This window comes from Rhipicephalus sanguineus, chromosome 3 (genome assembly GCF_013339695.2).
Source record: "Rhipicephalus sanguineus isolate Rsan-2018 chromosome 3, BIME_Rsan_1.4, whole genome shotgun sequence".
NCBI lineage: Eukaryota > Metazoa > Arthropoda > Arachnida > Ixodida > Ixodidae > Rhipicephalus > Rhipicephalus sanguineus.
In genome coordinates, this window is record NC_051178.1 from 158576519 (window position 1) to 158720697 (window position 144179).

At 46.6% G+C, this 144179-nt stretch overlaps 4 protein-coding genes, 1 long non-coding RNA gene and 1 pseudogene across 5 annotated transcripts; all 6 read right to left on the reverse strand.

Annotated features, from left to right (window-relative positions):
* Window positions 1-28987: 28987 nt before the first annotated feature.
* Window positions 28988-41036, reverse strand: LOC119387587 (uncharacterized). Its single transcript, XM_037655022.2, has 6 exons — window positions 40964-41036; window positions 39334-39396; window positions 36099-36152; window positions 31600-31727; window positions 30497-30679; window positions 28988-29634 (listed from the first exon to the last, which is right to left on the reverse strand). Exons 2-6 carry the CDS (start codon window positions 39374-39376, stop codon window positions 29323-29325), a joined length of 720 nt encoding a protein of 239 aa, XP_037510950.1. The 5' UTR covers window positions 39377-39396; window positions 40964-41036; the 3' UTR covers window positions 28988-29322.
* A 5076-nt stretch (window positions 41037-46112) lies between these two features.
* On the reverse strand, window positions 46113-51032 carry LOC125756099 (uncharacterized; annotated as a pseudogene).
* A 9289-nt stretch (window positions 51033-60321) lies between these two features.
* On the reverse strand, window positions 60322-67851 carry LOC119387591 (uncharacterized). Its single transcript, XM_049413573.1, has 5 exons — window positions 67776-67851; window positions 66327-66393; window positions 64833-64960; window positions 61844-62026; window positions 60322-61019 (listed from the first exon to the last, which is right to left on the reverse strand). The coding sequence occupies exons 2-5, from the start codon at window positions 66370-66372 to the stop codon at window positions 60702-60704; spliced, it is 675 nt and encodes a 224-aa protein (XP_049269530.1). The 5' UTR covers window positions 66373-66393; window positions 67776-67851; the 3' UTR covers window positions 60322-60701.
* An 8935-nt stretch (window positions 67852-76786) lies between these two features.
* Window positions 76787-82213, reverse strand: LOC125757687 (uncharacterized). Its single transcript, XR_007415436.1, has 3 exons — window positions 82094-82213; window positions 81419-81600; window positions 76787-77131 (listed from the first exon to the last, which is right to left on the reverse strand). It is a non-coding gene; the product is annotated as an uncharacterized LOC125757687 (long non-coding RNA).
* A 10935-nt stretch (window positions 82214-93148) lies between these two features.
* On the reverse strand, window positions 93149-94891 carry LOC119386020 (solute carrier family 22 member 7). The gene has a single exon (XM_037653373.1). It carries the CDS (start codon window positions 94889-94891, stop codon window positions 93149-93151), a length of 1743 nt encoding a protein of 580 aa, XP_037509301.1.
* Window positions 94892-114771: 19880 nt separating this feature from the next.
* On the reverse strand, window positions 114772-116514 carry LOC119386021 (solute carrier family 22 member 7). The gene has a single exon (XM_037653374.1). The coding sequence runs from the start codon at window positions 116512-116514 to the stop codon at window positions 114772-114774; it is 1743 nt and encodes a 580-aa protein (XP_037509302.1).
* Window positions 116515-144179: the final 27665 nt, after the last annotated feature.

Below are 144179 nucleotides of genomic sequence, written 5' to 3' on the forward strand. Positions count from 1 at the left end.
AATCGCTACATAATAAAATGTCCATAAGGTCGGCAAAGAGGCAATGAAAAGAAAGAGCTTTAACGCACCTGACCACCACTCGTAGCGAGAGGTTTCACTCAACTGAAGCAGCACCCACGGAGTTCCAATACGCATGCTGATGTGTCGTTCTGAGACTTTTACCCTTCCCTGACAACTTTCCCATCTTCACGGTCAGCCGTAGTGATAGCGGCATGGACAAAGTTTCGCGATGTCAGCTTGCTCACAAAAAAAAGGGGGGGGGGGGGGGGGCACGCCTAAAACGCTCTAAAAGAGCCGCTTGGTATTGCATTGGAGGAAACGTGCGTTTCTGCTAAATTGAACTTAATTTTAGTGCGTGTCGTTCAGTGTCCTGTCAGGTTACTGTGTTTGTGCTCTGAACGGTCATCGGTCGTACCTCGTGCCGCATGTGTTTATTTTATTGTTTTTTTTTTGTTTTTTCGCGAGATACGAACGCTTCCATGGCCGAGTTTTGCATCCCCCTCGAAACGCGCCCCTCGCAACGGACATCGCCGCTCAGCTAGCGAGTCAACCGTGTCCATGGTGCCCTTCGAATCTGTGAAACCTTCCATGCAAACGATGTCACTATCCTAAACTTTTCGTTTACGTAGCGCACAGCCTCCACAGCAGTAACGGTCGGGCACGTGGCCGCTGCCGGTGATGCCGTGCCGCCGGACCCATCTGCGAGCGCCGCGGCAACGTCGTCAGCACCTCGGCACGAGGCGACTTGGCTCGTGTCATCGCCCGCACCGCCGATAAACCCTTTTGACCACAGGGTCCCGGAAGCACATCCGCTATAATTAGAGCTGTAGTTTGGGGGGCTCAAAGGGCTAGGGGCCCCAAGCTCTTTGCTACATTTTGTGCTTTTGCTCCGTTCTGCTGTTCGCCAACCACCCGCAAGGAATGTACATAAGAAAACATGAGCTTGGGTACACCAGACTCTTGGGTACCCGGTACTACAGGGAGATTCTGAGAGAGCTTCAGAGCTGGGGCCCCAAAGCGGCTTGAGTACGTTAGGCCTCGTGTTGCTTTGTGTTCTCTATGGTTGCGGCTGGGAGCACAAATGAACGAAAGAGCGTCCGTACCAAAGCGGCTTGGGGTCCTCAGCACTAGCACTCTCCATTACAGACACTTTTAGTTGGGCGTCTGCAGCCGCTCCGCGTACGCAGATGCCGACTGGAGCGACTACAACGCTACACGCAAGCTTGCGCAGGTTGAAACGTCTTTAGGCGCCAAAAGCATGCACACACCGCAAGAGAAGACGACAAGACTTGTCATGTGTGTGGTGTTTTCCTCTCAAAGTGATTTTAACATAAAGAGATACCGACTCGACCAACACGAAGTTCTCTCAAGCTTCTGTCAGCAGCGCTGAGCTCCCTTCTACCGGAGGATTGCAGTGATCCTGGGCAATTTTTGGCAGCTAGTGATGGGATACCTAGCCCAGCACGACTTCTACGATGCCACAACTGCCGCAACACCCACACTATCACACACCATGAAAGTCTCAACGTATGTTTTTCTTTATTTTTGGAACTTCCAAACGCAGCACCTTTTTTTCACTTTTGCTAGCACGTACACCAAGGTGGGCTTGCAATTCCACCGTTCCAGGACGTTTTCGCACAGAAGCCCTCAACTAGCTTTGATTTCATTTCATAAACATAGAGAGCGGTACAGATTATAGTAAATGCGCTCGCGCGAAGAAATCTGAGCACTTCGCATAGGAGACCAAAACAGCATGTCTGCATACACACAAAAAACAGACGGCTTGCTACATGTAATCACTGAATCGAGGTCACATTGGTCATTTTAATGACGAGTATCGTAGCGATTTGTGCGAGTTCGTGAACATTCATCTTGTAATGCTGTGGTAACACACAAAAAATGAGCAAAAAGCGGCCCTCGTGTGTCGCCGTGTGTCCACTATTCAGTCTGGCCTTGTTTCTTCGCGCTGTGTTACAAGACGAATCACCTTAGCGATGTCACTCTTTGCTATGATTGTTAGGTTATTTCCTTAGACGCGTGAACATCGGTCACGGCACGGTGGACAAGTGACATGTATTCGGAGAAAATCGGTCGCAGCCCTTCCTTGACTTTAGTTGAAATTTCCTCCTTGAACTTCTCGCGGCTGTCCTTGTTGAGGCTCAGGTCACTGTCGTACGTGGCGTCAAGATGCATGTCCTTGATGACGAACGCGCGCAGAGCTCCGTAGCCATGACCAACAGGAACTTTGGCTACGGGCTGAATAATGCTGTCCGTCACGTCTACGTTCGCCCGGATGGGCTTCCAACTGGCCAACCTCGAGTCTCTGCTTGCCTGCGTTTCATGTTAAGCAAGATTATTAGTTTGTCGAATCTGTAGCGTCCGAGCAGGTTGGGATATATTCTATAAGAGTAAACAAAGTTAGATGCTGGATGTGTTTAACACCACTGTTTCAGTTATTTCGGAGTTTGTTCATTCATGTGCATCGATTAATGGCTGCTGAGGGGACCAGAGGTAATTCCCTTTCCCGTGCGGCCTTCATTCAGTTTGCCTACCTGTCATGCCATTCGCCAGAAGTAGGCTGTTGTTCGACGACGACAGCTTACTTTTGGGCACAATCAAACGTGAGCCGTAATGAAACGTTCCAGTAACCGAACCAAATCCAAGCTTGTGTAGTTTGTGCACCTGAATACATGAATACTATAGTGTGAAGTGAATTTCTTGCTTAAAATGTATTCATTCGCCGGACACGTCCTCCTGGCAACTGCTGCTTGACTGTATGCATCGGATAACTCATGTAGCCGGTTCTATGAGTGTCGCAGTGAGGCTGGTTGATTAAAATAATACTGTTTGTTTCAATTCATATTGATTCGTTGACTGAAATAGAAAAAATTGGGTCACCGTAGCGTCCGCTAGAATTGAAGGAATTTTGATGAGACAAAGTTCGAGCCCGTAACTCAAGGACATACGCCTCGGTGTGTGTGTGTGTACGTTTCTTTCTTATGTTCCATCATTTGTTGCACAATGCACCATCCATTCGAGTAGAGCCTCTCGTGAATGTGTCACAGCACGGCGAGAGACCCAAACAACGTACCAGCGAAGTGAAGGTAATATTGAGTCCCTGTATGGTAAGGTTGCAAACGACGATGAACCTCCGCAGCTTCGCCCACTCATCATCATTCACTCCGTGGATATGCTGTGATTTTTTTATTTCGAATATTGATAATCTATTTATGTTCATAATGCATGTAACATAATAATAATAATAATATCCGGGGTTTAACGTCCCAAAACCACGATACGATTATGAAGACGCCGTAGTGGAGGGCTCCGGAAATTTCGACCACCTGGTGTTCTTTAACGTGCACGTAAATCTAAGTACACGGGCCTCAAACATTTCCGCCTCCATTGGAAATGCAGCCGCCGCGCCGGGATTCGATCCCGCGACCTTCGGGTCAACAGTCGAGTGTCATAACCGCTAGACCACCGTGGCGGGGCTGCACGTAACACAAAGGAGCACCATTAAGTAAAGCGGCCGAAGAAAAGCAATCAACGTTCCGCTCTTTATCATAAGCTCACTAGTAATCTCGATCCAAGCTCCGCTAACAGGGCTTCAATTTAATATTATTGATTGCGGTTAACTACATCAGTAACAGGAAAGCTTTCCAGTAAAGATTCAAGAGAATAAAAGAAGCCCCGGTGGTTGCACATTTACGTCCTTTTGTGTAAAAGTTCTTTCTGCGGAAACGAGAACATCAGAACGTCGTAATGTCAACAGTAAAGATAAAAGGAAAGGTTTTCTCACTTACATGGAACCGTATAACGTTGAAGACATTAATTTCTGAGAAGTTAGTTCTACGATAGCAAGGAACATACGAGCACGTCACTTATTTATTTGCAGTTCTGTTGCATCGCCTTTTACAAATCTTTCTCAGTATCGTCGTGATTGTTAATGTGGCAAACTGGCCGTATCAAATGGCGTGAATACTTTATAGCAGCACTCCGTACGCCTCGCTCGTCCGCGGCTATGGTGTTCGCAGCTGGCTTACACTAAACGTGCAGTCTCTTTTCTGAATAAGGGGTAGAACCTTGTACACGTTGGGCATTTGTTTGTTTTTGGCTCACGCAATTCTCTTTAGACCTCTTGAGAGGGAAGAAAAAACGCCTCCTTTCTAGACAGTGGGACGGGAGTTCAAAGGTTGACGTCACTGCCTCGTCAGTTCATTTTTGTTGGGTCACGCCTATTTACCATAGCGGTGGGTCACGCCTATTTACCATAGCGCATAGGTGATTGTGGCGGCGCCCAGGGAGCCTACTGTGAAAAGGTGTATAAGAGCTAGCTGTAAGACGATGAAAAGCTGGCTCCTGACCACTTCCGTGAGCTGAAACCGAACGTTCAAAAACGGAACAAATACCAAATGGGTACAATGTGCAGAACATATCGGTAACGCGTATACTGCAGTGTCAGAAAGAAGTGTACCAGGCCGGGCACGGAATTACCAAATAATAGCGCGGGGGAAAATAATGAACAAGTCAACAAGTACATTAGACGGAACGGCCACTTGTCTTCCTTTGTTCATCACGCGTGTAAGTTTACTATAATTTGTTTCATGGTCGATTATGGGACACCATTGAATAGCTGCAGTACTTTCAGTGACTATACCTTGAAGCTGAAGTCTCCGATGGTCGCGTAGGGGTAAAGCCGCGGTGATTCCCTTACGACCCTTACGAGTAGCGGCACATGCTCTTTGAAGATGGTGTCGACCAAAGCATTCGCATCACTGACGCGCGACGACGAGACTGTTTGGGGAAGCACAACAAATGAAATTATTGTCAGCACATATCTTTCGCGAACGCTTTTAAAGTGAGAGGTTCCGACTTCGACGAAAATTCAGCCTGATGCTGTACGCTGAAATTTATGTTGTAAATTGTCGCATATTGCACTTCTGGTATACCTAAAGCTCTGGAGAGCATAATATGGACATGAATAAAGTGCAGTGGGCTTGCACTGACATCAGCTTTAGCGAACTCTGTTATTTTGGGATGTGTTCATAGACTCTTCTTCCAATTGATTTTTGATTGATGACATGGTAGCCAAGAGGTGATATCTTCTGGTTAACTTCCCTGGCTTTCCTTTACCGTTTTCGCCATCGCTCAACGGGCGCTTCGCTATGCGTTATTATTGTTAAATATAAGCAGTTATTCAGTACTACGCGGGTGATATGGCGGCTTACAGGTTTCTACGCGATTACATTGTCACGGCGCGGCAAGCACTGTGAGAAAGGCAAGTTTAGTGATCTTAAGGAAGTCCGTCACTGGCTTTGGCGACAGGTTGCTCGCCATCTAGACTCTATAGCTGGGCTGCGTCAATAGTTTTGTAATGTCCCTTACAAAAATAGATTTAAACAGTCTATAGACTTTCTAAAGAAAAGTTTAGATACTGAACTAAGGGCTCCACCCGAGGATAATCCTTGAGGCCTTCACAAATAAAAGTTTTCTCTCTCTCTCTCTCTCTCTATCGACTGTCTATATCCATTTTTCTGAGGGATGTCTTCATCTACATCTCTACACGTAGCAACATATATACAAAGAGGATGAGTATTTAATAATGCGTCGTGCTTAGTCGTATGGAGACACATGTAAACAGTTATAGTAGTGACAGAAGAGCAGTGAACGGAAAGGTCATGTACTCGGAACAATGCATGTGAAAGTGTCTTGGTATGCGTTTGTGACTACGTGTAACGCGCAATGTTTTCTAAAACCTAACATTCCCACAGCCTGTTAAACCACTTAAAGCAAGCGACAAATAACCCTTCTTCCTCTCTCTTGTGTGTAGAGCTTGTTTACTGAAGGTAAATCGCCAAAGATTGACCTATGTTCTCGTCACGGCAAAGCTATTGTGAAGTAAAAGAAACCGTGCTGATATACGCCAGAAACTCACCGTAACTGGCAGTTCCCAGCACCAGGATGCCGAACTTCAGCATTGTGACTGTAAATATATTCCTCCAAGAGAAATGTCAAAAGAATCATCCCTTGAAGTGGGCCTCAAAGTCTCTTCTACGCTACACGCAACCCCCCCCCCTACTCCATTATTTTCCGGCTTTTCTGTGAGAAAGCTGGAAACAGTGGAATCGCCGTGGATTTTCAAGGCGTGTCGTTGCGCTTAAAATAAGTTACCCCTTTACAACAAGTTTTTGTAAACGACAACAAAAAGGACTGTTAAATTGGCATCAGTGAGAATGCTATTCTTATCATAAACAATATCATTCTCTTTCCTGTAATACAGGTTTTATGCTATTTTTTGTCTACGATCTTCCGTTTGGCATCTTGTACACCAGAACTGACAGTTCAAAAGCACGGAACTCATCTCATGGCCGTATTTAAATCTTTTAGCAGTTTCTTTCACTATGTATGAAGAGTGGGCTCCTTTACAGTAAACTTGCTTTACAAGTATCAGCCTTGAGGTAGGATTTCATGCTTTCTCAAGAGGTAGGATCTCATGCACTCTGCTTTGTTACCAAAGTAGCAGGTGCGTATCATTCCATATGAAATTTCCACCTGTCTCTAGATGCCCAAAGTCAATTTTTTTAACTTCTATCGGCCGAATTATCCAAAGGCACACTCGTTCACTCATATGCTGAAGAACTCGTTTGGTATGCAACGCAATATCTATATAAGGTAGCAAAAGGTACAGCCACCGCACATCAAAGACCCGTAGCTGACCAGATTATCACGCGGAGCAAGAATGGTCGCTCAACTGAATCCGACAGCCACGACGTTCCAACACTTTTCAAGGTTTTTGTCTCTCCCTGGTAACTTTTATCCTCTCCACTGTAGTGGTGATAGCTGCGAGAAGCCGACGCAATTTCAAAATGTCAGCTTGCAGACGAAAGAAAAGGAAAACACGCCCACGTCTACAATGGTCTATTACAGCACCTCCATATCGCATCGGACCAAATGTGTGAGAGATCGGATTCGTTAACGCAACACTACTGGCAGCTTTGACCTCACGCAAATTAACATCACAACTTCTTTCTTTCTTTCTTTCTTTCTTAGGTTAAATTGCGTCACGTTGTTTCGCTTCGTTTCTTCCTCAGTATCGATATCCGATCGGTCACACATGCTCTATTGAAGTTATTCCTTGCAGCTCTGAAAAGCTGCAGGACTTTTTAAATAATTACGAATTGTTAAAGCCTCCACATCATGCGTTCATACGTGCGACGTCGTCTGGCCAGCCTCACCTCGCTCTCCTATCTGTCAATACACACTCCCATAGCTGCGCAATACATGCAAACGTGCCACCGTTCATTCAGTGTCGAATATTTGGGCCGAACCCGAAGTCCTTATACAAGCGGCATCGCGAACCACACGAAAGACCGCAGGGGTAAAAGAGGCACTGTCTTTCAGCGCCGTATTTTGGGGCCGTACGAATATGCATTTCAGTCAACTAGTCTACACAACTTATGCGCATCTTTCGTACATCTTGTGTACTTTTTTTCCATTCTATAGTGAGGTCTACTGTTTCGAAAATCTAAGTCCTGTCTGTGTGAAATTTCTTCTTTTCTGTCTATTTTATCGACACATCCCTACTGTGATGGTTAGCATGAAGGCATTCAGAAATAACGAAACGTAATCGCAATCTTTTGCCACGTGATCTGGAGCCTTTCTTTTTCAAGAGCCGTTCGGCCACCACAGATATCAGCTCTGCTATAGCAGCTATGCTGAGTCCGTGACCTTTATTAAGAAGGAAAGGCTTGGGCATAGCTTCCTACGAAAACACGATCCGTTCATCTACACGCTCATTACATGGTACCTGTTAGTAAGAAATATAGATGTCGCAAAAGAGTGCGTTCAGTGTGGCTGTATTACTGCTCACCGCAGCGACCCTGCCGAAGTTGGAGTGCCTTGAAGACATCTGCGTCTTCTGATAGGCGGCCGCCATTCTCACTCTCACTGCATGCCGGTTATGCTCTGACGGGAAGGGGCCCACTCACTGAAGGACGCAACATTCAGGCATACCACGTCGAAGAAAGCCGTACGAACGCCCCAGCACTTCGCGCACGTGAACACAACAGCTTGGCGGGGACTATAGTGAACTAAAACAGTTGGTTCTAGTTCACTATAGCGAGGACGACGTAGGCACTACAATGGCGGAACTGGTACAACAGGTGGCAGCACACTAAGCGGGGGCACGCGCCTCCAGACACCCTAGCCGTAGTTATAAGAGCTTATGCTTGCTACTTGCTTACTTACTGCTTGCCGAGAAGGGCGCGAGTGCACGCTCGTGTCTACATTTGTGTGTACCGCTGTCGCGAACGCAACGGCAGGGTCGCAGCAACAACACGGTGCGTGCCTTTCCAGTCCGTCCGTGGTGTAGGTTACCCAATTACTGGAGAACGCACACCTTGCCATTTCTCTCCTCAAATGACGACGCTTTTCATAGCGCATAGCGAGTATCAGTGTATATTATGAGCTGCTTAACACCATCTTTGCGCGGAACTCGCCCTACGCGGTGTACACGCGTATGTTAACTACTTCAGGTACCACATAGGTTTAATCGTAATCATTCACGTTAGTCGTCGCGCTGGAGATGTGCGACCAGGCGTCAACGTAGGTGCACCTCATCAAGCGGTGCTATAGCCACCAAATACCAACAGACATCGTGCAAGCTCTCATATGTCAATCTACAATAAGCATTCAATTATTTCCATGCAGACACGTTTCACTTTTGTCTTATATACCAATTCCTAGGATGGAGGGAGCAACTTTTTAAATGCGAAGCATTTCATAGCGAACTTCTGCGACTTTGAGAGTATCTATCTATCTATCTATCTATCTATCTATCTATCTATCTATCTATCTATCTATCTATCTATCTATCTATCTATCTATCTATCTATCTATCTATCTATCTATCTATCTATCTATCTATCTATCTATCTATCTATCTATCTATCTATCTATCTATCTATCTATCTATCTATCTATCTATCTATCTATCTATCTATCTATCTATCTATCTATCTATCTATCTATCTATCTATCTATCTATCTATCTATCTAGCCGCCTACGACTTCGTGCTCTCCTGGCCTTTTCGTTAATCGGATGTATACCAAAATTGGTGTGGCATAACATGGCCTTATTACGAACATAAATGACAGGTCATATCATGAAACTCATGACATGCATGCCATTAACGGCATGATTTACATTCCATGGCCTTTGGGCTCTTGCGGCCGTTCCGTTAATTTCATATATACAAAAATTGGTACGGCGAGACAATACTTCATGGCGAACATAATGACAGGTCCTAACATGCAAATCATGACGCGCATATCATGTGCAGCATGATTTACATGACATGGTCTCGGGGCGCTCGCGGCCGTTTCAATGAAAGGATATATACTAAAACTGGTATGACGTGACACTTCTGCATGACGAACATAACTGACACGTGGTAACACGAAAATCATGATAATGTTACGGGTAGCTTAGTAACTATTTATTAAATCGTTAAAACAGCGCAGGGTGGACAAGATGGCGTCAGTTCAGCAACAACCAGAGAAGCGACGTCGTCTTCCTCGTCTTTCATGCAGCCACGCTGCTGCGACTGTATGGTATCAATATGCATGTCATGTACGACATGATTTACATACCACGCTCATGGGGCACTCGCGGTCGTTTCGCTAGACTGATATACACCAAAATTGGTATTGTGCGATGTGACTGTATGAAGAACATGAATAACAGGTGGTAGCATGAAAACCATGGCATCCATGTCATGTACGTCATCATTTAAATGCCACGCTCATGGTGCATTCGCGGCCGTTTCGCTTTCATGATGTACATCGAAATTGGTATTGCGCGAAGCGACTGTATGGCAAATGTAAATGAGACGTGTAACATGAAAATCATGACATGCATGACATGCACGACATGATTTACATGCCATGCTCATGACGCACTCGTGGCCGTTTCGCTTGTTTGATATACTCCGAAATTGGTATTGCGTGACGCTACTGCATGACGAACGTAAATGAGAGGTTGAATCATAAAATTCATGACATGCAGGTCATGTACGGCATGATTTACAAGCTACACTCATGATGCATTCGCGGCAGTTTTCCTAGCTTGATATATACCGAAATTGGTATTGCGTGACGTGACTGTATGACGAACATGAATAAGAGGTGGTAACATGAAAACCGTGACATGATGTCATGTATGTCATGATTTACATGCCGCGCTTATGGTGCATTCGTGGCCTTTTCGCTAGCTTGATATACACTGAAATTGGTATTACGCGACGCGACTGTATGACGAACGTAAATGAAAGCTGGCAACATGACAATCATGACATGCAGGTCATGTACGACATGATTTACATGCCATTCTCATGGCGCACTCGTGGCCGTTTCGCTAGACTGATATGCACCAAAATTGGTATTGCGCGATGTGACTGTATGAAGAACATGAACAACAGGTGGTAACATGAAAACCATGACGTGCATGCCATGTATGTCATGATTTACATACCACGCTCATGGTGCATTCGCGGCCGTTTCGTTAGCTTGGTATACACCAAAACTGGTATTGCGCGATGTGACTGTATGATGAACATTAGTGACAGGTGGTAACATGAAAAACCATGATATGCATGTCATGTATGGCATGATTTACATGCTATACTCATGGTGCACTCGCGGCCATTTTGCTCGATCGATATACACCAAAATTGGTATTGCGCGATGTGACTTTATGACGAACATAAATGAGAGGGTCTTAATATGCGAATCATGTTACGCATGTCATGTATATGATTCACGTACCACTGTCATGGTGCGCTTCCGGCCGTTTTGGTAACTGGATATATACAAAAATTGGTATGGCATGACACGAGTGCGTGATGAACAAACGACAGGTCATGCATTTTATATACCAGAAGAAACGTTTCATTGGCATGGTGTATACTAGATTGTGCATGCATACGTGCATGGCAAATATGCGATATATGGTGGACTAGGTGCCATGGCATCAATGATTTCATTTGGTTCAAAGACAAACGAGGCGATGTATGCAGCTCTTTGCTGGCTGCTTCGCATTACATCGATTCCCACAGTGTGTGGGATCTGCCGGATTTTTTTTTCATCATCAATTTCTATCATATTGCAGCGTGTGCAAGGGGCTTCGGACACTGTTCGCCCCATGGTGTTGGGATGCCTTAACCCAACGAGCAAGAAAGTGAAGACAGATAAAGGATTCAAGTCGTAAACGCCGAAGAGAGCCATGAAAAATCGTGGGAGACAATGCTCGCAGGACCAACGGCAGCTGGCGAAACAAGCCAAGGAAGCAGCGATTGCCGTTGGCGTGTTATCTGGGCTTTAACAAAGCGTAACCATCTTGGGTGACGAAAAGAAAAAACGCTTTTTCTCGCTGATTCGTCGCATTAAACATACATCCAGTAGGAAAACAATGGCCATGGTTAGTTAGCAGGCTGTGTTTCGTGAAGCTTCCTTTGGCTCAGCACATGCTGTGATATGAGGCGTGTATGATTTACCGTCATGTTGCTACTACTTCTTCCATTATGCATAGAATGGTAGTAAGGGTGACTTCAGCAGTGTGGTTTGTCACTACATTCCTTGAGTGTTGATCGCTTTAACATCGATGGTTATCAATGGGCATTGCTTCTGCCACAAACTTTACTTTTCTTGTCTATCTTGTATATTTGTTGCCGTTCTTTAGTAGCCTCTCCTGTTTCGAAACACTATTCCTGTGGTGTGGGCTTCTTTTCTTTTTTATCTTTCTACCGCCCACTCCACATTATCTTGCTTAGCTTGAGGGCGTTCAGAAGTAAACAAGTCATCATCTCCTGCTACATGTTGTGTCGCGTTTTGATGTGTTAAGAGCAGTTAAGCCTTTGGGGACATCAGCTCATACCGTAAAACCAGTCATGAGCTCGAAAAATTTATTAGGAAGAGAAGGGTTTTGCATCCCCTCAGCGGCCAACGTCCCACAAGTCCACGCAGACAAGCTTCTTTTTTTGCTCCTGTTCTTTGCTACTTCGCGCACCTCTGTACACAAGACTACAGCAACCATAATGACGTTGCCGTTGCCTCTTCTGTTTGCAAAGACGTATAATTTTCAAAGAATAGCAAACGTTAAGGCTCAGTACTTGTAGATGCTGGCACCCTAATCAAAGAGCCCGAAATGCCTACGCCACACAGATCGTCACCTCAGGCACGCGGTATACCGCGCTGCTTAAGACAAGGACACATGAAAATTAGAGGTGAATCTAATATTTACCTTAGGTGTCTGGTACTGGCATTCGCACCTCGGCCTTCGTGGTCCCCGTTGTATTCATTGGGTTAACCTTGTGTTTCGTCGCACTACCGCAGCGGATCTCAGAGGCCACGTAGAAAGAAGCGCGCGGTTGAGATCTGTTCTGCCAGGTGCCGCAACACTCCCAGCTGCTCGCAATAAAACTGTCTGCTCTTTCAATGAACTCCTTCAATTAATTTTCATTAATTACCCTGTCACTTAAGCGCCCCTTATCGTAAGTAAACTTATGCTCCGATATCGTATCCAATATAGCCCTTAACTTGAAACAGAACCATCGATTTCGTACCAATGACCACAGACAATGAACACTTCGATGAATAGATTCTTTATTTCAGGACCACAAAAACGCGGCGTATTTATTGCTTTTTCTAGGACATACACCACCTTAGGGTTTCAATTCCTTCGCTACAGGCATTTTTTTCACGTAAGCCATAGTTTGACCATGATTTTCTTGAACAATCTGTACCGGGGTACAGACGATAATCGAAAGGTTCAGGCAAGGAAAACTGTGCGTTTCGCATAGGATACCGAAACAGAATGCTGACGCCTGAATATGCTTTGTGGCACTTCTGAGTGAAGGTTATTGGTCACTTCAAAAGGTTCTCACTCACTAGACTTAGGATGATTCGCTAGCCTGTACATCTCTACAGCACGGGGGAGAAGCGTCATGTATTCGAAGAAAATGGGTCGTAGCTCTCTCTTGACATTAGCCGAGATTGCTTTCTTGAACTTCTCGCGGCGGCCCTTGTTGAGGCTGAGGTTGCTGCCGTACGTGACGTCGAGCGTAATGTTGTTGATGTGTAACCCACGATAAGTCCAGATGTCCGGACCGTTGGGAGGAACGGCTTCGAACTGAGTAACGCTGTCCGTCACAGCTACGTTCACCCAGATGGTCTTCCAACTTTCGAACAGGGAGTCTCCTTTTACCTGCATTGAGCATAAACCAATGCAGGTAGCTTTGCTCAATCCGCAGTCTTCCCGTAGGGTTGTGATGCATGACGCAAGCGTATATATTATTAAACACTACATGTATTTGACATCACTATGTCACTTACTTCCAACTGTGTTCATTCAAGAATAGTGATGTATGACGGCGGAGATGATCTGAGGTGATTCTCTTAGACGTTCGGTCCTCGTTTGTTGTGCTTACCGCTCATGCCATTGACCAGAGGTAGGCCGTTCGACGACGACAGCTGGCTTCCAAGCAAAATCTAACATGAGCCGAAATAAAACGTTATAGAACCCAAAAAGAGGGATGGATGGATGATGGAACTTTATTAAATATAGTCCTGAGAGACGCGAGTAGCGCGCAGTGGGAGCTTGTTCAAGATTCTGTGTCTGACTAAATAAATGACAAAGGGTGGTAGCGAACTTCTTGCTTTAACGGCGCTCGGGAATCAAGCTGAACCTGCGGGGAACTGATACATCGCTCTATTCATCGTGTACCACATTTGTAGTCGGTTCCATGAGTGTCTCAGGGAAGTTGGTGGATTAAAATAGCTCACTAAGAATCGTTCATTACGCATCTGCAATGATTTACTGACTGAAACATCCTAAACACGTCACCCCAGCATGTTCTCTAATGTATTAAGCTCCCAACCCAACGCCTCCTTTTTTCCAGGAATCGGCAAGGAGGACCAGCAATGTCCAAGGATGGCTCAGTTCCAGTGAAGGTGCCATCCAGAATTTGGCGTAGTGGAGAAAATGTGCCTCGGTGCATGCGTGTGTGTATGTGTTTCATCTCTTGTGCTCCGTCAATGTAGCACCATGTACCATCACTTTACGCGGGACGCTGTCGTAAATGCGATTCTCAAGGTTAAAGTGATCGAATAAGGCTGTTCAGACACGCAGTCACTGCACGAAATGATAACGAATCAGTTTACCAGAGCAATGTAGGTAATGTTGAGTCCATTTATCTCAAGGTTGCAAGAGACGATGGTCTGTCCGTCACGGAAGAAGGGTGCCTGACAGTCTCCCTTCCGCCGCAGGGCAGTGTCCAGGCCTCGGACCTCGCCATGTGTCATGTGCACCGTCAAGTGACGGTTAGTGAACCGGTTCTTGAGCACCTGCCGGATATAAGTTACACAAGGAACACGCACATTTCAGAGACGTTGTAAAGGATGTCATTTCTTTGCCCGCAATTCAAGTATAATAGCGAGGTGGCGCAACGAACGTTGCTGATTCTAATATTTGATAATTCATTGGTGATGCACAGACGTGCAAGATGAAGTCCTGCAATTAAGTAAACCGGTCGCAGAGAAGCAGCTACCATTTCGTACTTTCTCCTAAGTCGCCGGTAATTCCGGTCGAAGCCCTTCTAAGTGAGCTTATGTCTAATATTAGTCACGGACATGGGAAAGTGGGAAGCATTCAAGCAAATATTCAAGAGATGGAAAGGAGCACCCGCTGCTTCACATTTGCGTTCTCATGTGCTAGTGTTCTCTCTATGAAAACAGGGGAGGAAGTTTTTGCGTTGCGGTACAATTGTGACCTATTTCGTCAACACTCGGTATTGCAAAGTAACTGAAAAATAATTACGCGGATAAGAAAATTTTTGACTGAAAAAACAGTTACTGATTCCCCGAGCTAAAAATTATGCACAGGTTGCACTGAGTCGCATAAGGGCAGAGCTGGTCGGCACAGGGCGGGTCCTGGCTTGACTAGGCACACGTACACGTGCATTCACACGCCGATGCATAAAGTTGTCGCGTGATCACGTTGTAAATCACGAGTATTTGCTAGGTATTGATCGTGCTTGATTTTGTATCGCTTGGCAATCACAGCACCAAGCAGCTTAATTAAGCTAATTAGCCTAACTGGCCTAATTTGCATATTCGAGGCGTACTCCTAATTAGTCTACATACCAAGTCAACCTAGCCTAGTTGGCTAAATAGCCTATTTAGCACTAATGAGACTCAGTCTTGATTAGTACTAAGTAGGTTTTGCTCGGCACGTCTTACCAGAGTCTCAACTCTGCCTAATCAGGAATAAATAGGGTTCGACTTAATTAGCGTAATTACGCCTACATAGATAAGTTTCACAATGCTCAACTAGGCCTAATTAGGCTCGGCTATGATTAACTAGAAGACCTATGCTCAACTTGGCTTTGACGTGGCAAAGGCAAGCTGGACTGAGCTTTTCTTGTCTACATCGCGAGTCGGACAAGCGGTGGGCGTAACAGCTCTGCTGTAGAAGTGTGCTCTCGGGAGCTGCCCCAAAGTTCTTCCCTGATGTGACGAGCAGTCATCGCTTGCTATCACCAGCCTGTTGCAAAAGGGCAACCTTTATCATATTTGTTGGCAACCTTTATCATAGCCGTTGTAAGCTTGAACGACGCACGCAACTGCCGAAGCACATCGGGGAGGAGCTTTGTGCCGGTGCTCAATGTCTTGCATGCGTAATCATGCAAAGCGCACTTGAACTTTGCAGCGGGATATCTTGGAGCAGCCATGCTAGAATTCTTCCAAGTCAAACTGTGTAAAAATGCAACTGCCTCCAACTTTTCAATACAACCATGTCCGCTGGCTGCAGTGACTAAAAAGTCTCTATTCAATATTGGTTCATTCGGTGGCGGACAGCGATAATTATTCTCGCTTTTTGTCCCCCTGGATACATAAATTATCTGCAAAGGTGGTTTTCTCTTACCTCCCGGGGCGGAATTTAAGAAAACCATAAAGCTTAATTTTGAACGCACTCAAATTTTAAGGTAGATTTTCGCATATGTGTGCCCGAGTGCTCTATTTTCCATGAACTGCCTTGTATGTTTTACTTTAAGATATGTGTTCAAGATTCACTCAAGGGCTAAGGAGTAGCCGGCGCCATAATTGTGCGCCAGCATCTCCTTATATATCATATCAATAAAAAAAAAGGTAGATTTTGCAATACCGTTGAACTCTAACCGAGAAAAAAAAAGAGATAATTTATTAGAAGGTGGACAGGTCCGCCTTAGCTAGAACGGCCTGGCCTGCTACTCAACACCGGGGATAAACGAAAGGGGAAAGAAATAGTGATGAAGTATGATGACGGGGACCGGAATAAGTGGTGAATATATAGAATAACCACGTGACACAGTGGTTTGGCTACATTTACACTCACTATACCGTGAAGCTGAAGTCTCCGATGGTTGCGTAGGGGAAAAGCCGGGGCGATTCCCTGATGACCAGTGGCACATTTTCGTTTAATATGGTGTCCACGAAAGAGTTCGCATCACTGATGCCCGCCGGCGATGCTGTTAGGGGATGCAGAACAGATTAGGTTTTTTTATTGTCACTTTCAACGTATTATAGAAAAACTTAGAAAAAACATTCTTTGTCCCATAGCCTCGCTGGCTACACCTTTTAAAAAGAAAGGGCGGCACATTCACTAACTATAAATACTAACCGCGTACTTCTCACAAAAAGCACTAACTCTTTAGTAAGTGAAGGTAGTAAAATTGCAGGCTAGTGAGTTCGCTACCTGGTTAGTAGGTGAATGCACCGACTCAAATGGTTAGTCTCTTACTAGATTTTTAGTAACCACACTAGCAACTTAGTAACCGTACTAACACTAGTGGATTATAATTAGCCAACCGGAGCTTTACGCCTATTTTGTTTATGTGTGTGTGCATTGCCATATCAAGCTGATTCTATTACAAGAGCATATATAAGGTGAAAAAAAGCAAAGTCGCATTGTCGTCATACACTAGTCAATGAGCACTAATTACTTCAACTAATGAATATGGTAAGTGCGCATCACAACAACGCACAAAGAGACATGAACGGACCATAAAGACGCACACAGAATATGAAGACTTCTATATACCCGATGTCTGCTCTAACAGCAGCTTGAAGGCTATTTATGACACGTTGTAACAGCACACCGTGTACCGGTTAGCATCTAAAGAACTGAGAAAAATAACTCTTGTTTTCTACCCATTATCGTGTACCCTTCTATTTTCATATACTATGTGTGTCATCACGTAGCACGAGATTGTTATTCCAACGTAATAAAGAAACTTCCAAGTTTGTCCAAATTTTGCATGAGACTGTCAATTACGGCATCAAATACTGCGGCATCTACGAATCATCTGGCAACATAGGTGAGTTAGTACTTACCTAGTTAAAAACACTCAGAAAGTCTCCCTGATTAGTCACGGCAAAATTTGCGAGCTTAAATACCTTCTAGCTAGTAGAGAGATGCCGCGAAGGTGGTAAGATACGCTGAAGACTGTAAATACATGCGTTTACTGAATGTGTACCAACATTTTAAAGAGTGTGTCGGGACCAGTGGCTAGACATACCGCATAAATCAGCAAATCACCAACAGTGACAAACGAAACAGGTATAAATAAATATACTGGATTACCAGGCCCGTAGCCAGGAATTTTTTCGAGGGAGGAGGGGGGGGGCGTTATTTTTGGTAAAACTCCCCCCTCTTTTCGTGGGTCGGGGGGGGGGGGGGTTCGCTAGGCCCCGCCCCCCTTCCTGGCTACGGGCCTGTAGGTTAGACAACGCACTTTTAGAGATAAAGAAAAAGAATATGAATTATTTATTAAATTATACCACTATCCATTAACATAAAACGCTTCATGGCCACAGAAAAGTTGTGTGCGGATTTTACATTTGCCTGTATAGCATTCCAAATAAGAGCTCCATGAATCTCTTTTAGCCGCCGACCGTAGACATTTTAGCATCCGGTTAATTAAAGCAATTGTTCGTCGCAGCTCTTGTGCTGAGCGCCAATAACTTAAAAGTGCTTAGTGGTAGAGGGTCTTCGTGCTTTACTGTTACGTGTATTATATCTGCAATGCTTGTTACGTGTACAGAGTCCAGCGGAAGTACGCGAGTGTGTTGGAACAGCGGTTTACTGGTATCTGTCCTATTTGAAAATGTAATAATTCTTATTGCCCTCTTTTGTAAGCGGCTGAGGGTTTTCAAAGATGTTTTATATGTGCTGCCCCACGATGCTATATAAAGCATCATGGCGCATCTCAGCTACTGTATACAGTAGCTGAGATGGCTACGCACAAATGCGAAATATAGGGTACGCAAGGTTGCAGCGCTGAAACACTCTCGGGCTTTTAGTAGCGTGTCACAGCCGAACGCTAACTTCGAGCATGTCTTATCTATATGAGACTTCCAGTTCATAAGTGAATGAAATATGACACCTAACTATTTAAACGTGCTCACTTGCTGCAACAGTGCAGACTCTAAATGTACATTGAAGCTACCAAAATCAGGCTGTATCTTCCGGGAGTGCAAAACCATGTATTTAGTTTGTCTGTATTAACATTTAGGTGGTTCCGTTTAAACCATAAATGAACTCTCTGTAGCTCCTAGTTGATTTCGACTTCGATTTGATTTAGGCTGTCTCCAACAAAACTTAGTGCCGTGTCTTCGGCATACGTTACAATTTCCGAGTTCAACACAGAAGGAAAGTCATTAACATAGAGTGAAAAAAAAGAATATGTCCAATAACTGAGCCTTGTAGAACTCCTGAGACCACTGACTCAGTAGAGGACACAGTACCATCCATCATGACTCGTTGCCGTTGATCGGAAACGTAGCATTTAAGAAGTTGACGAGTTCTGCCTCTGAATCCATAGTCGTGAAGCTTAGTTAACGTTATGTTATGGTTAACGGAATCAAAAGTATTCCTTATGTCTAAGAAAACTACGACGGCTTGCTTGTTGTTGTTTAGGGCTTTATTAACTTGTTGGGTTAATACCAGAACCGCGGTAGACGTGGATCTGTGCAAACGGAAACCATGCTGTTGAATGCGAAGCATTTTTGCATAGTATACAATGTTTGGAAGCGAATGATGTAATTTATGCTGAGAGCGTTTTTTCAAATATTATGTTAATCACACTTCACAACGAAATTGGTCTGTAACTCGCGGCACTTGAACGATCACCATCTTTGTATACAGGGATGACCCAGCCAAGCTTAAGCTCACTTGGGTACATGCCAAAGTCCTGACAGGGGCGGAACATATGCAACAGGTGAACTGCCAAATTCTCAATATTATCACTCTAACTTTATCAATCTAACTGTAATAGTGTCAAGCCCGGTAGCTTTAATTCCATCTAAATTTTTCACTACTGACAAGAGGTGTGTTAGTTCTATTTCAAATATGCCAAAGCTATCGGAGTCTTGCCTGGAAGGGCGCGTATGACACGAAGTGTCAGAAAACTGGGCAGCCAAAGACCACCCAACGTCTGCAAAATAGTTGTTAAAGCTATCCACCGTGTCCTGTGTTATGACATCAGGTAACACGTGTTTACTGTAATCTAAACCAACTGCAACTTTAACGATCTCCCAAACTCTTTTGGTGTTGCCTTCAGCGTCTTCGACGTGCTTCGTGAAGCGTTTTTTTTTTCGCTTTCTCATTACGGAAACTGATTGATTTCTATAAAGCTTGAGTTGTTTTGGGTGATATTCATTGTTCCGATGCTGCTTTCATTTGTGGAACCACCCGTCCTTTTGTTCCAATACCTCCAAAATAGTGGGTGTTATCCAAGGGCAGAGTGGGTTGATATATTTTTTATTTGTATTATTGGTGCCTAATGACACAGCATTTTTAAGCGAGCGTATGAAATTTCTGTACTCTGTATTAACATCTTCATCATGTAGAGCACAAAAATCGATTTGACTTATTTTCTATCGTATTAACTTGTAATCAACCTTTGTAGTGACTTTCCCCCTAAATGGTTTAGCGTTATGGCGCTCAGTTTTAATGGCAACAAAAATCGTCAGCATGTAGCTTTTACAAATTTCGTTGAAGTCAAACGTCCTGCGGGCGAAGAAAATTCGGCCTGCTGCGGCTCCCTGCACTTTACGTTGATAATTGTCAAACATGGGACTGATGGTGCCTAACAGCTCTGGAAGTCGTAGTAATATAAAGATGGGTATAGCGCCATGTGCTTGCGTTCGCATGAGTGTTTGTGAACTAAATGACATAGTGGTGTCTTCGTAGTCTTCGTAGACTCTTCCTCTCATTCACTCATTCTGTCATACCCACCCTTCTCTTTCCTAGTGCAGGGTAGCCAACTAGAGGTCTCCTCTGTTCGCCCTTATTGCGTTTCCTTCACCTTTTTCTCTCTCTCTTTCTCAATGGACGTCTTGCTATGCGTTATTAATGTTAAGCGTGAGCTAAATTTACTCCGTAATCTGCGGAAACGTCAGCCAAGGCAGGTTTAGAAGCGAACCTATAGTTTCACGGCACGGAAATATCCGGGACGAAGACAAAACGACATACTATTCACCATCTTTACTATACTGCTGTACTGTGAAAATAGTTTGCTAACACATTTTTATTTGCATCTGTACCTGTAAAGATATACGGTATATACTACAAAGATTAGCAACTGCATTTGCCTTATCTCTATGTTTAGTTGTACGGAGACACATGCGGTCAGTTACTGTAGCTATGCAAGAACAGTAAATAGAAAAAAGCTCATTCATGTGCTCACAATCGTATGTGGGAAAGATTTAAGGTATGCGCATATGACAACGCATCTCAAGAAGTTTTTTTTTTTGATAGAAACTAACTTTCACGAGGTCTCTTAAATCACTTAATATGTCGGACAACGCAACTGCCCTGTGTATATATGCAGATTGTTTACTGAAGGTAAGCACTGCTACACCCCAAGATCAGCAGCTGTTCGCCGAAGCCGTTGTGACCGATGAAGCCATGATCAAGCTACCGGACGCTGCCTTCATGGACGGATCGTCTATGTCGACGCATTGTCTTCACGGACGAATGTCTATTTTTGTTGTTCCTGGATTGTCATTAGAGTCTTTTAGCAAGTTGTGGAAATACGGTACACAAATACGGTACGGTATGACCGTACGACTCCTCCATTCTCACTTGTTGTGCTTAAAGCGACACTAAAGAGACAAACGATTTTTCTCATATTAGTAAATTACCCTTTCGCAATTCCAGATCACCACTCTTGCCGCGAGAAGACGCTTGGTAAGCGGGAAAACGTCGGAGAAGAAAATGCGGGTGGCGGACGTCATCTTGAAATTCCCGCCCCAAACACCGTGATGTCATTGATTTCGACAGCGTCTGCTTGGTCCTATGTAGTTGCTGATCAGTAAAAATGAAGTACATTGTCCTCTGCTAGGGTCATAGGCTTAGCCTACCAAGTTTCAGCAAAATTTCGTTGCGTCAATGTTGCCAGAATACGAAACATACACATTGAAATCCGTGACGTCACAGGCGGTTATTTCGACGGGACATTTATTAATGGAACTTTGACCTTGATTTTCTCTTAATAATAAACCTATGGTGGTAAAATTCACGACATTAAAGTTTTCAAAGTACAATTTATCCATAAAATCGATTTATTGCTTCACTTTAGTGTCCCTTTAAGCCGCTCCCAGTTCCAGTGACAGTGCGTCCCCCGAACGACGGGTTTCTCGTTAACAATGCACGTGCTGAGAGGCAACAATGAGGTTTGAAAACTCCATAGTAAGTTTTGGAAAAAAAAAAAAGCATTTGTGCTGTCGGGGTGCCGCCACTGGAATTAGGAGGGGCAAAAGCACAACAAGGGAGTGAAAGGGGGAGCGGTATGGCGACACCGTACCGTAATTCCGTACTGCATTTCCTTAACTTGCTAAAAGACTCTATAGATTGCCAATCACCGGTAGCGAACAGTCGTATGCCACGGCCCTTGGTAAGCGGGTATGTGCCTCACATGACTGAGAGAAAGGTCTTCATGGCTTCAGGTTGTCCAATGTCACGACCGGTGAATCGTGCTCGTCATGCTCATGCTCGTACGCCAAATTTGGCATATGCCAAGTTAAGCAAATGACCACGAGAGAGCACCTAGACGTAGACAGACAGACAGACAGACAGACAGACAGACAGACAGACAGACAGACAGACAGACAGACAGACAGACAGACAGACAGATAGATAGATAGATAGATAGATAGATAGATAGATAGATAGATAGATAGATAGATAGATAGATAGATAGATAGATAGATAGATAGATAGATAGATAGATAGATAGATAGATAGATAGATAGATAGATAGATAGATAGATAGATAGATAGATAGATAGATAGATAGATGTAAAGCTGGGTAAGCAAAGCGCTGTGCAAGAGGCACACTTTTTCATAGTTTCCATCAAAGACTACCTATGGTATCGTTCTTTTTTCCTGCTTTGTTTACGAACCCTGAGACAGCGTCTATCATGTAGGCTGCACCTTTTCTCAAGAAAATTCACCTCTTTTGTATGATGACTGTATTTGTTTACAATTGTCAGAATTCTGTGAAATCCGCTGCCTGTTACTCTCCGTATAAGCCTCCAGGTCCTATCAGGCTTCTGTGTAACAGCTTTTTGCCCGGGTGACCCGCAACTTGTGAACGAATAAAGTGGAATCCGATTCCAAATTAGCCCACAACTTACCTATTTTCTCGTCACTGTGAAACTTGAGTGAAGTACCACAGTGCATATACGCACAATGGTGTAAATATGCTAGAAACTCACCATAACTAACAGTGGCCAGCACCAAGATGCAGAACTTCAGCATTATGACTGTAAATATTGTCCCTGAAAAAAAGTGTCAAAATAGGCATGCTCTGAAAAAGAGCGTGAAATCTCATCTCTCTAATATACATCCCTTCCTCTTCCATCTAGCTAAGCACAGTGGAACCGCAGCTCATCTTCGAAGCGAGCCGCGTCAGTTATTATCGGTTATACCTCCTTAATAACTGTCAGTATGCACGAACAAGAAATAAAGCAAGTGGCTTCCTCACTTTCATATTTACGTCAATATTACGAAACTTATCATCACAATAAATAATATGCCTTCCCTTTCTTAGAATGTAGCTTTTATGTTCGATCTCGTCATTAGTGTTTCTGCTTCTTTCAGTGTCTTCAGTGCAAGTATTGGTAGTTTATTAGCACTGAGACCACATCGCTCGTCGTTTGGCAGGTACTTTTAGCTTCGTATTAATGCTGGACTTGTTTACAGCACACTTGCTTTGCAAGCGTCCGCTTCACGGAGTTATATAAGCACTCGGCACTATTAGAGCTGCGCATCATTAGATACCAGACATCAACCACTCGGTTCTATATCTCCAAGGTCAACTTCCACAAGCTCGTTCGGCCAACTCACTCATATGCCTGACAAATAGTGTGCTATACACTCAAATGTATATAATGTTGTGGAGTAAACAAAGAACGAGACGTTAGAGAGCTGCAACTCACCCGATCACCACTCGGAGCCGGAAGTTTCGCTCAGCTAAATCAGGCCACCACGACCACTGTGGTGGCCACGACCTTCCAATACGCGTGTGGTTGTCTCGGTCTGAGACTTGCCTTTCGCTGGCAACTTTCGACCTCTCCACTTTCGTGGTGATAGGTGCGAGCCTCCTACGCATTTTCGCAATATCAGCTGCAGACAAAAGAAGAGAAAAAAAAGCAACGCGCCAATGCCTACAGCGTTGTATTTCTGAACCTCGGAATTGCGCTGGACCAAACGTACGAGAAACCGGATGCATGGTATCATTGGCAGCTTCGACTTTCAGCACACAACGACCTCTGAACGCAGCGTCTTTCTTTCTTTCTTTCTTTCTTTCTTTCTTTCTTTCTTTCTTTCTTTCTTTCTTTCTTTCTTTCTTTCTTTCTTTCTTTCTTTCTTTCTTTCTTTCTTTCTTTCTTTCTTTCTTTACCTATTTATTTGTTTATTTTGGTCTCGTTTCGTTCTTTCCTACATTATTTCTTTCTTTCTTTGGTGTTTAGGTGTGTGCTCATATAAGTAATTACTTCAAGTGCGCATATTGAAATCACATTATTCTGTTTCATTTTGCCCTCCGTATCGATGTCAGATCACTCTAGTGTACTCTGTTTCAACAGTTCCTTGCAGGACTCTGCATGCTGCAAGACTCATTAGCCAATAGGAATGATGAAAACTCTGCGTAATGCTCAGGTTAAAGTAACAGCGCAAACACACAAGACGCCCCGCGAAGAAAAGTCATGCGCTGCGCAATCTTGTTCAGCACCAGAAAGCTGTCGCCACTGAGTCAGAGTAGTGGCTGACCAGCAAGTTCAGTGCAGCTAATTCTTTCTTCATTTGGGGAGTATGAGTCGTGGTAGATGGTTGTCAAGAGCAGTGAGCAATTAGAATTTGTATCACATACTGTACAATGAACAGCGAGGTTGTTTTCAAAGCAGCAATCGCCTGGATTTCAACGGCTATCTCTGTGATGGCAAGAGTTATTTGTGCAAAGCCTTTTTGTTTTATTAGATAGTGTTAAGAAGATTTTGGCACTTTTGTCTAACGGCGGCTACTCCTTTTCACATATGGTAGTATACGGTCGTTCGTCCACGAGTCATTAAGCAAGCGTAAGAGTGCGAGTCGACAATTTGGACCAATGTTTTGTAGCATACTATATGTAATTAAATCTGGGCCGGCCGCAGTCTTAGTTTTGCCAGACGCAAGTGCATCCTTCAGCTCAGTCATAGAGAAATCTCAGTGTAATTGTGCATGTTGCGAATGAAAACATGCAATAACTTTTTGTTTTGCATCTCTGCTGAGTAGTGAAATTAAGGACTAGCGACAGTAATGCTCTCTCGGGTAATTACTTTACAGAATAGATCAGCAGTGACTACTTCTGAAGTAACTTTGGCTATTTCAAGAGCACGAAATGGCTATGTTTGAACACCAGGGCAACCCAAAAGTGCGAATAGTCATCCATATTCGTGGAACTGGCGCCAGGGTGGATAGAGAGAGAGAGAAAACTTTTATTTGTGAAGGCCTCAAGGATTATCCTCGTTGGGTGGAGCCCTTAGTTCAGGGCCCCATTGGCTCGCGCCACACAACGTGCCCGCTGGATCAGCCGACGCTGCTCCTGCGGTTCTGAGCTGGTCAGCGCAGTCTCCCAAGAGGATTGTGAGGGTGAAGGAATAGGGCGGCAGCCCGGTGGTTGTGGACATTCACAGGTGCAGTGATACACCAGGGGGGATAACTTATCGCATAATTCACACCATCGCTTTTTTCCTAATTTCTGCAGCTGTCTGCGCCTCACTGAATGTATTTTCTGCGAAATGTTGTACGCTTCTATATTTCCACTTCGGCGATAGACTCTTTCTAATCTTCTTCTTAAAGTTCTCAGATAGTCATATTCCTCATCTACTGCTGCGTATTCATCAGAAACTAATACTTGATTTGTTTCCCGTCTGCCTGAGCTTTGTTTCTTTCTGTCTATTTTATCGCCTAATCCCTGCTATGAGGCTTAGCGTGATGGTGTTCAGAAAGAAATAAGTCGCAATCTCTTGCTACGCGGTGCCTTTCCTTGTTTCAAGAGCAGTTTGGCCACGACAGATATATCAGTTCATTCTATAGGAGATATCCCCAGTCCATGACCTTCATTAAGAAGGGAAAGTATTGGCATAACTCCTTACGAAAGCACAATCAGTTCATCTACACGCTCATTACATATAGTACCTGTTATTAAGAGATACAGATGTCGCAAAAGAGTGCGTTCAGTGTGGCAAGCAGTGGGAACGTGACGGATGTCATTATAGCTTGAAAGGCGTTCTTGTTTCCTGTTATTACGTTAACTCTTAGATTTTCCGTTCAACGACTAGCTTCTGTTTCCTTTAACAGCGAAGGTGTTTCTAATCGAGGTTTTCCCGGGGCTATCGGCGTAACGCGGCTCGCAGGTCCAAGCGGGTATGTGTTACAGAAATTGGGCAAGTCCTACTACTCCCCTCCGCTCCACTAAAAATGGGTAAAGTCGTGCGCTCTTCGCAAGAAGAAGCTGCCCGTCGGGACGCAACGACGCCGTCGTTCTGGTCCAGAAGCCCGCGCAAAAGATGCCGAAGCCAAGCGCAAGCGGAGGGCAGACAAGATCCAGATCTTCTAGCGAGAGAAGCTGCCTTTAGACTTGAACGGCTTGCATCGGACCCTGAGAATACAACGACACAAGACGAAGAGACGGAGAACGCCTCGCTGTTTCATCATTCTTCGCGAGAAAGAGAGAGAGAGAGAGAGAAGCAACTTTATTGAACTAAATAGAGAGAGAAATAGATGAAAAGGAAGCGCAGGGAGGTTAACCTGGCGCGAACTAAAATATTTTCACAGAGGGATGGTGGTCAGGCCGTGCCTGGCCTCCACCTCCTCGGCTCGTTTATGGCCCGGAGCTGTACTTCGAGAGTCGTACTGCGGAGTACACTTTCCCGCGCCTCTGGTAAGGGCGTGACGTTAAGTCATTGAAGCTGGGCTAATGTTTTTATGGACACTGTTTAAAGGGACACTAAAAATGAAAGAATGAATCGGTTTAGATTGATAAATTGTACTCTGAAAACACTAATGCCGATAATCTGCTCATCATATGAATATTAATAGCGGAGAAAATCAAGGTCAAAGTTTCCTTTTTAAATTTTGCGCCTAAATTGCCGCGCATGATATATCATGGATTTCAAAGTGAACTTTTTCGTATTTTGGCGACATTGCTCAATTAAATTCATTTAAACATGCTATGTTAAGTCTCTGACCCCCCTCAGAGCCCAATGCACCTAATTTTTACCGATTAGGAACTACGTAGGCCTTAGCAGACACCATAAAAATGTGCGACATTGCGGCAGTTGGTGCAGCAATTTCAAGATGGCGTCGCCACCTACATTTTGTTTTCCAGCGTTTTTTACCAACAGTCTTTTCGCGGTAAGCGTGTAACTTTTGGCATTGTGAAAGAATAATTTAACAATACGAGAAAATTTTCTCTTTAGTGTCCCTTTATTTGCAACCTTGATTTTTGGGCATAGTTGCATAGTTGTGTGTGTTTACAGTACCACTAAAGAAAAGCTGGGATTTCTTGTATATTGTATGGGGGATGAGAGCGGGGGGGCAGGTCTTGAGTATCACTCTGCTGTATGCTGACATGTGAGTGATGAAGAACGTATCTTGATTGAGTCTTCCCATGTCATTATTCGTGCAAATGCTTGCTTGAGCAAGCCTTCGATTTCTTTCCGTAAAGCAAAAAAGTCGTGCTTATTATAAACACTTATCTCAGGCGCACAGACTTTCGCTTATGCCATACTGACGCGATACTGCTGCCAGTCGTGAGCTTCCACAGGAAGTTTTGTGTCTACGTTTCTTCCGCCACAGCGCGACCTTTCAGTTGATAGCCGGCATTTTTTTTTTTGTTGTTGTCTGGTTCTTTTCTGTCGTGTCCGTATCAACACTCATTACTCCTTCCACGAGGAAACCTTACCAACTTTCTGTCGTGCTTGTCGACCAGTGTGTTTGTTGTTGGCAAGTGCTTACTGACTCTCGGCTACTGCTCGCTAATGGTTACTCACAGTTGGTGTTGGCTATAGTCTTTACTGACTGTCGGCTACTGCTCCCTAATGCTAGCCATTGGTTGCTAACAGTTAGCTGGCACTGCCAATGTTGGCTAGTGCTGAGTTGTTTTGTTTAATGTCGGCTATCCGCTTTAAAAACAGTGTAATAAATAATACACACGTAGTAAAATGTGCCTGTCACCGCCATTTTTTGTAACTTTATTATTCATAATCGGAGTTAAGCTTATGCTAATACATAAAAGTGAAATAGAGTAGCGGATGCGTGCTGTTTCCAACCTCTCAAATTAGACAACATTATTTATTCAGGTGAAAGCCTCAGGTGCCTCATCAAACGCGAAAATCGACCGGCGTCCCGATGTCGACATCCCATATCAGCGGCGTCAACACGTGCGATGAAAAAAATCATCATCGCTTGAAGACGTCACCACTGACGTCATCACGGCGTCAAAGATCGCATAAATTTGGGACGTCATCGTGACGTCACTGTGACGTCCCATAACGTGGCGTCACTTGGTGACGTTATACCATGATATCATTGCTTGGTCGAAGGTGGGCCGATCCCGGAGGCAGTGCAAAACAAGGTGACGTGCAGAAAGCTTTTGGAGGGCGGCGCGGGAGGTCCAATACATCGAATTGGAAGAAAAATAAGAAGATGGCTTCCGCCTTCAAGTCGACTGAAGCGGATGCATAAGGGACCCTGTGAGTTTTTATTTATTTATTTATTTATTTATTTATTTATTTATTTATTTATTACTTATTTATTTATTTATAACTCTTCATGGTCCTACATTTTTTTAGCGTGCATATGTAACTAAGGCTTTTAGCTTTTTGCCGAAAGAATAAACGTGGCAATGTTAATAGGCTCCTGACTTCTATAAGCGAGGTGCTCAGAGTTGCGCAAAGACATCTGGAAAAGTGTACTCCTATGTAGTATGAATAATTAAAAGTAATAACAAGTGTGTCAAGCATATTCTCTCCCAGTCCACTGGAACTGGGTCAGGATAGATATTTAGTAAGCGCTCCTCATATGTGTGAGCGTATGCGTGTTAAGAAGCGCTCTTCAACCGACGTGAAAAGCTTGTTGCCTTCAAATATTACTTTTGCGCTCTCATTCCAACGCCTCAGTAGAACCCTACAGCAACCATATATATGTAACTGCTGACTCTTCTATTTGCGAACAAGTTCAAGTATTTTTTGGAGAATGGTGTGCGTCAAAGCTTGGTGCTTTTAGACAGTGTCACACTGATCCGAGAACACGAAGTGGCTGCGCCACAAAGCACACCGACTGAGGCGCATGACTAGCGCGCTGCTTAAGACAAACACACATAATAGCCACAGACCATGAGCATTTCAATGAGTAGTTTCTTTATTTCAGGAACGTATAAACTCAGCGTCTTTTTTTTGCTTCTTCTAACACCACTGCAATGTTGCAATTCCGGTGCTACAATTCTCGCATAAGCCATTCGCTGACCTTGATTTCCTTGAATAAACTGTACAGTGGCACAGGCGATAGTAGAAGTGTTTGCGCAAGGAAAACTGAGCGTTTCGCATAGGAGAACAAAGCATGCCTATCCGCTGAAGAAAGACCTTGTTTCGCGGCATCACTTCGCGAAACAAGGTCACTTGAGATTGAGATTGTTGCAATGGTCACTTTGACCATTGCAACAATCTCAAAGATTGGACTTAGTAGGGGGTAGGGTTCCTGTACATCTCTACAGCACGGGGCAGAAGCGACTTGTATTCGAAGAAAATGCGCCGCAGCTCTTTCTTGACTTTAGCCGCAATTTCTTCCTTGAACTTCTCGCGGCGACCTTCGTTGAGGCTGAGGTTGCTGTCGTACGTGACGTCCAGCGTAATGTCATCGATGTGGAATGCCCGGAGAATCCCGATGCCCGGACCAATGGGAGTTATGGCTTCGAACTGAATATTGCTGTCCGTCACGTCTACTTTCACCCAGATGGTCTTCCAAGTGGCGACCAAGGAATCTCCTTTTACCTGCGTTGAACATTAACCAATGGGGTTAGCTTGCTCAATCTGCAGTGTCATCATAGTTTGTGATATGCGATATATGAGTATATTCATTAGACAATTGGACTATCTGACACACTCTGTCACTTATTTCGCAGTGTTCATTCACGAGTAGTGACGTTCAGTCTTCGTTTAGTTGCCTTCCGCTCAGGTCATTGGTCAGAAGGAGGCTGTACGACGACGACAGCTGGGCTGCGGCCAAAATCGGACGTGAGCCGAAGTCAAACGTTGTAAAACCGAAAAAAGACAGAGCATGTGCAAGAATCTCATGTGACTACGTTTACGCCAAGGTGTGAAGTAAATTTCTAGTGTTAAAATGTATTTAGGTGTAAAACCCATCGTACGGGGATCTGGTGCTTAGCTGTATGCATCGAATACTCATTGCAGCTCGATCCATGAGCGTCTCAGGGAAGTTGGTTGACTAAATAGCATTATAGCTCATTTTCAATCCGCAAGTATCAATCCGAAAAAATTTATTAACTGAAGTTTCCTAAACGTGTCTCCGCAGGACCCACTCGAATGCATGATACGTAGCTTCCAACCCAAGTTTACAACCAAAAAACCTGATGTCATTTCAAGATTCGACGGGGCGGACCAATAATGTTAAAAAGCCGCTTAGTTCTGCTGAAGGTTTCATTCAGCACTTGGCAATTTCGAGAAAATGTGCCCTGGTATGGATGTGTTTTTCGATTGTGCCCCGTCAACGTTGGGTAATCAAACATCCATTGAGGCGAGACTCTATCGTAAATGCGATTCTCAATGCTAAATTGATCAGAAAAAGCTTTTCAGAGACGCAGTCATTGCACTGCGCGATAGCCAATCAACGTACCATCGAAGTGAACGTAATGTTGAGTCCCTGTATGGCAATGTTGCAAGAGACGACGGTCCGTCCGTTATGGAAGAAGGGCGCCTGACAGTCTCCCTTCCGCTGCAGGGCAGTGTCCAGGCCTCGGATCTCGCCACTTGTCACGTTCACCGTCAAGTCACGGTTGGTGATCCGGTTCTTGGGCACCTGTCGTGGAACAAGCTTACTTCAGAGACATCATAAATGATGTGATTTCTTTGCCCTCAAGCGAAACACAGTATAAAGCTGAATTTCAAATGTAGGTGATTCTAATACTTCATAATTAATTCATGTCGCGAAGGCGCGAAATATGAAGCAACCCTCCCCTCCTTCGCCTTTCCTTGCTTCTCTGTCACCATGAAAAGAAAAATTTTCTCACTTGCATAAGAGACCTAAAAAATTGAAAATGCATAAGAGACCTAAAAAATTGAAAATATCGATTTGTGAATGGCTCAGAGTTCATCGACATGAAGGAACATTCGAAGGTGTTCCTTTCTCTTATTTGACATTTTTGTTCCTTTTGCCTTTTCATGAATATTTGTCAGCATCGTCATCAATGCTAACGTGGCAGGTGAGCCATATCAAATAGACCAAATAGCGCAAATACTTCCATTATATTCCGTACATAGTCCTCAGTCATGATCTTCGCCGCTGGTTTACATCAAACGCGTGATGTGTTTCCTGTGTCAAGGGCGGAATTTCGTACACGTTGGGCATTTGTTCGGTTTCAGATCCCACGCTAGCCTTGAAGCCGACTATTCAACGATAAACAATTGGCTTCTGATCAATTACTTCAGCAAAAACGGAGCGTTAAAATGAAGCTCAAATACCGAATGTGCACAACATACCACTCCACAATATACCCTTAACACGTATATACTGTTTGTATAAGAGAAATTCACAGGCCAATTCGGAGAATTAGAAAAGAATAACAAGGAGGAAGCGATCAACTATTCAACAACGACACTTTTAGGAACGACCTCATGTCTTCTTTCTTCGTAAGACTTGCAAGTTTAGTACATATTAATTTGAATGTCGATAATGCAACACCATTTAATAGTAAGAATAGGAACTTGCAGTGACTATACCGTGAAGATGAAGTCTCCGATGGTCGCGTAGGGGAAAAGCCGCGGCGACCCCCTCACGAGTGGTGGCAGATTATCCTTGAAGACGTTGTCCACGAAAGTGTTCGCATCACTGATGCCAGCCGGCGACACTGTTAGGGGTTACACAACAGATAAGAATATCGTCAGCACATAGACCTCAAAAGCATTACTGTATTGCAAGGTGCCGACTACAGAGAACGTTCTGCCTGGTGCTATTCATTGCAGTTTTTGTTGAAGATTGTCATACATTGGACTTATGGAACCCAGGAGCTCTGGAAGGCGTAATATAGACATAGGAGTGCAATTAAATTGCAAGAGGAGAAGAAGATGCTTAATGACAAGAAGGAGGAGAGGTCGGCCTGGAAAGCGGGTTTCTAGCCTGCTACTTCTCACGGGGGTAAGGGGAAAATGGAAACAGAGGGAGGTATGATGATAGGTGACTATGGTATGACACAATGAGTCACTGTTCACTCTCTCCTGCGCGGGGACAGGACACGCGCGAAAATCTTTGTACCGCACATGCTCTAAAGAAGGAGCATCTCAGCCTGTCAGAAAAAAACTCCATTGGACGTGGTCTGGCTGTTACTAACCCCCGTATTCAGAAACGCTCCTTCACTTGAACTTGACTTGCCACCGCCTTCAACTCGTTTCGAACGCGCTGCCTTTAGGCTGTGCCAAGGCAGCACAAACGCGTTTCGAACGCGCTGCCCAAGGCAGTTGCAAGTCAAGTGCAAGTCGAGGAGCGTTTCTGAATACGGGGGTAAGAACTCAAAAGCTTCTCCTCCAAAAAGGGTAGGGAGTCCAGACAATCTATCACGCACTTAAGTGACTGTCTTTCGGTTTCAAGATTGCGATAGAAGGAGCACGTGGTGTACCCCAAGAAACTTCCGGTCACCTCATTTATTATTCTGCAACACCGAAGCGTAAAGCGTTTTTTAAAGAGTTGTCAGAGTAAGGGAATACTATTTTTCCAGTTTCACATAAAAGAAACGCGCTTATAGTTAAATACTAACTCTTTTAGTGTTGTGTGTAGCTTAGAAGAATATTTAATTCAAATATTTTGCTAGACACAAGGGAGAAAAGTGTTGAAACTCTACGGGCTACTCGCCAAGGCTTTTGTTCCCCGCCAATGCTGCTAGCCTACGCCAGCGCAGGAAACTGGAAGCGGTCCAGGGCCTGTGTTAGTAAACAGCGGGCACACGCACAGGATGTGGTGACTATACTCGGGGACAACTTTCTGTGGCAATGAAGGGAAAGCTACGGGGGCGGAGCGTCTGCACATGTACTGCTACGCGAAGTAGTCCGGTTTGGCTCGCGTCTCGTAACGCCGTGGCAAGTGATGGCTAGCGTTGCATTTCGACGCAAACGCTGCTTAGCGTCTAAGGTACGGGTAAAAGGTGCGACTTTTTCAAGCACGCAGAAACGCAAAGTGGCAGCGTATAAAGTAAAAGAAGTACAAATATCTCGCTTGTGTGTGCGGCGTTCAGTCTCAAAAAGCTGCATGTAGTAAATGAAGGAGTATTTTATATCTTTCACGCAGAAAATACGAACGCAATTGTGGGACTACATTCATTAGCAGTAGGATACCTGAATTGTGCCGCTGTAGCTTTCCCTTCATTGCCACAGAAAGTTGTCCCCGAGTATAGTCTCTGACGTGTGACACACACTGCAGTTAGGGTTTTGCTCCTGCCCAATCTTACAAAGGTGTCTTCGCGTATATGCAACACCCAGCCGCAATCTATGTAGTAGTGTTTCCTGTTCCCTTCTTAACCGGAATAGAAGCCGGAAAGTATGACCAGAGTCACGTCTGTAAGGGCGCTCTTGGCGATAATCGGGGTCATCCCACAATCGTCTCATTGATGTTTTGCGTTCACATCAGCTTTAATGTGCCCTATGACTTTGGTGTATGTTCATAGAGTCTCCTTCTGTAGAGAGGTAGAAAGAGAGAAAAGGAAAATATACAGGACAAAAAAAAAGAAAAAGAACCCACACAGGAAGGGCTTCCTCTGCTACCCCACCCCATTGCAGGTTAGCAAACCGTATGCTAATGTCTGATTAACCTCCTGCTCTTCCTCTTCATCTATTTCTTTTTCCTTCTCTTTCATTCCTGCGTATCTCTTTTCCATTCCCTAGCCAACTGCCAACTGGACACATCCTCTGCCTAACTTCCCTGTCTTTCCTTTACCTTTATCTCTCTCTCTCTGAACAGATGCTTCGCAATGCGTTATCCTTGTTAAATACCTTCTGTTACTCCGTAATCTCTGGATTATACGTCCGCTGAGACAGTTTCCTACGTCAACATATTGTCATGCACTGGAGGCACTGCGACAAAGCTTATAAAAAATAGTAAATGCGAAGATCATTCATGTGCTCGGAAGAGTGTATGTGATTCTTGGCATGCGTTTGTGACAACATATTTTCGACCCCTCCCCTTTCCTACCGCTGAGTAGCAGGTCAGAAAATTGATTCAGGCCGACCTCTCAGCTTTTCTGTCATAATAAACCTCTCTCTACAACTAGCAATTTTTTCATAGAACCTCACTTATAGAACCTGACTGATCTTTTTTATAGACCTGACTATAGAACCTGATTGTACAGATGAGATTCGTTATTACCTGTTCAACTCCTATTATTACCGCGCCACGCAATGTGTCAGACGGGAGTGCCCGTAGATAATTTTTCATGGCAATCGGGAGGGATCTGGGTAAAAAATTCGAGGATTTCAAACGCGAAACGCGGGCTGAACTTCGCTGTTTGAAGAGAAGAGTTGGGTATCGCAGGGAAACCTATAGCAATGTCTATGTGCTCTGATAAATAATGAAATCACTATACCTGGCGACAACTTTCTGTGGCAGCACAGCTAAAGCTACGTGGGCGGAGCTTCTGCACATGTGTTACTACGCCAAGTAGTCCGTTCGCGGGCGATTTCGGTTTTGGTTTCGCGAGCGCATAAAACATGTGCGTTTCCACACGAGTATTCATGGCTCATGATGTTATTTGGGAATTTATGCAGATAGTTTAGTCACAGATGTAGTCGAAATCTACCACATGACTTGATATACTTAAGCATGAAGCACAATTACCTGGAATCGTTGCTGAGCTGTTCTGCAAATCAAATTATATAACGCTAATGTGCTAGCGGTTTAAGTCCACGTGCAAAGCGAGCACCATTTAGTATTGTTTACCTTTCTTTTTTGGGAAAGCGAAAAAATATTTTGCATTGCGAAGGAACGCAGGAATCAGCTTTATTAAAGCGGCCGGTTTTACTTTTCAAAGAAAAAAGAAAGCCACGGCCCAGCAGTAACTGCGCCATCGGAAATCTTAGGCAAAGGTAACAAGCTATTTTCTGAATTTCGGTGCACACAGGGTCGACATCGTCGTTTTCCTACATTTGGAGACGCTGTAACTTTCTGGAGACGCTCACGTCATTTTGTCAGGGGACGCGAAGGCATCGAAAGGCAGCAGATATCTTGGCCACGACCGGTCAGGAGCGGGCGTCTCACGTGTGTGATTATACAAACGGGTGAAACGCGTTCCTTACTCCCGTGGTCAAGAATGCTTTTTTTGCAAATTGAAAATCACGCTGTCAGCCGCATAATAGACACGAACGCGTCTGTTGCCGAGGCAAAGCTGTGCACGGGTGATTTTGTCACCGTAAATCGCTCTCATTCAAAACGCCAAAACACCTCCCGCCGTAGACGCCGACGGACACGGTGTTAGACGCAATCTTCGGCGCGACTGTATCAGTAATAGTAGGCAACCGAAATACCGACCGTGTATGCAACGCATTTTATGAAATGGGCCACTTATTTTACGTACTGTTTCCAATCGCAGTTTTGCTTTGAAACGGCTCTTCTTGCTGAAGACTTGAAGGTCACCGTCGTCACTGTCAAGGAAGCTATCGCGGTGAGAGACCCACTTGCGATGGTGGTATCACTTGCACACTTCTTTCTCGTTGATAGTATGGGCAAATCAGCAAAATAATTCACAACGCACCGCTGTCTTCGTTTCATTCTGGTCGATGAACACAGATCACCTAACGAACACGCGCTTATGCTCACTTGCAAGCTTCGATGTGCACCTGTTGCAGCCGAGCGACGCCATCGTTGTTGAGTGGGGACGGAAAACGTGAAACGGACACCAGAAAACCTGAAAACTCGAAAGAGCGAAAATCGCTAATCCTTTACGGGAATATCATACTTACTTTCAACGCAACCAATCTTGAACGTAATACCTATTTCTTTTCTTTTTATGTTTTCTTTTATGCTACGTATTCTACAAAAGCTAGCGTTTGCGGACTACATACAGAAGCGGAGTAAAAAAGTGCGTGATTCGGTTGCGTAGCCTTCGCTGTGCTGCCACAGAAAGTTGTCGCCAGTTATACATGAATAGGTAGTCGCGACGCGAAAGAGGAACGGAAATCTCGCTGCTGGAAATGAGCAACTGAACAGGCGAAAGGTGAAAAACTGGAGCAGTACTCACGGTCAAACAACCTGCTAATTGGAGGCGTTCCCGATGAAGGAGAGCCTTTTGAAACTGTCAGGAAGATATGAGAGGAAGATATTCTTGAAAACGTATGTCTAGCAAGCAAATGTTATGTTGAATTGTTATTGATATTAACCGTCTGTGATACAATAGTGTTTTATAAACACGCAATAATTAAATACTTCTTTTCTAAACACTGTATGTAGGCAGAAAGATGCTTACGTTTTGAGTTTTTAAAAAACACACCTATAAAGTGCCACGCGCGCTTATCTCTTCATATTTACGTGATCTACTTTCCCCCAGATAGCCCTACGTTATCTGGGACGGCTTATTCTAAATCGTTAAACACTCTTTCTAAACACACATAGTGCTCACCATCGTTTTCAGTTTTTTAAACACAAGCCGTTATCACATGATCATGTTGACATTTTCCACAGAATTGCAACAAATAAGCGTGGCGTAAAGAACATTATGACACTTTTTGTGCGGACGGGCAAGCAAAATGCCGTGGTTGCTAAGGCGAAGGAAGGAAGGAAGGACGGAAGGAAGGAAGGGAGGAAGGAAAGAGAAAGGAAGAAGGCAATGAGATTAACCAGAAAAACTACCGGTTGGCTACCCCACAATGGGCGATTACGGAGGGGAATAGGTGAAGATGGCAAGTCTATAGATAGCTATCTGCGGCGGCAATCATCTTTCAGACAACTGGTCCGATGTGTGTGGAAAGACACCTGATAAGGCACGGCGAGTAGCAAGTGGGAGCTACAAGTGCAAAAAAAATCACAGCATATCCACGGAGTGAATGATGATGAGTGGGCGAAGCTGCGGAGGTTCATCGGTAAACCGTGAATCTTCCGTGAATTCTGCCCAGTACATCATCACCGACGTGAGATCGGGCGCGTTTATACTAAAGGTTCGATGAGTTATGACGACTTGCAGCGCACTTTAATTTTACATGTACGCTGTGAATTTCATTGTTTAGAAAACTATTGCTGAGAAAACATCTGGCGTCTTTCGTTAAGCAGCTGGCGTCTTTTCGTTTTGCTTTAGAAACATCTGGCGTTCTTTCGTTTTGCTTTTACAAAACATCTGGCGTCTTTTGTTGGTTTATTTCGTCAATCAACGGCGTTTTGAACAAAATTTTTATTGTTTAATCACGCACAGGAGAAATCTCACCAGGCACTACCTTGGAGGTAAAGAATGGCTGCTAATGGGAATGAGAGACAGAAGAAGTCGGCTTTTAGCTAACGCTGCGAATTTTTTATTGTTCAACAACGCACAGGAAAAATCTCCCACCGGCACCACCTTGCAGGTCAAAGCGTAAGACTGGTTACATACTACGCTACGAGGGACGAACGGGTGCCGCTATAAGGAGCTTCGCCCCTAAAAAGTAAAATAAACATGGCTGATCCCTCGTAGGAATCGGTATAACACGAAAGGGAAACGTGTCTTTACAGAAGTAGTTGAATGTTTATTACGCATCGATATATGAGAGCGTGCACAATGTCTATTGGTGTTTGAGAGCTATGGCACCGTTTGACGTGGATGCACCCACGTTGACGCCTAGTGGTGGCACATTCCAACCAGACGACTAACGTCCATGATCAGGATTAAACCCTTGTGGTAGATGAAGTTGTTAACGTATACCTAGATACAGCATATAGTGAATCCCGCAAAAAGATGGCGTCAACAAGCACATAATAAACACTGGTACTCGATATGCGCTCCTTCAAGGCGTCGTCAATTGTGGAGAGAAACGGCGATGTGTGCACTCCCGAGTAATAGGGCAACCTACGCCTGTGCTCTTACGTACACTATCACACTGCGCTTCAGGAACGCGGGTGACAGAGGCTCGTAGTTTAAGCCGTCAACGCGGGAAGGCGTTCCACTTGCCGCTGGCACGTCTTTCGCTTCACGAATGCATTCAATGCGTGACATTCGCGCGCCGACGTCGTTGCCTTTCTGTGGCGCTCATTGCCGCAGTTTTATTAGTCCGTGCTATCGCACTCGAAGCAATATGTGGCGGTGAAGCACCGTTGGTGCATGTGGAAGCCGCATTACTCCGACAACGTCATGTTACCGCGTCGTGTAACACGACAACGCGCTGTGTTACCGTCACACCGTAACACGACGCGAAAGGCAAAGAACGTAACTGCGTCTAGGGCGCCTCAGCGGTACCAGCGCGGCCAGCGTTTCTTCGTTGGCATCGAGGCGCCTTAACTGCGTCGTCACCGAATCGCTCCCCGTCGGCGCTCGTTAGATTCATGACGCAGTACTTCACTTCACCGCTCACAGACGGCGACACCGCCCAGCAACAAATAAAACAGCGCGAAAGAAACTGTGTTTTAGATTGTGCCGTTTGTGCAGCCTGGTATATGTGCGTCGGTGACACAGTGGGTAGAGCGCCGGGCGCCTATTGGTGCGGACCGAGAGATCGTGGGTGAGATTCCCAGGTGACTCGCGCCAATGAAAGTTTTCCTTCTAGTTTTTCTTTGTCATCCCGTAATGCGCATTTACCAACGTCATATCGGTGACGGAGATACCTCAGTGAGGTCTTGGTGGAACCCGACATAAAACAGTTGCGTGCTAAAAATGAAAAAAAAAAAAAAAAGGCGAGAAGCTGCATGGAGGTTAGTTTGAACACATGACCGGAAAGCTTTCGCAAAGAAATCGGAAACATTAGATGTACTTTTTAAAATTTCTTGCCGAAACATTTGTATAAAATTCTAAGTTACAGTGGTCGCTGACATAACGTCCATTTTTAGCCTACAAGCTAACAGGCTTATTACATAGAATAAGAGAGAGCAGAGCTTGTTGGTACGTATTCATGCTAAAAGATGTGGATCATTCTAAAAGCAAAGTGCTCAAAGCTAAGTGGGTTCTGATTCTGATTCTAATTTAGCCCAAGAATGGCGATTTTTCTCCTCACTGCCGCACTCGGTTTCTTAGTTTAAGGGGTTTAACGTTACAAAGCGACTCAGGCTATAAGAGACGTCGTAGTGGAGGGTTTCGAATAATTTCGACCACCTGGGATCATTTAAGCGCACTGACGTCGTGCTGTACGCAGGCCCTAGCATATCACCTCCATCGAAATGCGACCGCCGCGGCAGGGACTGAGTCCGCGTCTTTCGGGTCAGCACTAAAGAACTGGACCCCCGTAAACACTAAACAACCGCGGCGGTCCCTTGAAAACTAGCATGAAGAGAAAGGATGCTTACGCACGCCAGAAACTCACCGTAACTGGCAGTTGCCAGCACCAATATACAGAGCTTCAGCATTACGATTGTAAGTATATTGCCTGAAACGAAATATAAAACATCTTTTGAAACAGGTCGCTATACATTACCCCCTCTACTCATCCACTCCTCTCCCCTTCTTTATATATTTTCCTGCTTGTCTTTGTGGAAGCTCAACAAAGTGGAATCGCAGCTGAAGTTCAGAGTGTGCGGTTTCGCTTAATGTGGCTTACCGCAACAATTGCGGGCTGCGTTTGACAGGTTAACCCCGTTTGCGGTACGTCAACATCACCGCCACCCCCACCGGATAATATTCAAGGCGAATCGTTTCGCTTAACTGGGCTATCTTTCTTCAATAAGCATACGTGCGCGTGAAAAAAAAGATCGATTAAACTGCTTGAATACCAATTTGGTTGTCACAGGATGTGATGTGCTCTCTCTTTCCTGATACAGTGAACTCTCAATTGAGTGAACTTCAAGGGACCTAAGGAAATAGTTCACTTAAATGAAAGTTCACTAAACTGAATATTCACTAGAATTGGAACAGCATTGGGCACAGCAGACATTAGAGGTCAAAAGTGTGAAATGCATTTATTTTGAAAAGAAATCTGTATTTTCATTTGGACTGGTACCCTTAAAGCGCAAGAAGAGACAAAACTTTTCAGAGTCTACGTTTCTGTGCACTGCCTCTGGCCCAGCTTGTTGCTAAGACACGAAGTCTCGCAACTTTCTAACATACTCTACCGCCTCGGCTAGAGTTACGGGATTGAACCTGCCTCAGCCGTTACGACTTCCTCGTCGCACTCTTTTTCTTCTGGTTGATGTTACAAGGGCGCACGGCGCGTGAAATACGCTGTTGTTTCCCGAAATGAGATGGCCGCACAATGCCGATGATGCCGAGTGAGACAGACAAAAAAAGAAGGGGCGAGCTGATGTGCACGTGGCTCGTTTTCGTCACCCCCACGGCCGCTTTACCTCGGCGGGCGCCGCATGCACACGCGATGTCGCGGCCGCCGCCGATCGATGGGCGATTTAGTGGCGGCTCGCATCGGCTATGCCAGTGCTGCAGTGCACAAAACTTCGTTGAATTGATTTAAAAAATGAGCCTGGGTCCGCGGATCAAGTTCGTTCAACTGAAAAATTCACTACTCTGAAATTCGTTCAACTGAAAGATTTTTGCATAGAATGCATAAGAAAATCGCCGGGGATTTTCTAAAAGTTCGTTATTCTGAAATATTCTTCGTTAAACCGACGTTCGTACAAGTGAGAGTTTACTGTATACAGCTTTCATGTTCTACTTTGTCGTTTATGTTGCTCCTGGTATCTCGTATACCAGTATTGACAGTTCACTAGCGCTGAAACCACCTCATATCAGTATTTCTCGCCATTTAGCAGTTATTTTCGTGTCAAGAGCTCACTCGTTTATTGTAAACTGCATATCCTTTACTGCATATCGCTCCGTACAAAATGTGTATCAACCTGCTTCTAGATAACCAAAGTCAATTTCCTTAATTTCTATCGTACAAATGATTGAAAGTATAACTCTTCAATATGCCGAACAATAAGTGAGAATGATATAAGTAATGTAAGAGACAACGATCAAAACAAAAAAAAAAACCTATAACTCACCCAGTCAGCACTCGTATAGCAAGAGGTTTCGCTCAACAGAATCAGGCAGTCACGACGTTCCAGTGCGTATGCCAGGTCTCAATATGGGACTCTTGCCTTAAAGTGGCACCATCCGCCCTCTCCACTGCTGTGGTGATAAATTCAAGGCTCCGTCTCAGTTTCTAATGCCAGCTTGCATACAAAAGCAAATAAAAACAAAAAAAAACACGCTCGTGCGCCTGGTATCTCACTTGACCAAACGTGTGTGAAATCGGATGCGTTAACGTAAGCTCGTTAACATCTCGCGCACACTGTGACTCCACAACGCTGTGTTGCCTTTCTTTCTTTCTTTCTTTCTTTCTTTCTTTCTTTCTTTCTTTCTTTCTTTCTTTCTTTCTTTCTTTCTTTCTTTCTTCTTTCTTTCTTTCTTCTCTTTCTTCTTTTCTTTCTTTCTTTCTTTCTTTCTTTCTCTTTCTTTCTTTCTTTCTTTCTCTTTCTTTCTTCCTTTCTTTCTTTCTCTTTCTTTCTTTTTTCCTTTCTTTCTCTTTCTTTCTTTCTTTCTTTCTTTCTTTCTTTCTTTCTTTCTTTCTTCTTTCTTTCTTTCTTTCTTTCTTTCTTTCAGGGCCAATATGATTGTGTAAAGTGCACACTTGGGAATCATGATGTTTCATTTCACCCTCTGTATCCATATACGATCGGTCGTGCATACAGTGTTTCAGTAATTCCCAGCAGCATTGTGGAAACCGCAGGACTCCTTACGAAAATGTAATGGTGAAAAGCACCTTATGATGTGCACATCCGTGCCACGACGTCTGTGCAGCGTCACCTCGCCGCCCTGTCTCTCTGTCTACGCGCGCTCCCCTGGTGCGGTAGTTCAACAAACGCTTTCATGCTAAAACAATCTGCGTTTACGTAAATACTACGGCGAGGTTTCGGTTCATTTGTACGCTGCCTGAGCAATAGCTTGCAAAAGTACATTTGTTAGTTGAGGTATGACCTGCAGGCACCCCCAGTCGGAAGATCACTGCGCGTGCGCGTTCTATAGCTTGTCTCTGCATGGATTGCGACAATCGTCCGTCTTCGAGCTCAATATTTGGTAAATTTGAAAGGGTGCACGTGCGTCTGCAAGCAGATGCTGCGCGAGGCATGGTTAGGTTACCTGGCTTAACCACGCTGAGTTTGAGTTTTTAATATTGTAAGACCATTTGTTTGCGGATGATATGCTGATGTGGTCTTATGTACGGTGTTAGAGGCCTGGAGGACTTCAGCAAGAACATGGGAAAGAAATGTCTTGCCACGGTCACTAAGGAGAACACGAGGGGCACCGTGGCGCAAAATAATGGCGCGCAGGACAAAATCGGCTACTTCCGAGGTAGCACCAGAGGGAACAGCTGCCGTCTCCGCGTAGCGAGTTAGGTGGTCCACGGCAGTAACAATCCAGCGGTGACCGGCTGGTGTAAGCGGGAGGGGTCCGTATAAGTCGATGCCCACGAAGTCAAAGGGAGCGGACGGGCACGGCAGAGGTTGTAAAGGGCCTGCGGGAAGTGATGTGGTACGTTTTCGGTGTTGGCATGACGCGCAGGAACCGACGTACTTCGCCACACTTGTTGAGAGGCCAGGCCAAAAGCACCGAGTTTTGATGCGCTCGTAAGTCTTGTGAAAACCCAAGTGGCCAGCTGTCGGGTCGTCGTGCAGGGCTTGTAAAACCTGGAGACGAAGTGAACGAGGGACGACTGGAACCCATTGGTTACCAAGAGGGTGGTAAATGTGCCTACATAACATAATGTGCCTACACATCAGCATATCATCCGCAAACAAATGGTCTTACAGAGCGTTTTCACCGAACTTTGTCCGACATGATATCCGTGTATGTTCAGCCAGATCACCAAAACTGGGACACTGTACTCCCTTTCGTCACGTTTGCATATAATACTGCCATACAACGCACGACGAACTACAGCCCGTTTTTCCTCGTGTTTGGTCGTGAACCGACTTTTGTTCTGGACACCACATTTTTATCCACGTCCTCTGTTCCATCTTCGTCCCTTCCAGAAGAGTTCGCTGCTCGCGTCGCCCGCTGCCGTGAAATTGCCCGCGCCAACACTGCTACCATTCAGGACAAGAGGAAAGTCCGTTTTGACGCGAAACGTCGAGTTGTTTCGTTCCGTCCAGGCGACGAAGTCCTCCTGTGGACACCTGTTCGTACCCCTGGGCTCTGTGAAAAATTTCTTCATAGATATCTCGGTCCATACACCGTGCTGGAAAGGACATCTGCCGTGAACTATCGCGTCGCTCCAGCCAGCGCGGCTACTGATCGTCGTCGCCGCAGCACCGAGATCGCTCATGTCTCTCGCCTGAAACCATATATTCGGCGTTCCTACCCTTAACCTGCTGCCCACTTTCGCGAAGGGGGAAAAATAGTGTGAGCGCTGACTATATAGTTCATCTTCATCTGTACAGAAACCATTGTAATCATCATCTTCGTTTGTCACGCGGGCTGCGCCGCTTTGGCCATTGAAATATAACCTTTCGATTACTGAACTGGGCGTCGTCTCATAATATTTATGATGCATCCTGACTGCACGGATGGTCGCTTCTGTTATGACAGACTTAGGGACCGTACCGGTTCGCTCTTGCTCTATCCAGACCTCTTTCTTTTGGGACGTTGTCGACTTCTGGCACATAGCGCGCGTGAGCAACAGTAGCGTGGGCGCACAGGTAATATACAGCTTGATGCGTAACAGTGCGCGAGGCATGTGCGAGCGACATTCAATAAAACGCGCGTAGACCAAATAGAAATTGAAGTTTGACGTTCATTTATAGTTCTTGCAGTGCCTTCAAGAACGGGATTATCGGAGCTCGTGTTGTGGGCTAAAGGTGAAATATTCTACGCCTGACTGTACCCCTATGTAGCACCAACAGCGCAGCAAATAGCCGAACAGGGTGTAAAATGGCACTAAAACAACAGCAGATAAAGTGTTTTATAAATACATTTACCGCCGGGTAATCGTTGGTAACTGAAACACAAAACAAAGCGAAACGAAAATTATGGAATCTAAAATTACGGTACATATGAAATGGAGAATTTCGGCCTTGCCTTCAGAAGAAAACCAATAAAACCACCAACGAAAACTGCATGTCTAAAAGACATAGTTAAGTTTTTATCGAAAAGATGGGAAGTTGTCGTTGGTTTAATACCGTCCCCCGTTCTACTTTGTTCAAAACTCTATGATAATTTAAACTGGAATTCTAAGTCTTAAGATCGGCAAGTTGACAGTGATAGATGGCATACTGGAGGGGGTAGGAGCGAATGATTGACGTAAGGAAAGGACGCTATTTTTTTCAGCCCTTGAAGCGAGTACTGCCTGACATCTGTGGGGAAGGGAATGGTGGAGGAAAAGATGGGAAATGGTAGAGAGGAGGAGGGAGGAGAGAGTAGCGTTCTCAGTCTGGGATGTGGTGAGGGGCAGGAGGCTGGTACAACAGGCTAGTGTCCTCATGGTAGTGCAGGACCACCTTAAAGACCAAGTTGTGTTGGCGGGCAGGAAACAGTCGCTCCTTTAGTTTCCGCTGGTAGTCCATGGCAGCGAAACGTGGACATCTTGGCTGCTTGCTACTGGCTCAATACGGGACAGTGGCACATGAGATGCTCCAGAGTTTCTTCTGCGCCGCGCTCCGCGCAAGCAGGAGACTGATCCCTACCATCTCGGAAATTGAGCATGGTTGTCCATGCTCAGTTAATTTGAAGGTGGAGTAGCAGAGACCGTTCTGTCCTGGAGCTTATTGGAGACCTCGGAAATAATTATGGGCAATTTAAATGCTATCAGTGCAGCCAATTCTCAGTACATGAGCTTTCCTTTTTTTTTTTTTTTGTCGCATGGCTTCACAGGCTTGATTTCATGTCGCGAACTCTTGCTCAGCACCAGAAAAGCGGTGGCATGAGCAGTGGTAGCAAGTAGTCAGAATCAGTGAGTGATTAAAATTTGTTGAAATGCTTCCTTCTCGGCTGACTCGTAGGCTTTCTTCTTGAATGAAAAAATATAATAGGTGTAACGATATTATAGCTAGTGAAATAAATACCACTTACAATACAATGAACACGAAGCTTGTTTGCAAAGCAGCAATCGCTTGGCTTTTAATGACTACATCTCTGTGATCTCGGTTATTCGTACAAAGCATTCTTTGGCTCATCCCGGGTATTTTGCCCTATGTATTGTGCCACCTTAGAGATTGGTCCAGACCGCAAGAGCAACGGTTGTAACATTTCTTCGCCGAAGTAAAAACAAAACTGCACCTCCAAACATACGTTGAGGGTCCATGGAGTTGGTTGAAAACTGCAGTTTGCCTGATCTCAGAATAGTTCGCTCATGGCAAAACTGACAGCAGAACCCACCTTTTCGACAACACCTCTGGCATGAAGTGCCATTTTTATTGCTCACAGGCATTACAAGTCACATACGAAAAATGACTGTACAATGAACCGATTAAAATCATAGTTTTATCTGACCGGAGCACAAATAATGCCTGAAAATGCATGTTTTGTCGCAAATCTATGCCTTATATTGAAAGCTACAACAAAGTAAATGCATTCGAATGGTGCGCAAGTGGTTCAAGGTCTTTTGAATGTATAATGTACTGGGACCTGTTCACGCCTCTCCAGCATCTGTTTTGCGTCGATGCCTGATGAGCAGCAGAAAACACACAGACCACAAAAATGCTCTCAAACACATAGCGAGACACACGAACCCCACCCTCTTTATTATATATATTTTTTGTTTCCTCTGTTCATAGTGACGGGGAGGAGCTCCTTCATTTCCCATGAGCTGTACGCATACATTCCATAATTCTCTTAAAACGTCTTTGAAAAGGCGTGATAGATTTATTTTTCAGTGATAACATAAAATTACAGAAATGGCATGATGTGGTATCATGCTTTCTACTTAGCTTTCTTTTTTTTTGCTTGCTTGAAGCTTCTTTCTTTAAATGGCACCAACTGTGCTTCTAGTGATGGGGCACAGATATTATCACAAATGTTACCGCAGTCCTCGTAGCTGGAGCGCTGAATTTTCTTAAGTAAACCTGTGTGCTTTTAAGTAAAACTTCTCAGTTTCGACAATTTTTTGGTGTGTGCATGCCAAGAATTCCACTGGCGTTTATGCGTTCCTTTGACACGTTCTACGCGCGCGGGAAGTAGGTATCGGCGACGGCCCTCTCGAGCACCTGCTTGTACTCGTTGTAGATGACCTCGTACAAGGAGGTCTGCACCTTCTTCTCGAACTCCTTCCTAAAGTCCTTCTTGCGGTCGTCGCCGAGACTGAGTGACTTGTCGTACTTGGTCTTCAGCTCGAGCTCCTTGATGCGGAACGTCTGCACGCTGGCGTCCTTGCCCGGCAGCGCGGCCGCCTCGAAGTCGGTTAGTACCTTGGTGGCGTTCACGTGCACCCAGATGCTCTTGATCGTGCCCGCGAGGTTGTCACCCTTGGTCTGTGCGAAGAGAAGAGTACGAGGAAGATTGGCAACGCCACGCCTTTTTTTTAAAGGCGAAAGCCTTAGATGCCTCATCAAACACGAAAATTGTTCGTCGGCGCCAACACGAGTGATGCAAGAAATCATCACTACGTGATGACGTCACGATACGACGGAAGTAATAGGAACACAAATGCACTAATAATTGCCGGCAATGCCGTTGCCTTCAAGACAGCGTTTGAATGCTTTTAAAGCGTACGTCTGTAAGGTTCGTATTGGAAAGCAGTATGCGGCATATGTGGGATATATTGCATGGCATTTTGGTGCTAAAGACATATCATGGAGGAAAGGCAACACCGCAAAGAAGGCAGACAAGCGCACATAACAAGCGCCTGTGGCGTGTAGGCCACTTGTCTGTATTCTATGTGGTTGTGTCATTTCGCTACGCTACGCCTTTTAGCGGCACGTATTCAAGTTGACTTTGGTTGTCCCTTTTGCCCTAGTCTAAAGCGACACGTAAGCAACGCTTTGCCGAGTGAAATGCTAAGTGCGCTCGTCACTTTATAACAAGATGACACAAAATAATTTGCGCGAGTATGTTGTCCTCTCCCTGGAACCTAGGCATGCGTCGGCTAATACGTCACTCACCCAGCTCAAGCGAAATTGCTATGTAGATGCCGCAGAACGTTACGTTTACGAATTTCCGTGTATTCCATTTGGATGAGTACTTCCCTCGTTGTCACGTTTGTCGAAGACTGTATGTTCCGTAGGGTGAAGTCAGTGAAGATATGTGCGGTGGGATTTTGTGGACGGACGACCAACCAATTCGTATGTTGCCACCACTCCCACACAGAATTATTGCTCTTCGCCTACCGTTGCATTGAAAGTGACGTTCTGGCTGCTATCCTCCGTTTATAACATAATTTCTTGTCATTGAATGCATTTTTTTTAAACAATGTCGCTTTAAATGACGAAGCGCAAGTTTTGCGCAAGAAAGTGTAGTGCAGCGTGGCGGCTAGGTAATAGGAAAACGTTGCACCAGGCTGCATTCAGGCTGCTTTGCAACGAGGTTGCACACATTACAACATGTAGTCCAAGAAGCAGGTCAGGTGGCTTTTTCCGGTGCTTCACAATACACATTAGAGTGAACGTTATACTAACGATAACAAACGCCACCTACCCTCGACAGTATATATCGCACTGAGAAACGCATTGTTTGGGGGCAAGATAAGATTTCAAGTAACTCTTGTGCCGATAAGCTTGGCTTAGTGGGACAAAGATATGTCATACTGAACTGAAAGGATGCCGTTTAGACGCACTCAAATGGCTCATAAAAGGCACTATACACAAAGAAATGAGACAAATGGCTCGTGTGCAATAACGGTTTCATAATAAAACACCAATCGTATCTATGATCTGCTCTATTCGATGTATACGAACTACCGTAACTTAAAGTCGAGCACGAAATTAGAAAAGGAACATTCTTCAGTAGCCTGCCTCTTCTTAACACCATTCGTTGCTAATTATGATGTGACTCCATAGAACAGCAATTAATTTTACAAATGTCTGAGTGCATGCTCATCACTGGTGTGCTCGCTTCAACAGAACACTGATGCTGCGCTCACATCGCAGCTCATAAAATTCGACGATCTGTCTGAAACGACCACGCCTACCTTAGCCAAGAAGGTAGTGTTGACGCCGCTCAGGTCGAGTTCACAGGCGACCGTGGTCTTGCCTCCAACCAACACCGGCGGCTGGCAGCTGCCCTTGCGGTGTGGCGCGGTGTCCAGGTGCCGAATGGCGCCCTCGGTTGCGTTTACCTTCAGGTCCCGGTTGAACAGGCCCGTGGACTTTATCTGCGTGATCGTGCATATGTGTGTAGTATTGAGCATATAGACCAGTTCCTTGAAGGTTATAGCAGCTGAAATTCGTCACGAATCGGTTCATCTCTGGAACGTTTCGCAGCATATTTTCTACGCGAATGCCTTTAGCGTTACGACAGTGTCCTGGCAGTTTTATCAAGTTAGGGCCTTGCAACAACGTTCTCAAGGCTACACGACTTGTCTGTGAGTCCTGTCACAGAGATTCTCCTATATGTTATTTGCATACGGGCTCAGGAGAGTGCGCAGAGCTCTCTTGATTAACATACAAAACCTTGAGCGCTCTGTTGCACTCGATCTTCTTATATGAGAATGCGATGCCAACTAGCCCAGCTAGCTAGCTTGTTTCTCTGGACTAATATCTGAAGGTTTCTGAATTAACTGACATGACGAAATAAATGCATAAACCTTAGTGTGTGACCCTGGCACGGTTTTCAGGTGCAGTTGCTCCGAGCCCGCTCTGCAGAAATATACAAATCGAGAAGTACTATCGTGAGCAATATGAGATAGAAGACCGAATTTCTGTCTATTCAACGATTGCTTGCAGTGTACTGATACGGATGTGAAGTGTTGAATTGCCAGAGATACCTCTCTGCTTAAGCATTTAGTGTCATGAGTACTTTTGCGCTTGCCAATTGCGTTTAACAAGCTATGATCTTTGAAAGGTAATTTCATATTTCATATTGCTCACGGCTATAAATCTTACGTGTTATCAATGAGTACAACAAACTATCCGGAGTTGTATGTAACGCGTTACAAGTAATCAGTTACTTGTAATAAGTTACAATGTCTTGTAATTTTGTAACATAATCGATTATTTTTTCGAAACTGTAACATGCTGGGTAATTCAATTACATTTTCTTGTGATTGATTACCGGTAATCAAATACTTTTTTTTCAAAATCAAATTGTAACCAGTCTTCTACGGCAGTTCTCGGCCCGAAAAATATGCGGCCGCTCTGTATAGGCAGCCTCCGTGCAGTCAGACGGGAGGTCCCTACGGAGCGTATTTTTTCACCTTTTCCTTGGCCTTACCTGCACCCGCCACGATTGCGTAGTGGTTATGGCGCTCGACTGCTGGCCGCGGGATCGAATCCCGGCCGCGGCGGCCACATTTTCGACGGAGGCGAAAATGCTTGAGGCCCGTGTACTTAGATTTAGGTGCACTTTAAAGAACTCCAGGTGGTCGAAATTTCCGGAGCCCTTCACTACAGCGTCCCTCATATTCATATAGTGGTTTCGGGACGTTAAACCTCAAAAATTATTATTACTGACCTTACTTGAAACGCCTCACCCGAGCGCCACCAACTGGTCAAGCGCAACGCTTCATAGAGGACACGGAGACTAGCATCGAAGCACTGCGCAACTGCGAGCTGGTGCGCAAGGTGTTCCTACATTATAATAATGGCCCTTTTCTACAGCGCATGCAGGGAGAGAGTGTTAAGTGTAGCAGCTGACCTCTTAACGAGGAAGCGTGGAAGAGCCAGTGACGACAACTTTGAAAAACAACTCCTGTTGAAAGTTAGCAATGCGTAACACTATTTCACAGAAGCCACAGTAAGCCTCCCTGCCTTCACGCGAGCCTCCAGGCTTCCCTCTACCATGCAAGCCACAGTAGTTTGTTGTAGTTTGAGTAACCTTGTGTTATTGTATTACGTCAATAAAATTTTGAAGGAAAGTAACGCAAAAGTAATCGATTACATTTCCGTAATTGCTCAGTTACTTTTCTGGGGCTGCATTTGACCACTGTAAGCAATACCATTTTAAAGGAAGTAATTTAATTGTAATCGCTTACTTATTTTCTATAACGTGTCTGAAACTGCCTTCTGATAGAAAGTCAGCGGGTCAAATAGTCGGAGAAAACAATGTAAAGCATTTTTAAAAAGAGTTCTGCGAGAAAACTTGGTTCCTTTTGAGTGAGAAAGAGACAGGAGTACAAATAACTGTTCTCGGGAAATGACAAAAGCTAATGCCCACCTTGAAGTTAAAATCGGGGGATGGATGAGAATGGGTATAGCCTGGTGTTTCCTCTGACCAGAGAGGGCATCTTCTGCGTAAGAACCGTGTCCACGAACACGTTCGAGTCCATAACAGTCGCTGCCGAAGCTGAGGAGAGAAGAATAATAGACAACGAAAGAAAATATTCGTGAGTAAGTGAATGAGATCACGTAGCTCATACAGTCAGATCCCGCAACTTTGCAAGTATAGGATTGTTTTCAGCCGAACACTGATTGAAAGCGAAAATAACGAAACTGCGAGTGAAGAGTCAGGGTAATCTTTTTTTTTTCCTCAGCACAACGCGCAGTCACAGTAAAAAAATTAAAACTTGTAAAGAGTATAGACACGAATAAAAGCGCATACATTAGAGAGCTGCATTTACGCGCTGCAGACAGTTTACATGTACAAGGTGTTCGTAACACTTGACATCGATGAGTACTTGCATAGTTTTCTGCTCCTACTGCATTGTAGTTTCCTTTTGGGCGGTCGTTTCCTAATTACATAATCATTTAAATGGACCTTAGCTTTACGGAAAAGAGTGGGTGAAATTTTTTACGTAAGTTACGGTCATATCTGAGTTTTTGACGTAAGTTAGGGTTGTAATATCTATAGCATCTCACAGTTTAAAGCCCCAGCACTTCGACATATTTCTTTAACTAGTATCAAAAATATTGTTCGCTGGTTTTACTTACCATAGGCCACAACTGCAGCGAAAATCACGTAAAACTGCATTTTGATGTTTTTGAACCTGTAAGATATAAAAAAACGGTTTTTAGCGTGTAGGTGACAAAAACTACCAAAGAGAGGAGTTTAACAAGACATAACTTCGAAGATATGCAGTTGGTCGCAGGGTATGTCGCTCACTGCATTTCTTAGTCGCAAAATGCCAGCTTAATATATTCATGAAGGCTTGCAGGCACTTCCAACTGTTATATATTTTTCGATAGTTCTATGGGTCCACCGTGCGGTGCCGTGTTAGTAAAACTTAGAGATTTGTTGCGTCGTTCAAGATTACTTATTTTTTTACTTTACGGGAAATTTGCTTGGAAGGAAACCACGGCGCAATGGTACTGATGCCCGAAATAACGCCCTCATTTTCTGTCGAGATCAACAGATATATGTATGGGCTATTTCATCCACACCTAACGATAAATACAAATAGCGGATTAAATGCATAGTTAATTTCAATGGTTCGGACTATCTTTATCTCATTTTTAGTCACTACGCTGGATTTTAACACACATTTTAGAAGAGAGAGACCAAACAACTTTATTTTAGTCCGACAAGCTTGTGGGGAGAGAGAGAGAAGACGAACAAGATATCGATAGCTTGTCTACTGGGCAAAACAGCTTTTATAGTACCGCAGGAAAGCAACATCGCATAAAAAGTTAACTTTAATAAAGTATATTAGGACATGTGCACGATATCATGTTTTGAAATTACAGGGACAATGTTTGCCACATGATATCAAGCGCTTATAGAAGCTACGCCCTTTGTTTCTTGCATCTAACAGCAGTGGCGCATACGATACATCATTGGAGAGTATATTGACACGTTAACCAAACTCGTCTTAGCAACCGACTTCGTGCTATTTCAACTAAGGAAATTTACGTATGCTCTCTTAATCAGGTCCTTGGCTAAATGCTGGCTATCCAGGAAACTAGACGAAAAATGCCCGATTTCCTGGATATATCTAGCACTTTAAGCGGGCCCTGATTAAGAGTGCTAGGAACAATTAGCAATCCTTGCTTCTCATGACTGAAACATCAAAGCGTACCGGTAGGCGCACGAGCAAACAGCGTATAGAGGCGACGTCGCCGTAGTCGTCGGTTTGCGACAGCGCTCGCCTTACCTTTTCCCAGCTGACTCTGGCGAGCGGTTCCAGCCGACTGAAACGGGAACCCGCCCCGCGCCGCTGCCGCTACAGCTCCGAGCGTTCGCGATCCTTTTTTTTTTTTGTCTCTTATCTTATCCTGGAGGACGGCGCGCATAATAAGCGGTGTGCGACCCTTGAAGCAATCCCCGTACCCAGGCGGGCAATCGGAAACCAGTTTCAATCCTCCCCCGTCAGCCGACCTAACGGCCGACCTAGCGCGCACACTTCTTTCATTTATTCCTTTAATGACGTGTGCTGTACCCTTCCGTTGTGCAAGAAATACAAGGTCCGTCTGTGTATGAATGTACGTTCGCACCTGAAAGAGCGAGCAGCCGTATTCGGACAGGTCGTTCGCGCGCGTGTGTGCGTGCACATCACATGTGATGCATGATACTTGTGCTACTTGTGCGCATCAGATCACATGTGATGCGCACAAGTTATGACCAATGCAAGGCCCAGCTGTCAAGCCAGAGTCCTCAAGACCGGTTACATCTGATGACCAGGGCTACGCTATCAGCGCACGCGCACTGCCAACTGGAATAAAGTGACCACCGACGTCCGGGCATCAGCACCTTTCTCTCCACGTTTGTTAACACAGTCACCATGTTATTGCACCTAAGCCTCCTTGACTACACTTTAAAGTTCTAATGCAGCGTTTTGCTACCACTCATTCGCTCGCTATTTTTGCTCAGTCTGTGTACCATTGTACACGCGTCATTGTGCAAACTAGAAAGGAAGCAACGAGGAAACGAGCGGAAAGACAGAGAGGTTAGCCAGTTCTTAGACCGGCTGGCTACGCTGTGCTGAAGGAAGGGGTAAGGGGGATAAAAGATGATAGAAGAGAGATGTTACAAAAAATGAGAGCAAGAAAAGAAAAAAAAAAGGAAGGAGACTACGACACTGCTTAGAGTCTGTCTCTAAGACCAGTTGTCCGCAAGAAGCGCAACAATGCTTTCAAAGCCTTCTGTGCTGACGACGGACACGGCCATGGTCCCAGAACCCTTTGTTCCGACAAAGGGCGGCTATCGGGTTTATCTAACGCATAGGAAAGTTCTTGTCTTGGAGCACTGAAACGGGGACACTCACACAGAAGACGGGAGATCGTTTCTTCGCAGCTGCAGTTATTACATGTAGAGTTGTTGGCCATTCCAGTCAGACAGGAGTAGACCTTTTCGTGAAGGCCACGCCAAGCCACAAGCGGCACAGAAGCGTCTCCTCAGCTTGCGATATTCCTGACGGAAGACGGAGCTGGAGATCTGGTAAACGCTGTGTAGACTGACGTTGGTGAAGTCCTCCGTGTTCCACTGTGGAAGTCTGAGTTTACGTGCCAGAGAACGAAGCCTTGTAGCTGCGTCGGTTCTCGAGAACGGTATATCTGCGTAGTGGTCACTGTCATGTGCAGAGTGGGCGGCCTCACCCGCACGGTCGTTACCGTATATACCACAATGACCCGGTATTCACTGATACGCTATGCTGCGTTGTTTCTCGATTGCATGGTGGTGAAGGAGCCTTATAGCAGCGACTAACTGCTCATTAGGTCCTGGACAAACCAGTTTTCTTCAGCGTGAATATGCAGACTTGTATGTTTGATCACTTCGCCGATGATTCATAACTACGTGTCACATTGTGTCGGACCTCGGGGAGGCATTATTAGGAATAATAATATATGACGTTTCACGTGCCATAACCATATGATTATGAGGCACGCCGTACTGGGGGACTGTGGATTAGTTTCACCACCTGGGGTTCTTTATCGTGTACCTAAATTTAAATACATGGGTGGTCCCATGTATTACGCCTGTGTCAAGGCTGGGAAATGAATCCGAGACCTTGAGCCTAGCAGCGCGACACCTCAGCCTGCTAAGCTACCGCGGCAGGTAGAGGCATAGCCGTGATATTCATGTCCATACTGTGGACTTAGTAGATGACGTATTATTTGTTCAAGCAAGCGCTATGGGGTATAAAAGAAAGCGATAAATATTTATTCGAACCCTCAGTTCTGTGATCTTCGCGCTGTAGAGAAAGAAGTACCCAAGCGATCTCGTCTTTGTATTGGCCTGTCGGCAGTAATATATTTGGCAATACAAGGCTAACCGACAAATTAGTGTTCTTGCGCATGGGCAAGATATTCGCCTGTAATGGTCTCGATTTCTGGTGTTTTGCCGTGTTCAGTATGATTATGGCCATTTAAGCTAAATCTATTGCACTTCCCAATGGACACGGCAGATAATACATACACCGCTGTTTGTGTGCGTCCATCAGTGTACGCAACTATGCTGCCTTTTCTTAAATCTATCTATGTATTCATGAATGAGAGAATGGCAAATAAGGCATAGAGGGGACCGATACACTCTTCGCCTTCACTGAACTGTGTTGCATATTTTGTAGTAGGGCGGTAGCGAAGAGCATGAATAATATTGTGATAGGAGATTTCTTCATTACCACAAGGAAATTATCAAAACATTTTCCGAGCAGTATCCCGACATATGAATTTTACGTATTTGTCTTCCACCATGCTACATCAAGAGAGAGAGAAATAGATTATGCTACATCAAAGCTTCTGTCGCGCCTTTGAGCTCGACGAAGCCTGCTCTCGCATCACTCATTAGGTAAGTAACGAAGATTGCAGCCTCAGTAAATGTACCACAAATGCGTGTCGATGAGGGACAGTGTATTGTCCCTAAGTCATTAAACGATTTGCTCTTTGTCTTCACTGAACTGTGTTGCATATATCGCGGTGGAGAGGTGGCCAAGCGCGTGGATAGATAAAAGAGTTTTGTTGCACTACCACAAGGCAATCGCGCCCGAATGCGGTGAGCAGTTTAAACCGTCAAGCAAGACTTCTGGTTCCTGAAGGCAAACAGTACGGAATCCGGAATAAAGCTGCAAGCGGGAAGACTTTTGCAACAGCCAGACTTGTTTGCGCTGGCGGGTCTTCAAGAAGCGGGATATATCTTTCGACGTTGATCAGCGTGTCGGGCACGCTCGGTGAAGGGCATGCATTCGAATAGCTCTACTCGGTTAGGAGATGTAGCGGGATCAGTAGTCAGAGGCTTAGCAAAACTTTTAATAAGTCTGCATCAAAAGTTGACCCCACTGCATCCGCAATTGCGGTATGCTTTCGAAATAAATGGTGTATACCACTAATGCGACAGAATATATCCTAATTATGCATATCTGTGTTACGGCAACGCATTACAGAGCTTTACAACCTTAGTATCTTCTCACAGATATCTGCTGCGTAAGGTATCGTCTGCAGAAAACCCTCAAAATATGCGTCGGAAAGGAGTGTTGCTCTAGTTGACCCTGGTGATGAACATGCTATTTTCTTAATTGTTAAGTATCGATGCAACTAATGCATATCTAATGTTCTGGCAGCGATAAGTAAAATGATATGATAAAGTTGCGCAGCCCTGAAGAATCACTCCCCCCCCCCCTCCCCCCCCCCCCCCCAGTTTCCAACAAGGCTGTTCTTTTCCAGCATCTTGTGAACTCTTTAATGCGCAACAGAAAAAACCAAATCAATAGAAAATGACGGGATAAGCCACCCACGTGTTTTTGATGTGCTTTTAAAAAAAGGTATAAAGTCGACTGTCAAGCAACTAAGCCCATTTCTCCATCTTCTGCATTACATTTCTTTCCAGAAGTAGCATTATTAATTTCAGCCTCCCTAATTGATTCGGCCTCCCTCACACTGAATGCTGCCTACTTTTAATGTTGTCGAGCATAAAAAAGTACGTCTAGGACAGTACTGACCCACAAACATTGAACGATATCGCTTGCAAATCAGCCATGTGTGTTTCAACCATGTATGTTTCGAGTGCGATGTCGGGGCGCAGTTGTGTTATCTGAAACCATACGGCAAAGGCAAGTGAACTCGGTACAATCGCTCGTTACGATCTGGTCTAACGATGGGCGTGTTCGACACGTGCTTTGCAAAATTTCGAGGTCAGGTCATGTTGGCGGTGCTGCAGCAGAGAAGATAAACAGTCTGCGGAGTCAATTTCCTTTCGCTAATCAAATGCTGTTTTGCAGTTATCCACCCAGAGTGTTAAAACGCTCACGTTGTTTCATGTCGCTGTGATCAAGACAGCTCAGAAAAGTGAAGTCTAGCCCCATTGGTTCAGGGCTTGAGCGATTAAGTTCCTCTTTTTCGTAGCATTCAATTAGGATGCAAACAGTTATAATCCCAGAACTGCAGCTGCATCAAATGAAGAACGACGTATGTGTTACAAAGAGCTGGCATCTAACTCGAAATGCGGTGACCCATGCTTTCATATCCAATGCCCTCTTTAGTGTGGAATAAGCCTCATTGGTATCGTCATTTTGTACATTCCATTTTTTTCTTCATTAGCAATACTCAATAAGATCGTGCGGAGTGAAAGGGCTGGCAATCCCTTATCGCGTGAGAAACGAGCCTATATCTCAAGTTACAGAACATCTTAGACATTTGAAAGAGCACATAATATTATTTAAAAATAAAGAGATAGTGCAAAAAACACAATAGCAAACAAAAGATAAAGTAGGTGAATGCTGTAAATGCGGAAAAAAACAAATATTGCAGTGAGAAAAATCATTGCGTATTGCTGGTTCAAATATACGATGTCCCCCTCACATCAAAATAAGAGCCTTACTTTCTACACCTTGTTTCTACAACAAAGACATTTTTTGAAGCGTTATGGTCGACTACTGATCTAAGCGACACCGTTGTTCTCAGTGGTCAACGAGTGAACCTTCTTAGTTTGGTTTTCATGCTTTCCTGCTGTTATATGTCTGATCTTTTCTCTTTGTCTCCTTCATTATGAAGCAGTATTCATTGCCATCCTGCCAGTGCATAGACATGAGAGTGCCCCCAAGCAGTTGGTTCGCCTTTTTTAAGAGGTCAAAATAATATAATTCGTTATACTTCTGTTGCCACGCACTGAGTACTTTCGGGTGCAATAAGTGCACCTACGCCTTAAAAGGCGTGTGCAAAGATAATTGCTTCAGAAACTGCAATGGTTTGGCACCATAACCTTCTTATCGGTCGGTACTGGAGGATTCCGCGTTAAACGACAGCCTCTGTGGCGGCGTGTTTGCACTTGCGCATCTGAATCTCTTATCGGTGACTCTCTGAGCCAGAAAAATGTACGAGTAGACGAAAGATACTACAGGTTTGGGAAGCAACACTGAAAGACGGTAACCGCAACGAATTAAAGTGAGTGTGGTAGGCCAGATAGCTGATCCATGCCCCCATAGGCGCGCCCAGGGTTCTCTATTAAGGAAGGGGGGGGGCGTGCATTGTTTCACTGAAGTGCCTCTCCCCTCCTTTCTTATTGGTCTAGACCGAAAAAAAACACAAGCTTCGTGATGGATGCAACAGTGAAAATCAAACATACGTTGCATCAGGGGTCATCGGTCGCCATTATCGTAAGAAACCTGCATGGCCATAACCTTGCACTTTAAACAATGACAAGACAAGTCTGACAGAGTAAAAGTGTGGGGCAGACCTGGCAACCGCCCCTCGCCTCCTCGTGCGCACGCCTATGCATGCACCCAAGGCAAAAAAAAAAAAAACATAACACTGGTTTGACGTTCTAACATGCAGATAGATTGAGTTGGCTTTAGAGTACGTAAAACATAATGCCGTACGGTACCCTGATTTGACGTAGTGGGATATTATTGGCTGCAAGCAAACGTTTCCCAGCTATATTTGTTGGCATGATGGTCGAGGATGATGATAATCTTTGTTGGCATCATTTTGAAACTGGGCAGTGACCAGTACAGCGGCATAGTCTGATGTTTGCAATCGGGTGTTATCTTATCTGTTGCAATTCAGAGTCCTACCTATCTTATTACTGATTTATTTTTTGGTGATTAGCTCAAGCCTCTGTTTTTATTTTGCTTTTATGTACTGTTATCTACGCTTGTCAAGACTCTTGTTCTATCAATCCCTTCCCTACATTTTTACCCACTAAAAATTAGCACATCTTGTAAGTCGTGCAAGGCTGCGTCACAGGAGAGCTGGTGGGCACGTTTCAGCTTCTCTTCTTAACCATCTGTACAGAATGCTTGTGTGGTCATTGAGCACTCGCCGGTTCATGATGAGGATGATTTTCTATCTACGACACATGGCAAACGTCGACCATAACACTTATGCAGTTGTAATATTCCAAACCTCTCGTGCTTGTCTCACTCGCTGAGCAATGAACGCTTGCATCAGCTTCGAATCCCAAAACCTCTGAGGTATGGACGCCTTCAACGGGTCTTGCTAAGTACTGGCATCCAATCACAATGTACTCAGTAGTATCCCGGCTGTTCTTGCGGCACACGTGACTGATCCTGTTGAGGGTATTTACTCCAGTGTGTGTTTGTCCACCGGTAGCCAATTCGGGCGTCAAGCGCGAAGCGCTGCCCCTTCTGTTGCCCTGCAAATTCTCCTATCTGATTTCATTTCTGTCGGATTTCTAAATTTCCGCGCTCTTTTTATTGTTTCTATCCTACCCATCCCATGTCCTCACTGTTGAGGTCCGGGTACTTGGGCACTTTGGCAGCCAAATTTTTTAATCCACGTTCATAACAGCTTAAAACCAATTTCTTTTCTTTACTCTTCCCTGACTTCAAAAGCCACCCGACCCATATCACCCTACTCTCATTCATTTGTGGCTTTGCCGTGGGCTTCCGACGTTAATAGACCTACTGACCATTAGCAAACGTTAAAACTAAACAAACCTTCTGTGTTTAAATACAAAACTGCATTCGCGAACGCTGGCGCTGGTACCATCACCCATTCCCAAATTTCATACGTCACCTGATCGTTGTTGTATTTAACCCTTAAGTCTTTTTCATCAGTGCTTCATTTCGCTTCATTTGTATTTTAACATTGTTTTAGTGAACACTTGTGTAGGTCTCTTCTTCCCTCACATCAAGGTGCTTAAAATGCTTGACCCGGACCGTGGCTTGCTGCTGAACCGATGTCACATCAGTACTCATTCTTTCGTTAAATATCACAAGTCCTAATTGGTGCGTGCTAAAATTAAGACCTACTTATGTCCCCTCATTGCCACACGAAGTCGCCAGGCTCCGTCAGGAAAACTATGTTGCCCGCATGCATCAGCCGAGAAAATCTGTTTCATAACATGCCCATCACTTAGGTATGAAAAATCAAGACCTAAAACCACAAATAGAAAAAGGTAGAAGATCAAGGGAAGTTGGAAGATTGAAGACATGAAAAAATCGTGAACACAGAGTGTCACTGGAGCCGACGTTTCGACAAGCGGACTTGTCTTATTCAAGACTTATCTTCTTCAAGGCTTGAAGGAGACAAGTCCGCTTGGCGAAGTGTCAGCTTCTGCGACACCCCGTGTTCACGAAATTCTCATCTGTTCTCCAGTACAGTTAGGCCACTCCCCTGACATAACGTGGGAACAACGACAGAGATAGAAAGGTCCTCCTTGATTGAGTCCTCGATGACTTATCACTAATATTTTGGATTTCGGCCCGCACCCGCTGTAGAACTTTAACATAGTTGTCACCAGTTAGCCCCAATTGCTACACTCCAGCGCTACCTTTGAGAACATTTTAAGAGGCATAAAGTATGTTCATACGTCGCTCGGCGCGTTCACGCTCAGAAAAAAAAAATTGTGAAATATACAGGCATGAAAAGATGAGTGTGGATTTCATTCTTTGTTAGGATCAAACAGTGTTGAAGAACACAAGAACATGGCACGGTGGAGACTCGTGTGAAAATTTTGACTATTTTGTTTGCAGCGCCGATATTTCTATTTTTTAATATACGCTAATACATCTCAGACCTTTACAATGTCGCAAACGCCAAGAGTGGTGTTGCGCAGTATGATGATGATGATTATGACGATGTTAGGGTGCACCTACTTGCTCAAGGGGATCGGCCCAGGATCGGGCGGATCACATTATCTAAATAAACTAGATTCATGCCAGAGATTAAGACATCAATTAGAATGAATAGTTATTCTTAATAAATCTTCATCAGGACAAAGTGTCACGTTTTCACCTTCTATATTCTTAGGTAATCTCGTACCTCGCTTTAAATGTGGTTTCTTTCTCAGTGTTCTTGAACATGGATGTGTTGTTCACGCGTCCGTTAAACTTCAATCGACAGCAACTTTTCACGTCCATAACAGATCCAGCTGCAATCTCAAATATCTTACGAAAGCTCTTTATTATTTCCACAGTGTACAATTCAAAAACGCGTAATTTTCTCCTCGATTTCCTTCACTTCGTTATATGATGGCTTCATGTGGTTGTTGTGAATAAAAAATATTTACAGCTCCTTGACCGCCTTTGTTCTTGTTGCTATTCTTCTTGCCGGCGTCGTGCCGACAGTAGTGAGTACATCGTGTCTTCCCGTCCTATTCTTTATGTTTCCCAGAGTATGTGTAACAACAGAAAAGCAAATATGACTGGTCATTTGTTCAAAGTTTAGTGTTCATTACTATGTGAAAAGATTACACAACACTTAAAAAACTGAAATCGAACACTGTGGAAGTTCATAACTTGGAAAACAGCTAGGGCTTCATTGTTTAGGCGCGCGGGAAAGCTTGATAGGCCAGTTGAACTGCTCTGTCGAACACTGCCTTATAAGGGTTGTAGACTGCGATGATGAGGAAGTCCTTGACCTTTTCCTCAATTAGATCCTCGAACTGGTCCTCTCTATCCTCGTTTAAGCTAAGGTTATCGTCGTACTTCGTCTTGAGCTTGAGGTTCTCCATGAAGAAAGTCTGCAAGGACGGTGGTCTCTGTGGCAGCGCTGTGATGGACACCTTCAGTACGGTTTCCTTCTTCAAGGTCACGTTGACCCATATGGTCTTGATCGTACCCACAAGGGTGTCGCCTTTGGTCTAAAGCAGCAAATAAAATATACGAAACAATGTGAGCAAAAAAAGAGAGAGGTAAATAATAATAATTATTCCTTGTGCCAAAAGCATGACATGATTATGAGGCACACCGAGAACTCCGGACTAATTTCTACCACCTGGGGTTCTTTAACGTGCACCTAAGTATAAGCACATGGGTCTTCTTTGCATTTCGTCCCCATCGAAGCACGGCCGCCGTGGCCGGGAATCGAACCCGCGCCATCGAGGAAAAGAGAAAGGGGAGGTGGAAGTTAAGTGCTGGATGCTTTCTGCGCGTGGTTATTCTTCGAAAAAGACTCGCAAGTTTTACGTTTTCAGCAAATTAATTTTTTTTTCTCATTCCTTGTGCAAACAACGCCACAAACGATGACTCAGTGGCTTGAATTTTTCAGTGGGGATTGATGAATCGAGTATGGCTCAAGAAGACAAGGGCCAAGCTCTCAGTTAAGTTGACACTCAAGTTGTTTCTTATCCTTATTTAAACTTAGTTGGAACGGACGCGAACCATAAAAATAAAGCAATATGAGCGTTCTTTTGATCTCATAGCAGTATACGCATTTCTTTGTGCTCTGAAAGCTTCATGTAAAGGATCGCAAGATGCAGGGGCGTAGGCAGAAATTTTTTTCGGTGGGGGGGGGGGGGGGCACCTCCTTGATTTGAAGTGGCGGCCGGGCAGGCAGATGTGGTCAAGTGTCATTTTGGGCTCTGAATGCCACAGCAAAAAACATTTCCCCCCCCCCCCCCCCCGGCTACGCCACTGGCAAGATGTGCGCAGGATAGATGCCTCTTCGTCACGTCTTCATACATACCGTGGCAGTGAGGGTGGCGCCGATGCCAGTCATGTTGAGCACGCAGTTGACGGTGGTGTTTCCGTCGACCAGCATTGGGTTCTCACAGTTTCCCAAGCGGTGGATACCTTCGTCGAAGCCATGGATGCCGGCGTCGGTAATATTAACCTTCAGGTCACGATTCGTGATGCCAGTTTTCAGGATCTGAATGAAAGAACAAGCATCGATGCGTTGTCAATGAGGGAAGGAAGTGCCAGCGCGAACAGACACTCACAAGAGGAACTGTTGTTTCTCTTGTGGGTGTCTGCTCGCGCTGGCACTTCCTCACTCCATAAAGAACCAACTCGCCCAGTAAGAAGTATTGACGTAGTCAGTGAAGCCTTCTTTCACATTCAGTGGCGGTGGGAAAAAGATTACTTGAGATCATAAAAAAAAATCGGTTGTGCTTTGAAGTTTATCGTTACTGTGCTAAACAAAAGCTCTCGGGGAGAGATTCTGTAAACATGTGTCATTTGGTCAACAGTGAAGGGCCCGAAATGCCTTTGGGTGAGGTCGGTTTAAAGCGATGTGCGGGGTCTTAGGTCCTGAAAAGAACTTTCGACCTCTACAGCAGACATTTGGAACATGGTAATATTCATGGAAGAGACTCGAAAAAGCAGCTTTGGATTTTTTGCTCAGTCATGCGCTGTCTCTGGGCTAGGCTTTCGGCAAATACAAAACCATTTTGCGTACCCCTTAAGTTGTCGTCCTCAAATGCGCCATTATCAGTCTGCGTTTATTTCACGCACTATATTTTTCAATTTCACTCGCCTCGGGGAGCTTTTTCAGGAAGTCCCCCATGGTGTTCATACGAAGGCGTCCTTTACGATACAACTGCGACGAAGCCCATGCGACGCATGCGCTCTGCCCGATGAGTTGTGTTGTAAGCCTATGACAACAGGCAGTGATAGCAATGAATGTGGATTTATGGCGGACAAAGTGGTGAATAATGGGCCAGGGCAAACTGGTTGGTCTGGAAGGTGTGGTAACAGATAAAGCAGTATCTCCTTCAGGGCTTTTTCATCTGCGAACGTTGATCTCCTGTAATACGGCAGGCAAGAACATAAAATTAAAAAAAAATAAATTCTTCTTGCCTTTTCTGAGAATTTTCCTACATCCCCTCTCACTGGCCCCGTGGGCATGATCTGGCACTGAAATCTTTTTTTTCTTCTTTTTTATAGCTGAAATAATGCAAGCGATCTTGGTATCTTGCATTTTTGTTGCGATAACAAAACATAGACATTAAATGCACAATTTAACCGTCTGGTTCGCCGCCGCCTTGCTGCCACGGCGGGTTAATGATCTACGCACGCACAGGGGGGTATGAATGTCTCCGAAAACCATTCGATATTCCACGTGTTTTTGGCTATGCAGATTGTCGATATTGCGCACCGCGAGGCTACCTTCAATCGTCTCAGGAGGTGAGACAGGGAAGCGTACTGAATTAAGCTGCTGGCTAGAGCTATGCGCGAACAAACAAGAGGGTATTGAATAACATTTCCTTTCACAAACACTAGTGTTCTTGCTGATCAGTCGTGCATTTGCGCGCATATAATCTGAGCATATAAAATTCCTCATTCTGAAGCTGCCTCAACCTTTCGTTGGGCTCTAAGAAGTGCAGATAGTTCGCTATCGTTCTCAACTAGAACACGATCAAAGAGAGACGCCTGCAATTCCACTTGGAGAGCTGTTCATAACTCCAGTGTTTTGAGGCTCCTGATTGCTGCCAGAGGGTGCAGTTATTGCTGGTTTTCCGGCGCTATCATCAACATCAATATCATTATAATCATAAATGTGACGTACAGTTAAGAGGAACGATCATGAGCTTGCTGTGTGAAAGCGAAGGAAGCGACGAAACACATAGTATAAATTTTTAATGGGGAGATGTCCACGCACGTGTATGTTTGGGCTCTAGCCTACGTCAAGCCTTGCGTTTTAAGGACAGCACTGGAAAGGTAAACAGGTCCACGATAGACATCATAAAGAGGCGGTTGGAGGATCCGTGCGGAAAAGCAGGGAGAAAGAACAAAAACGACATTAAATAAAAACCACAATTTACTTTTAAAGCCCCGCAAGCTAGACTATGAATGTACAGTTTTTTTATTGTTTAATGCAGATAGGTAAGACATTTGACCGAATCAGATATTGATTGCGAGCAGGCCACTACCCCGCTAGAAAGAAGACACTGAAAACATCCATCTAGCAGCAACTGTTTCACATGTTACATCGTACCGACGTATTGCCACGTGTTGATAATGCACTGTCCGTGGAACTAGAGCACGACACTAAACATTGATAGTGCCTTTGGTGACTTTCCCTTCTGGCGGCACTGCCATATTTTTCCCTTTGACTGAAATCCGAAACCTCAGAATATTTCGCAGGCATGAAATTCGAAGTACTGAACGTGCACTGCAACCGAAGTTCGATGTTTTTACGGAGCTAATTTTTGCGCGACGTTGCAACATTTACGCTGCAGTTTAACAGTCAATTGTATCGCTTTCGTGTTCGTGTTCTTCTTTTCGTACTTCCCGTCATGTGGCGACAACGTTGCGCTTCATTGAGAATCCGTAGTGCCGAACCATAGTCAACGAGAAACAGTCTACCGCAAACAGTCCCAAAAAAAGGAATGCACGCACCACACGGTTCTACGTCCCGGCACACTGTGTGCGCTGCAGCTTCTGTGAAACGATGAACTAAGACGGAAACCCCGTAGGGCGCTGACAAGAGAGAGAGAGAGAGAGAGAGAGAGAGAAGGAATGTAGGAAAGGCAGGGAGGTTAACTAGACAATGCGTCCAGTTTGCTACCCTACACATTGGGAGGGGGAATAGAGGAGTAAAAGAGAGAGAGAGAGAAGGATAGACACATGAAACATCACACACACAGTGCTGTGTTTCACAGGTGGTCGCTCAATAAGGTTCTTTTCAAGTACCGCAGGAGGGCGCTGACAATGATTTTTGTCAACTCACCAACCTTAAAACGGAAGTCTGGAATTGCTACGTTCGGGTATAGGTCACGTGTGCTCCGCACGAGGGGTGGTAGGTAATGATCCAGAACTGTGTCTATGTATGCATTTGCCTCTGGGATCGTCCCTGCTGACGCTGTAAATATGGAAAAGACATAAAACAAACATTGTGTCGGAAGTACAGTGAGCATCCTAATGCAATTGTTGCACACACACACGGATAGATAGATAGATAGATAGATAGATAGATAGATAGATAGATAGATAGATAGATAGATAGATAGATAGATAGATAGATAGATAGATAGATAGATAGATAGATAGATAGATAGATAGATAGATAGATAGATAGATAGATAGATAGATAGATAGATAGATAGATAGATAGATAGATAGATAGATAGATAGATAGATAGGATTAAGATATAATACTGAATAATCGCTTTCTACATTTGCCGTGCGAAGTATAGGATACGTTTTACTAATATTTATGCAAAACTTAATGTGCACACAATCAAAAAGACAACTTGCCGCTAGCAGGGACCGAACCTGTGACCTTCGGATTCGAAGGTCGCAGGTTCGGTCCCTGCCAGCTGCAACTTGTCTTATCGTCCACTTTACTTTCTTCACATCTATATAACAATTGCTACAATACACTTAAAACAGTACAGTTAACGTCCCCAATACCATCCTTGGCTTCATTGTCTGCTGGTTTTTATTAAGGCTGTGTCAGACAAAGAAGCGAGCCCTCAAAAATTTCCTCCCTTCATTCAGCAATAGCTATAGGTGACGCAATATATTTATATGCATGGTAGGGAATTCAAGAAGCGTACGGTGGGGGGCTAGTTGGTAAGACATGGAAAACATGAAACGGCGCCTGCATACAGGACACGAGAAGAAAGAAAGAAGTGGACGGGACCAGCGCAGTCCCGTTCACTTCTTTCTTCTTGTGTCCTGTATGTAGGCGCAGTTTTATGTTTTCCATGGAAGGGAATGTTGATATCAAGTTATACGTGCGCAAAATTCTAAACGTCGTGCTTTGATACTAGATAGTTGCATGGTAGTGAATCCCGATATCAAGTTATACGTACGCAAAGTTCTAAACGTTGTGCTTTGATAGCAGGTGGTTAGAACCTCTAATGTAACTCCTTAAAAGAAACTGCATTGCTGTGAGCTTGTTTTTCATTTTTTTCTAGCCACACAAGTCTACTGTTTATTTTTGTGATCGTTTTCTTGCGCTACGAATGAACAAATGTCCTTAATCGATTGCAGTGCAACAAAGCGCGATAAAGAAGCAAAAGATATGCAAGCTCTGGGATGTCCAGGAGCTCACACGCCCGTTGTGCTCACTGGAAGCTGCCGCCCATGATAGATGGATAGATCTTAGTGGTGTACAGAGATATGTCGGGCAAGGGAGTAACGCCAGATGAAATCAAGCTAACCCGATAATTAAAAATGAAATTTCTCAAGATATTCTAATTTTATCGATGTCACGTACTTACCGCAGCTGAACACAGCGAAGGCGACGGAGATGAAATATATCTGCATGTCTTGCTTTTTGTTCTTCCCCTGCAAGATGCCAGAGAGAAAGATGAAAGGCAAGGAGATAAACCGGAATAAAAATCTTGTTTATTATCCTATATTGGATGTGGGTTGGCGATGCAAAAAGAAAAAAAAGGAAACTAGGGTCAAAGTACGTGCACTTATTATTAGTGTTATGTGATATGCGTTCGCAAAGCACCACGACACAAAGGAAATATGTAGGGAGCATTGACGGCAACTGCCACCCAGAAGGGAACAACGCCTGCCTACTCCGGGAGGAGGGAAAAGACGGAGGAAATGAAGATAGGTAAAGGAAAAGAGGGAAAAAGATACGAAAGTGAACAGACGTGTAATTATGAGTAGTAGCAAGGGAAAGCGCAGTTGCAACCGTTTAATGCACAGTATAACATTTAACGCTCGTGCAGGTTCGTCGCCCGCAAAATTACTAATTCCCGAGTGCGCGTAATCGGGAAATCGCGGAGGGATTTGAGTTGATCAAAAAGAAAGACACGTGCATGAGCTGCCCTTCTATCGCTTTGATTGATTAGGAAGTGTCTTTCCTGGAAAGGGCGTAGTTTTGTTAGCAGACACGTTTTTATCTGTCAATTATCTTTGGCGCATGTGCGGGTTTGCTGTTCTTTTTTTTCCTCTTTCTTAGACATATATATTTGTGATTTTTCGAATAAACATTCAGTTGTTAGATAGCGCTTGTGTCGTCGTTTTTTCTTCTTTTCGTCTGTGTTGCGTTTGCGCTAACCATCATGAGCATTTTCGAACTCGCCCAATTCGCTCCCCTCCTACAGTTTATTTGTTCTTCTTGGAAACTGCCTGTCGTCAATACGATCATCTGCTGGAGATAGCCGGAGTTATTGCAAATACCTAAGTTTGATATCATGTGTCCGGCGCAATGGCTGATAGTACTGCTGCCAGCATTAAATTCGCGCAAAGGGAAAGCCGGCTAGGAACAGGTCACTAACAATAGTCTTCATTCGCGACAACCAGCCATAATATATTTACAACTTCATTTAAATGTGGGCATGGAATTGTGACCGCGCCGTTCGAACAGACTATGGCAGAATGTACAACGTTTGCAATTACTTGGAGTTTCTGCCACACACTTTCTGGGAAATCTTATTTTCCCATTTACGGACAGAGTCTGTTTCAGCTAAAAAAGTTAGAAACACTGTAAATTATAAGCGATACAGAGAACCACCAGAAAACGAGGTATCTCCTATATGTCGCTGTAATACTACTTCAAGGAAAGCTTTCCTTGGTTTTAGCATGGAAAACTGTTTTCGTATATATTAATTTGCAAGCGTAGACACTTCGACTGCAGTAAAGTACTTGTTACACATAAGCTATATGTACTGAGATATTCATGCTGGAGTTTTTAGCAGCGAAAAGCTCACCTTTGGCACCCGTACGCTTCCGAGCCTCTCCTTCAACTGACGTCTGAAACTTCTCTCCGCAACGTCCGCAAATGGGAGTGGGTCTCTTCCTTGCTTTCATTTCGGCTATCTAAATCTCCTCTTGGTCACGCAATCTTCAAGCGCAAGGCTTCAAATAGGCGCAACCGAACACTTCTACTTTGCTTACTCGGAGACAGCACCGTCTGACAGGCCTATCGTGTTTTTGACCTGAAAGATATGGCACTCGAATACTCGGAAAAAAACGATGAGCCAGCACGTGGCAACTGGTCGCCAACTTCAGGGCGCCTGTGACTCAACGAGATGGCACAACGTCTTGTGTCTGCCGTTCCACGAGGCTACAGTTACTCCTCGTAGACTCTCAGCAAGCACACTCACTAGGTATCAGATAACACTGCGTCCTGCTTGCTGATCTGTAACGGAGACCTTTCAAGCGCTCCGTTGTACGCTTTTGAAAGTTATAAACTGGATTTGCGTTGTCTGTTCTGTTACACTCATCTTTTCTCTTAAGCCGACACAGACACGCCACTTCATCCTCGTTCCGAGCACAGAGCAAAGAAAAACAAGCATTTAACATTTACTTGGATGAAAAAACTTGTGCTCCTGTGGTAATGTGCAGTCTAACCATAAACTTCGGCCTTTTTACACGTGCTGCTTTCTTACTACCTAATATTTTACCCTGCATTAGTACCAAGCCGTATGGTACACGCGATTCATCCATACCAAGACAAACCGCTCCACAACGAAACGGGGATGTAACTTGCGATATTCATCAAAGTGATGGGCATCTTTTAATGAGTGTCGTGGATGGATGGATACAACGTAATTGAACCTCCGCCAAAGCTTAACGCGGCCCAGACCTTGGTCTCCCACAGAGGAACGTCAATGCCTTGCCTCAACGTGGCCCCACGGGCTGGCTAGATTGCCCACGTCTGGATGCCAAGGTCTGAGCTGAGCATAGCGGTGGCCCACGTCGACGACAGGGTCTCGTGAGTGACTGCCATCATTCCTATAATTACATTTATCAGGAATTGCTGGATAATCTTCTAAGGTACCCGCACTCTCCGTTTGGAGGGGATGGGTAGACAACGGACCCACCCACGTGCATGTAAGTGGTTCGACTTTGACCGGCGATAGGTCCACGCCTGATCGAACGCGAGTCAGGGTCAAGAGCCGCGAGACAGCGTACATACAAACAAATGCCCAACTTAATACACGATATAAAAGCACGCGAGACAAACAAGAATACACAGACTGCGTGCGACAAGCCTCGCTGCCTTTACAAACGCACAACGTGCACCGCGTGGTGACTAACCCCAAGAATACTCAGAACTTCCCAACTCGCTCAATAAATACACGTGACATTACACATACGAACACACTGCGAACAAATAAACAACAAGAACAGCACACGATGAATAAACAAGCAATGAATGTAACCCGATTAAGAAAGTCCTGGCGAGAGAGGAGAGCCGTTGAACGCGGCGCTTATGTGGTGTGGGCGCCTCGTCGAAGGTCCGAGCTGGTGGGCTCCGGGCTGCTGCTTCTCTGTCTTACGCCGCTGGTCGATGTTGAGCACGTACTCAAGTTACACGCCGCTGCCGAATATTGCCCGAACTCGAGCCGCGGGTTCGACTACGAAGTCAGGCTGCCAGCCACCGTTCGCCTGACCTCCACACGCTTCCACAGTTCAGCGGACTCTGTCTGCAACCGCGGCACTTTCCCCGCTCCCCCTCTCCCTCGTCATCTGCCTGTCGTCAGTCACAGAATCAATGTTCTGGTAAACGAAAAAGTGGCAGCTATTCCCCGACCAGCGGGCGCTCTGTGATGCGGTCCAGCTCACTCCACCACCGTCGTGCCCAGTGTGCGCGCATTTTGTGACAACATTGCCTTCGAATAAATCTACCTGGTGTGGAAGAATGGTGCCCAGAGTAGCGAAGGTCTTGTACGTCTAGGAAATATTTTTAAAAATATCTGCCTCAAATCATTTCTACGGGCGCCGCAAACCTATGCAGCATCTCTGGATAAACAGACCATGAACATAGTTCGAACAGCAAGCCAATGCATCGTCTGCATGCACTAGAGGTTTGGTCATTGGGTTTGTTCCATCACGAAAATTCAGTGCGTTTAGTCTATATATGGAGTTCTGCGTTTTCGATCCTTCCGTTCATGTTCCATCTGCACGCTTAAAAAGCACCATTTTAGAGAAACAACCATATTCTGGACGCCGGGACACGAGTCTCTCGCGGAGAGCCAGGTGGCGCACGCTGCGGCTCGAGATCATGCACGCCGAGCCATCTCCGACACGCAGATAACATGTACTGTCGGCTTTCACGACGAGGATGAACGCATACCGAAGAAGCACTCAGAAAATTTGGTGCGTTACAGGAAGCAGAGGAAGCAGTCCCCGTCGGCACAGAAGAGTCTGAGTAGGGAACAAGCGGTGACCTGGAGAAGGCTCCAGGCCGGCACCTACCCGGACGGAACATTGATGCACGCACTGTATCTAGGCACCCATGGACGGGACTGCAAGTTCTGCCCACCGGACACGCGCTGCTTTCTGCGTGACATGGTGCTGGAGTGCACAAACAACCCGTACGTACATCGTCGCCACCCCCAAGCGCAAACGAGGAGAAAGGAACGGATCCAGAGGAAGAATTCGAAGACTAGTGGGAGGCTCTGCTGGTGGAGCAGGACCCTAAAAACCAGCTACGGTTGGTGAACCGGGTTCAGGCGGCGGCAGCGAGCCATGGCTAACTGAACGGAGGAGGCCACCAATGTTAGGACTGAAGTATACAAGGAGCTTCGTCCAAAATAAAGTTAATTTTAGATGCGAAGTACCTCTTGCTCGGTAATATGTCACGCGGCGTGGTAATCCGCACGCGGCGTAGTAGTCCGCACTCACACTACGCATGCGCAACTCTCCTCCTTCCCTCTCTCCAACAGTTGCGCGTTGCTCTCTCCACTTCTCTATCAGCACCTGCTTGCGCTTCTCCTGCGTTCTCGCTTCTGCTCTCACGACGCATACGCTACTCTCCTCCTCTAGTCTCCTCTCCTTCAATGGTAGAGCGCTGCGCGCGTTCAGTCCAGCGCTTGCCTCGGTTGGCTCCTCTGAAATGCGGGCTCGACATGCCGAAATTCTCTCCTGCGCAGCACCGCGATGAGGGCCAGCGCATGCGCGTCCCTCCCCCTCTCTCTCCTCTCCTACGCTGCCTCTCTCTCGCGCGCCAGTCGACCGCGTTTCCCGCATGCCCTGTGAGAATTACCAGCCAGGCTAGAGGGAAGACACGACGCGCGTAGTGTTCCTCTTCGCGTTCCACGACGCGAGGTTGGTAGCATGACCAGCGAACGCCAACGGAATGCGATCGTGCAAGTGCTCCGGATTCGCATCGCCTCATGGTCCCCTTTAGCGGGAGATGGTGTAATTTCTTTCTCTCTCTCTCTTGTTTATATATGAGGTACACAAAACATGACAGGAGAGACCGTAGCCACGTATGCGACACAATATGTATACTACTATTCTGAAACCTGACCCATTTTATCACAGAACTCTTTCGCATGGGATCACCCGCACAAAGGCTACAAATTATGCAAATAGAACAGTGTTGATCGTAAGCAGTGTACAATAGAACGGGGACGTTAAGCAAGGAATTGAGACGAGGACGCCATTGCCTTACTGGCTTTGTGTTCTCGTTCGCTTGCGCTTTGTCAATAAGGAAGGGGCATCTGCTACTGACAAGTTTGCCGGAAGGACTCTCTCATTAGTAATTTTTACACATTCCTGCTACTTGTGGCGTGCTTGTTATTAGATCAAGTCCTGTACAGTAGAAGAGTTCTCTCATTCTTCATCGCTGCAGTATATGCCTACAGTGTCACCTACCCATTAGTGGCAGTGCGAATGCACCACTCGCGTATCAAGTTTTGGTGAACCGAGAGCTGCCCGACAAAAGGCCTTTCTATGCATATAGAGACTATACTACGCCCTGCCGCATGCATAGGAAAGCACTTTGGGTATAATGCTTTCATGAAACGTAACTCTACATCATAGATTATTTATCTTGACCCCGGTGGACGGAGTGTTGCGTTATAAGAAAAAAATCATGTTTGTTTCCTTTTTTTCCGCGACTTAGCCAAGCACGATGAACGATGTACGTACGCCGCTCAGCAATCAATATCAAAGAGGACACAGGTTAAGATCATTTATATTTAATGGTTGCTCAGGACGCAAGGAAGGTTGGGAGGTCAGAGGCTTGCTTTAATTGCGCTTGACTTTTTCGGGAACATGCCATTGAAAGCGAGACTTGGGCTGTATGCGATAGTTACGTTGAGATGCATGAAGTAAATTTCGGTGAATTTCTGTCATGCAAGATCTACTTGCACACTTAGCACTATTGTCATCGTCAATGTTCCGTTTGTTTTGACACTGACGGAAACGCATGTGAGCTCCGTGAAGTGTCATTTATGTGTATTACTTCATTATTGTTGGAAATGTCGCTGAACTTTTCGTGGATTTGGATCGATGAAAGAACACGTCTCTCTAGCTTTCTCTTTTTTTTATTATTCATATGGTGTGAGTAGTTGTTGGCGCACAAATAAGGCGCCAGTTACTCCTTAGCTCTTGAAGGGATCGGGCATACAACACACATTTTCTCGCAGTAACACACATAACAACGGAACAGGGCGGTTAAAAACTGGCTCAGAGCTTCCACTAAGCCGCGCAATGCTCGATACACAGCGACGCTGATCGGTCTCGTGCTTATTTAGTGCTGTGTCTAGGCAGAACTTTTGCTTGTAATATTGCTTTAACTTGGTTTGAACTTGGCTGTAGCGATGGTGAACTTTTGATTGAACTTGACTTGAACTTGGCTATAGCGATGTTGAACTTATACAGGCTTAGTGCAAACTGGCTGTACACTAGCTTTTATAACCACAAAGTAACACGTGACAGTAGTGGGACTATGGTAGCGCGCACACCATTTGTTGGGCTAACTGTTGCTTTCTTCCTTTTTAGTTGAAGCCGTGTGTAGTAAGATTTACCCAATTTATGTGGCACATAAGGTTTTATGATGATGATAGTTTTCTGATAGGCCGCACAAATTTCTGTGGCACATACCCGTTTGTTGGGATAACTATTGTTTTCTTCATTTTTAGTGGACCACGGGTGAGTAGTGGAATTTACCCAATTGTTGTGGTGCATGGTACCGTTATGATGGTAGTTTTTTGGCCCGGGGTGAACAAAGAATGATTGCTAAACATCTTTGCTGTTGAAACTGTCATCACCACCCCCCCCGCCCCCTTCGCACGTAGTTTACTGTTACGATCATGAAACCTTAACACGTATTGAAAACAATGCGCAGTCCTGAAATTTGCTGCCTACGTTTAATTGTATTCGTCTGAGGTGATACGCAGCCGAACAACGGCCACGTTAGGCAAAGTGCAAAGGCACGGGCTAAGTGCAGCAGTACTTACGGTTGCAGTAGCAGCCGAGATAAGCAGACACAAAAACAGGGGAAGTTGATTTCCTTTGCCAAAGTAGTTCTGATACGGCACAGTATATTCTAGAAACTAACGAGCCTTAGCCGCGTCCTGCTTGCCGTGTCATAACAGCTACACCATATCAGAAACAAAACATCGTCTCGTTCTGTCAGTGCCTGCTTTCAGTGGCACGCTGCGGGCATAAAGCATTCTTTGAGATTGTCTAAGAAACGTTAACGCGACTCTTTGCTCTGAGTCAGGGTTTCGTGATTTTGACACTAATTTAATTGTGCCCAAGCCTGTCTGTTATTTCCCCTTGATGAATATCATCGAGTTATACGGCATGACAGATGCAAGGTTGAAGCGGGCCCAGATGACAATATGGCTGCTGCAAGAAGCGAAGAACAGCGCTTCTTGAGGCAGCCTTTCAAGCTTGAGAAGCAATAGTAGCTTGAACGAATGCAATCGTACAACGTCGTAACGTGTCTACGGAATCATTATTTGCTTGCTCAATATATGGGGGTTATCTCCTGAGCATTATCATGCTCGAAGGGATAACACCCATGCACTGAGCTCATGTTACGGAAACCGGTTTCAGAAACCGCAGTGGCCATCCCGACGACTAACATCAATGATCATGATTATACCTTTGCGGTAGCTGAAGTACATAGCATACACCCGGACCCAGCGCATGGTGAATCCCGCGCAAAGGTGGCATCAACAAGCACATCATCACTAGTCCTCGATAATGTGCTCACGGAAAGCCTCGTCATTTGAGGAGAGAAACGGCAAGATGCGCGCTGTCCAGCAATGGGGTAACCTACACATCTGCTCATGCATAAACTGATACACATCGCTTCAGGAACGTGAGAGGCTGAGCTCGTAGCTTGAGCAGTGATCGCGCGAAAGCGTTCCCCTGTCCGCTGGCGTGTCTCTCACTGCAACAAAGCACTCACTGAAACTGTGTTGAAACGAATTGGAGTTGAAAGTGGGGAGCCAGCCTCCGCTGCGCTGAGACTACCGAAGCGCGTCCTGTCGGGCGCTTGTTAGCGTCATGATGCAATACTTTACTTCATCCCTCCAAGGATGGAGACACCACCTCACGCCAACCAAGGTCACTGTAAAATGGAGGAGGTGCGAAAGGTATAAGGCGAAGGCTCGTGCATGAGCGTCGGTAGCGCAATGGGTAAAGCGCCCATCTCATATCGTCGCGGACCAAGCAGTCGTGGGTTCTACTCCCAAGTCATCCAGATGAGCTAAACTACTTTTCTTTTTCTTTTTCGTCTGTTCGTGTGCATTTTACGGACGTCATATCCGTGATGGAAATGATGTCACTGAAGTCTTGGTGGACACCGGCATGAAACACTTTTGTGTTTTAAAAAACTTGGAGGATGCGTGAGCATTGCCTTCAAGAGTAGAACGCGATAGTGTAGTTTGGCCTCGCTCGCATCCCCCTCTTAATCGCTAGCCTGACGCTATCCTATCCTAGAATGCCTACCGCAAGTGCAGTTGCGAAGTGCCCACTACGCCAGAATTCTTCCTTCTGCAAACGGGCGAGGTACGCACTACACGTCCGTAAGGAAACACGCGCACTTGCGAATCTGCGCGCCTTGTTGATGCTAATTAACAATAATTGTTGGGGATTAACGTCCCAAAACCACGATATGATTAAGGTATGTCACCACCTTTGTAAACTCATTTTTTTTCCAAAAAACAGGGTTTTAAAATTTTTAGATTCCAAGAATCCCCAAACATTAAAAATATTTTGCCGAAAGAATTATGTTTTTATCTTATTTACTTACGAAGTTATAGCCAATTTTCGAACATCTGGTGAACTGTTGCGAAACCGAAACTAGTGTTCTGTGGTCACAGAAACTGATAAGTTAGCGAGCATCAGCGGCAAATGTTGTAATTTTTCTTTTATGTTTTGGTTTGACAAGTATAAACTTACTTAAAGACAACTTTGTAAGTCTTTCTTTTTTCAAACATTGCTTTAAATATCCGTAAGGGGGACGCGTGAAGCTAGGAGCGTCTCTGTTGTTTACTTTGCGCGCGCTTCATGCTACTGCTGTTATTGCTGCGTAGTTTGTCATTTTGATGATGGTAATAGAAGAGTAGCAACTATTTTGAGAGAAACAGGCATCGAACCTGGCCACCACACTATCGTAGCATGCTATACTAGTTACCAATACCGTGTAAGGAAAGCCCAGCGTCAGTCGACTGGCGAAGCAAAACAACATTGGATGAAAAGACGGGCAGCAACAAAAGCCAAAAAAGAGCTCATGGTATCTAAGGAGGGTCTTAGCTATGAGCCTGGTGGATTTGAACTGTTTAGGGCATCATCATCCTGTTTGTGCAAGCACTGGAAAACTTTAAACTCGTTTTTCTCAAAACTTGATTTCTTGCACTTTCTGTTGCACAAACAGTTGTAACTTTAGAAAGAATATATCTTTTCCAATGAAACTTTTTATGCTCGTTCGTTTATTACTGTCGTGTGCAATGAACTAGGATCAATAAAAAAAGATTGGTAAGCTTTTATGTAAAAATGTTTTATTTCAAGCATTGCAGAGAAAGATCACCAACATTTCTGGTTTCCTTGGTTTTTTTTAGTGTAACTTGATTCCTAATCATCAAATGGCAAACATGCCAGTTCATTGCACAGTGCGTTAAGTTCGCTACCTTCGAGCCAAAAAGTTTATAATTCCGGCGCTCCATTCTCAAGTTGTGAGTGTTCGCGTAAAGGCTGAGTTTGGGCAATATTTTGTCAATAACAAATCCCATTCTGATATTTTTCACTCTTTTCTGCATATGAACATCATTTAAAACGATATTTTATAAGCCCATTTTAAAATAAAATTGTAAAGGTCAAAATTAAAAAAAAAAGTTTACAAAGAGGTTGATTGATTTATTGATTGATTTCCATCTATCTCGAATTTTCGCTCGCGGACAATGCTGATTATTCGCTCACAACCAACGACGCCGACACCGACGCCGATACCGACACTGACGCCGACACCGGAATTTCTAAGAAACAAGCTTTTTAATGCTGTCGTGTTAAAGCGCGAGATTAAATTAAAGCTTTAAATTTAAGAATAATGAACAATGATACGGAAATCCATCACCGTTGCTTCAATCGAGAAACGTTGTGGCATCACAGCTTCGCGTGCAGCAGCTCGAAATGAAAGAGATACGTGAGATCAAAGGAAGGTGAAAGGCGAGCTAACACGGGCACAACACATGAGCCGAAAAAAGTAATCACAGCTCCTGGTATAGCGCTGTACACCTGGCGATGAATTAGTCATTATTCTTATCCGTAAGACACATCCCAAAGAGTAGAATTTCCACAATTAGGAAACCTTTCGGGAATCCTTTAGCACCACTGCGCGGTAAAAAAAAAAGCAAACAAAGGTGGTATAGGTTTTCTTTTTTTCATTTTATTTATCTGCACTATATTCACAACAAGTTCGCTAGCCCGGTCAAAAAGCGCAAAACCAGCGTGGCGTATTTCTTGGGACACGATGCGAAACCGTGGAACTGGAACTCATTCAAGCGCGTGGGAACGCTGGCGTCGCCATGTTGACGGCTATCTCGAACATGGCCTTGTACTGGTTGTAGATAGTAGAAATGAGTATGTCCCTGACCTTCTCCTCGATCAGCTCTTCGAACTGCTCTTCACGATCGTCGTTGAGACTAAGGTGGTCATCATACTTCGTCTTCAGCTTGAGCTTTTCCATGAAGAAAGTCATCAGGGAGGCCGGCTTCGGATGCTGCGCGGTAACAGCCACCCTCAGCACGGTTTCCTTCTTAAGCGTCACGTTCACCCAGATGGTCTTGATCGTTCCTACCAAGCTGTCCCCCTTTGTCTGAAAAAGAGGAACATGAGAATTAAAGCGAACAAAATAAGCTACTGAAACGGCAGAACCAGACTTAATCATCTTTCAGACCCTGTAAAGTCGCTGGAAAACCGCATTTTAATTATGACCACCTGTAGGGTTGCTTAATATAAAGTCGGCCACAAAAGTTTCCAGAGCAGAGGTTGCGCGGCAGATGTCACTTTCAGCTCTATTAATGTGTGGCGCTTGTAATATAATAGGCCATTGTGCAAGTGACAAAGGCTCACTTCATGCGTTGTATTCATTGAACATTGCATCAGGCAGGACACGTTCTGGCATCGTAGAGCAGCTCGTAGAGCGTCTTTAGGGCAGTTTGGGCTGGCGACGGTTGAGACCAGGGTCCGAGAATTGCGGTTTCTTTATGGGGATGGTTGTGAATGTTGTCGAGAGTGGTGCTATGAACCTTTCTTTGTGCTCCTAAGCGACGACAGCCGCTTAGGTGCACTTCTGGCACCTAAGCGGCCCGTTGTGTACTTCTGGACATTTCAGTGACCTGGCTGTAGCATAACGCGGAAACGAACGAGGACAAAGAGGAAGTACAAGACCAACACAAGCCTATTTGTCCTTGCTTGTTTCCGCGCTATGCTACAAGCCAGTTTACGATGAACCAACAAGCCTATATTGGTACCCTTGTCGATTCCAGTGACGTAGGAGTGTAGGCATTAGTAAATGCTACTCCAGAAAATAGATGTTACGAAGTTCCGCGCTTTTTTCAGATGGAGAAAAAAAGAAAGCTGGAGCCTGAAGGCTCCAGCATGTCTCGTCCCCGTGCCGCCATTACGCATAATAAACTAACAAATCAATTAAAATTTTTTTAGACGTGAAGCATCTTATAGCGGAGTTCAATCCGGTGGTGGTGTGCGGCATGACCACCCTTACTGCGCATGCGCAAACCCTCTCCTCTCTCCACTTCCACACTCCCCTCATCCTCTCCGCTCCTCCCCTCCCCTCAGCCTTTCCCCTCTCCCCCTCCCCACTTTCCCTCTCCCACCCTCCTCTTCTCTCCCACTCTCCGCTCCCCACTTTCCCTCACTATTTCCCCTTTCCTCTCTCTCGCCCTCTCCACTCCCCCTCTGAAACGCGGGCTCGACATGCTGAAACGCTGCTTCGCATCGCCTCATGGTCCTCTTTAGGGGGAGATGGTGTGATTTTTCCTCTTGCTTGTAGGCTAGTAATTTCGTTTGTGCGCATATTTGTGTTTTGTGAAGTTTATTGTTGACTGAACAATTGCTTGTACTGAAGTCCTGGGACTAAGTACGTGATTGTTCGCCCATATGCTTATCTGTATTAGTTTGTTATTGTCCGCAAACGTCAACTGTTATACAAGAGAAGGGGACTAGCCGGCGCAACACATATGCACCAACCTCTCCTTATATACATTTAACAAAAAAAAAGTGAATATAACTTAACCTTGACCTGTGCGTCTGACGTCCTTGACAAGGAAGAAAGAGGAAATTCCGGGACACGGTAACGCTAGGATGAACATCGAATTCAAGTAATAATGTGAAGAACAAGAGCTTGTAAGATGAAATAAAAGCATCACGCCGCATACAAAACATTCCTGTGCAAACTAGCTTCTGTATCTTTTTTGTCTACGCTGGGGAAAGCACAGAGAGCAAAACAAACTTGGTTTTCTTTACGTGGTTACCTTATAAACTGTAACGTTATGCTTGCCTAGAACAATTTATACAGATGAGTTAGTCACATACCTTCAGAGAAGCCGTCGGTCATTTTTTTTTCTGTCAGTGATTTTGCTTAATTGTATAAAATGTATGTATCCGAAACAAATCATTCAATGTGTTGTATTACATTCGTGAAAATCTCAGAATACCCCATTAAAGGGGCCCTGCAACACTTTTCTGGGTTATAATGGAATAGTCTCACTATTAGCGCATGACACTCCCCGAATCACATGCCGCAAAAATTTTTAGAGTTCGTCAATTACGAGCGGAGTTACAGGGATTCTTCGCACGCTTCAAGCGCTTTCTCTCTCCTTTCATAGCAACGAGCGCGCTGAAACCTACGCAGGGAGGGGGGGGTGACAAAGGCGCAAGAAGATGCGTCCCTTCATCAGCGCGCGCCATGATCTCGAGAATTTTTTTTTTCGAACGCGCCGCTTACTTTCAGTGTGATCGCGAGCGCGGGCACGTGGCGGCATCCCGCGGCGGCCACGGTAACTATGCAGCAAACGATGCTCAAATCAGCCAACGGGCGCCGACTTGGGTATATGGTGCAGTTATCTGGGCATAATGCATCATTTGTAGAAAGATTTCTAGCTGACTTTGAGAATTGTAAATTCCAGGCCGCGTACTGCGCTATAATGTTTGGCTTGCGTGTTCTCGGGAGCTTCGACTACCGATCGGGAGCGTTTTCTGACCATGCTCAAAAACGTTGTAGGGCCCTTTCACAAACGAAATCGATCTCATAACACGGTGACATGTTTTATCAAGCAGGGCGAGTCTCAGAATTTTTTTCTGCCCCACGTGCTCACAGCATCAATTGTTGCAATCCCAAAATGGATTATCACCCGCTGTAGCACTATGTTCTATATCATGCATGATCTTGTAATGGTGTAAGCCTTCTTTTTTATCTCGTATAGTAGAGCAATTGTAATTCGCTGTAAAAAAAAAACTTGCATTTCTAGCAAAACATATTATGTTTAGCATTTACTCTAAAACCATTAATAATAATCATAATATGGGGGGTTTTACGTCCCAACATCACAATATGACTGTGGGAGACACTGTAGTGGATGGCTCCGGATATATCGACCACCTGGGGTTCTTTAGCGTGCACCTAAATCTAAGTACACGGGCCTCAAGCATTTCGCCTCCATAGAATACTTACTTTAAAAAAAAATAAACTTTAGGCGACCTTAATGTTCGACTTAAGTGTCTTTAATAGCGCTAGCCCGTAGTGTTTGGTGAACATTTGGTTCACTTGGGTAGAGTATAGAGTGAAAAAAGGCTGTTCTTTAGTGGGTATGTGCCATCTTGATGGCACATACCCACAAGAAGAAGTATGTTCTTTAAATGAACACATTCAATTATTCTCATCATTACCCTGCTTTTTATTTGTCCCTTATCTTAACTAACCTTACGCACCGATATCATGTTTCTGATACAAGCCTTAAACCCTTACCTTCGTTTTATATGAGTTTTTATTTTTTTTATTAGGGTTTCATAACATTCGAGCCAACGCTCAACGCTCAACTTCCCATTGGCTGGGGACGAATTGCGGTGTGCTCCTTGAAAAACATAATGTCGCTAGGTGCTAGCGCCATAAGATACCTGTTCAATTCGTTATCATTCAAAGCATACAAGCTCGACTCCAGAGAGAACCAAGTAAAGTGCAGTCGTAGTTTATGGAGTAGTGTTAGACCACTTAACTGCTCTTAATTCGCGTAAACAGGGTTTGTGCGCACTCATCAGTAATTTGCCTGATGAGCTCGCATTGTACACACACGAATTTTGACGCTAAAATAAAATTTTAATACTCTTTGTCTCCAGGTGCACGAATTCGATTATTGCTTAGCCCTCACCTTTGTTGAACCCACCATTTCAATAGCAAATCTCCATGACATTTCCGAATGTAGAGGCGGCTCTGGATCAGAAAACTGCAGATGTTTGTCAGCATTTTCATGACCTAATAAATTCTAAAACTAGAGCGGAAACTGCTCCTGTCTCCTATATCATAAAATTAGCACGAGCCCTTATTTTCACGTGATTTTTTTTACATATTTAATTAAAAGTGAATACACCATACCACCAGGATCGTTTTCACGGAGTAAAGGTTGTTCTTATTATTATTCGAAAGAGCTATCATACTGTACTGTTAATCTGACAGTAAATCAAAGCGACCAGAGTAACCTTGTTTGATTCGATTTCAAAAAAATAAAGTGATACTATCCGCATTAAAGTGTGAATAAGTTGATTCGTAATCGTTTTCGATTTTTTTTTTGTCTCACTTAAGCTAACAGTTTTATACAAGTAACAAGTTTATTAAAACAGGAGAGTTCTAGCTGGAGTATTGGTGAAGTGATATCGTTGTTTCCGATTTAATTCTTATGTTGTGTGTTGTCAGAGTGCACTCTTCACACATCTTTTACGGCAATATATGAGTGACAGCCTTAGGCGCTCGTTGTTGTTCTTTTTTGTTTGTTTTTTGCTTGTTCACATTCGTTCTGGCGGCTTATATTTTAAAGCACGTGTTACTGCGCCTTATATAGGGAAGGACTGGTAGTAATATTATACACACCGTTGCAGTCAGAGTCGCCCGATGCCAGTCATGTTCAGCACGCAGTTGACGGTAGTATTTCCATTGAGCAGAATAGGCTGTTCGCAGTTGCCCAAACGGTGGACACCGTTGTCGAAACCATGGATCGAACCTTCGGTTATGTTAGCCTTTAAGTCCCGGTTGGTGATCCTTGTCTTCAGTATCTGCACGATGTAAGCATGTTATCACACGGTCTGGCCGTTTATACTTGTAGCGACAGCCCGAGCTGAACCGTGAACATTCGTAGTGAGACTTGAGCGCACTTAACTGTTCACTACCTACCTTTCTTGTGGTTAAGCTATAGGCCGACGTATCATTGTGCCTCGTAATGTTCCGAGCGATGCATTGTTTTAATGGAGCAGCACAGCGCTTCGATGAAGCGCTCTAGCAACGTCAAATTTACTTTCACAACACAGAGTAGCTAGTGCGTTCAACTGCTGCCATTCTAAGGTAATATGCGATTTTTTCCCTTTCAACTGACTACTACGTGACGAAAACATCAGATTGATGATGCCATATAGTGTAGCTGTTGCTGAAAAAACTCGCCACGAAAGCACTACACAGGAAAATTCTGCTCAGAACCACTGCTTCAGAGCGGATATCGCAGTAGACTTTCCCGAGCTGTGAATTCAACAATCGAACGGCAATTTCACCAACCTTGAAGTGGAAATCTGGAATCGGAGTCCCGGGGTAGAGGTCGTGGTTTCCCATGACCAAGCGTGGAAGGTGTTGCTCAAGAACTAGGTCCATGAAATTATTGGAGTCTTGCACCGTGCTCGCTGACGCTACAAATAAAAAGCAATATGGTGGCAAAGTGGACAAGGTTCATTTGTAGCAGCCTCTGTGCAACAGGATCACGCTGCAACGCAAACCCTAGCACTTCACTTGAAATGCTATGTCACCCCTCAGTTTCTCCTTTGTGATTAAAAATGCTTCTACTTGAACAAAAGGATCATCTGCATTTTCTATGACTCAGTGGTTCTTTAACTTCGCATTCGTGATAAATTAAATAAACGACGCGATAACGATATATATATTTTATCTTTTTTTTCCCTGTTTCGATACAGCACTTCATTTCTAACGAGGTCCTTGATAAAGTTTGTAGCCAGGGCACTAGACCTCTTTTGTCTAGTTTCTTGGCTATGGCTAGCGCTCTACCTGGGCCCTGATCAAGAGTGTTTTCTTTTTCCATGGTTGTTCTTGCCATTTTTTTAAATGTATTATTGTTCTCTTCTTGCTCATATTTATAGCCGCTATGGATATTCTATTTTAACTGTTCCACGTGTTCACCTTGTTTATTGCCCCGCTTAAGGTTTTCTTAGGTATTCCTAAATAAATAAATTATTCGTAGCGCGCCACTTGTGACCGAAGCTACATAAAAACTCGTACATATTTGCAACATCTCGTTCAAGACGCACAAGTTGTACTTGTGCTTTAAGGCCATTTGCGCGTCTCTCAATATGCATAGCTACTGTTATTTAACTCAAGGCACAGGATTTAGGGCAGCTTTTGCGCTGTACGCTTTGCAACAAATAAAACAAAAACAGCGTTGGTACAGTGGTCAAAAGTGCTGATCATACAATGCATGTCTTCTACTTACCACAGGCGATCGCAGCAAGAAGGGCGAGGCAGTACTGATGCATGTTGCCACTACTATTCCTATAGGAAGAAGGACGAAAACTAACTTATAATTTGTCGGCGGTTCTACATAAAGTAATCAACTCATAGATGGACAATAATGGGCTACATAAATGGGAAATATGGCTTGAACAGATATTATAACGATGTCTTTTAATTTTAATGATAATGTGTACCTGTTATTTACTGTATGCGTGATTTCGCCAGTCGTATCACGCTAATTCAATTATATATCTTTTTCAACGTGCGTGTATTTTCCCTGTTATTTCATGATGCTTGATCAATTGCTTTGTACCCTGGTCAATTTTATGTTTTGTAATATTCTGGTTAGTTACTATGTAGTATCTCTTGCTTAGCATCTCGTGCTTTTTTTAAATTTTCCTGCCCTTTCGTAGGTAGTGGGGAGGGAGCTGGTCAAGCTGGTGTTATTCTCGCCATCCGTAGTGCACGACACGTGAAAATAAGAACCTAATTCAATTCAATATGTTCTTGAAAGCGTTTCACAGAAAGGTACAGTCGTGAGCAATACGAGCGGGAACACTGAACTAACCTTTTAAAGGTCACAGCGGCTAAATGCAGTCGGCAAGCACAAAAGTGTTTATGATACTAAATGCTCAAGCTGAAAGGTATCACCGGTGACTCAATACGCCACGTTCATGTCAGCATAATACAACTAATTGTTGAATAAGCATTAATTAGGTGTTTGAGCTCATGTCGCTCGTGATAGCACATAACGTATGAAACCGTCAGAAAATTAAGCCAGGAAAGCATAGGGGTCAATATTTGTGGTTTCTTAACTGCGTTGTAATGATTCTCATTTAAATTGAAAGAAATTAAAGTGGACGAAAAATAACACTGTTGATGCGGATCCCACCGACGGAAAGGGTGATTTTTCGTCCACTTTAATTTCTTTCAATTTAAGTGAGAATTGTCTTAATTGTCTCTCGTTTTCATTAGCTGTGTATAATACTCAGAACGAGCCTCTCCGACAATTCCCCAACTTTCGTGATAGTACATGCAACACTTGCAAGTTCGCATAACATTCCGTTAAACATTAGTGTCGAGAGTGAAGCGCTCACCTTTTTCGGGCCGTGTGTCCTTCCTAGTCTCTTCTTCGACTGGCTTAGGAAACATCTCCCTGCCAAGCTCGCAGAAGGGCGAGAACTGTTATCGATATCTTACTACCCTCGCTATCTGGTCTGGATGTCACGCTGACGGATCAACGTCAAACACAAGGCAAGGCTGCAAACAGATGCAACCGAACACTTCCCAGGATGCCATGCTCCCTCGCGTGGGGCCGCCGCAAAAAGGGGTGTGCCCACACTATCAAGTTCTTGACCTAGAAGACAAAATGCCTGGAGACTCGGAAACGAAGATATGCCAGCGCGTGGCAACTTTGGCAATTTTATAAGTGCGCAACTGCGTATTTCGGGCGACGTGCCGCGAAACCTTGAGAATTCTTTTTGGAGAGAGTGAGCTGCTTCTCGCGAACCGCGAGTGATAATGTTTCAACATGAATGTCCATGTGTGTGACACGTGTTCGGCCTTCTTGTTCTTTGGTCAAAGAAGAAGACACGTTGCTGGATAGACATGCTCACTTCAACGTGTTCTCTTAGTGCGTCCTTGAATATATGGTCGCTTATAGTGCCACGAAGTATTTGCGAATAGGACAGTAACATGGACAAAAAGATATACAAGATGACATACAGGGGCGACCAACTAGATCTACTTCCATATCAAGGGGTAAACACGTCACTTTTCTATATGCTTACTGATAAGAATGTGCATAGCACCGGTGACAATTACACTTCCAACCTTTCAATGCATTGATTGGTCCGAAATTATACATGGTATGATATCTGGCCAAACCGTCGATTAGCTAGATACACCTGCTGTTGCATACAAGGGCACGATGTAGCATTGCTACTGGCATCAGAGGTTTAATGTACGCGAGTGCTGTGAAAAGTCCGAATACTTGCGCATCCCGAGCACTAAACGCAGTAGGCGGCGTTCACAAAGCGTCTCGTTTCTAAGTGCTCTCTGCCATTGGCCGGTGGGCTTTGCATGCCCAGTATCACGATTGGCTGACACATTATCTAAAGACTTGTTTTTGGCGTAAGAGTTGTGAATATGGGCCCGGGTTTTAAGCCTGTACTATGCTACGAGTATGCGCAAACACGATAGTGTTTTGTGGTTTTCCCGACTGCGAGCAAAAACTGTGCCGAAATTCAAGGAATATCACGCCCACTTCAATTGACCTTTAATACTCTACCCTTATGTTTCTGTTCTCGTTCTCGGCGAGATGCCCTCGAGACTGGGAGAAACAGACCAGTTTTTCTCAACCTCCTAACGCCGTAACACGAAGATGTGAGGTTACCCTCAGCATGGAGGGCAGTGGGTCGAGCCACAACTGGCATCAGTAAACGGCTGTTACGCAAATGTCAGTCGGGCTTTCTATCGCATGCACTGCATGAAAAAAAAAAAAAAGCGAGAGACTGAAAAAAGCTGTGCGCACTATGTAAACTGAGACCACCTTCTGAAGACCGCAAGGACTCCGTACACTGACAGCAAAAAAAAAAAAAATTATCATACGGTCTTTCTGTTCCGACGTGGGAGGGGCCCGCAACGTGCTAGGGCGCGTTCCGAGGGACCAAAATAAAGTTTATTCATCCATCCATCCGCCTACTCACTGGAAATCAGGAAAATGCGATATTTGCTCGCTGCTTCCACAATTACTTTTCTGTAGGGGCAGGCATCTTAAGATAGTTAAAAACATCATTTGGGACGGTAATTAACACAGTTAAATTAATTAACTTTTTAATTAGTGGAGTTGGGGGTTAGGTCAAGCGGGAGAATTGAAGTCTTTCGTGCGAAGGACCAATTACAGCTTTGAGAGTTCGAAAAAGTGGCCTTTAGTAATAATTGCAAAGTAATGAAATTCAACAAAATTTCAAGGCGCAACCCAAACTGAAGCACCGATGAGCGCAACAAGCAGGGACGACCAGGATGACGTCACTCTTCAAAGCAACGATTACAGAAGTGCAGTTCTTCAGAGTTCGTTAGCGTATGTGCGCCATGCGTGCTATAATTGCAAGCGCAGCTCGCACACCCACGCAACGAAGTCGATTGACAGTTTATATAACGACGCTCACTCATTCTGGACGCCTCAGAATAATATGGCAGTTGCGCCCTTCCGCCTTTCAGTTTCGGTTTCGCCACTAAATTTGGTTGAATTTCATTACTTTGCCATCATTACTAGAGGCCACTTTTTCGAAATCTCAAAGCCATAATGCGTTCTTCGCATGAAGGACTTCAGTTCTGCTCTTTGACATAATCACCTAACTCCACTAATTAAAAGTTAAGTAATTGAGCTTTCCTAATCACTGTTCCAAATGATGTCTTTAGCCATATTAAGAAGCCTGCGGCTACAGAAAAAGCTATTGTGATGGCATCATTTCCCTGATTTTTGAGGATTTTGGACACATTTCTTAAAACACCCGGTATAAGATATTGGGGAGCCCACGCATGTGCCGAGGGCCGTCGGCGTCAAGTGATGCCCCCAGCTTGGAACGCCTTTTGCAGGCGAAAGCCTATTGGCCGCGAGATCGAGCGGAGTCGCCGCCTGGCGGCTGCTGGCTGAAGCGCGCCTAGTGTGGATTGCTGCCTGCGTCGTCTGCTATAGCCACGTCGTGTTCGCGTGTGCGCGTACGTCCTGCACATTCTGAAAGGGCGGTTTGTTCTGTTATGTTAGCGCGATTTTAACTGCTCGTACGTATACCTCACATTGTGTACAGAAGCAAATGGGCTTGCTCGGCTGCATGCGCATTGTAATAAGATCAGTGAGTGCGACTTTCGAGAGGGCTGTGTATTGGTGTCGTACCCTTCGTTCGCCAGAATCATTTCGGTGCTGATGCCGCTTTCTGGTTCAAGCACATCGTAAAGTGCGCTTCGCATAGTCCCAAGCATGAGGAGCATTAAATTATGTGTGAATGCAGCGTTTTAGCGACTCCGTGGTAAACAAAAACGAGGCTCATGCACTTTGGCGTTGTTGTTAGGTGTATAACTGCGGCACTGTAGTTCATGATGAGCTTTAGTTGCGCTTAAGATGTCCTTTTATTTTACGGTCGTGGTCCCGCTACAGCGAAATATTTCTGTCAAATGAAGTCTGAGACTTCGGTACTCAAACTGTCCCTAAAAAAAAGCAGACAATGGAATGGCACGGCAGTGATAAAGGGGTGTTAGCGCGCGCAATTTGAACTTGCGGCGAAATTTATGCAGAACCACCCGTGTTCTTAGCCCGACGGCACGCCTTGCATTTAGGTCGTATAATTTCACGCAAAACCTCATTCTTTTTTTTTTTCACAATACCTTGAGCGTTTGTGTGGAGTTGTTATAAATTGATGGAAGGCAGCGGACATATTTCCGATAGCCGATTTAGCCGATATTTCCCGAAGCCCAGATTCTATGTAGAAGCCGGAACAAATCAGCCCATGACTCTTCGAAGCGCTTCGCATAAAAGAAAGAAACTCATTGTGTCAGTGACTCGTCGGTCTTCCTTTAAAAGAGCAAGTTTTTTTTTTTTTTTAATGCGACGCGTCCATAGCCTGATAAGTGATCTTGTCTTGACATGCGCTCGGTTCGCCTGCGTATTACCATGCGATATACCTCACTGCTAACCAATGCAATAAATCAGTAGCGCTTCTCAAGTGCTAACAAAATGTTAACGTGAATCAAATAACCTAAATTAAAGTTAATTAACAGTGAATGAAACCTGAGAGCATAGGATTTTGCATGTCCTCTGTTTAGCGTTAACTAAAGGGAATGTTGTGGTCCTCGTCTTCCGTCCTCTGGTAGTCACCAGGCGCCGGCATGCTTAGTTGCCCCGTCGGCTGCGGCCCGCCGGTCGGGAGCTCCTGACCTCGAAGAGAGCGACAGTCGCTGCGTCGAGCCATTTGAGTGCCTCGAGCAGTCGTTCCCATTCGGGATCCATCGGTCCCGGAAGGATCACGTTGGGTGCCGGTGTGGGAGGGCAGCAAGTACCCAGGCGCGGCCAGAAGAGGAAACGCCTATAATGGACAAGCTCCGGGACACGACTGCACCCTGTTCCGCCCAGCGCGAGCGCGCCAAGCCCGAGTGTCTCTTCGTTGTACCCTTCTTCATAGCCATCGCGAGTGCCCAGCATACAGTGCTGGTACCATTCGAGTAGACACGGTATACAAGGACGCCAACGGTCAACGTTCATCGTTCACTGTCTTCAGTCCAAAAATTGGTCGCTTTATCACGAAAAAGAAATTGCGAAGCTTCCACTAAGTTGCGCAAGGCTTAAAACAGCAAAGCTCGACGATTCTGAAGCCTTTATGTGGCTGCTTCTAGGTTGTTGCTAGGCTTTAGCTAGGTGATGTTAGGTTGTTCCTAGGTTGCTTCTCATCGTAAAGAGATTCAAGTTAATCCCCAGACAGTCACAGACACGACACGGATGTCCAAACTTCAGAGACAGAAACTCGCACTGAAACCGAGAGAGAGCTCTTTATTGAAAGGCAGATAATTTAGTCGGCGTGTGTAAATTCGCTGACTTGCTACTCTGCGTGGGGAAGGGCACTGGGGACTGAAAGACAGAAGGAGAGAGAGAGATAGAAAAAAATATAAAAAGCTAAAATAGGAGATGTGTGCTGACAGTGACTTATTACGTGCTTTCGAGGTGCCATTAATGTTTGTCGGGCTGACCGAGCGTTCGCACGTCCCATAGATCTATGAGCACGTCGTCGTTCGCGTAGGGCTTCCATCGTTCCGTGGTGTTCTCGTAGCCGGCTTTGCCTTTCCCGTTCCCTAGCATTCTCTCGTTGCACGTACTGCTGAAGCACGCCGTACAGATGCTTCAACAAAGCCGAAACGTGCGGCCATGGTGTTCATACCGCTGCGTTAGTACCGACGGTTAAATAAAGCTTTTCTCATTTACTGGTTACGTCTGTCTAGAAATTTTAATTGGTGTTTGCCGCCCGTCTGTTGCCTTCATTTTACAGCGAAGCTTTACACCTCTACCTACCCCCCCACCCCTCCCCAATGGTTTCGCAACCGTGGGCGAAAAAGAAAACGCGTGGGCAGTAAACGCGTGGGCAAGAAAAGGTGTGCTGGGACGCACCGTTTCAAGGGTGCGGATTTTAAATTTAATAGACGACCTTGATTCCGCTCGTCGAGCAAAAAACGGTGTCGTGCTCGGACGCTCCGTTTCATATGTGCATAAATTCTAAATTTAATTGACGTTCCCGATGCCACTCCTCGTATGCGCTCAGCGAGAGCGACGAAGGTAGAATGCGATCAACCGTTTAAATTCTAAATTATTGCGATAGCAGTTGCATGGACACTCTCGGCGGATTTTCTCCGTCGCCGTCATGTCCCGTATATATATATATATATATATATATATATATATGTATGTATATATTAATAAAAGCCACAAATAAGAATCAAAGTAAAAAATTCCGAAGCACGCCACCGGGAATTCGAAACTGCGACCCCTCTCTCCGAAGTGCGCTGCCTTAGACAATTGCGCCATGCGTTTTTTTATTTTTGCTTTATTGCCTGTTTCAAGACACGAATTACAATAACAAGCACATAAATGTAATAACAACAAATACTGTCAGTCCAACTGGACGGACACAATTGCGCCATTCGTTCTCCAGGATACTCGGGACGCCAAACGCGGCGAAATTAAAATTATGCGAGACGCGGGCCACCCTGCATCGTTACCTGCACTGCGTTTGGGTCGTATCACTGGCGACCCACGCTAGTTTCCAATTTCGGGGTTGTAGCACCGCACCACCCGTGGCCAGTCAGCCAGAGAAAAAGAAGAGCGTCTCGTGGCTCGCGTTGGCGCGAGATAGTAGGAAAGCTTTGGCTTTTGTAGGCTTAAGCCACAGGAAAGAAGAAATGAGACGGCTAAACCAGAATCACAGTGTATATCTTACACAGGGACCAGAATCCTGAGGATAAAAATTCCAGCGCAAACGCACAAGACACCCACGAAGAAAAGAAACGTACGACGCAAGCGCTGACTAACAACTGCTTTATTCTTTCATACGTCAATGCATATACAAGCCCAAGGGAACCTTACCGCACCTGCGCACACAGCAATAGCCCTAAACCAAAACGTGTAACAAGGATGATAGTGTATTAGATACGCGAATACATGGTGGTGGTATCAACTTTATTTGACTAAGAGTCAACTGACGCCTCAGGGTGGCTCCACGCGGGAAGCGACTCTTTCGGCACATGAAATCATATTCAGATGTGTGCAGGGACAAAGAATAAGAAGTAAGAAGAAGAAAGAAGGACGTTTGCGTTGTAATTTTAGCCTGAGGAATATGTACCAACTAGACCCAACTGAAGTTTTATTTTAGTGACCAGAATCGACGCCCGCAGGGAACGCTAGCCGTGGCTTCACGTGCCACTGCCAAGAGTCATCTTTATTTTCTGCAGGGTCTTGGGACAACGCGAGCGCAAGAGTCCGGGAGTGGCTTGCGTTTTGCGCATGCGTCCTGGCTGCTCGCAATTTTCTGGAGTCCCCAGTTCTAAATCTCTCAGTGTTTCGCCGGAGTTTGGATGTGGGCCTCCGACTTGTACGGCATACAAGGCGTGGTCGCCCGTGCTCGCGCGATTATCTCTTGAGGGAACGTTTTGTATGTCTTGTGCTTTCACCGCAGAGTTTGCGTTGAATCTATTGACCGCACGAAGGTCACTTTGCTCGCTGAAGCGACCGCGTTTGCAAAAGGAGTGAGCTGCTAGCTAGCAGAGCCAAATAGGGACTAGTTGGAGTAACAACTGTGACAGTTCGCGCTCGTCCTGTGTATACCTTTGCGCTTTTTTTTGCGCGTCCTTCTTTGTGTTTGGGCAGCGCGCAGCAAGTTTCTAGCTGCTTGCCGTTCTTCCTGTGACATTCCAATTTCTCGCTATTGCATTCATTGCTTCGCCCTTGAAACGAAACTATGACTTTTTTAACAGACGTTCTTCTCCAGAGCTCTACAAGTTGAACAACATTCGCTTCAACCCACAGACTTTCGAACGTCTACCGGACGAAGGGGAGGTAGGCGAAGACGAGGTCGAGAGACTGATCGACGTCGACGACTTGGATAACCCAATGCAATGCGTCATGGCTATGAACGCGTCGACTCAAATGGTTGTGTACGTTGAAACATGCATGGCCGGTCTCCAAAATCAGACGCACTTCTCGGCCATCGCTCCCGGTGAAGGTCAGACGCCAATCTATAACTTATGTACGATTCTAATGCGAAAGGCCATTCAGGCGACGTCACGGTGGGCAATCGTTCTAAGTGTCGTTTACAGCTTCGCTGTCCAACCACCTTCGCAGCGTGGACTGGAGCCATAATTGTTCAGTGGACCAGAGTGGAGTTGTGGGATTGCCCAATTTCTGTTGCACATATGCGCTAGGCCGCCTAGCCATACGCAGCTTCCCTGTAAATAGACATAAGGTCCCGAGCATGATTTCCAGAAACATTCAACGAGTCAGCGCAGCAGTCACAGAATCACGCCGTCAGTATAGCGCAACATACCGAAGCTTAGCTGAGAGTATGGCGCTGGCGTCACGTCCAAAGTGTCGACAGCGTGCGTCGAACTGGTCGACTCGCTATCTGGACGGTGACCTCAGCGCGCTGTCTCGGATTTCGACCGCGGTGTGCGGTGAAAACAGAACGGACTATGCAGCGACACGAGGAAATTCCCAGAGAAATTTTAGACGGACGTTCGAAGCCCAGTCTGATAGATTCAGAGCGTTCCATCTTACGGAGAAAGATCAGAGCGTGCTGGTTGCAGTCCATCTCGCGTGACTCTCGCTTACCGTGCAGCCCCAAACAGGCTCTTCTTACAGACGTTACTAGTATCTAGTAAGTTGGTTCTGTCAACCTTTTAAAAGGCTCCCTTTTTAATGCGACCGCGGTAAAGAGATCGTTTCGGAGAAATTCCGGCGTCGGCGTCCTTGGTTCGAAAATGCGAGGTCAAGACATGTGAATTACACAACGAGCGAGCATCTTAAAGGCCCACCCATTACAAAGCCCTCAGACATATTTTATCATCGTCATAAGTAAAAGCATCAATAAAGTGAGAAGAGAGAAAGAATAAAACATTTATTTATAACAAGTGGGAAGATGCGTAGGTTCCCGTGTTGTCTTACAGACGCGTAGTGGGTACTTCGCTGATTCTCAGACGGAAGAATTATGTAGTGGGCACGTCGCAGCTGCACTTGCAGCAGGCATTCTAGGGTAGTTTTAAACGGACGATGTTACTCGCATGGACGTTCCTTTATTTTGCGGCATGTTTGAGGTGCCCACGTAAAAGCGAAGCGAGGCTAGCGATTGAGTATGCGATGCCAACGAGGCCCAATTACGCTCCACTTCTGAGGCGAAGCTCAAGCGCCCTCCAATCGTTGGTAAAAGTAATCGTTGCTGTTTCATCCAAGTTCAGTTTCATTTGCCTCTTGTCTGCAATCATCGACGTACAGGAGGATTTAAAATGGGGTGTTAGCAACAGCTCAAATGTCATGAATATAAGTTATGTAAGAGCGGTGCAAGCACCACGCTAGCCTTTTGAGGGAGCCACTTTTTGAGGGAGCTAGCTTCGTTAGGGACCGATTTCACTGTCACCGTAGATCCATTCTGATAATTAAAGATTTCTAAGAAAGATATCATGCTTAAAATTTAAATAATCGGCGATCTCCCAAGCGAGATGCTTGGCTTTCCCGCGTAAACAATGCTGCCATTGGAGCTCAGAAACAATTCTACTTCCTTTAAAGGATATGTTGTGTGCTCTAAAGGCACAAAACTTTCAGCCTGTGCTCATCCACGCGCATCACAAATTATTTAATATTAAACTCAGCCAATCAAACATATCAAGAACCATTTGCTAATAGTTCTTTTTATAATTGTTTAACACGGAAGACCTCGAAGTGGGCTTCCGTAACGAAACGAAAGCAAAGCCTCTGATATAAGTGGGCATTACAGCACACAAGAGAAACGCTTAAAATATTGGAGTGTTGCAAGAAAAGATTGCCACTGCGTCTACGCATTACACGGCATATTGCTTGCCAGTTGGTTGAGTTGTAGAACGGCTTAACGCCACTCTGTCCTTCGTCTTCATCGGCCGGTGCTGGACGGGTTCCTTCGGCAGAGGCACTAGCGTGTCACGCATAGCATGCTTGGTACCTTCGCACGACGGGCTGTGAGGGCTGCTTTCGTGTGACAAGTGTTGCCGCATCCAGTAATCGATGTCGAAGGGGAAAAGTTCGGCGCCGATTACGAAGAGCGACATCAAAGCGCCCGAAATGGCCAGCCGCATCGCAATGCTCTGGTCGTTGATTAAACGTGGAGTCAACTGGCCCAGTGTGTCCCCGAATCGGGAAGATGCGACTATAGCTGCAGCACCCCGGCAACGAGTCAAAATGGGGAGTGATTTGAGACTCATAACAATAAAGAGCGTGAAACACACGCTGCCAGCTGCCCTCATCGGGACTACCAGCGAATCACTCAGTGTATGCCCTCCGCCGTACGTCGCACCAGCGAGAGCGGTCAACGTCACAGCGAAGCCGAGTCCCGAGCCGACCACAGCGTTTCTTAAACCGAAGTGCTTGACAAACGGTATGGTGGCGACACACGCAACGGCTGACAGGACGAAGCTCAGGCTAGTCGCAACGTCTCCTGTTGGAATGTTATCCTTCGTGACGAAAGTGTCGTAGCCGAAGCTTAGCGCCAACCACATGCAACACATCAAGACTGTGCGTGTCCTCAGTCGACCGCTGCAGAGACCGCTGCTTTCCGTTGTTTGCCAACCACGTGCCCGGAGGTCTGCCATCTGACGCGCCATGAGCTCGTGGCAAACGTCGACCGAAACGTTGTTCCTTTTCGCTGCACGCAAAGCGACTCGCTCGGCTTCCTTCATATGACCGGTCGACAAAAGCCAGATGGGAGATTCGCTGACAGTGTAGTAGAGAACCACGAGCAGACACGTTGGAATCATGAGTATCAGCTGCACGGCGACCCACCCTGTCCTGGCGAGGTAAGTGGCGAGCACCGTAATAGGCATTAGAGTAAAAACGAGCAACGAGATGGCGACAGCGTATGCCGGAAACTTGTCTATCGTTGATACATCGGCAACCAAAGCAATCGCAGGTGGCACCAGAGCACTTGTAGAGGCGGAGACGACGGCGCGCACGATTATGAAGAACTGCAAGTCATTCGGCATGGCACTGGCAACGGCCGATATGAGGACCACGGGAACGGTGATGAAGATCGCCGTCCGGCGGCCGATACTGTCTGCAAACGAAATAGCTGCGGCTAACGGGATCACGCTAGCAGCCGCGTACACGATCCTCGCAAAGTCGATGAGCCAGTGCCGGTCGCACACCAAGTTCCAGGCGCTGACGATGTTGTGCCCGTATGGGGTGTAGTCGTACTCCCACGACGAACAACGAATGACGCGCGCCTCTGTGCCTCCGTCTGGCGGCTCGCGAATCATGCAATGGCTGTACCCGCCGTTCTTATCCACTGGTATGGCCAACTGCTTCCACTCGTCGACGCTGAGGTTCGCGAAGGAATCGGGCCTTCTGCACCAGTGGTCCATGACGCCAGCCGTAAGAAGGAATATCTCGCTGTGGAGAACGTAGACCACGAGGACGATGGCTGCGCTGAATACGTTCATCAGCTGGAACACACCATCGCCGAACGGAAGCCGCGTCTCACACAGCCATGGCGCCTGTGAGCTGGGCGGTGAGCTATGAGCGGGAGTGAGCTGTTGGCCCGGGGCCGCAGCCATCATCCAAGAGCTCTCTTCTTCTTTTACTGTTCGAAGCACGTGCACACGAGCTGTAGACATCACGCGTAAGCGACGTCCTTTAATTGAGGAACCAGTGATACGACAACATTTGCAAACTATTAATCTCTAAATCAAAAGCGACTGTCAAGACAAGAAAACCTGATGTGCGCCACAATTGAAGAAAAGTGATTGCGTAACCTTACCAGAGCCCGCGCGGAATGATCTTTTTATTGTGATAGCAATTATATGCACACTTTCGACGGGGTTTTGCCGTCGCCGTCATGTTCTGTATGAAATCCATATCGATGACACCGCCCCACGCATCGTATGTCCCGCCCGGGAGTATAAGCGCGTGAGTGGGGGCGACGAACGCGGCTGAAGCAATGATAAAACGAGCCGGCCATCGTCGTCGCAGGGACGGCGCATTCCGTAACGTCAGCCCACGTGCGAGGCCTGCCGTCGATTGTTGCTCTTGCAGAGAGGAAACGCCCCGCCCGTCTTTCCTCGGGCAAAGCGGCGTGAGCGCCAGTGTATAAGCACCGTGCAGTCAAGTTCTCCAGTGTAACTGCAGCGCCAGAACGCACAGCGACTGGCGCTGTGCGTTCTGGTGCATTCGTATTGCGTACACTGAGCTTTCTTCTGCTGCCGATTTTAAATGCGAAGCATTTCTTATCGAACCTTTGGCACTTTGAGCGTTTCTATCTATCTAGCCGCCTACGTCTGGGTGCTCTCATGGTCGCCTACTTGGTATCGACCAAAATTGGCATGGGAGGGTAGGAAGATGTGGCGAATATGACTCTTGGGTCATGATATGAATAACGCGAAAATCCTGTGGCGTACATCGTCAAACCCTTTCCTCCAAACACGTGTGGCACACACCCGTTTACCACGGGCCGTGGTGTACGGGTATGCGCCATAGGTGATTGACAGTTTATATCTATCCAGGAACGGCGAGAACACACATTTATAATTTAAATGCCAGAGCATTAAGAAAAACCGACATCGGCAGCGTTGGCCCAACGATTGGAAAGAATAAAAATTAGTATCCCAGCAGGAATCGAACCCAAGCATTCTGCGTGGCAATCAGGTATTCTACCACAGAGCCATGCCAGGTCTATAAACTGGTTTGGAAAAGCAGTCTATGCAGGCGTAATGCCGGTGCAACGTCAACTGCGGTTATGGTGCTATCTCATTTTGCAAGAAAGCAAGAAACACTACATGATACTCTCACCATGTGTACTCCTACAATACAGGCGTCATATCAGATTAACGTCTGTGGTTCCGGTGTTGGTTCCGCTTTTATATCAGTCTAATAAACATTACATTTGTATTCCTATGATTCAGCAAGCTATATTGAAGCATTGCTCGACCCCAGAGGAATACATTAACGAAAGTTACGTATTATATTCACATAGTTGCACCATAAAGTGCACCAGGGGCGGATCCAGACGCTTGCTTTGGGGGGGGGGGGGGCGGTTGGTTGTTGGGGGGGGGGGGGGGGGGGGGGGGGGCGTTGCCCAACTTTAAAACTTCACGTTAGTAACCAAATGTATACATCTCATTTTCCACGGAGTTAAGCACGCAAGCATCCGTTTCGGCATTAACGTTTGTTTTTAATGCCCCCGATACCTTTAACCCTGTAATGCCCACTGTATCATATTTGATACATTAAATATAATGCCTCAAAAGAGGTAAAAAAACCCGTCAAAGCTTCATAGAAAAGCCGTTATTGGATATTTAACATGTTATAATTAAGTTACACTGAGTTACTCATTTAATCAAATTATTTAATTAATTTTAATTAGTAGTATTCAAGTTATGTTCGAAATAAAATTTCGCCTTTTTTTTTTCTTAAAAATGAACTCTACAAGAAGAGTATATATGGTGAGTGTTTTCTCACAATTTTTCTCAAGGCAGAACACCTTTTGGGCATTGCAGGGTTAAACGAATCTGCCGTGCGGGCGATAAAAAAACGACAAAAGAAACAACGAAAATTGTGCGTCTTAAAACAAAAGATATTCAGCTGGATGTAGTTTACATGTAGCCACCAACTTACGATAATGTTTACATCGTTTAGACCGGCTGGTATAATAACAGCCGGTTGAAACAGCATGGACAACCACCAGGCAAAAATAATTAATTACTCACACTTAGCTGATCATTACAAAAGAGTGTCAAATTTGTGAGCCAGTTTGGCCTGATTCAAAGATGTTCTTTGCTTACAGAAACAAAATTGCACGTAATATAACAGAAGCCTTACATATCAGGAGACGTTCAGATAACTGCGTAAGCGAGCCGTAAAGCTTACAACGAAGAATTTTCCCGTGGCAGTGTCACGTGATTATTTTGTGGTTTTTGTAGACAAAATACTTTATTTTGCAAATTGGTTGTACAATGTGATACCTTTTTTTTGTATGGCCTTGCTCACGTGCGCTACTAGAGTTTGCATATTCATGTAACTGCCTTTCCGCAGTAAACTGAGCAACGAGTCGGCGCTTGTCTGGTCCCTTGCATTCCATTCTCGTTCATTGTCTTGGGTTGGCGCTGCCACTTAATGAATGAACAGTATTGGTTTGATGAAGAAGAAAACGCATATTTCCGCTAAACATTGGGGAACACGTATCAGTGTTGTTGGTAAGAGGAGGGTGAAAGAGGGAAGGGCAGGCCACCTGCTCGATAAATGAGTATTCCCACAACGGCGAGCTCTAGTATTCCTTGAACGTAGTTTCGGAGTAAGCCTCCCTTTGTTACCCCGCCCCCTCCTCCCCATTGCCTTTTTTTCTGGCCGGTCGTGTTGCCAGAAAATGCCCTTTCTATCTCCGCAGCCTAAGGACGGTCAAACGGAGCTTTCGGAAGTCGCGCTCGATTATACCCCGCGCACGTGCTCTCGGAGGCTTGCTCGGTACTTCGGCGAATATAATTCACAGCACCACTGCCTGCCTTCCTTCTTTTTTTTTTTTTTTTTGGACCAGCCGCTGAAGGTTGACTAAAAGCCGCTGAAGGTTGACTGCACGTGCGCGCTCAAGCGCGCACGTGCAGTCTAGCCCGGCCGTGGTGGGACGAAAGATGCCAGTTTGAATGACACAGAACAGACTCCTGTCTCTGAGAAAAAGATGGGAGAATTTGAAGACCCCTCGCTTTGCTGAAGAGCTGATGGCCCTGGGAGTGGGGAGGAAACTTTAGCTCGCTTCCATAAAGGCAGCAGTTGCTTTAGCAAAATAGTTGAGGCTTGTGCTCGTCGGTGCCTATTTGAAAGATGCAGGACGCAGAAGAAATCTTTTCTAGAAAGCCTGTTTCGCTCTTAACAAAAGCGCTGGGCTGTGTGAGGGGTGCTTCCCTAGTCTCGGATTGGGATGGACACAGCGACCACCTGAAAAAATTCTACGTTCTGAAAAATGGCCTTCGGTGAGGTGAAAAGCGGGGGGGGGGGAGGGGGGTTGGCTTATAGCTTTGGGGGGGGGCGATCGCCCAATCGCCCCCCCCTGGATCCGCCACTGAAGTGCACATGGTTTCGATAATACTGACGTATGTACTCTGACGTGAGGGCTGACGTTACGTTGCACCATAAGGTTACCCTTTAAACGTCATTGTTGTCGACGTGCCTGGTAAGCCCACGATGTGCACACAGCTACTACACTTACAAAAACACGTTGATCCACCTCGTAACGTTCGGCTCAAAGCCATAAAATACAGCATAGAAGTACTCACTGATTGCTTCGCATGAAACAGATTCCCACAACGCGTGGGATCCGCCCAATTTTTTCCGGTGGATTTCTTTTGAAATGTGGTGAAGTCTCATTTTACAGCGAAAGCTGTTGCCAGATCACAACGGCAGTGGGGTAGTTGTCCCCCGCCGCCGCAGGAGTCCGTAACCACTATCGCGCGAAGTAAGAAAAAATGAAATAAATAAAAATGAACAGCCTGAGATGGGATAAGAACCCGGGTCCTCTGCGTGGCAGTCGAGTATTCTACCGAAGAGCCACGCTAGTGACTGGAACTCCTTTGCAAAAACATCCTTACAGGCGTCATGCCGGGAAAGGAATCGCGTTAAATGTGTAATATAGCTTGTCAGAAGAGTGAAATAACGACCAGGCGTCACATAATGCTAATTGCGCAACGAGTGACTGGATCGTTAATTGCTTCAAATCTATTACAAAAGGCTCAGCCATAATTCTTCGTAGTCATCAGCCACACGCAGCATCAACAAAGTTCACATAATGCCTTACAGATGTGTATAGGGGACCTCGCTATCCGCAGAAAGATGAATAATGGCATAGTGAATGCTTCCCTACCTTACAAATACTCTGATTTGTAGTGTAATGGGTAGCTTGCTAGTCTACTTGTATTGGTTTCTCCAAGGGAGTTTGGAACGGGCTCTAGAGAGGCCGCTCTTCCAGATTTCGCTGTGACTGCGCTGCGCGCTCCGTGCAAGCCCGGCGTTTTTAATGCACAGCTTGTCAACCTTCGACAAATTGTAAATATGGTTATCGAGTGTATCGCAGTCCAACAAACGAGACATCCACAACACTCGCTTGTCACCAAAGGAGTGGAGAAATTCGCCATCTGTGGAACTTCCGCGCGGGCTCAAGCGACGACCGACACGTTTTCTGCCTGGAGCAATATGGCGGTCGTCGGCTTCAGTGGCGGCGCGCCGCCTCCACTCCAGAAGCTTTTTTTAAACCTCCTTGGGTGTATCAAGTTTTGATTGGGAATAATTAACAAAGAATTCTTCTTGTGTCCCTAAGAAATTCGCATACAACTAAGCAAACGTTCCTATTGCTGTGCATGGCCCAGAGAAGGTGCCCTAAGGGAAAGAATGTTTTCAGAGTTAACAGTAATTCTTAATTTTCTGAATAACATTTCGAAATGTTTTTTTCCTGAGGCTAGTGAAACGACGGCAATTAATTAAGAAGTGATCGATGTTTTCAGGTTTGCGGAGATTACACCAGACCAGACCTGTATAAATGAAAATTAAGAGGAGGCATACGGCATCGAAATTTTGTAAAATATACTTCCAATTTGCGCGTGGGACACCATTTATTATCCCAAGCAAAATAAAGATGCCCGTATTCTTGAACTGGTAATTTAATTTTCATGGAATCTTGAAGTAAGGAATATTTGCGGAATCTGGACTCGGTAATAAAAGCTGTATCAGGCACAATGTTCATTACAGGACCATCTAGAGACCAGCGCGCGAGAGCATCAGCCGTCTCGTTTAAAAATATGCCACGATGACCTGGTATCCATACCAACTTGTACGCAAGTTTTAGGGATTAATGAAGTGAAAGCATTCAGAATAGATGGCTCGAAAGAGAAGCTGAAGTGAGAGATCTGCATACGGACAGAGAATCAGTAATTACTACAACTGCCGAATCATTTACTGAAAGCTTTCGAAGGGTTAAAATAATGGCTAGGAGCTCAGCTTCGAATATTGGGGTATAATCCAGGAGACGCAGTGAGAATGACCATGATAAGGCCTCTGAGATAATGCCTACACCCGCTTTCTCTTCACACATGGATGCATCAGTAGCAATAACATTATCAATTCCCAACTGAAGTAAATGATCTTCTAATAAGCCTATTAAATATCTAGAAGGTAAAGTTTGGAATTAGACGGGGAATATATCATCAAATTCAATTTTTGTAGTGGCTAATGAGTTATTTAAAATGATGTTGCGTACGTCAACATTTAAAGGTTCCAGCTGATCTTGGACAAACAAAATTTGAGGTTCGTATACCCGAGACCAAGGCTCATTAAAAATGTTCTCGATTCAGAAATGAATGCAAACTGCAATCGACTTAAAGGAGATGCGCAAATTTTTAAATATGTTTTGACTTTCAGAATGCAGAATCTGCAGGCTAAAGGGGATACGGGCTTCTTGATATAAAACACTGTTTGCAGTAAATTTCGGCGCCCCTAGACAATAACGAAGAGCCTCTCGCTGTAAATAAAAACCAAGGGATTAATTTTATATGCAGGCCCCCCAGAGAATAGAATGCAACCAAATTCTAAACGTACATACGCTAAATCATAATTAGATTGTCTCTACGTAGGCCATAGGGGTGTCGACCAAGTTTGCGAATGATTCCAACAGGCCGTGTTGCCTTATATTTAACATGCTCAATGTGATTTCGCCAGCTTCGTTTTTCATCATAACATACACCTCAATATTTAACGTAGCCATTTTGGGGAATTATTTCTTGACGATACTGTAGTGAAATGCTAATAGGAGCATTCAAAGGAAAAACGATCGCTGAACTTTTGCTAACATTTAGGGACATTCGAATCTGTTCAACCGTAACTCTTAAGTATTGCCACGCCCGCTTCTTGTTTTACTTTCATGTATTCGGGTTTGACCAGCAAAAACGGCTAGCAACGCTCGACGCTGACCGCGCCGCAGTGTTCGAGAAGCTTCGCGATTAGAGTAGATCACTTTGTCGAGATTGCGCACATGACGCGAATAGTCAAGATTATTTCAGAGCTGGCGCAACCACCAGTGATAAGGCTAGAAAGTTCGATGCGTGATGTATAAAAGACGGCGCACCCTAGCGATGTTCAGTTTTATCGACGGCTGACGCTCTGTTCGCCGCTATCAGTGTACTGTGTGTATTGCTGTAATTTGACTTTCCTTTTCCTGGCCACAAGTTCGGCCAAATAAAGAGTTTCATGTTGGGCACGCCGCCTGCTGCCTTCGTCGATGTCACGACCCCGTGACATCTGGTGGAGGTGCTGCTTCGTCCATGTTCCGGACGCCCCCGCAAGACCGTCATCCAAGTCCACGTCGTCAACAAGAAAACTCGAAAGACATCCCGGATCGTCGAGCTAGCCGCAGGCAGCTGGGACTACAGCCCGAGTTCGGATCCCTACCTGACATTACAAGAGCCAAGACGACAAAGCAAGCGGCCACGCTGACAGCACCAGTGCAGCCTACACCACTCCTCCTTCAGCAGCCCAGGGAGCCGCCGAAATTCCTGGGTCATCTAGCGAGGACCCTGAAATCTGGCTGGAAACATACGACCGGGTCGCCGTCTTCAACCATTGGAGCAATGAAGACAAGCTGCGGCATGTCTACTTCACCTTAAAAGACGCCGCTTGGACGTGGTTCGAGAACCAAGAGTCCACTCTAACTTCATGGGACATTTTCCGAACCAAATTCTTGACCACATTCACTCGCGTCGTCCGCAAAGAGAGGGCCGAAGCTCTGCTTGAAACTCACGTCCAGCTCCCCAACGAAAACATGACGCTCTTCACGGAGGAAAGACCCGTATTTTCCGCCACGCAGACCCCCACATGCCTGAAGAGAAGGTTCGTTTCCTTATGGCGAGGAGTAAAGGAACAGCTCTTCGCTGGACTTATGAGGAATCCACTGAATACCGTCCAGGAACTTCTCTCGGAGGCAACAACAATAGAGAAGACGCTGGAAATGCGAACCCGCCAGTACAACCGCCGCTTGATCCAAGACAGTGCAGCGGTTCAAGCCGTCGGCTCCGGCGATCTGCGCGAGACCATAAGGGCCGTATTGCGCGAAGAAATTCGTCGAATGTTCCCGTCGTACCAGCCTCATGCTGCCTCAATCACAGACATCGTCCGAGAGAAAACCTAGCAGTCGCTGGGCATCCCAGAGTCAGCGCAGCCGCAGCTGCAAGCAATGAGCTACGCTGCTGCAGCCCGAAGCAACGCCCCCGCTCCTCGGCCACGTCAAGACGCCGCGCCGCCGCAGCAGTTCCGCCGCCAGGCACCACCGCCGCCACCACCGACGCCATACCGCCCGCAAGCCGGCCAGCGACACACGCCGTGGCAGACCGACGTTTGGCGCACCCTCGACCACCGCCCACTATGCTACCATTGCGGAGAACCTGGCCACACTTACCGCCGCTGCCAGTACCGACAGATGGAACTTCGTGGTTTCGCCATTGACACGCCGCGTCCACAGCGGGGTGAACGACCACGCGACATCGCGGACTACCTCGCAGGAGTGCAGTGCACACCCCGACAACCTTCCCGTTCGCCGTCACCAGGCCGCTACGTCTCTCCCAAACGCCGACAATACACTGGCCCAACTCGGGGCCGGTCACCTAGCCCGTTTCAGAAAGCTAAGGGCAGCAACCGATGGAGATGCGGTTGCTGTATGAAGTACCGAAGATCCTCCACCGCCGACGACTACGCCGCGACGAAATCTAAATAACACGCCGCAAGCCGAACGGAGCCCTGACGTCGAAACTTCGCAGCCAGAAGAAGACCTGACGACGCAGCGGGGAAGCAACGGAACAAAGCGACGTAGCCGTGACCCGACGCCACGACCTAACTGCAACGCGAGACGACGAACTAGCGACCTCGACGTTCTTATCGATGGCCACAGCATCACAGCTCTCGTCGACACCAGAGCCGACTATTCTGTCATCAGTGGACCGTTCGCCACGAAGCTGAAGAAAGTTAGGACAGCTTGGGAAGGCCCCGAAATCCGCACAGCTGGAGGTCATCTAGTAACGCCGGAGGGAGTCTTCACGGCGAGACTCCCCATAAACAACCGGATTTATCCCGCGAACTTCGTAGTCCTGCAGCGTTGCTCGAGAGATGTCATCCTTGGCATGGACTTCTTAAGCCTTCATGGTGCAGTCATCGACCTGAGATCCAAGTCGATAACACTATCCACAGAAAAAGCACTACTGCCGCACACTCCGCCAGGAAAGCACGCCTTGAATGTGCTGGAAGACCAGGTCACGATTCCCCCTCGCTCCAGCGTCATCATTTCCGTCGGCACTCTGAAATCAGCAGACCTGGAAGGCGTCGTTGCAGGCGGCCAGCACCAGTTGATTGACCGCGAGATTTGCGTCGCCAGAGGAGTAGCCGAGTTGCGGGGGGGGGGGAGAAAGCAACAGTGATGCTCACGAATTTCAGCAACGAGTATAAGCACGTGAGCAAAGGCACGACGGTCGCCTACATCGAAGAAATTGTGGAAGCCACCAATGCTTTCGCCATTCGCCGATTCTTCCGAGCCTACTCCGACAAACCAAGCTCCTCAACTAGCTTTCGACGTTAATCCTAGCCTTCCGAAGCATAAGCAAGAACGGCTAAGAACCCTGCTCTTGCAATACAAGGGCTGCTTTTCGTCGTCTTCAAGAATTCGGCGAACCCCAGTCGCAAAGCATCGCATCATTACAGAAGAAAGTGCCAGACCACTCCGTCAGAGCCCGTACAGAGTTTCTACGCGAGAGCGCGAGGCCGTAAAGAAACAAGTCGACGAAATGCTGCGCGACGACATCATCCAGCCGTCCAAGAGTCCATGGGCGTCACCCGTGGTGTTAGTGAAAAAGAAGGATGGAACCCTACGTTTCTGGGTGATTATCGTCGCCTGAACAAAATCACAAAGAAGGACGTGTATCCTCTCCCACGTATAGACGACGCCCTGGATCGACTCCACAGCGCGAAGTACTTTTCGTCGATGGACCTCAAGACCGGCTACAGGCAAATCGAAGTCGACGAGATAGACCGAGAGAAGACTGCCTTTATAACACCAGACGGCCTCTTCGAGTTCAAGGTCATGCCCTTCGCTTTTTTACTCGGCGCCAGCGACTTTCCAACGCGTTATGGATACAGTACTGGCAGGCATGAAGTGGCAGACTTGCCTCGTGTACTTGACGACGTCGTTCTGTTTGCCTCAAACTTTGACGAACAACTACGGCGGCTTGAAGCTGTACTTGAAGCAATCAAGAGCTCCGGTCTCACCCTGAAGCCAGAAAAGTGTCGCTTTGCGTACGAGCAGCTCTTGTTCTTGGGCCACGTGATTAGCAAGTCTGGAGTTCACCCGGACCCGCGGAAAACAGCTGCCATCGTTGCCTTCCGCCGCCCACCAACACGGAGGGCCGTACGCCAATTTCTGGGCTTGTGCGCCTATTACAGGCGTTTCGTCAAAGGATTTTCAAGGGTCGTTGAGCCGCTAACACACTTCACGAAAACCGACGTGGAATTCAAGTGGAGAACGGCACAAGTCGAAGCATTTGAAGAACTGAAACGACGCCTGCAGATGCCGCCGATACTTGCTCACTTCGACGAATACGCCGACACGGAAATCCACACCGACGCAAGCAGCGTAGGGCTCGGAGCCGTCCTAGTGCAGAGGACTGACGGACTAGAAAGGGTCATTAGTTATGCTAGCCGGTCGCTATCTAAGGCGGAAGCCAACTATTCCACAACAGAAAAGGAGTGCCTTGCCATCATCTGGGCTACATCAAAGTTCCGCCCCTATCTTTACAGCAGGCCTTTCAAAGTTGTGAGCGACCACCACGCCTTGTGTTGGCTAGCTAACTTGAAGGACCCTTCAGGTCGCCTCGCACGGTGGAGTCTGCGACTTCAGGAATTCGACATTACCGTCGTTTACAAGTCCGGACGAAAGCACTCCGACGCCGACTGCCTGTCCCGTGCCCCCGTTGACCCACCGCCACACGACGACCAGGATGGTGACTACTTCTTGGGAACCTTAAGTGCTGATGACTTCGCCGAACAACAGCGAGCCGACCCGGAACTCAAGGGTCTTGTGGAATACCTCGAGGGCAAGGCCACCGTTGTTCCAAAGGTATTCAAGCGAGGACTGGAGTCGTTTTTCTTGCGGAATGGCGTGCTCTAAAGAAAAACTTCTCGCCACTCCGGGCCAACTACCTCCTCGTAGTACCTTCAGCATTACGTTCAGAGGTTCTGCAAGCTTTACACGACGACCCGACGGCTGGACACCTCGGTGTTTCCCGCACGCTCGCGAGAATACAAGAAAGGTACTACTGGCCTCGCCTCACTGCCGACGTCACCCACTACGTCAAGACTTGCCGAAACTGTCAGCGACGGAAGACACCGCCGAAAAGGCCAGCCGGACTTCTTCAGCCGATCGAGCCACCTCGCCGGCCGTTCCAGCAAATCGGGATGGACTTACTGGGGCCGTTCCCGACGTCGACTTCCGGAAATCGAATGGATCGTCGTAGCTACCGCCTACCTCACCCGGTACGCCGAAACAAAGGCCCTGCCCAAAGGCAGTGCCGCCGAGGTAGCCAAGTTCTTCGTTGAGAACATCGTCCTTCGTCATGGCGCGCCAGAAGTCCTCATCACCGACAAGGGTACGGCCTTTACTGCTGTCCTTACCCAAGCGATCTTGAAATACAGCGAAACAAGCCACCGCCGTACCACAGCCTACCACCCACAGACCAACGGACTCACCGAGCGTCTAAATAAGACCATCGCCGACATGCTGGCCATGTACGTCGACGTCGCACACAAGACGTGGGATGCCATCCTTCCATACGTGACCTTCGCATACAACACGGCCGCAAATGACGCCATACTACGCAAATGACGCCATACAAGTTGGTATACGGAAGGAGCCCGGCAACGACGCTCGATGCCATGCTACTCAATATCACCGACGAAGAAAACCTCGATGTAACTGTCTACCTTCAGCGCGCCGAAGAAGCCCGACAACTCGCCCGCCTACGCATTAAGAATCAGCAGACGACTGGCAACCGCCGTTACAATCTTCGACGACGCTTCGTGGAATACCAACCCGGCGACCGCGTTTGAGTCAGGACGCCGATACGCCGAAGTGGGCTTAGCGAAAAGCTTCTTCGTCGGTACTTCGGGCCATACAAGGTTCTTCGACGTCTAGGCGCTCTTGACTACGAGATCATCCCGGACGGCATTACGAACTCCCAGCGACGCCGCGCGCGACCTGAAGTCGTCCATGTCGTGCGCCTTAAGCCGCTTTTTGCGCGTTAGCGAACCTGGGGACTCTACTTTTTCCTTTGTTATCGTGATTTATTTGTGTATGCACTTTTTTTTCTCTCTTCTATGTCCTTTCACAAGCATCGGGACGATGCTTTTTCAGAGGGGGGCAATGCCACGCCCGCTTCTTGTTTTATTTTCATATATTCGGGTTTGACCAGCAAGAACGGTCAGCAACGCTCGACGCTGACCGCGCCGCAGTGTTCGAGAAGCTTCACGATTATAGTAGATCACTTTGTCAATATTGCGCACATGACGCGAATATGGCGAATAGTCAAGATTATTCCAGAGCTGGCGCAACCACCAATTATAAGGCTAGAAAGTTCGATGCGTGATGTATAAAAGACGGCGCGTCCCAGCGATGTTCAGTTTTATCGACGGCTGACGCTCTGTTCGCCGCTATCAATGTACTGTGTGTAATGCTGTAGTTTGACTTTCCTTTTCCCGGCCACAAGTTCGGCCAAATAAACAGTTTCATGTTGGACATGCCCCCTGCTGCCTTCGTCGAAGTCATGACCCCGTGACAATATGATTATGTTGCATGCAATGCGTGCAGCCATCATCCGACAGCTCTCTTCTTCTTCTGAACCACGTGCGCCCGATGTGTAGATACCACGCGCAAGAGAAGTCCTTTAATTGAGGAATCAATGATATGACGAAATTTGCAATATTGTTCTCTAAATTCAAGAGCGACTGCACCGAGCCAAGAAAACTTGATGTGCACCCCAATTTGAGAAAAGTTATTGAGCAACGTAAAGAGAGGCCAGTCGCGCAGTGACTCCTTTTTTTTTGCACCAGAGAAGGAAAAAAGAGTAGTGGATTCCAACTTCGACGCACTGAAAACCACCGGATAGCGAAACTTTGAGGGTAGACTAAGACAGCTTAGTCTCTTTTTGCGCATAATAATCTTCAGCATTTTAGCATCATCATCTTCATCATTTATCATTATCATGTCAAGAATCACCGCCATTAAGCGTCATCATTATGAGCATCATCGTCATTAAGCGTCATCATAATCTTCAATTTTTTTATTCACTCACCATCTGGTCAATAGACCCGCGACGCCTACTACTACCGCAACTACTACTGCAACTACTACTACTACGACGACGACGGCGGCGAAGAGTAGTCTAACACACCTTCACTGTTAAAGATATTCACTATTTCAAGTATTCTGTATTTGGGAGCCTCCTCGTTACGTCACTCACACAGGGATATCTGCTTTGCTGCAGGAAATTTTCAAAAGCGGAGCTGCTCGGAGTAAGGTCGGTGTTGTAGACAGAAAATTCGGTGGGTATACGCCACAGAAAGACAGAAAGTAGGCGTGTGTCAAGCAGCTCATAGCATATCCAGACATAGTTTAGTATACCAGTGGTGTGGGAAAGGGAAGTGAAGGTAATAATAATAATATCTTGGGTTTAACGCCCAAAAACCGCGATTTGATAATGAGAGACGCCGTAGTGGAGGGCTCCGGAAATTTCGACTACCTGGGGTCCTTTAACGTGCACCTAAATCCCCTAAGTGCACGGGCCTCAAACATTTTCGCCTCCATCGAAAATGCAGCCGTCCGCGGCCGGGATTCGATCCCGCGACCTTCGGGTCAGCAGTCGATAGCCATAACCACCTAGACCACCGTGGTGGGGCAGGGAAGTGAAGGTGAGGAGGAGTCATGTGAATCAGCAGAGAGAAAAAGAGAAGGGAAGAGGGTAAAGTATAGCGTAGCCTTGTATAGTACAGTTTAGCAAGGGGGTGGGAATTGAGGGTGAGGGGGAAGGAATGGAGGAGATGAGAGAGTAAACCATAGCGTGACCATGTACAGCATAGCATGGCAGGGGGTGGGAAAGAGAAGTGAAGGCGAGGAGGAGTGATGTGAGGTTAGGAGAAAAGGGGGAGAGAGGGCATTATATAAAGAAATAAAGACAGAAAGATTAAAGAAAGAAGATGGTGAACTCAATCTGCGTTGGTCATGTGGTCGCGTTCGTTTGGCAGTTCCGCTGTTTACTCAGATTTCACGGGCGTGGAAGTGGCTTGAATTTTTTAAAATTAAGTCACCGTGATTTTCACGCTAAATTCCTAAATTCGGTTATAATTTATACCGATTTGTCCGAACTGTCTGTAGCCACAGAATTCGCATGTGACCATTTTTCTTAGATCTGTTTCTTGGCCAATCCGCAGGGGTGAGTGTGTGCCATTGATGTAGGATATCAGCATCATCAACGTCATCCTCAACAGCATCATCAAAAGTTTTACATGTAAAGCTTGCTACTGGTCGTTGCGAGCGCCAGTACAGGTAGGATTCGAGTAGACACGGCATACCAGGAAGCCAACGGCCACCATTTACCGTTCACTTTCCTCTGTTCAAAAATTGCGCGGGTGCGCGCTAAGATATGCTTAATCACATAAAAAATCACCGCCCAAGCACTCCGCACAGATGCTTAACCAGTGAAGCTGTAACGTGCGGCCCTGGTGTTTATCACTGGTTTATTCCTGACGGTTCATTAAAGCCTTTCTCAATTATTTCTTACTTCTATCCAGAAATCTTAACTGGTGTCTGCCGCCCGTGTGTTCCTTTCTTCCTTTTTAAAGAACCAATGGTGAGTATTGGGGCTTGCCCAATTTCTGCGGCGCATACGCTCTAGGACGGGCGAATTTTGGTTTCGCCTGGACATGTGCAGCTTAGCTGTAAAAAATTATACATCATCTCCTCCTACGGGCAACCATGGTGGGATGCGAAAGCATCCCGGGGGGTGTGCATCGAGTTTCCGTTTCTCTTATGTGACTTATGAGACGGTGTTGGCGAGGCGTTTGAATTACCGCTTGCCGACGCTGACGTTTACGTTTGGCTTCCCCAGCCTTCCTCTGCTCCGCGGCGGTGGCGCTGCCGCTGCATCTAGCGCCGACGTTGACGTTGTTCATGGCGTTTCGCACAACGTTGCACAGAGAGAGACTGACGGAAGAGCAGCGAACGCGCGCTTTCGCAGCCTCGCAGCTTCGAGATTCGCTTGCCGGCGTTACCTTTTAGACTCAGCTTCACGAGCGTCCATAGCGCTGTTGCGACGGAGAGTGCAACGATTGCCGGCGTTGCGGTCTACGTTCAGCATCGCGAGCGTCCATAGCGCCGTTAGGAAGGAGAGTGCAACGGGAGCGAGCGCGCGCCGCATTATATACGAGCGCACAGCTGCGGCGGAGAGAGAGAGAAACGGGAGAGGAGAAACGAAGCGGAGGCAGCGATTGCGGAGGCAACTCTCCCCCCCTCCTCGCGCTCACGCGAGGAGAGAGGGGAGAGTTGGCGCATGCGCAGTATGGGTGCGGACACCGCAGAACGGACACTGCCCCGAGCATAAGATGCTTTCGCATCTAAAACAGACATGAGGTCCCGAGCACGGTTCTCAGCAATATTCAACGCGTCAGCGCAACAGTCACAGAACCATGCCGTCAGTACAGCGCAACGTACCGAAGCTTAGCTGTGAGCGCGGCTCTGGCGTAGCGTCCAGTGTCGACAGCGTGCGTGGAAGTGGTCGACTCGCTATCTAGACGGCGACCTCAGCGCGCTGTCTCGGATTTCGACCGCTATGCGCAGTGAGAACAGAACAGACTATGCAGAGACACGAGGGAATTCCCAGAGGAACGTTAGACGGTCGTTCGAAGCACCTTCTGACTCATTCAGAGCGTTCTACCTTACAGACAAAGAGGAAAGCGTGCTGATTGCAGTCCATCTCATGTGACTCTCCGTTTATCGTTTACCGCCGGTATTTCACGGCACACGATTTGACCGGCTTCGTCTGATAACTGAGCCGGTCCACAAGGACAATTTGAGCGGCATGTGCGCAGCAATTTTAAAGGTACACCGTGCAAGTTTTCAGTGTAGTTGCAAACAGGGAGCTTCCCAAGCATCACTCACGCCACACGACCACCCTCAGCCAACACGCCGTGGACACTATGCCTCACTTTCCATGCCACCTGGGCTTGCCCCAACACTGCTAAACAGCCGGAGGCTCTTCTGCCGAACGTTACTAGCATCTGGTCAGCTCGGTTCCGTCCACCTATTAAAAGGCTCCCTTTATGACGCGATAGCGTTAAAGAGCTCGTTTCGCAGAAATTCCGGCGTTGGCGTCGGTGTCGACGTCGCTGGTTGTGAGCGAAAAGTGAGCGTTGTTCGTGAGTAAAAATTCGAGACAGATGCAAATAAATAAATCACTTCTGTTCGAGTGAGAATCGAATCCCGACCTTCTGCGTGGAAAGCAGGTGTTCTACCACAGAGCCACACCAGTGCTAGGAACTGCCTTTGAAAAAAAATTCGGGAGATCCGACGCGTTGTGGGAATCGGTTTCATGCGAAGCAGTCAGCGAGTTCATCTATGCTGTATTTTATGACTTTGGGACAAGCTTTACGAGGTGGATCGACGTGTTTTGTAAGTGTTGTAGCTGTGTGCACACCGTGGGCTTACACCAGGCACGTCGACAACACTGGCGTTTAAAGGGTAACTTATGGTGCGACGTTACGTCAACCCTCACGTTAAAGTACGCATGTCCATATTATCGAAACTAAGTGCACTTTATGGTGCAATCATGCCAATATCATATGTAACTTTCGTTAATGTATTCCTCCGGGGTCGAGCAATGCTTGAATATAGCTTGCTGAAATGTAGAAATACAAATGTAATGTTTACTAGACTGCTATAAAAGCACAGCCAACACTGGAACCACAGACGTTAATCTGATATGACGCCTGTATTGTACGAGTACATACGTAGTTTTTATTCCTTTCTTGTAAAATTAGATAGCAAGGCGCCACAACGACAAGTGAGGTTGCACTGACATTACTACTGCAGACGCTGTTTTTAAATGCGAAGCATTTCTTAGCGAACTTCTGCGAGTTTGAGCGTATCTATCTATCTATCTATCTATCTATCTATCTATCTATCTATCTATCTATCTATCTATCTATCTATCTATCTATCTATCTATCTATCTATCTATCTATCTATCTATCTATCTATCTAGCCGCCTACGACTTTGGGCTCTCCTCGTCGTTTCGTTATTAGGATATACACCAAAATTGGTATGGCGTAACGTGACTTTATGACGCACATAAATGACAAGTCATAACATGAAAATCATGATATCCATGTCATGAACGACATGATTTATATGCCACTGTTTTGGTGCTCTTGCGGCCGTTTCGTTAGTTTGATATATACCAAAACTGTAATAATAATAATATCTGGGGTTTAACGTCCCAAAACCACGATATGATATGAGAGACGCCGTAGTGGAGGGCTCCGGAAATTTAGACCACCTGGGGTTCTTTAACGTGCGCCTAAATCTAAGTACACGGGCCTCAGATATACCAAAATTGGTATGGCGCGACAATAGTGTATGACGAACACAAGTGACAGGTCATAACGTGCAAATCATGATACGCATATCATGTACAGCATGATTTACATTCCACGCTCATGGTGCGCTGGCGGCTGTTTCTCTAGCTTGATATACACCAAAATTGGTATCTCGCGACGTGACTGTGTGACGAACATAAATAACAGGAGTTCACATGAAAATCATGACACGCATGTCATGTACAGCATGATTTACATTCCACGCTCATGGTGCGCTGGCGGCTCTTTCGCTAGCTTGATATACAACAAAATTGGTATCTCGCGACGTGACTGTGTGACGAACATAAATAACAGGAGCTCACATGAAAATCATGACACGCATGTCATGTACAGCATGATTTACATTCCACGCTCATGGTGCGCTGGCGGCTCTTTCGCTAGCTTGATATACAACAAAATTGGTATCTCGCGACGTGACTGTGTGACGAACATAAATAACAGGAGTTAGCATGAAAATCATGACACGCATGTCATGTACAGCATGACTTACTGCCACGCTCATGGTGCACTGGCGGCCGTTTCGCTAGTTTGATATACATTAAAATTGGTATCGCGCGACGTGACTGTGTGACGAACACAGATAACAGGTGGTAACATGAAAATCATGACACGCATGTCATGCACAGCATGGCTTACGTTCCACGCTCATGGCGCGCTGGCGGCCGTTTCGCTAGCTTGATATACACCAAAATTGGTATTCGCGACGCGACTGTGTGACAAACATAAATAACAAACACGTTATAATGACAAACAGGTGGTAGCACGAAAATCATGACATGCATGTCATGTAGGGTGTGATTTAGATGCCACGCTCATGATGCACTTCCGGCCATTTTTTTTACTGGATATATACCTAAATTGGTATGGCATGACAAGAATGCGTGGCCAACATAAATAGCAGGTCACGAATCATAAATATGTAGCAGAATATATGTTTCATTAGCATGGCATATACCAGATTATACACGCATGCATGTATGACAATCTCGCGATATATATAGCGAACTAGATGTCACGACATGAATGACTTCATAAGCCTCAATGACAAACAAGACGATGTATGCAGCCCTTTGCTGGCTGCTTCGCATTACCTCGATTCCCACACTGCGTGGGATCTGCCATTTTTTTTTTCAGACCAGTTCAGAGACCTGGCGTGGCTCTGTGGTAGAATACCTAATTTCCACGCAGAATGCTTGGGTTCGATTCCTGCTGGGAACCTAATTCTTATTCTTTCTATTTGTCTTGCCAACGCTGCCGATGTCGGTTTTTCTTAACGCTCTCGCATTTAAATTACCAATGTCTGTTCTCGCGGTTCCTGGGTAGATTGAAAGTGTCAATCACCTAGTGGTGCGTATACCCGTACATCGCGGCCCGTGGTAAGCGGGTATGTGACACACGTGTCTGGAGGAAAGGGTTTGACGACATATGCGACAGGATTTTCACATTATTCATGTGATGACCCGACAGTCATATTCACAAAATCCTCGTACCCTCCCATGCCAATTTTGGTCTACACCAAGTTAAGGAGGCGATCACGAGAGCACCCAGACGTAGGCGGCTGGATGGATAGATCGATAGATACGTAGAGAGAAACGCTCAAAGTGCCAAATGTTCGCTAAGAAATGCTTTGCATTTAAAAAAAAAGTGAACTACACTGCGAGTGAGGGGCTTAAAAGCCACCCAATACAAAGCGCTTAGACATATCTTATCATCATCAGCAGCAAGAACATCAACAAAGTGAACAGATGCGTAGGACTCTTGGCCGATCCCCCTGAGTGGGTAGGTGCCATCATCCAAGGAGCATCATCATCATCATCATCAGGTTCCCGTGTTGCTTTACGGACGCGTAGTGGGTACCTCACCGATTCTCAAAAGGAAGTATTATGCTGTAATGGACACTTCGCAGCTGTGCTTTCAGTAGGTGTTCTAGGATAGTTTTAAACGGCCAATGTTACTCGCACGGACGTTCCTCTTTTCTTTTCTTGCGGCATGTTAGAGGCGCCCACGTAAAAGCGAAGCGAGGCTACCGATTGAGAAGGCGATGCCAACTAGGCCCAATTACGCTATCGCGGTTCACTTTTGAGGCGAAGCTGAAGCGTCCTCTAATTGTTGGTAAAAGTCATCGTTGCCGTTTCTTCCAAGTTAAGTTTCATTTCCCTCCTGGCTGCGATCATTGGCACACAGGAGGATGTAAAATCAGATGTTAGCAACAACACGTCAATGTCGTGAGTATAAGTAATGCAAGAGTGGTCCAAGGACCACGCTAGCTTTGTGAGGGAGCCACCTTGTGAGGGAGCTAGTTTCGCTAGGGAGCCATTTCACTGTCACCATACTTGCATGCTAATGATTAAAGATTTCGAAGTAAGATCTGAGTCTTAAATAATCGAAGATCTCACAAACGAGGTGCTATATCCTTTGGCGCTCAGAAATAATTCTACTTCCTTTAAAGGATAAGTCGTGAACTCTAATGGCACATTTTCAGCGTCCGCTCGTCCACACACATCACAGATTATTTATTATTAAGCTCAGTCAATCAAGCATATGAAGAACCATATGCTAATAGATTTTTTTATGATTGTTTAACACGGAAAACATGGAACTGGGCGCCCGTAACGAAATGAAAGCAAAGCCTCTCATATAAGCAGGGATTACAGCACACAAGGTAAACGCTGAAGTTGTTACACTGCTGTAAGAAACGATTGCCACCGAGTCCACGCATTACACGGCAGATTGCTCGCCAGCTGGTTGAGTTGTAGAACGACTTAATGCCACTCTGTCCTTCGTCTTGATCTGCCGGTGCTGGATGGGTTCCTTCGGCAGAGGCACTAGCGTGTCACGCATGGCACGCTTAGTACCTTCGGATGGGCGGCGGGAGCTGCTTTCGTGTGACAAGTGTTGCCGCATCCAGTAATCGCTGTCGAAGGGAAAGAGTTCGGCGCCGATTACAAATAGCGACATCAAAGCACCGGAAATGGCCAGCCCCATCGCGATGCTCTGGTCGCCGAATAAACGAGGAGTCAACCGAGCCAGCGTGTCCCCGAATCGGGAAGATGCTACTACAGCGGCAGCTCCACGGCACCGCGTCACAACGGGGAGTGATTTTAGACTCATAACAATAAAAAACGTGAAACACACGTTGCCGGCTGCCTTCATTGGGACTACCAGAGAATCGTTCAGCGTTTGCCCGCCTCCGCCGTACGTCGTACCAGCGAGAGCGGTTAACGTCACAGCGAAGCCGAGCGCCGAGCCTACAACAGCATTTCTTAAACCGAAGTGCTTGACAAACGGTATGGTGGTGACACACGCAACGGCTGACAGGGCAAAGCTCAGGCTTGCCGCAACGTCTCCTGTTGGAATGCCATCCTTCGTGACAAACGTGTCGAAGCCAAAGCATAGCGCCGTCGACATGCAACACATCAATACTGTGCGTGTCCTAAGTCGACCGCTGCACAGACCGCTGCTTTCCGCTGTTAGCCAACCACGTGCCCGGAGGTCTGTTATCTGACGCGCCATGAGCTCGTGGCAAACATCCGCCGAGACGTTGTTCATCTTCGCTGCACGCAGAGCGACTCGCTCGGCTTCCTTCATATGACCGGTCGCCAAAAGCCAGATGGGAGATTCGATGACGGTGTAGTAGAGCAGCATGAGCAGACACGTTGGAATCATGAGTATCAGCTGCACGGCGACCCACCCTGTCCTGGCGAGGTGAGCGGCGAGCACCGTGACAGGCATGAGGATAAAAGAGAGCAACGAGACCGCGACGACGTATGCCGGAAATTTGTCTATCGTCGATGCATCGGTAACCAAGGTAATCGCAGGTGGCACCAGAACACTTGTCGAGGCGGAGACGACGGCGCGCACGATCATGAAGAACTGCAAGTCATTCGGCACGGCACTGGCAACGGCCGATATGAGGACCACGGGAATGGTGATGAAGATCGCCGTCCGGCGGCCGATGCTGTCCGCGAACGAAGCAGATGCGGCTAACGGGATCACGCTAGCAGCCGCGTACACGATTCTCGCAAAGTCGATGAGCCAGAGCCGGTCGCACACCAAGTTCCAGGCGCTGACGATGTTGTTCCCGTATTGGGTGTAGTCGTACTCCCACGACGTGCAGCGCACGACGCGCGCCTCTGTGCCTCCGTCTGGCGGCTCGCGAATCGTGCACTGGCTGTACTCGCCGTTCTTGTCCACTGGTATGGCCAACTGCTTCCACTCGTCGACGCTGAGGTTCGCGAAGGAATCGGGCCTTCTGCACCAGTGGTCCATGACGCCAGCCGTAAGAAGAAATATCTCGCTGTGGAGCAAGTAGTTCCCGAGGACGATGGCTGCGCTGAATACGTTCATCAGCTGGAACGCACCATCGCCGAACGGAAGCTGCGTCTCACACAGCCACGGCGTCTGTGAGCCGGACGGCGAGCTTTGAGCGGGAGTGAGCTGTTTGCCAGGGGCTGCAGCCATCATCCAAGAGCTCTCTTCTTCTACTGAACCACGTGCGCACGATGTGTATCGTGCGACGTCCTTTAATTGGGGAATCACTGACATGACGAAATTTGCAATTTTGTTCTCTAGATTCAAAAGCGACTGCACCGAGGCAGGAAAACTTCATGTGTGCCCCAATTTGATAAAAGGTATTGAGCAACGTAAAGAGAGGCCGGTCGCGCAGTGATTTTTTCCCTTTTTTTTTTTGCACCAGAGAAGGGAAAAAAGATAGCGTGTTCCAACTTCGACGCACTGAAAACCACCGGATAGCGAGACTGTAAGCGCGATTATATGTGAGGGTAGACTAAGACAGCTTAGTCTCTTTTTGCGCATCATAATCTTCAGCATTTTAGCATCATCATCGTCATCATTTATCATCATCATTTCGAGCATCATCGTCATTAACCCATATATGCTCAAACTCAGAAAAAATGACAAAACAAATAGTTTTTTTACAAAAAGTGTACTTCTAGCCTCAACAGAAAGCACAAGTTCTTTATTTACTGCCAGGTAAACGCAACACTGTTTTTCAAGCCGTCCTATACATATAGGACACTGGGCATTATGGGTGCTACGTGCGAGTGTGGTAAGCCTTGAACCATTTCACGTGCACACCGACATTGCACTTCTTCCTGTCCATGACGTCTTTCACACAAAGCACGCGTGTGCTTGATGTGCTGTAGGTGGCGCTAGCGATCAGCTAAAGAAATAGCGATGTTAGAGGGCATCAAAGAAGCGTCCTATATGTAGGACACCGGTCATATATGGCTTAAGCCTCATCATAATTATCAATTTCTTTATTCACTCACCATAAGGTCAATAGACCCGTGACGCCTACTACTAGCGCAACTACTACTACAACTACTACTAATACTACTACTACTACGACGACGGCGAAGAGTAGTCCAACATGGCATCACTGTTAAAGATATTCACTATTTCAAATATTCTGTATATGGGAGCCTCGCCGTTACGTCACTCACATAGGGATGTCTGCTTCCCTGCTGGAAAATTTCAGCAGCAGAGCTGCTGGCCGGTGTGGTAGATAGAAAATTTGGCGGGTAGGTGCCACAAAAAGTGGGTAGGTTTGAAACAGGAGAAAGTGCCTCAGAGCAGGCTGGCCGACGTTTCGATAGGTGGACCTATCTTTGTCAAAGGCGCCTTGTCATCCCTGGCGTGTTAGTTTTAAAGGGTTAGTGTTGACGTCATATCCAGCGGTGGCACTGTTGGTAACTTCTGCCTGGAAAGAAAAACTCGGAAGCGGCAGAGTGTAGCTCTTGTCACATCATTTCAAGAATGTTTGCAACGGCGATCGGGGCTCTCATCCCAGAAGTAAGAGGATCTGGGGCAAAAAAAAAGGAGAAAGAAAAGAGGAAAAGCGGGGGGGGGGGAGGGGTTGGCGGTCTAACCATGCTGGAGCACGGCCGGACTATACTCTGTTCCAGAAGTTCCGTGCAGCAGAGCCAAGGCTACACGACCCTCGAGCGCAGGTTGTTGCGAAGCGAGATGTAGTGCCCCATATACGTAGCCCGTTGTTTGTCCTCATGACTTTTGCAAGCGGTCTCGTCGGAGGATTTTTACTTGAAGGCTTCTCTGCGTGTCGTAGCTGTGATTTGTATGACGATTTTGTCGCGTTTTCTGTATAAAACAATTTTTGTGGCTCCATGATACTGAAGAAAAAGTTCTTGCTTGTACGTGTTATAACATGCGAATGACGAAAGAAATAACGCTGTTGTGGCTCGTATGTGTTATGTTTTTACTTATAAAGTACGAAGGAATGGTACGACACTGTCTAAACTTTTATGAGTAGTCCGCACAGCCCGAGCGTCCACAGCGCCGCGGAGGACCCAGTCTTGGGTTGTGATTAGTCCGCGGTGGCAGATTTGGTCACTCCTTAGTCAAAATGGCGGCGCCTGGTTCACCTGTGCGATATCGTTCCCGGATCAGCTTTTACGGCAAGGGAGCGAAGCGGCACTTCGCATGCCCATAGGCATGCGTATACGAAATCTGATGAAGCGTGGTGCATAATCACTTTGGCTAGTGCGGCGCTTTCCACCGAAACATGAGCCACTGAACTCTATCCCTCAAATGTCTACGTGCAAGTATCTCGAAGACGCACGCTTTTACGGTGCCGAGGAGAATATTTAACCGCTTTCACAATTACAGCTCATCTCACTGCGCAGTTGCACTGTGTCCCGAGACGCTCTTGCCGCTTTCGCTGCAGCGCTCGCCGCTAGCAGACGACAGGGCGCGGAAGGATACACTTAGATGTGCTTGTCCTCCTGATTGGTTGAGAAGGCCTGTAGCTTCCACAGTGCTGCACGGAACTTCTGGAACAGAGTATACAGTGGCGGCACGCGCGCCCCTCGCCCCCTCTAGTCCGGCCGTGGCTGGAGCCACCAAAGGCAATACGGAGAAAAAAGGGGCGAGCTTGAAGGAAACTGGAAAGGCGCAGCGGCAGCAGGGCGGCGAGTCTAGCCATCACAAAGATGCTCTACATGCAAACATATACAGCCGGCCCCCAACGTAAAAAGCACAACATCGGATTACATTCACAAGGTAACATCGAACTTCACGTGCACCTCAAACAACCTTATCTACTGCATTGAATGCACCACCTGTAAAAAACAATACATAGGCGAAACGGGACAAACAATTCATGTAAGACTGAACGGCCACCGCGCTGACACAAAGCACAATTTACCAAAAGCAGTTGCTAGCCACTTCAATCAAGAAGACCACAAGTTCGATCAAGCCAAACTTTACATTCTGCAAACGAATTTCCGGACACCACGTGAGAGGAAACACATGGAATCGTATTTGATACACAAATTTCAATCCCTACACCCATCAGGAATAAATGTAGCACGTGGAAATTTGGAATCACTAAAAGCCATAGCATGATTTCTCTAATATTAGGAGACGTAAAGTACGCTCAGCCTTCAAATAACCTTGACCAATATTCTATACGCAATTTAAAATCCATACTAGCGCCCCTAGTACACTATCAATGTTTTGATCAATATTCTATTCGCAACATAAAATCCCCACTAGCCTCCATAATACACTACCAATGTTCTTTTTGAAGAATATTTCAATCTTACTATTGTAGCGAAGCGTTGGAAGTCTATGTAATGGGTTGCCCTCTCGGGCGCTCTCTAGTGGGTCGTCCCCTTCGGCTCTTCTCTGACAGCACGCTCCTCGCGCTCAGAGTCCGCGCTCTGTCTTGACTGTCGCCGTTGTGCTTCGTCGACTAGTGCCGTCAATAAACGCCTTTATAATCTGTGTATATCTGTGTATAAAAAGGTATATTTAGTATATATACATATGTCATTCTTAAGTGATTTTCGTTTTCTAGAACCTTTGAATCACGGTTTCCTTTCCAATTTCCGCTCTTCTACGACCGCCCCTGCCCCGCAATGTCACAGCGCTCGCCTACCCAGCAGATTCTCCACGCCCTATTCCGATTGCCCCCCCCCCCCCCAACTCCCTTCTTTACCTTTCCTTTTTTCTTTTTTTCTTTGTACTGGACGGCGGCCAACTTCTGAGGCTTTCGATGACACCTGGTGCATATGTCTGCCAATGACTTCACCTATTCCTTTCAGACACCCCCCTTATTATCACTTAAAGTCGACATGTGGACATTTAAACGCACGCTGCCCGCTTTCCCGGACTGTAGCTGGCCTCCCCATCATCTTCTGCAGCCCTTTGTGATGGCTAGACTCGCCGCCCTGCTGCCGCTGCGCCTTTCCATGTTTCCTTCAAGCTCTCCCCTTTTTTCTCCGTATTGCCTTTGGTGGCTCCAGCTTGGTTAGACCGCCAACCCCTCCCCCCCCCCCCACTTTTCTTCTTTCTTTCTCCTTTTTTTCCCAGCTCCTCTTACCTCTGAAATGAGAGCCCCGATCGCCTTTGCAAACATTCTTGAAATGATGTGGCAAGAGCTACACTCTGCCGCTTCCGACTTTTTCTTTCCAGGCAGAAATTACCAACAGCGCCACCGCTGGATATGACGTCAACACTAACCCTTTAAAACTAACACACCAGGATAACAAGGCGCCTTTGACAAAGATAGGTCCACCTATTGAAACGTCGGCCAGCCTGCTCTGAGGCACTTTCTCCTGTTTCAAACCTATCCCGTGTATCCATCTGTCGGCTCCCACTTTGTACAAAAAGTGGATATGTGTCAAGCAGCTCCTATAGACCTTTTCACAGACGGCTCCCTGGGCGCCGCCATAATCCTCTCTGGGCTGCGCTGAATAGGCGTGACCCCCCAAAAATGCACTGTGGAGGCTGTAACCTCGGCCTTTGTACTCCCGCGCGCAGCCCAGCATGGCGCCGTTTTTTCTCACCTGTGAAAAGGTCTATAGGATATCCAGACATAGTATAGTATAGCAGTGGGGGGGGGGGGGGCGATTCTTAAAAGGAAGAAGGAAATGAAAATGAAAATTGGGTGTAGAGTGCACGCTAACTGTCTCTCAAGTGAGGACACCTCAACCGATACACTCACGGGGGACTAGGGATTGAAGGGACAGTGAGAGTGAAAAGAGATGGTAAAAGAAGAAAAAGAAAGGTATGAGTGAAAAACAAAAAAAGGAAAAAAAACAAAAAAAAGAAAGAAAAGGTGAGGGGGGGGGGGCAGGAGAACGGGCGTCCGAGTCACCGTGGTAAGCGGCTAGAAAATTCGTTCGACTAGGCCGGCATCCTCGAGAAAAGCGAGTAGGGCCGCAAGGGCTGATCGGCGACGGTGCACGTGACCGGTGGGATGGAGCAAGTCCTGTAGGGTCGCACACGGCAGTCCGACGAGTCGGTACTTCATGACAAGCCGCTTCCGCGCAGTGTTGAGAGAAGGGCAGTCAAGCAATAGGTGGCACAGGGCTTCGATGGCGCCGCAATCGGTGCAGTTCGGTGCAGCGGCGCCGCGAAGACGATGCCTGCGTTCCGCGGGCCACACCGAACCGGTCCTCAGGTCAAGAAGAAGCGCGCGCTCGCGGCGAGTGAAACTAGTGGCTGGGATGGGAGGAGGGGGGTGTCCGGCGGCAACCCGTGCGTCCGGATGCTCGCGCACCAGCTCCCGGCGAAGGTTGTTGCGTGCCGAGTCGAACGAGCTGGCGTAATCTGTCAGCGAAGTCTCGGCGGAGTGTGCTCGTTTTGCGAGCTCGTCTGCAGCCTCGTTGCCCGCGATGCCGACGTGTGAAGCCATAGCAGTGGGGTGGTAAAGGGAAGTGATGGCGAGGAGTGAGGGAAAGGTGAGGAGGAAGAAAAAGAGAAGGGAATAGGGTATAGCATGGCGTAGCCTTGTATAGTACAGTTTAGCAAGGGGATGGGAATTGAGGGTGAAGAGGAGATGAGAGGGTAAACCATAGCGTAACCATATACAGTGTAGCATAGCAAGGGGTGGGAAAGAGAAGTGAAGATGAGGAGGAGTGATGTGGGGCTTAGGAGAAGAGAAAGGAGGCGAGAGAGGGCAATACATAAAGAGATAAAGAAAGAAAGATTAAAGAAAGAAGATGGAGAACTCAATGTGCGTTGGCCATGTGGTCGCCCTTGTTTGGCAGCTCCGCTGTTTACTCACATTTCACGGGCGTGCAAGTGGCGTCAATTTATTAATATTAGGTCACCGTGATTTTCACGCTAAATTCCTAAATTCCTGGTATTAATTTATACCGATTTGTCCAAACTGCCTGTAGCCACACAATTCGCACGTGACCATTTTTCTTAGATCTGCTTCTTGGCCAATCCCCAGGGGTGAGTACGCGCCATTTACGTAGGATATTATCATCATCAACATCATCATCATCAAAAGCTTTACATGTAAAGCTTGCTATTTGTTTCAACTTCGGGCTGTGGGCCTGCGAGAGGGCGGAGGGCCACGGTCTTCCGGTCCCTACGTGGGAGCGGCCCGCGAATGCTACGGATTCCCCCTAAAAGGGGCCGTTACAACGCAGTTCCTCAGGACCTGAATAAAGTTCTCTGTCTGTCTGTCTGTCTGTCTGTCTGTCTGTCTGTCTGTCTGTCTGTCTGTCTGTCTGTCTGTCTGTCTGTCTGTCTGTCTGTCTGTCTGTCTGTCTGTCTGTCTGTCTGTCTGTCTGTCTGTCTGTCTGTCTGTCTGTCTGTCTGTCGTTGCGAGCGCCAGTACAACATACAGTACAGGTAGCATTCGAGCAGACATGGCAAACCAGGAAGCCAACGACCACCATTTAACGTTCATTGTCCTCTGTTCAAAAATTGCGCGGGTGCGCGTTAAGATATGCTTGATCATATAAAAAATAACCGCCCAAGCACTCCGCACAGATGCTTAACCACTGAAGCTGTAACGTGAGGCCCCGGTGTTTGTAACTGGTTTAATCCTGACGGTTCATTAAAGTCTTCCCCGATTATTTCTTACACTTGTCCAAAAATCTCAATTGGTGTCTGCCGCCCGAGTGTTCCCTTCTTCATTTTTAGAGAACCAATGGTGTGTATTGGGGCTTGCCCAATTTCTGCGGCACATGCGCTCTAGGACGGACGAATTTTGGTTTCGCCTAGACTATGCAGCTAGCTGCAAAAGCAGACATGAGGTCCCGAGCACGGTTCTCAGCAATATTCAACGCGTCAACGCAGCAGTCACAGAATCATGCCGTCAGTACAGCGCAACGTACCGAAGCTTAGCTGTGAGCGTGGCTCTGGCGTAGCGTCCAAAGTGTCGACAGCGTGCGTGGAACTGCTCGACTCGCTATCTAGACGGCGTCCACAGCGTGCCGTCTCTGATTGCGACCGCTGTGGGCGGTGAAAACGGAACAGACTATGCAGAGACACGAGGGAATTCCCAGAGAAACGTTAGACGGTCGTTCGAAGCACATTCTGCCTCATTCAGAGCATTCTACCTTCCAGAGAAAGAGCAACGCGTGCTGATTGCAGTCCATCTCATGTGACTCTCCGTTTATCGTTTACCGCCGGTATTTCACGGCACACGATTTGACCGGCTTCGTCTGATAACTGAGCCGGTCCACAAGGACAATTTGAGCGGCATGTGCGCAGCAATGTTGAAGGTATACTGTGCAAGTTTTCAGTGTAGTTGCAAACAGGGAGTTTCCCAAGCATCTCTCACGCCACACGACCAGCCTCAGCCAACACACCGTGGACAGTGTGCCTCACTTTCCCATGCCACCTCGGCTTGCCCCACACTATCAAACAGCGGGAGGCTCTTCTGCCGAACTTTACTAGCATCTGGTAATGTCGGTTCTGTCTACCTATTAAGAGCTCCCTTTATGAAGCGATAGCGTTAAAGAACTCGTTTCGCTAAAATTCCGGCGTCGGTGTCGACGTCGTTGGTTGTGAGCGAAAAATTAGCGTCGTCCGTGAGCAAAAATTCGAGACGGACGCACACAAATAAATAACTTCTGTTCGAGTGAGAATCGAATCCCGACCTTCTGCATGGAAAGCAGGTGTTCTACCACAGAGCTAGGCTAGTGCTTGGAACTTTGAAAAAAAAAAGTGAACTACACTGCGAGGGAGGGGCTTAAAGGCCACAAAGCGCTCAGACATATCTTAACATCAGCAGCAGCAAGAACATCAACAAAGTAAACAGATGCGTATTTTCCCGTGTTGCTTTAGGGACCCGTAGTGGGTACTTCGCTGATTCTCAAAAGGAAGCATTATCAGAGTCCTTGTACTATGCTGTAGTGGACACTTCGCAGCTTTGCTTTCAGTAGGCGTTCTAGGACAGTTTTTAACGGCCAATGTTACTCGCACGGACGTTCCTTTTATTTATTATCGCGATAGTAATTAATGGACAGTCTTGGATGGTTTTTGTCCGTCCCCGTCGACGCTGCCGTCATGCACCATATATATATATATATATATATATATATATATATATATATAACCCCCAAAGAAATCTAATTCAGAAAATTCTTCCGAAGCGCGGAATCGAACCAGGGACCTCTCACTCCGCAGCGCGTGGCGGTAACCACTACGCCACGAAACGCAAATCGTCCACGTAGCTAACGGCGAGCGTTATACAGTAAAACTTCGGTGATACGATCACGGCTCGTACGAATTTCAGGGTGATACGAACTTTTCTGTGGTCCCGGCGAAGGCCCATTAGCCTGTAATGTATTGGAGTACGGTTGTTGCGAACCGATCTTCACCCCACGATATTTGATATGAACGCACGCTAGCGCACAGGTGCGAACAGGTGCTGCCCGCGCTGTCGGGGAAGGCGCGGGCATGCGCGCGGCGCGACCATCAACGGTGCGTCGTTGCCTCTGAGATAGTGCGCGAGAATCTTGGAGGCTTCACGCGCCTTCGCGTTTAGATTACAGATGACGTAGACGTCGCGTTTATTATTTTTTAGGGGCGAAGCTCCTTAAGGCGGCACCCGTTCCTCCCTCGTAATCGTAGTCGTAGTAGTCGTAGTGCGTAACCAGTCTTACGCTTTGACCTCCAAGGTGGTGCCGGTGGGAGATTTTTCCTGTGCGTTGTTGAACAATAAAAAATTCGCAGCGTTAGCTAAAAGCCGACTTCTTCTGTCTCTCATTCCCATTAGCAGCCATTCTTTACCTTTTCAAGGTAGTGCCTGGTGAGATATCTCCTGTGCGTGATTAAACAATAAAAAATTTTGTTCAAAACGCCGTTGATTGATGAAATAAACCAACGAAAGACGCCAGATGTTTTCTAAAAGCAAAACGAAAGGACGCCAGATGTTTCTAAAGCAAAACGAAAAGACGCCAGATGTTTTCTAAAGCAATGGTTTTCTAAACAATGAAAATTCACAGCGTACATGTAAAATTAAAGTGAGCTGCAAGTCGTCATAACTCATCGAACCTTTAGTATAAACGCGCCCGATCTCCCGTCGGTGATGATGTACTGGGCAGAATTCACGGAAGATTCACGGTTTACCGATGAACCTCCGCAGCTTCGCCCACTCATCATCATTCACTCCGTGGATATGCTGTGATTTTTTCCCCGACACGTTGACGCGTGCTGCTGTGCTCGAGGCAGCAGCGTCTTTGTACTGTGTAACACGTGCCTGCCACGTCGATGCAAGCCATGTCCACGCAATCAGACGTTCTATGAAACAAGACTGAAACTTGGGCTGAGGGTCCGTCATGAAAGTCTCATGAGAGGTGGAAGAAGACCCCAAGGAGCAAAGCGGACGGTCTTGGCGAAGGAGCTAGGCCTCGCAACATACCCGCACACCTGACAACTCTCCGATTTGCACAGGAGACTCCCGAATTTTGAGCAAACCTACCTATCGTGCGGGCACGGCCACAAATCTCTCGAAAAGCACCCCCAACACCGCCGCGACAAGAAAATAACAGCATCAAAGGACAGCGATTCTAAAATTTGCTTTCCTTCATCTATCGCGTGCAAAGCGCTTCTTAAGTCACTTTCGCGGCGGTACTCTGCTGTCATGCAGAAAAGCGTAGTATGATTAGGAAGGGGCTACTAGGGGTCACGGGTCATAACAAATCTGGTTCAATAAGTACACACGCGCGCATGAACCGTATATTTACCAGTACAAGTATGATCGTTGACGTCTAAAAACATTACTGGCAATCATTCAGAGCTGTTCATGACGTCGCTGCGGCCCTGAGAAACACTGAATCAAAACTCATGCCAACTTTCTTTTGTCGCATACTAATTTTCCATGTTTTCTGGTGATACGAATTTCGGATGATACGAATATTTTTGGTCACCCCGCGAGATTCGTATCACCGAGGTTTTACTGTATACGCACCCTTTACCGCTAGCCATACTCAGAGACGGCAGGCGCTTATAAGCGTTTCTTCATTACCAGCGAGATGGCGTGATGTGCGCGTAGGGCGCTGGGCGCGCTTTGAAGGTCGTAGCCCCGCTCCTGCGAACGCCGATGCTCTGCGCCCTACATGGCGCGGTCGCCTTCGTGCGCTTATCTCAAGAAAAGAAGGGGGCCGGGCGGGGGTTGTATGTCTTGTGCTTTCCCCTCGATGTCCGCGCTGAAGTTAAAGAGCGTACGAAAGTCACTTCGCTCGCTGCAGCGGCCGCGTTTGTGAAAGGAGCGCGCTGTTCAAACAAATATAAGTAACAACTGCGACATTTAGTTCGCGCTCGCCATGTGTGTACCTGTGCGTTCGTTTCGTGCGTCCTGCTTTATGCTTCAGCAGTGCGCTTCAAGTATCGAGCTGTGACGCATGATAGTTCACGCTCGTCCTGTGTGCGTTCTTTTCGTGCGTCCTTTGGGGTCGAGCGACGCGCTGGTAATTTCGAGCTGCTTTCCGTTCCTTCGCGTTACATTCCAATTTGTTGCTATCGCATTCATTGCTTCGCCGTTGCGGCGAAATTGTGACTTTTTTTTTAATTTAGATTTTTGCGGCATGGTTGAGGTGCCCATCGAAAGGTGAGACTACCGATTGAGAAGGCGGTGCCAACGAGGCCCAATTACGCTATCGCGTTCCACTTTTGAGGCGAAGCTCAAGCGTCCTCTAATTGTTGGTAAAAGTCATCGTTGCTGGTTCTTCCAAGTTAAGTTTCATTTCCCTCCTGTCTGCGATCATCGGCACACAGGAGGATTTAAAATCAGATGTTAGCAAGCAACACTCAAATGTTATGAATATAAGTAATGTAAGATTGGTCCAAGGACCACGCTAGCCTCGTCAGGGAACCATTTCACTATCACCGTACTTGCATGCTGATGATTAAAGATTTCGAAGTAAGATCTCATGCTTAAATAACCGGGGATCTCACAAACGAGGTGCTATTTCCTTGGGCGCTCAGAAATAATTCTACTTCCTTTAAAGGATATGTCGTGAGCTCTAATGGCACATTTTCAGCGTGCGCTCGTCCACATACATCACAGATTATTTACTATTAAGCTCAGTCAATCAAGCATATGAAGATTGCTAATAGATTTTTTTATTATTGCTTAACACGCAAAAACCTGCAACTGGGCGTCCGTAACGAAATGAAAAGCCTCTCATATAAGCAGGGATTACAGCACAAAACAAGGTAAACGCTGAAATCATTACACTGCTGTAAGAAAAGATTGCCACTGAGTCCACGCATTACACGGCAGATTGCTCGCCTGTAGGTTCAGTTGTAGAACGGCTTAATGCCACTCGGTCCTTCGTCTTGATTGGCCGGTGCTGGACGGGTTCCTTCGGCAGAGGCACTAGCATGTCACGCATGGCACGCTTAGTACCTTCGGATGGGCGGCGGGAGCTGCTTTCGCGTGAGAAGTGTTGCCGCATCCAGTAATCGATGTCGAAGGGAAAGAGTTCGGCGCCGATAACAAATAGCGACATCAAAGCGCCGGAAATGGCCAGCCCCATCGCGATGCTCTGGTCACCGATTAAACGAGGAGTCAACCGAGCCAGTGTGTCCCCGAATCGGGAAGATGCGACTAGAGCGGCAGCTCCACGGCACCGCGTCACAACGGGGAGTGATTTTAGACTCATAACAATAAAAAACGTGAAACAAACGCAGCCGGATGCTCTCATCGGGACTACCAGCGAATCACTCAGTGTATGCCCTCCGTCGTACGTTGTACCAGCGAGAGCGGTTAACGTCACAGCGAATCCGAGCGCCGAGACAACCACGGCGTTTCTTAAACCGAAGTGCTTGACAAACGGTATGGAGGCGACACACGCAACGGTTGACAGGGCGAAGCTCAGGCTTGCCGCAACGTCTCCTGCTGGAATGCCATCCTTCGTGACGAACGTGTCGTAGCCGAAGCTTAGGACCGTCCACATGCAACACATCAAGACTGTGCGTGTCCTCAGTCCACTGCTCCAGAGACCGCTGCTTTCCGCTGTTTGCCAACCACGTGCACGGAGGTCTGCTATCTGACGCGCCATGAGCTCGTGGCAAACCGTGGCCGAAACGTTGTTCATCTGCGCTGCACGCAAAGCGGCTCGCTCGGCTTCCTTCACATGACCGGTCGCCAAAAGCCAGATGGGAGATTCGATGACAGTGTAGTAAAGCACCACGAGCAGACACGTTGGAATCATGACCATCAGCTGCACGGAGACCCAGCCTGTGCTGGCGAGGTGAACGGCGAGCACCGTAACAGGCATTAGGATGAAGGAGAGCAACGAGATTGCGACGGCGTATGCCGGGAACTTGTCTATCGTTGATACATCAGCAACCAAGGCAATCGCAGGTGGCACCAGAGCACTTGTCGAGGCTGAGACGACGGCGCGCACGATCATGAAGAACTGCAAGTCATTCGGCACGGCACTGGCAACGCCCGATATGAGGACCGCGGGAATGGTGATGAAGAGCGCCGTCCGGCGGCCAATGCTGTCTGCAAACGAAGTAGCTGCGGCTAACGGGATCATGCTACCAGCCGCGTACACGATCCTCGCAATATCGATGAGCCAGAGCCGGTCGCACACCAAGTTCCAGGCGCTGACGATGTTGTGCCCGTATGGGGTGTAGTCGTACTCCCACGACGAGCAGCGAATGACGCGCGCCTCTGCGCCTCCGTCTGGCGGCTCGCGAATCGTGCAGTGGCTGTACTTGCCGTTCTTATCCACTGGTATGGCCAACTGCTTCCACTCGTCGACGCTGAGGTTCGCGAAGGAATCGGGCCTTCTGCACCAGTGGTCCATGACGCCAGCCGTAAGAAGGAATATCTCGCTGTGGATCAAGTAGACCACGAGGACGATGGCTACGCTGAATACGTTCATCATCTGGAACACACCATCGCCGAACGGAAGCTGCGTCTCACACAGCCACGGCGCCTGTGAGCCGGACTGTGAGCAATGAGCGGGAGTCAGCTGTTTGGTTGGGGCTGCAGCCATCATCCATGAGCTCTCTTCTTCTTTTACTGTTCGAAACACGTGCACACGAGCTGTAGACATCACGCTCAAGCGACGTCCCTTAAGTGAGGAACCAGTGCTACGACGAAATTTGCAAACTATTAATCTCAAGCGACTGCCAAGACAAGAAAATTTGATGTGGTCCCCAATTCAAGAAAAGTGGTTACGTAACCTAACAAGAGCTCGTGTGCGCATTGATCTTTTAAATGCGAAGCATTTCTAAGCGAACTTCTGCGACTTTGAGCGTCTCTATCTATCTATCTATCTATCTATCTATCTATCTATCTATCTATCTATCTATCTATCTATCTATCTATCTATCTATCTATCTATCTATCTATCTATCTATCTATCTATCTATCTATCTAGCCGCCTACGACTTTGTGCTCTCCTGGTCGCTTGGTTCATCGAATGTGCACCAAAACTGGTATGGCGTAACATGACTGTATGACGAACATAAATGACAAGTCATAACATGAAAATCATGAGACGCATGTCATGTACAGCATGATTTACATGCTACGCTCATGGCGCGCTGGCGGCTGTTTCGCTAGTTTGATATACACCAAAATTGGTATCTTGCGACGTGACTGTGTGCCGAACATAAATAAGACGAGTTAACATGAAAATCATGACACGCATGTCATGCACAGCATGACTTACGTGACACGTTCATGGTGCGCTGGCGGCCGTTTCACTAGCTTTATATACACCAAAATTGGTATCTTGCGACGTGACTGTGTGCCGAACATAAATAAAACGAGATAACATGAAAATCATGACACGCATGCTATGTACAGCATGACTTACGTGGCACGCTCATGGGGCGCTGGCGGCGGTTTCGCTAGCTTGATCTACCCCGAAATTGGTTTTGCGCGACGTGACTGTATGACGAACATAAAAACTCGAGTTAACATGAAAATCATGACACGCATGTCATGTACAGCATGACTTACGTGCCACGCTCACGGAGCGCTGGCGGCAGTTTCGCTAGCTTGATCTACCCCAAAATTGGTATTGCGCGACATGAATATGTGGCGAACATAAAAACTCGAGTTAACATGAAAATCATGACACGCATGTCACGTACAGCATGACTTCCGTGCCACGCTCATGGAGCGCTGACGGCCGTTCGCTAGCTTGATCTACCACGAAATTGGTATTGCGCGACGTGACTGTGTGACGAACATAAAAACACGAGTTAACATTTTAGTCATGACACGCATATCATGTACAGCATGACTTACGTGCCACGCTCATGAGGCGCTGGCGGCGGTTTCGCTAGATTTATATACACCAAAATTGGTATCTTGTGACGTGACTGTGTAACGAACATAAATAACACGAGTTAACATGAAAATCATGACACGCATGTCATGTACAGCATGACTTACGTGCCACGCTCATGCGGCGCTGGCGGCGGTTTCGCTAGCTTGACCTACCCCGAAATCGGTATTGCGTGACGTGACTGTGTAACGAACACAAATAACACGAGTTAACATGAAAATCGTGACACGCATGTCATGTACAGCATGACTTACGTGCCACGCTCATGGGGCGCTGGCGGCGGTTTCGCTAGATTTATATACACCAAAATTGGTATCTTGTGACGTGACTGTGTGACGAACATAAAAACACGAGTTAACATGACAATCATGACTTGAATGTCATGCACAGCATGACTTACGTGCCACGCTCATGGCGCGCTGGCGGCGGCTTCGCTAGCTTGATCTACCCCGAAATTGGTATTGCGCGACGTGACTGTGTAACGAACATAAATAACTCGAGTTAACATGAAAATCATGACACGCATGTCACGTATAGCATGACTTACGTGCCACGCTCATGGGGCGCTGGCGGCCGTTTCGCTAGCTTGATCTACCCCGAAATTGGTATTGCGCGACGTGACTATGTGACGAACATAACACGAGTTAACATGAAAATAATGGCACGCATGTCATGTACAGCATGACTTACGTGCCACGATCATGGCGCGCTGGCGGCCGTTTCACTAGCTTGATCTACCCGGGAATTGGTTTTGCGCGACGTGACTGTGTGACGAACATAAAAACACAAGTTAACATGACAATCATGACACGAATGTCATGTACAGCATGACTTACGTGCCACGCTCATGGGGTGCTGGAGGCCGTTTCGCTAGCTTGATATACACCAAAATTGGTATCTTCGACGTGACCGTGTGAGGAACATGAATAACACGAGTTAACATGAAAGTCATGACACGTATGTCATGTACAGCATGACTTACGTGCCACGCTCATGCGGCGCTGGCGGCGGTTTCGCTAGCTTGACCTACCCCGAAATCGGTATTGCCTGACGTGACTGTGTAACGAACACAAATAACACGAGTTAACATGAAAATCGTGACACGCATGTCATGTACAGCATGACTTACGTGCCACGCTCATGGGGCGCTGGCGGCGGTTTCGCTAGATTTATATACACCAAAATTGGTATCTTGTGACGTGACTGTGTGACGAACATAAAAACACGAGTTAACATGACAATCATGACTCGAATGTCATGCACAGCATGACTTACGTGCCACGCTCATGGCGCGCTGGCGGCGGCTTCGCTAGCTTGATCTACCCCGAAATTGGTATTGCGCGACGTGACTGTGTAACGAACATAAATAACTCGAGTTAACATGAAAATCATGACACGCATGTCACGTATAGCATGACTTACGTGCCACGCTCATGGGGCGCTGGCGGCCGTTTCGCTAGCTTGATCTACCCCGAAATTGGTATTGCGCGACGTGACTATGTGACGAACATAACACGAGTTAACATGAAAATAATGGCACGCATGTCATGTACAGCATGACTTACGTGCCACGATCATGGCGCGCTGGCGGCCGTTTCACTAGCTTGATCTACCCGGGAATTGGTTTTGCGCGACGTGACTGTGTGACGAACATAAAAACACAAGTTAACATGACAATCATGACACGAATGTCATGTACAGCATGACTTACGTGCCACGCTCATGGGGTGCTGGAGGCCGTTTCGCTAGCTTGATATACACCAAAATTGGTATCTTCGACGTGACCGTGTGAGGAACATGAATAACACGAGTTAACATGAAAGTCATGACACGTATGTCATGTACAGCATGAATTGCGTGCCACGCTCATGGGGCGCTGGCGGCCGTTTCTCTAGCTTGATCGACCCCGAAGTTGGTATTGCGCGACGTTACTGCGTGACGAACATAAATAATAGGAGTTAACATGAAAACCATGACACGCATTTTGCTCAATGACATACAAGACGATGTATGCAGCTCTTTGCTGGCTGCTTCGCATTACATCGATTCCTACAATGCGTGGGATCTGCCGTCTTTTTTATTCCGATATAAATTATATGCACACTCTCGACGGGTTCTTGCTGTCCCCCTATTGTTCCGTGTAAAATCCATATCGATAACACCACCCCACGCATCGTATGTCCCGCCCGGGAGTATAAGCGCGTGAGTGGGGGCGACGAACGCGGCTGAAGCAACGATAAAACGAGCCCACCATCGTCGTCACAGGGAGGGCGCATTCCATAAGATCAGCCCGCGTGCGAGGCCTACCGTCGATTGTTCCTCAAGCAGAGAGGAAACGCCCCGCCTGTCTTTCTTCGGCAAATGGACGTGAGAGTCAGTGTATGGCACCGTGCAGTCAAGTTTGCCAGTGTGACTGCAGCGCCAGAACGCACAGACTAGAGAAAGAGAAAAAGCAATATTGACACGGCGCCGGTCAAAATGGAACGCGATGCGCGCGTCACCCTCCCTGCTTGAGTGGGCGGACTGTGGCCGGGCTACGAGGATGCCGGCCTAGTCGAACGAATTTTCTAGCCGCTCACCACGATGCCGGCCTAGTCGAACGAATTTTCTAGCCGCTCACCACGGTGACTCGGACGCCCGTTCTCCTGCCCCCACCCCCCACCCCCTCACTGTATTTTTCCACTCATACCTTTCTTTTTCTTCTTTTACCATACTCTTTTCACTCTCACTGTCCCTTTAATCCCCAATCCCCCGTGAGTGTATCGGTTGAGGTGTCCTCACTTGAGAGACAGTTATCGTGCACTCCACACCCAATTTCCATTTTCATTTCCTTCTTCCTTTTAAGAATCACCTCCCCCCCCCCCAGGCTACGAGGGGACGCGTGCGCGCGTCTCTTTTTTGCGTGCCTCTTATCATAGAGCGTAGGAAACTCTATGCCTCTTATGGCCAATGTCGGCGAACTTGGAAGTAAGAGCAACGCCGCCCCTTCTGGTCAGTAGAACGTGCCTATGGGGGAGGGGTGGGGGGGGGTGGGGGGGGGGGGACTGCATCGTTTGAGCAGCAAGTGTCAACTTTATCGAAGAGTGCGGTGCGAACACTGACGCACGTGCTGTATCGGCAAACATAACCAATATGGTCTCGAGGCCCACCACTGGAAACGCCGGCGCCACCGTCGGCGTGACGTGCTTGGCAGGATCACGTGGTCTCAGCGGCCACGTCGGCTGCTTGTGGAGCACTGCCGCGTGCTTTGAAAACGAGTTTCAAGTCCCACATGCGCTGCGGTCTGTTCAAATTCGGAAGTTTTCTCTCATTTTCTACTCAATTGAAACCATTGTAATAGAGTGGCTGCTTCCGAAGGCGACGAACATTGGGCTCTACCACTCGGTGCCGCAGTGCCGCGCTTACGCAACGGAGCCCAGTGTCAGCCTGCACCGGTAACCGCGGGACAAGAAACTGCGTGAAGCATGGGTTGTAAAGCTAAGAACCTGCAAGTAGCCATCGGCTACGAGTCTTGTGTGCAACAAGCACTTCCGCGACGAAGACTTTCGTTACTGCGTCGGGCCTGCGGTGTTCGGTGAGTAGCAGACAGCGCGCACTGAGACGATGGCTCGCGCGTGCTTCCCGCCGGCAAATGATGCTTATCTGCCACAGGATGGAAAAGGCTCAGCGTCCACAAAATCCCGGCCCCGTGCTCAGCGTCCACAAAATCAGCCGCAGATGCGCAAGTCATTGTTTAGATACGTTGAATTAAAAAACGCATAGGGTCCCTTATGCATTCGCTAAAGATGACTAGAAGGCCAAAGCCATCTTCTTCTTGTCAGTAGTTGTACTGATTCTCCCGCGCCCCCCTCCAAAAGCGTTCTGCACCTAACGCGGTTTTGCACGGCCTCCGTGACCTATCACGGAGGCAATTCAAAGCGACCATGACGCGTGAATACGTCATCATGTGACGTCATAATGACGCTACATATTTTGGCGATCTGTGACGTCATGATGACGTCATATGGTGACACCATCACATGACGATTATTTTTTCGCTCGTGTTGACGCCGACGACGGGGGACGCCGACGGGCAATCTTCCCATTTGATGAGGCATCTAGGGCTTTCGCCTTTATAAGCTACATTTGTTTTGCATTGCTTCATAAGCTACATAAGTTTTGCATTGCCTCCGTGATTGGCCCATCGATCACGGAGGCAATGCAAAGGGAACATGTCGTGTGAAACGCCATCATGTGACATCACGTTATGTCACGTCATGGTGATGTCATAATGAAGAGACAAATTTAGGAGATCTGTGACGCCATGATGACGTCATATGGTGACGTCATCACGTGACGATTATTTTTTGCGTCACTCGTCTTGACGCCGCCGATGGTCAATCTTCCCGTTTGAAGAGGCATCTAAGGCTTTCGCCTTCATATTAAGCTACGCGACGTTTGCTGGTGGACTAGCGAGAGGCAAATGCTGCGGCTGTGCGCTGCATTGATGTTGGCAATAACATTTTTTAAGTCGAGCTCGCGTTCCCCTGACGCAAACACAATGTGCTAAAAAGCCCAAATTTATTTATGCCACTCTCAAACTCACGTTGGGCCTCTCCAACCCCATGTATTTACTTGGAGCCTCATTTATTTACGTGGGAAAGATGCCACCCTGTTGGCGTAAGACACGACACTGCTGCCAAAATTGCTGGGGTACTCGCCAAATAATTACTATCCTGTTTTGCGGCTGCTGGTTGCTGCAATAACTTCTATTTTATTCGCCGCTATTTCAAGTTCATGTGGGTTCTAGTTCACAGCCGACTTTTGCAGAACAAGTCCGGCAAACGTTACTGTACTTTCTTTCTTTTCCTTGACGTTGCATGCTACTACATACTCGGTCTCGTAGATTGCTTCTCCTTCCACCAGCAATCTCGAAGTGGTGAAGCTTTGGTCTATGAATTTGTTGATGACAGAGAGCGGCAAGTTCACTAGAATGCAAAAGGATCGATAATTAAGGAGCATTAAAAAAAGGCGTCGCATTTGCTCACGTTTAGTGTGAGCACCAAACGAAACGAATGCACTGAATACAGAAACAGAAACAGTGACATTTGCCCGCTGAAAAGACCGATCAATACGCAGTGCGAGACAACTTGTCAAATGACATCTAAACGTACACGAATTTAGACCGAAAAAGAAAACACTGAATCGTCGGGACGGCACATCACAAAGTTGCCATGCGCACTGAAGCCGTAGTTGTAACGAAATTCTTTTTGAACTGCTCTGATAGCGCCCGCGCAACAGTAGTTGTTTGTGTACTCACAAATTCTCATATTTTGTGGTGGCCTAAAGTTCACAGCGCGGTGCCAAAACGCTCTCGTAGCAAAAGCGAAACCATCAGTACGAACATACATGCAGACGCTCATACATGCAGAGGCACCGTCAGTCGTCGCGAACCCGTGCGATCGCTGGCCTGAGGCTTCTTTCTGTTATGCTCCGTTTGGTTATACATGCAGGCTACTCTAACGAGATACAGTGAAACCTCGGTGATACGATCACAGCTCATACGAATTTCGGGGTGATACGAATTTTTCGTTGGTCCCGGCCAAGGCCCATTGGCCTCAGTGTAATGGAGTACGGTTGTTGCGAACTGATTTTCATACAGCGACGTTTGATACGAACGTTCGCTACCACCCAGGTTCGAAGAGGTGCTGTCCGCGCTGTCGCCGAAGACGCGCCAAGCACGTGCGAGCGCGGGAACGCAAGCGTGGGCATCCGTGCCACACCGCCAAATCGTCAGAATCACGGTGTAAGAAAAACACTTTTCTTACGGTCAGAATAAACCTTCAGAAACGCGTCACGGCCTCCGAGTGTCGCGGGTCACAACGCACGTGGTTCATTAATTAAATGCGCGCGTACGGGCCGTATATTTACGAGTGCTGGCATGACTGCCGATATCGAAAAACTTAACTGACAATCATTCAGGGTTCTTCCTGACGTTGCTGCGGCCCTGAAAAACAATAAATGAAAATGTACGCCAGCTTTCTTTTGTGGCATGTTAATTTTCCATGCTTTCTGGTGATACGAATTTTGGATGATACGAATATTTTTGGTGGTCCCGTGAGATTCGTATCACCGAGGTTTCACTGTATTTCACATAGTTTGCACTCAGCGAGCAACCTTTTACGCAAGAGGTCGGTTCAGGGGTCTCCAACGCGGTGACCGCGTGAAGCGGGTGCTCGGTTTTCTGCAAAGAGACAGCGACTGTAGACTATCTTGTGCTTTCAGTTCGTCGAAAATTATTATAGTAAAGAACACAGTTCCTTTCGAAAGTACTTACAGAGATGCCCTGGAAGGCTTCCGCGAGGTGTTATTGTAGAGCGCCGACAGCAAAACCTATGGGGAGTGCGCCGGCGGTATCCTGCCTAGCACGCAATCGAGGCGCGTCCGATAGAGGGCGACTCCGTAACTCCTCGAGGCCAATAGACGATTTTCCGCAGCTGGTTTGTTTAATCAAAACTAGATGGCGCCACCGCACCGTGGCCGTCCCCCTACCGTGGCCGTCTCCATGGCCATCCCCCTGCTGCGGCCTTTGGCAGCGCTGCTCAATATGTCTCCATCCGCGTCGCGTCGTCTGCTCGGCGTTCCCATAGTGTCTGCGCGCACGTGAGTAAAAACGAGCAGACGGCAGCGCCGGAAAAGTAAACATGGCAGGCACCTGTGGATGCAGTTTCCTTCCGCCTCGAATTTATCACGTCATCGTCCTGCACTGTGTGGCCCGTAAGTTCAAAACCTACGCATTTATTTGCTTTATATTCGCGTTCTGAAGCTTCGAGAGCAATGTGCTCGTCGGTATTTTGCAGTGTTTACAAGATTCATTCTCATATTGTCGGAGACAAGGCTTAGCAGGCATGGCTAAATAAACATAGCTGATCGCAATAATAAAGACAAAGCATACCTGACGCTTTTTCTCCAGCGTGAGCTGACACAAAGCGATGGCCGATTTTGCCATTTATTTACTGCTGTGAGGACAGTGGGCGAGTAGCAAGCGCGAGTTCGGATCGAAGCGGGCTATCGCGCCTGCATGGGTGCTGCCATGTTGGTTTGTAACCCCAGCTACTGGCGGTTGCTAATACAACAATAAAAGGCATACACCAGTAAATGCGAAGTAGATTGAACATATCGCTTATCGTTGTGTCGTGGTACGTACCAAACAAACGCAAATGTCTCAACGTTTTCAACTATGAGGCGATTGCATGTAGAACTATGTTTTGCTGCGCAAGCATGTGACTTGCTTAAACCCTGCTGCAACCAGCTTGTGTGTTACGGCAATGCCTTCTTCTTCTTCTTCAGTGGTTATTCAGGAAAGGAAAAAGGCACCTAATTTCTGTCTGCCTATAGGCGACACGGCGCAGTGCCTTGTAGGGGTGGGGGTAAGGAGGGAATAAAAGAATAGTAGGAAAATAGAGAGGAAAGTGAGAGGAGCACATCCATCCAACGAAGAGAAAAGAGGACAGGAAAGATTGGGAAACGGTCACGGGAGTTCAGGGACGGGTCCGCGAAACACAGCTAGAGGCACGGTGCACAACATCGGCGAAGCAGCGAAGGCCCCGTCGATGAGCGGCGCACGGCATAGCGGGCGAGGAGTCCGTCACGGGGCGCCGGTCAGCGAGAGGTACGAGGAGTAATCCAGGACATCGCGGTCGGCACGTCCGTCTTGCTTGAGATCCAGCGAGCGAATCGCAATGCCTCCTCTAGAAAGATGCCTGCGACGTTAGCCGAAGGGCTGGTTCCCGGCCCTCTCCTGTTCTCTCCTCCTACGCTCCCCCAAACAGTGTCGGCTGCGAGCGCTCGCTGCGGTGGCCGCTTTAAACCTTGCAGCTTCTGAGAATAAAGCACTGCCTACGGCCATTCCGGAAGGCAATGCTTGCGGAAGCGGCTGTGCCGCCGGCTGCGATGGCGTCACTTCCTAATCCAGCGGAAGTAGTGGATGGATGGATGGATGCTATGAGCGTCCCCTTTGTAACGGGGCGGTGACATGTCTGCCACCAGGCTCAAAAAAACAAAAAAACCTTCCTTGTTTCATGTTGGCCTAATACCTTATCTACATTGATTAAATCTATGTTATTATACCAAAAAATACAAATTCACGGTCTATCTCTCTGCCTCTTAAGGCAGAATGACCTTTTTTTCCCCCAATTATTTATTTTTGTACTTTATCTCTACTTTTCTGCCACCTTGTACTCTAACCGTCTCTTACTTATTTCTATCACGGGCGTGTTCAGCTTTCCATTGTTGTCCCTAAAACCCAAGGCTTCATACAGACTCGTCCCCACACGTATACCTGGGTGAATATAGCCACATTCAATCAGTACATGTTCCATCGTTTCCTTAGTTCCCCCGCAGCATGTACATTGTTCTTCTTCGTTACTGAATCTCGCTTTATAACTACGCGTTCTAAGGCAGCCCGACCTTGCTTCAAACAGTAAAGCGCTTCCCCTTGAATTATCATAAAACCTTTCCCTCCTTATTTCCTTTTTTCCCTTTCGGTAGTTACTCAGAGCGCGGCTTCTTTTCCATCGCTGCCATCCAATAAGTCCTCTCCGCCTCTCTGACCTTCCGCTTAATGCTCCTTGTTGCCATATCGCCCGCACTGCTAGCCGTATATTTACTGGTGAGCCTCCTAGTTCTTTTTCTCCACTTCGTGTCAACACTTTTTCTATACAAATAACTGAAAACCTTCTCTGCCCATCTACTCTTCTTCATTTTCCTCAGCCTCTCTTCGAATCTCATTTTGCTCTGAGCTTCCCGCACTTCAAAGCCTGTCCATCCCATATCACCCTTTACAGCCTCATTTGTCGTCTTCCCGTGAGCGCCCAACGCGAGGCGGCCCACCATCCTTTGATTTACATCCATTCCTGATTGTACCTCTGACTTCATGCACACCACTGAGTTCCCAAATGTAAGCCCCGGGACCATCACACCCTTCCACAGCCCTCGAAGCACCTCGTACCTATTGTACCCCCATAAAGCTCTGTGCTTCATAATTGCAGCATTCCTCTTTCCCTTTGCTATACCGATGCTTTCTCTTGTACCTCCATATATCTATCCCCCTCATTTACCCATACTCCGAGGTACTTGTACTCGCTTACCCTCGGTATTTTTTGGCCTTGTATAAAGACCGCATGGTCTTCGTGATCATTGAATACCATCAATATTTTGTTGCACTAAATTCTAGTCCTAGAGCCTCACATTCCCTTCCGCATATATCTAGCAGTCGCTGTATATCATCTTGACTGTCCGCAAATAAGACAATATCATCAGCATAAAATAGACCTGGAAGCTTCTGCTCAACCATCGTGCCGACCTGTTTGTGTGACAAATTAAATCCAATGTTGCTACCTTCTAGCGCTTTTTCCATCCTCACCATGTACAGCATGAATAACAGCAGGGACAAAGGACATCCCTGTCTCAGCCCCTTGCTAATTTCAACGCTGTCCTTGCTACTTATTCCTTCCCATTCTATAGACCCTTTTCGAAAAAGGGCGCCCCTAGCGCCGCGCACGCAAACTACAGTCTGCCGCCATTGTGAGGGCACCACAGCAGACGACGCAGGCTTCGGCAACGTGCCAGTGCGTGACATTTCAGCACCGCCGAATCGTGAACTGTCATCAACGTTTTTCGTAGAGACGGCGTGCTGCAATGGTGCAGACGTGCTGCGTTCCCATGTGCCACCATCGAGGATATCGCGACGAGAACAGCGATAAGGTACGCGATAAAACTTGAACAACAAACGCACGTGCTCTCTCTCCGTACGTGGTGTCAAACGGACGTGCGGAAGGACGCCGTTTTGTAAACGCGCTACAGAAACGGACGTGCTTATTTCACAGCGCCATGTGTAGCCTTGCTTTTACGAATGAATAGTCTTCTCCCGAGTGCCTGCATGCGGTGAATTACGATAAATTGTTTGTGCAGAAATACTGCGAGGGTTCGTAAGGCCAGCCAGAAAAATAAAAATGAAGTTGCGTACCGTTCATTTAGTAGCGACAGTACTCGCATATCGTAAGCCACGTGTCAACATTTTTAGTACATACAAACAGGGGCGTAGGCAGAAATTTTTTTCGGGGGGGGGGGGGGGGGGCACCACCTTGATCTGAAGTGTGGGGGCCGGGCAGGCAGATGTGGTCGAGTGTCATTTTGTGCTCTGTGTACCATGGCAAAAAAAATTCGGGGGGGGGGGCACGGGCCCGGTGTGCACCCCCCCCCCCTGGCTACGCCACTGCATACAAATATACATATAGAGAAAAGAACTGGTCATCTCGGCTTCATCTCGAATCTATCACGATCCAGACAACGGCGCACACACTCACTCGAAATGACGGAAACTTTCCACACGCCTACACACGTTGCTTACGTCACATTTTATAACATACATAACCGGACCGCTCACACAGTCATTTTGCACTTGTGAACAAGGCGCCCGTACGGGGGCCGAAACGTCGTGCTTTTATTTGCTTTTAATCGTGGTCAGAGTGTTGTTTTAATTGTCTCCACAAATATACCCAACGCGTGGCGTCCGGAAAATAGTTGCGTGGTGTGGCTTGCGGCAGACCTGCAGGAATTTCACCGGTTGCGGTCGCATAGTTCCGCGACAGCGACGTCCTTCCTTTCCTTCGGTGAGAAGTTTGTAGCTTCGGCGAGCCTTTTTTTCTGGTCCGGGCGCGCACGCGAGTTGGCTGTGGTCACGGTCCCGCACCCGCGGCAGTCGAGCCAAACTGCTCCTCCAACCCGTTGAAGGGTACAAAATGTTGCTCATTGTGCAGCGGAAGCAGCTCAGAAAGACCAACGGAGAGTACTAAGAGCTCGTTCAAGCACGCAAACGGTGAGATTTCAGCGGATGACACGGAGAACTAGCCGCCAACACAAACATCACAGCACTCACGCATTTGACGGCTCGCTTTCCATGCCCTCACGATGGCGCTGGCTATCCCACGCTCCTTTGCGAAGCGAAACTGACGAAAAGCCCACCGTCAGGTGGCGTATTTATGAAAAGGGTCTATACAAGTAGTGTCAGCTGCGAGCGCTCCTTGCGGAGAAAGCACTGAACTACGAGGAACCTCCCGTCCCCATGGGAAAGCGTGCGACGTCGCAGGCATCTTTCTAGAGGAGGCGCTGGTTACGGCCACGGCCGCTTCGCTGGCCCTATGCGTTGGCTGGGGCAAATGGTTGGGGGAAGGCCAGTTACGATCACGTGATCAAACATGGCAGCGCACGTGCGCCGCTGCGGAAAATCGTCTATACCCTTCTACGTGCTGTGCTCTCACCGCTTCGAATTCAGACAACAGACTACGAAAGCCGCTTCTCTCCCTGGAGCGGCCGTATTCCCTTACACCTGCACTTTACAGCGGTACTGTTAAAGCCGAGCTTAAATGGGCGAAGTTTCTGTGAGATGCTGTGCGAGCTCTAAGCGCGCTGGCGCGCAGACATGCAGTGCGCGTCGGTGGCTGACAACAAAGAACGTTTATTCAGTGAGCGTCTAACTGAGGCGGGGAATGGCGCTAATAGCGTTAGCATAGTCGGTGTAGAGCATAGAGTTTCCTACAATACTTACTAGAGGGAACTCTGGCGATAGTGTCTATGGGAGCTGCAATGCATCGCGCTTCAGCCAGCATGGGAATCATGGGTAGTACACGGATTTGTCTAAACTTCGTTCTTTCGGCTCCGTTTGGCTCCGCGTCGCCTGCATCCTCTTTGTCGCAAAACGAAGTTCAGCAAAAATCAGCAGTTTCACTTCACCACTTTAACTTCTTTAGGCTCACCGATTCAAATCTGGTCACGAAGTTCACAACGATCCGCTCTTTTATCCGAAAGAAAACCAAAACATAGCAATAAACAAAGCCACAAGTGCGTTCGAAGCCCACAAGCACGAAGACTAGGCAAATCCGTGTACTACCCATCATTCCCATGGTGGCTAAACGATCGCAGCACCAGAGTTCCCTCTAGGTCATTTTAGGAAACTCTATGGTGTAGAGGGCATACATGCGGACCGTTTTCGTTCATGTAGGCTCCCTAGGTTGGTGACGCACGCAGCGACGCCACAAGCCACATCTTTTCATTCCTGAAAGAAGATATCTTCGCTCAGTAGTCATTCACATAGCGTCGTGGCTTTTGGCGCTTTCTAGCACTTCGCCTTCGTGCTTGGGGTTGTGGTTCCGGGGGCTGTGGCAATGTCGTCAATGTTGTGGAGCTGTGGGATTGTTGATGCTCACGGTTCCGGCGAAACATAGTTTGGCACGATATATGATTTCGGTGTTGAATCTACAGCGACTACAATCGCTGAGACCACTCGGAGGTGCGGCTGTTGTAGACTGTGACCGCTGACCCCGGATGCAGATGTGGCCTCTTGTGCCCTTGTTATGGTACGTCTTTTGTCGATGGTGCATCTCCTTCAGTCTTGCAGTCACCTGCTTGCGTGGTACTGTTATAGGCTCCAGAAGCTTGGTGTGCATAAGCAGCTCCTTGATCTTCTTCCCATCAGGCGCTGAACTGGGGATTGCAGTAGTTTGTCCCTTGGACTGTTCCCCCACTCTAGTAGGGCGTTGTAGAACCATCCGGTCCCGTAGGTTGTCTTGCTGACAAGTTTATTCGCCTCTTGGATGGCTCGTTCTGCCATCCCGTTGGAACGTGGCTAGTGCGGGCTTGATTTGGTGCGTACAATATCACACCGCTCCATGCATTCAGCATACTTGTGACTGGTAAACGGTAGTCCATTGTCGCTGATAAGCCTGCTGCAAGCTTCAAATTTTAAAATAAAACGAGTAGAAACCAACAATGATCCCATATTCCCCTCCCTCGCGGTAGAAAAAAATCGATGCCAACTGTTTGCCAGCGTAGGTCGGGAGTTTCGGGACTTATCATCGGTACTCGTTGTTTCCTAGGCTAATGTTGCCTGCAGAATGCGCATCCATCAGCTCTCTCTTGAATGTCTGCTGAAATATCAGGCCAAAACATCACATCTATGGCACGTTGCTTCATCTTTTCCACGCCTCCATAGGCTGCGTGCAGGAGGTCTAGAAAATGGTTCCTTATGCTGCTGGGAATAATCAGTTGGTTAGATCGGAAGAGGATATCGTCTTCGACATGGATCTCGTCAATGTACGGCCAGTAAGCTCGGATGTGTTCATGAATTGACCTTTTGTCGTCTGGCCCTGTGGTACTCGCATATCGCTTCAGGGTACAAAGATTGTTATTTTGACTTCTTTCAAGCTTGATCTTCTGCAATATTTCGGTGGAGACTGACAATTATTGGACAACATTTATTGGAAGTGTTCTTCTACCGGCACCGTTTCTTTCGACGGAAACCGAGACAAGGCATCTGGTATAAACATCTCGTTTTCTTTTTTGTATGTTATCCGAAGCGGATACATCAGGAGTGTCAGGCGCATTCTTTGCAGATGAAGCGGACGCTGCTGGAGTGGTTTCTTGAAGATCGCTTCGAGTGGGTGGTGGTCACTTTCCACCAGGATCCACGGCTGTGCAAAGAAATAATCGTGAAATCGAGTGCATCCATGTACAATGGCCCACATCTTCTTTTCGATG

What these genes read in the sequence shown, in the direction of transcription:
- LOC119387587 (XM_037655022.2), bottom strand. Translation starts at nt 39,376, where the DNA reads ATGCTGAAGCTCTGTATATTGGTGCTGGCAACTGCCAGTTACG. An exon ending in AATTAGCAGGTTGTTTGACC is followed by an intron (nt 31,728 to 36,098) that starts GTGAGTACTGCT and finishes AACCCCTAACAG; the next exon opens with TGTCGCCGGCTGGCATCAGT. An exon ending in ACATTACGTTCACTTCGATG is followed by an intron (nt 29,635 to 30,496) that starts GTACGTTGATTG and finishes TGTTCAACGCAG; the next exon opens with GTAAAAGGAGATTCCTTGGT.
- LOC119387591 (XM_049413573.1), bottom strand. Translation starts at nt 66,372, where the DNA reads ATGCAGATATATTTCATCTCCGTCGCCTTCGCTGTGTTCAGCTGCG. An exon ending in CTTCGCTGTGTTCAGCTGCG is followed by an intron (nt 64,961 to 66,326) that starts GTAAGTACGTGA and finishes CCATATTTACAG; the next exon opens with CGTCAGCAGGGACGATCCCA. An exon ending in TTCCAGACTTCCGTTTTAAG is followed by an intron (nt 62,027 to 64,832) that starts GTTGGTGAGTTG and finishes TCTTTCATTCAG; the next exon opens with ATCCTGAAAACTGGCATCAC.
- LOC119386020 (XM_037653373.1), bottom strand. Translation starts at nt 94,891, where the DNA reads ATGGCTGCGGCCCCGGGCCAACAGCTCACTCCCGCTCATAGCTCACCG.
- LOC119386021 (XM_037653374.1), bottom strand. Translation starts at nt 116,514, where the DNA reads ATGGCTGCAGCCCCTGGCAAACAGCTCACTCCCGCTCAAAGCTCGCCG.